At 47.8% G+C, this 139,554-nt stretch overlaps 8 protein-coding genes across 11 annotated transcripts in view; 4 read left to right on the top strand and 4 right to left on the bottom strand.

Annotated features, from left to right (window-relative positions):
* THNSL2 (threonine synthase like 2) overlaps positions 1–299 on the bottom strand; it is a 7,840-nt gene extending 7,541 nt beyond the window's left edge. Inside the window, exon 1 of the mRNA XM_032186769.1 lies at positions 207–299. The gene's annotated coding sequence lies outside the window, so the exon portion shown is untranslated. The remainder of the gene's footprint in view (positions 1–206) is intronic.
* An 8,550-nt stretch (positions 300–8,849) lies between these two features.
* FABP1 (fatty acid binding protein 1) lies at positions 8,850–12,084 on the top strand. The gene is made up of 4 exons (XM_032185958.1): positions 8,850–8,916; positions 9,684–9,856; positions 11,473–11,565; positions 12,022–12,084. The coding sequence occupies exons 1-4, from the start codon at positions 8,850–8,852 to the stop codon at positions 12,070–12,072; spliced, it is 384 nt and encodes a 127-aa protein (XP_032041849.1). The 3' UTR covers positions 12,073–12,084.
* Positions 12,085–13,790: 1,706 nt separating this feature from the next.
* On the bottom strand, positions 13,791–35,767 carry SMYD1 (SET and MYND domain containing 1). Of its 2 annotated transcripts, XM_032187397.1 has the most exons (10): positions 35,631–35,767; positions 26,835–27,011; positions 25,631–25,844; positions 23,992–24,122; positions 22,319–22,357; positions 19,389–19,581; positions 16,761–16,853; positions 16,119–16,282; positions 15,128–15,296; positions 13,791–13,949 (listed from the first exon to the last, which is right to left on the bottom strand). In XM_032187397.1, exons 1-10 carry the CDS (start codon positions 35,765–35,767, stop codon positions 13,791–13,793), a joined length of 1,476 nt encoding a protein of 491 aa, XP_032043288.1. The 2 variants fall into 2 exon arrangements, with proteins under 2 accessions (XP_032043288.1, XP_032043289.1); XM_032187398.1 differs by lacking the exon at positions 22,319–22,357.
* A 3,240-nt stretch (positions 35,768–39,007) lies between these two features.
* Positions 39,008–52,366, top strand: LOC116488934 (zinc finger matrin-type protein 1-like). The gene is given in 6 exon segments (XM_032186937.1): positions 39,008–39,074; positions 46,322–46,428; positions 48,198–48,372; positions 49,065–49,307; positions 50,497–50,607; positions 51,582–52,366. Coding segments are annotated over 6 exon segments (1,488 nt in total).
* Positions 52,367–73,939: 21,573 nt separating this feature from the next.
* Positions 73,940–78,348, top strand: CD8B (CD8b molecule). Its single transcript, XM_032187513.1, has 5 exons — positions 73,940–73,988; positions 75,849–76,196; positions 77,692–77,787; positions 78,105–78,194; positions 78,308–78,348. Exons 1-5 carry the CDS (start codon positions 73,943–73,945, stop codon positions 78,346–78,348), a joined length of 621 nt encoding a protein of 206 aa, XP_032043404.1. The 5' UTR covers positions 73,940–73,942.
* Positions 78,349–88,930: 10,582 nt separating this feature from the next.
* On the top strand, positions 88,931–95,646 carry LOC116488902 (T-cell surface glycoprotein CD8 alpha chain-like). Its single transcript, XM_032186892.1, has 6 exons — positions 88,931–89,070; positions 89,676–90,041; positions 90,725–90,820; positions 91,425–91,541; positions 93,126–93,156; positions 95,592–95,646. Exons 1-6 carry the CDS (start codon positions 89,022–89,024, stop codon positions 95,644–95,646), a joined length of 714 nt encoding a protein of 237 aa, XP_032042783.1. The 5' UTR covers positions 88,931–89,021.
* Positions 95,647–103,455: 7,809 nt separating this feature from the next.
* On the bottom strand, positions 103,456–107,618 carry LOC116488901 (T-cell surface glycoprotein CD8 alpha chain-like). The gene is made up of 5 exons (XM_032186891.1): positions 107,570–107,618; positions 106,598–106,963; positions 105,824–105,919; positions 105,112–105,220; positions 103,456–103,483 (listed from the first exon to the last, which is right to left on the bottom strand). Exons 1-5 carry the CDS (start codon positions 107,616–107,618, stop codon positions 103,456–103,458), a joined length of 648 nt encoding a protein of 215 aa, XP_032042782.1.
* A 7,003-nt stretch (positions 107,619–114,621) lies between these two features.
* RMND5A (required for meiotic nuclear division 5 homolog A) lies at positions 114,622–139,171 on the bottom strand. 3 transcript variants are annotated; one of them, XM_032186711.1, is made up of 9 exons: positions 138,983–139,171; positions 135,309–135,451; positions 128,398–128,532; positions 128,119–128,219; positions 123,636–123,802; positions 122,574–122,739; positions 119,866–119,968; positions 117,755–117,909; positions 114,622–116,359 (listed from the first exon to the last, which is right to left on the bottom strand). In XM_032186711.1, exons 1-9 carry the CDS (start codon positions 139,122–139,124, stop codon positions 116,296–116,298), a joined length of 1,176 nt encoding a protein of 391 aa, XP_032042602.1. In that variant the 5' UTR covers positions 139,125–139,171; the 3' UTR covers positions 114,622–116,295. The 3 variants fall into 3 exon arrangements, with proteins under 3 accessions (XP_032042602.1, XP_032042604.1, XP_032042603.1); XM_032186713.1 differs by having other exon boundaries at positions 139,024–139,042; XM_032186712.1 differs by lacking the exon at positions 138,983–139,171 and adding an exon at positions 136,207–136,252.
* Positions 139,172–139,554: the final 383 nt, after the last annotated feature.

The raw sequence follows: 139,554 nt of genomic DNA, 5'->3' as shown, positions 1-139,554 counted from the left end.
GGATTTAAGTCGATGCATGACAAGCACAGCAAACTTCCAGGATCCCTTTTTTTTTCTTTTTCATAAAGGTATCGGCAAGGTTTGGGGCTCGGAGCCTGCAGGGCTTTGTGCCCCAGCACCTTGTGCAGAACCATTTCGTTCCTTCCACATTTCCCCTCCTTGCCAAAACAAACCGTCCCCCGACACACACACACATACACAATTACCCTTCAGAGCTGCCCCGCAGGAGCGGGTAGAGGGAAAAAATAAAAAATAAAAAAGCTTCAGAGCTGGTAAACAACCAGCCTTTAACCCGGATCAGCTCGGCCACGGCTCCCTGGCCGTGAGGGGGCGGAGGCTGGAGCAGGGCTGGGAAATGGCGGCGCGGCACCGGGGGGGGCGCACCATGTTTGCGGAGAAAAGCTCGGTGTTCAGCAGGACAAACTCTGAGTTGGGTTTAAATTTAAGGTTAAATCTGCTGGAAGAAGGGTCAGAAAGCTCCACGAGTGGCTTCCCACTATGCAGCTCACCCTGGGAAGCTGCGACATGGAGCAGCTCCGTCCCTCCGTGCGGAAACTGAGGCAGGGAAGGGCTGTGCGTCCCTTTTCTTGATTTTTAATTTATTCCTTTGCCCAGTTCTCCTCGGTTAGTGTCTGTGTGGGGCCATGCAGCATGCACAGCTGGAGCAGGTGCCGGGACTCGAGCCCACTAAGGCAAGGTGTAGAGGGTGCCTGGTAACCGTGAGTCAGAAAGCTCCCAGGACAGCAAGGGACACGCTGCCTCCAAAATGACAGAAACTGACCCAAAACGCATCACCTCCCCAACCAGCCTGGCTACTGGCAAGTAAAGCTACCCAGTGGGACGGAGCGATGCTGGCAGCCTCCAAATTCGCCACATCTCGGAAATCAGCCAGCAACAAATCCCTGAATTTATTATATAAATTATCACCCAACCTGCCCACACCTCCTCACCACAAGGGTTTCTTGCTATGGGCTCCCAACCCCTTTTTCAGGGTCTGTCCCCATCCTGGGGCTGGAATAAACCATTGGCAGGGCAGGATCTTGCTCTTCAGGGACAGCTCAGGCTTTAGCCAGTTGTGAAACCTCCCCAGGGCCATCCCTGGTGCTTCCCGGAGTCACCAAAAGCCCTGGGGTCACCCAAGGACCCTGTTTTTGGGACATGGGCCACTTACCTCAAGCTGGCCCTGACATGCAGGGCAAATCCCTCAGTGCCACAACGGTGTCAGTAGATGTTCTCAGTCCCATAAGTTTTTAATGCCCTGTGTATTTTCAGAAGGTAAGCGATCTATTAATACATGCTCCAGTTAGTTATTAATCCCTTGTTTACCAGCTCTGGAAGGGTTTTTTTTTTCCTCCGTTATGTTTCAGCAGCAGCTCACACACACACACGAAATAAATAAATAATGAATAACATCTCTGGACAGGACAGCAAAATAATAGAAATGAAGAAAACACTGAGCTGCAGGATATGTGGTTTGCCTCCTCTGCCCTGACCTCTCCCTTCTGCCACGACAGCATGCTGAATCTGGGGTTCGTGCAGAGGCAGAGCACAGCTTGAGCAGAACAAGGAAAGGATCAAATCCCTAGGAAAACCCACACAAGCTGATATTTTTTATTACTAACATAATTTAATATTATCAACATGTATATGACCACCTTCACAAGTGACATGGCCCTACAGGGTCACCTCACCTCTCCCACTGGTGCCTCCAGGCATTTACCCCATATATATCTAAGATTTCTCACATGTGAATTAGCTGCATGAGATTAGTTCACTGCTTCATCTAAAAGTATTATTTTCAAGTGAAGAGCTTGCAATGTAGCACATACAGGACCCCTGAGAGAAAAAAAAAAAACAAAAACAACAAAAAAACACATATAAATAATAATAATAATAAAAGAAACAGGATAGCTGCTGCTCTGTGCTTGCAAACAAATAGCCTCAAGGCTGCTGATGCAGCTGTATCTATGCCCTGTGCCTGTCAGTGGTGATAGCTCTCGCTAACGAGGTCATGGGTTAATGCCGTGGTGGATGTCAGCATTTGCTACTGCTGCAGCTGGGGACGAGTTACCTGCTGCTTATGTGGCGGCCAGAGGTGAGCACGAGGAGCACCTGGGCAGTGACATTTCTTGGGAGAGCTTTTCCCATGCTCTGCCCTGCAATCTCTGTACTTTCATTTTTGAAATTATCATTTCCTTGTCAGCTGCAGTAGCAGACCCAAGATCTGAAGATGTAACAGCCTTTGATTAACCTTTGATTAAAGGCCCAGTGCCTCCGTGTTTCTGCTTGGATGTGCACTTCCACTTTGGACCTTGTGTATTCCTGAGGGGTTCATGGGTGCTCAGTTGCTCTTTGGACTTGTCTATCAGAAATCAGCTGTGTTTGCAAACATGAGCTAGAGCTACTGTGTCACTTTTCCAGCTTTTTTTAACGTTGCATCAGTTTCCATCCCTCTAGATCGGACTTCCTCAGCGTCTCTGCCCACGAAAGGCATCCTGAAGTGTAGCAAGGAGCAAGAAAACAGAAAGGCACAGTGAGCAGTGAGAAGCTGGGTTTGGGCGCTCTTTCTATACCTCCATCAAAGCATCCCCAGGCCCGGGAGAGCTGCAGACCCCAGGTTCGGAGAGAGCCACCGATGAATCCTGTATCACTAGATGGCGGCAGCGCCTTGCATCCAGGGAGGAGATGCACAAACGGAGCCTTGCCCTGGTTGCACCCTCTCTCACACAACCTCACACAGGCTATTTCGCCTTCACTGCACTCAGGCTATGTGTGCTCAGCCCCAATTTCAGACAGCAGCAAGAAACACGACTCCAAAAAGCCCTATTTTGTAGAGCTGAGGAAGAGGAGGCACTGGGTGGCCTGAGCGAATGCAACTCATTGCAGTTTTCAGTTGGATTTGATGATCTTAGAGGTCTTTTCTGTCCTAAATGATTCTATGGTGGGAAAGATGTTCTTCATCTTCACCCCATCTTCTCGCTGGGGGTCCTGGGGGGTTATCACTTTGTCAAATACGATTCTATGCTCACCCTTCTTCCAGCACAGTCTCTCCTCCAGGGGTCTCTGCAGACTACAGCCTGGCAGAAACTCAGAAAGGGGCACATAGAAAGACCCCAACTCACAACCAGGATTAGAAGGTGCCACATTTAATCATAAAACACAAAGACAGCCTCAACGGCACAAAAATCCCTTTCTCTCCTAGTCCTGTCTCTGCCTGTGAGCTGGCTGATGTCTGCAAACTGTACACACACACACAAAAAAAAAAAAAAAAAAAAGCTTTCAGATCTATAAACAGCCCAAGCAATGCAGAGCAGATCCAGCAAATGGCTGATAAGGATGTTTGAGGTTTTGCAATGCCATTTCCTACCGGAGTACATCCCTGTAAGGAAAAAATGTATAAGCCTGTCACTGGAGGTAGGTGAAGAAGCCGTGCATCCCCTCCCCTCTCAGGCACAGAAGTTTGAATTTTCGCAGAGGAAACAGGGAGTTTTGGGGTAGAACCTGTAAGGTTTGGGCCAGAAATCAAAATATTTAATTTTTGCTTTTCTCAGAGGTGGCGGGCCTGAACCTCACATATTGGTGAGCTTTGGGATCCATCTTCCCTCTTTCCAAATCCAATATAAATTGTAGGCATCTCATCTGACATGGGGTAGGACTTCCACGTGGGCCACCCGTCCCTGCACACAACCTTGCACACACACACGCAGTTTTCCACCCCTACCCATGGAGATTTTGCAGTGCAAAGAGCAGCCAGCATGTTGGCCCTTTCTCCACGGCGAGGTGTGACTCTTTCCTGCTGCGAGGTGTTTCACAACGGGCCCAAGGGCATCTGTGTTGTGGTTTGGGTCTTAAGAGACCAAAGTGCAGGACCCACTGGTAACAACGGAGCAGAAAGGGAGCGTGAGGATGGGATTGTGCAATGCTCACTCCTGGTGAGACACGGAAGACACTCTTGCCTTTCTCCAGGAGGTTGTGCAATCCGGTCCTGCTCTGCCAAAGGTTGCATTAAACAATAGGGCCAAATTTTATCTCCAGATCTGGAGTCACACAGGATGTGGGTTCTGTCACTGCCAACCAGGCAGGAAGATGAACAAGGAAGAGTATGAAGAAGATGCTGCAGTAGCCGCACAGTTACAGCAGGTTTTATTTATCAGCTTTCCTTTGGGAAAGTCACTCAGCCTGTGGGCACTTCATCATGCATAAAGCAGGGAAACCTGTGCTTATGGAGGGGCTTTGAGTATTGTAAATGGGGCTGAAGCACCAAGAAGGACGTGCATGGTGGTGATTCTGGACTTTGTCCACAGCCCTGGGCTCGCTGGCACCGTGGTCATTTCCCATGGAGTGCCTCCCTGGCTGTGAACCTGCTGCACACTTGGATGCTCTCAGACCACGCTCAGCCTCTCGCTCTGCCCTCCTCACAGCAGCGTGGTGCCTGCATGGGCCTGAGAAGCTCTCCTTGATTAATTGCTGCCATCCACTGTGTCATCCGCTTATCCCCGCTGTGTCTCAGGGGCTCTTCGTGCACCCAGACCATGCGGACATACCTGCACTGCAGATGTGTGATGGGCTGAGATGAAATGCGTTTGTATGGGTTGAATATTCACTGCTCTGAGGGGCTCTTCCAGACCATCCTCACTCAAACCCATAATGGTGAATGGTTCCATCTCTCTCCCAACATTTTCTTTCCCTGCCCTCGCACAAACTATCTCCATGAGCAATGACACCATTATCACACCCCGTTCTTCGTCTCTCTAAACTGGGTGGTGGGATGAAGGACAGCCTCGTCCCACTGTGGGTACCAACACCAGCAACAGCCAGCTCTTCTGGGAGCCCTAATACCCAGGGGATCATTGGCAGTGACAGGTTTCGTGTTATCATGAAGATCTCTGCCTTGTCCCTGGAGAAGCAATGCTGGGACTTTGCTCCCTTTGGGACCTTTGTCCTAAAGTGACACTGCTGATGACAAGGGCTGCCCTTCACTGAATTTCGGCATTAAGGGGAAGTGTTATCAAGCGACAGCGCTCTGTACAAGCTGCTGCTTTCAGCAGTCTTATCGAGGCTCTGATACTGCCATATCTAATCTAAAGCAATTCGAACTGGCGCTTGCATGTCTACGCTTTGGAAGCTTGGAGCCGGCCAGCCTGATGTTGATTCCAGGAGCCCATCAAGACCATTAAAAAGGAAAAAAAGTAAAATAAAGAAAAAGCTGGGAAAGGTGCCATATTTCATCTTAGTGCCGTCTTGGGAATGCAGCCCAATGAAAACCTGGCGAAGACCAAGAAGGACGGGGAGTTTATTGTAGCAGAAGCATCTTTCCCCATCCTGTCCAGCCTTTTGAAGCAACGCAGCCATGTGGCCAGCTTGAAGAAACCTTTGTTCCTCAAGGTTAGAGATAACCAAACCTGAGATGTGAAAAGCAGGCAGCAGGCCAAGTTGCCAGGTACAAGCACAGCAGAAATAGAGATGACCGAAGGAATAATATGGCTTAAGACAGAAGGAAACCCGCATAGGGGTGGGTGATTGTGACAAGCTTGTAACCAAACTCTTCAAAAAATGGTTTTGGGGTACCCTACTGGGCTTGCATTAAAGGAATCCATGACTGAATAGGCAACAGCCGGCTTGCAGCCTGACACATTTTGGCTAAGAAAATCCTAGCGTAGTGCCTAGCCCCAGCTTCCCAAAGCACTGAGGAGAAAGAAAAGGCTTCAGAAAGTCTGGGAGTCACTGGTGGGGCAGACAAGAAGAGGAGCTGGAGGTGCATGAATACTGTCCAAGGGTCCTGCAAGGCTGCCAGGTGCCCCATCCTGGGCTGGAGCAAGGTGCCCGTGTTCACACAGCAATCTGTGGAGTCCTTTTTGGAGTTCAAAGCTTCAATTAGAGCTATGGCTCAAACCAGGGGAGGCAGAGAGGGATTTTTCCTTACCACAATGTCCAAGTCACCAAGAAGCAGTGCATGGAAGAGGGTGGTTTCCCACTGCCCTGGCAGACAAGAAGTGTTTAAATCATGGGAGCCGAGACCAAAAATCCCAGGAAAGGTTTGAGGGAAGGTGATAGCAGCCCACAACTGCTCCAAGGGCAGTTACAGAGACAATGGGACCAAACTTGTCTTGGTTATGGCAGATGAAATGAGAGGCACTGGCCACAAATTGCTCTTTGGGAGGCTGGGGCTGAGCACCTCTTCCTTGAGAGGCAGCTGGTGCAGGTCCAGGGTGGGAAACCAGAGAGGCAGAGAACATTTTTGAGACGTGGCCAAAACCATGGCTGACCTTCATTGGTGTTGGTGATGTTACTGCTCCGAGCAAGAGGTCAAACCAGAGACCTTCATTGTTCCCTCCCAACCAGCATTTCTGTGATTCATCACCTCGGGACACAGAGAATTCGGGTACCTCCGTGGCTAGGAAGGAGCTGAGACGTTTTGCATACCCATATCTTTGGTTCAGGTGCAAAAAGGAGAAATGAGACACTTGTCTCCTTTTTTTCAGACAAGCTCCTAAGCATTATTTTCAAGGCAACTTAAACAGCTAAGTACCTGCTGGCCTTCCACAAGACAGCCTCCTCAATAATTCTTTGAAAATAATCCTCGTCTTTTCTCTTTTACAAACCACGTCCAAGTTTTAGGCTGCGGATTTAGATTTAATTACATGGCCAATTGACTTGGCCTTCTGCTAGCGCAAACCAGGTGCATTTTCATGGCCCTGGAAAGTTAAAGCGACTCTCACGTTTTAAAAGATCCTGTATTCTGGTGGAGGGGTTTACAGGCATTCTGAACTTTGCTATTGAGATTAAGTTTATCTCACCTACCGTTTGCTCAGCCAGCTTGGCTAGATAATAATTACCCTGGCCAAATTTCATTCAGTAAGGGTTTCTTCCCTTTTTTTCTTCTTCTTCTTTTTAATAGGAACTTTACCATTTCTTTAGTAGAGGAAACAAAAGTAGACAAGCCCAACGGAACACTTGCAGACAAAACAAGCTTTAGTTTTGGTCATTTATATTCCTGCCCCCTACCAGGAGTGTCCTGAACACTTATGTTCTCCTTTTGCCATCTGGTGGGGGACATCCAGGCTGTATGACAGTTCCCAGAGGTTGACTAATTAATTCAGCTACCCTAATTAGGCACAACGGCCATTTATAGGTCTGTGGGACAAAACCTGGTGGGCTTTTCTGGATCCTATCTCAGGCTCAGACCCCATTAGCTGTTTTAGGCGTGGTGGTTGAGCTTCATTTCCAGCTGGAAAGAGGCTCCTAGGGTGAGCATGGCCCTGGGGTGTCCGAACTGGAAATGGGTGAGGACTGGGAATCTGCCCTGGTGGAGGGATGTGGCCAGACATGGGTAGTCCAAGAGCAATCCCACTGAAAAATGAATGAACAACTCCAGGATGCTCCAGTCAGTGAGACTGGGTGGAAAAATGAGCCGTGCAGGGCTGGAGCCCAAATTCTCTGTGTGTTGGGGGTGCTGGGCTCCAAAATGAGTTGGATAGGAGAATATTGCAGTGTTTTTTCAAGTCTGAACACCTCTCCCCGTTATGTAAGTGTGGGGATGTGGACCATTTGGAGGAGCAGCTGGAGGTTTAGGGCATGGATGCCCTAAATCAACCCCCCATGAGTGCTCTCCGGTCCTAGAGGGGATGGGTGCTCTCCCTGCTCTTTGCAAAGCTTTCTTGGGCTTATTTTGAGAGGGAGAAGAAGGAGAAAGTTGGGGGTTGTGTTTTTGTTTTATGGTAGCATCTCTGAATTAGAGGGAAACTTTTTTTTTTTTTCCATTCTTATCCGTGATTCCACTAAAATGAGGCCAAAGATGCTGAGAGAAGGCAGAATGAAATCACGAAGAGGAGAAAGCACGGGAGTGGAAAGGGGGAAAACCTGACAACTTTGGGACAGAGGAGGAACCCATCAGGGACAGAGGAAGAGATGGGAGGAAGAAGCCCAGACCCAGAGGATGGGTGCTGGGGACGATGCCAGGAGAGGAGCCCAAGCCCCCAGTCCTGCCCTGGAGGGAGGAATTGGGCTCAGCATTGAGGCTACCACCATCCCTGCTTCTGATGCAGGATTTGGGAGAAATGCAGCTCGAAAGTCCAGGATGCTTCTTCAGGACACATGGGACTGTGGCTCCTCTGGGGAAAGTAGAGGAAAGGTTTTTTTTCTGCAGTGGCTCCTGGCAATAGCCTTGATTGATCACTACTGGCACCCGCGTGAGGACGAGGTCGCAGTGGTGCAGGCTGAGTTTCAGGCTGGGCTGCACGAAACCCAGGATTTCAATTTGAGGCATGTTCTGGTTCCTTCAGGGACAATGATTTTGTGCCTAGTGCTGCACCTGGATGACACCAAAACCCCACGAGGCATCTGCAGGAGGGAGCTGGCTGCTCCCTGCCAGCACACAGCCTCTGCTCCTCCTGCCCATGCCGAAGACCTGGGGCACACACCAGAAACCCCATTGCTGTCAGCCCCAGGGGACACCATCATCCATCATCTCTCCTCGCCTTCTCCTCTTCCAGACGTGCACTTCCAGTCTGTGAGCTAATTAGGTGATTTGGCTCGTTACCCTGATAATTAATCTTTTTGCACAATATTTTTTTTTTATTTCGTTTGTTTATGGATGCCACGTTGCCACCTCCATAAAACCCATTTATGGGACTTTCTCTGCCCCCACGCTGTAAATCGAGGTCCGTAGGATGTTGAGAAGTTTATCACTGACCATTGCCCGCTTTTATGTTAATGTTTGAACATGGCAATAAAAGAATTACATCATCTTACCTCTGACCAACTTTAGGGCAAAAGGTCCTTATAAAACCAAGCTCTGCTCACCAGCAAGGCATCTTCTCTTGCTTTGGGAGCACAGAGAGCCTTTCACCATGAGCTTCACTGGAAAGTACGAGCTCCAGTCCCAGGAAAACTTTGAGCCTTTCATGAAAGCCCTTGGTAAGTGCCTGCAAGCATCGGGTGCTGCTTTGCTTCCTCACTTTGAGCTGATATTTGGGATACCCCATCCGTGCTGATGCGCTGGTGATGTGCATTGAAAATTTTCCTTTATCTCTCATCTTGCAATTGTTGGTTTTTAAATGTGTGCATGGAGATGTGACCCCAAAATAGAAGGGGAAGCATCTCTCTTGCTGATGAGATGAAGAGACACAGGGTGAAATTACACAGCTGGCATGAAAATGGTGCTGGCAGCTCAGGGCAGCTATAGGCAGCCCACTGTGATGCTGCAAAGCTCAGGGTCCACTGTTCATCAGAAAAAATAGTCAGGTTGTTTAAATATTTCATGATGAATGTGGCTGGGGATGTTTCCATCGGGGATGTGCTCCTGCAGGGACTCAGGAGAGGTTGCACTACTTCTGCATCACCACGTGCAGGAGGGGCTCTACCTCCCAGGTCAGCTCCAGGGCTTGGGAGAAGACTTTGATGAGGAAGGTTTTTGGAAAAAAAAAAAAAAAAAACCAACAAAAAAACACTTGGTTCCCTCCTTCTGCCTTGATTTATTCTGTTTTCTCTGGTTGCTTCTCTGCAAGGGAAGGAGAATTGGCCCTGAGCAGACTCAGGGCCACATTTCCCTTGGGGAACTGTCATCCTTGTGGGACTTTCCCACATGGGATCCTCCCTGTGGAGGTCCCAAATCCCACAGCATTCATTAGGCAGCAGCAACCTGCCCACCCGTGGCTCCTCCTAACGTCCCTGTTCCCGTGCAGGGCTTCCCGATGACCAGATCCAGAAGGGCAAGGACATGAAGAGCATTTCGGAAATCGTGCAGGACGGGAATAAGTTCAAGGTTACCGTCACCACTGGCTCCAAAGTGCTGAGCAATGAGTTCACCATCGGGGAGGAGTGCGAGATGGAGCTGCTGACAGGAGAGAAAGCCAAGGTGAGTGACCAGCTTGACCAGCTCCTCCTCTCCAGGGCTACAGGGTATCAGGGCATTGCATTTCCATGTAAACCATCCCTCCTGTGCCTGGGATAAAGGGAACGACCACATCGTGGGTATTAAATTTGACACTGGGCAAAGATCTGGGTAAATTCGCCAGCCTGGTCCCGTCTCAGGCAGTTTGCTTGTGGGATTTAAGGTAATGGGAAGGGGCTGATTGCTGAAACCACACCTTGCGGGTCCTCAGCAAGTCCCCTAGGGACACATTTCAGAAAATGACAGTGTGTTTCTGTCCGATCTTCCTGAGAATCCCAGAGCCTGAGACTCTGAGGTTTCGCCTCCCCTCTGCTTTTGCAAGACACCGTACAAGCTCCCCTCTCAGCACCTCTGCGGATGAAGCTTTGCATTTCTAAAGCAATCTTATTGGAAAACACTGGAAGTCAGTGTTTTAATAGCCGGGTTGTAAAAGGGGAATAGAGAGGCTTCGGTAAATCCTTCTGACAACAAAAGATCTGAAAGACTTAAGGTGGAAAAGGGCTGACTTTTTGTCACGCTCCAATGCGAGACATACCCCCCCCTCTCCATTTTGTTGACTCAAAGGTAGCACAGGAAAGCCAGCCAATGAATCATAAACCAATAAAACTGTCCTTTTAAGTCCCAGAGGCTCTTAGCTTGTCTGCTAGCCTTTTCCACTGCTTCTGTTTACGCTGGGTGAGATGATTTGGCAAGGTGAGGATTTATCGCTTTTAAAATTGGGTCAGCTCCAGTTCCTGGGCGATAGTTTGCAATGGTTCATAAAATGTCAGGGTGGCACTGCTGGCAAACGTTGCCTCTCACCTCTACCTTGGGAGAAGATGATATTGCAGGGACTTTGGGGCCCAGGAGGAATGATCACCAAGGAAATGCCCCACTCTGAGACCGGTACTTGCCCTAGCATCACCGAGGTGCCTTGCTCAGAAACGAGGGGCTATTTGATGAGTTCTGCCTTGCCTAAATCAGCAGCTTGAGGGCAGAGGGAGATGACTTGGATCTGGACAGACAGATGAACAGAAACGGGTTTTGCTGTCTGAGTAATTTCAATGATCAATGACAGCTGCCCTGGGGTGCCCGTGCTGTCTGAAGCCCTTTTAGACGTGCAGCTCCAGGGGGCAGAGACTCAACAGACATGCCCGGCCCCCTGAGACCCTCCCAGTCATGATTGTGTTTCCAGAAGCTCTTGAAGTTGTTTCCCAGCTTGACTGAGACCCACCCCAGCCCCATACCTGAGCTCCCCAGCCCTCCACCCCAAAAGGAGGGTCCTGCAGCGCTGTGGACCCAGTTTGGATGGGGGGTGAGGTAGGTGCGGCAGCAAAATGGCACCTCTGTCAAGGAGGCCTGCAGAGCCCCAAGTAAACAGCCATCCCCTTGTGGTGTTGTAGCCATCACCAGCACAACCTTCCCTCCTCCTCCTCCTGGGAAAGCCAAAATCGCTGGGGGAGCAGCTTGGTCAAAGCTTACACAAGGGATGGTGGCAACTTGGTACAAAAGGGGGAGGACAAAACGCGGGGGGTGATGCGGTGGGTGTGCAGTGCCAACGTGAGCTCTCATCCCTTCTCTGTCTCACCCCTTCTTGACAGACTGTTGTTCACATGGAGGGCAACAACAAGCTGGTTGCGACCCTGAAGGGGCTGAAATCCGTCACCGAGCTCAACGGAGACACCATCACCCACGTGAGTGCAGTGGCAGCGCGCACCGCTGCCGGCAGGGCTCCCGCTGGGCCCAGGCCCTACAAAGCCTCCAGTGGTACTGGGGGCCAAAGCTGATCAGTCAGCCAGGCAATTAAGGCATTTTTGGGGTGCAGTGTGATGCACAAAGTACCCTTTGAGACCCCGGTAGGCATTGCTGATCAAATTTATGTGTAATGAGGGCGTGTTGTAAGCCAGAGGCATGGGTTTATGGCAGGGCCTGGTGTTTTTAAAGAAGAGGGGTGTAACAGAGTGATCCCAGCCAACATCAGATTATCCCTATCTGCTTTGGAGTAGTCATGCCCTATATCCAAAGCTTTAGTAATTTGATTTATGGGTGATGGACTGGGGACCAGTCCTTTTTGGCAAGACCAGAGCCTTTCTAAATAGAGTTTGGAGCCAAGTGCCATGCGAAGTTAACCGTTTCCATTATTTTTTCAGACAATGACCATGGGAGACCTCACCATGAAGAGAATCAGCAAGAGAATCTAGAGACCCTCTGCACGCCTATCATTTTACTGTGTAAAATGTGACCATTAAAGTAAAATTTATATTAAAACCTCTTCATTATTATCATCAACCTCTGAACTGTTGTTTTAAAGAGGTGCAAGCCTCCAAAACTCACACAAACCCTGGTAGAAACTGGGCAACGGGCTGAGCTGAGGCCGTGATGATGGTGGTGAATTGAGCAGGGCCAGACTCAGAGCCAGCATGAGACCCTCTGCGTTGTTCCCTTGTTGTCACAGATGTCCTCCACCCCAACAAGTGCTCTGCCAGCCCCTTTCTGGCACCAGCATCCTTCCTGGGGCATCCTGGTTGGTTGTACCCACATGGCTGGGTGGATGGAGTAGCACCGGGGCCATCAAAAGGGTTATCTCCCCTTTTTCTTAAAGATTTGGCCAAAGTGACCACAAGGTGATTGGTAGGGCCAAAAGATGGGGTGGTGGAGGTTGGCAGATGCCTGGGGACAAGGAAATGTGGGTGATCCTGCATGGAATACTGCCCTGGGGTAGGGACCAGCACTGGGGGACTTCAGGCATCCCAACTATCCTCTTCCCCCAAGAACTCCCAGCCCTACAGGCTCTGGCCACCCCATTACCACCCACCCCATCCCTTCCCACCAGCAGGAGGGCCTCAGCTGGTAAATTGGATTACTGGCACTGAACTCCTTCTTCTGGGCTGAAATTTGGGGTTTTCTCTGCTGGCGGGAGAGGCCAGCACTGGTTGTGCACGGCAGAGACTTTCTCACTTGCCACTGGAGGCTTTGTGAAGACCTGGATTTCTGACAGGCAGGGGAGAGGGAATTCTTCCTTCTTAGCTGCCCTTTCCAAGCCCTGTGCTTGGAGGCTGACTGGGAACTTGCCTGGGAAATGGGTGTTTTCTGGTGTGATGGACCTGTCTGGGATGGTGTTCTCACAGCCACTCAAAGCTGATGTTAGGAAAACACCACCAGTGCCTCCACACCTCTTTCTGCAACCCATGGACAGATGGAAGGACTTAGCTCAACAGCACCCAGAGAGCGTATGTTGGTCTCCAGCAAGCTTGTCTTAGAGCTGGAGAGCATCAGCAAAAGCTCTGAGAAGAGGAAAAGCCTTGTTGTGGTTTGTTTTTTTGTGTGTGGTTTTTGTTTTTTTTTTTCCTTGCTATTCTGCTGAGGAGCAGGTAGGGAATTTTAGTACCTGTGTCAGCTGAAGAAGAATTCTTCATCTTTTTTTTTTTTAATCAGAAAAACATCACTTTCCACAAAATACAATCTCAGCCACTCTGCACTCAATGCCCAAGACTCTTCTTGGAACCAGCTTCCTACTTCTACCATCCCTTGGTCAACCACCCATAGGCATCAGTGGGAAGAAGTGATGTCATCACAGGGAAGTGATGGAAAAAATATTTCAAAATAAACAATTTTAAAAATAACCAAGGACTTCAGGTTCAGAGCGAAACAGGCTTTCAATAAGAATGTAAATAATTTTAAAACAGGTTTCTTGCTTGGATTTGTAATGCTAGTGGTAGAAAAAGGATGTTGCTTCTGCCAAGAGCTCCTCTGCTTTGAGCCCTCAGAAGATTTTTCAGGCCTCTCCCCCAGCAGGTCCATGCTCTCAGACTGGTGCCACTGGAAACAATCCTTATGGATGTGTCTCGTTCATATATCACGTTCCCCAGGTGCCACAGGCGACGATGCCCCACAGGCATGATTGTTTCAAGCTCAGGGTCTATTCCTTCTTGTGGAAGAGGCTGGGGGCGGTCTCGTTGCTGGGTTCAGGCATGACTTGAATCTTTTGGTTTTTGAGGGCAGCTTCCCTCATCTTGTAGTACATGAACTCGTTCTGCTTGAACATGCGCAGCTCCATCTCCGTCTGGACACGCATGACCTGAGGGACACAACATGGGGGATCTCAAAGCAAGTGAAAAAACCCTTTCAAGTGAAAAACGCTTTCCTAAGGGTTTTGGGACACCTTTTCCAGGTGCCCCAAAAGCAGGACCAAGGCTGGCTGGGCACAGACAGAATTTACTTTCTCAGTCCTGGTTGCCTGTGAGCCATGAAGGTGAAGAAGGCATCAGCCCTTCCTGCACCCAGCTCTTCTGCTGGGAAACCTCACGCTCCCAAACATCCCTGGATTCGCCATGAGCAGTCATTCATGGTGCTGCATTGTGGCATAGGTTCAGAAGGGATTTTAGGAAACGTTTTTACACCTGTCTGTGAGTTTCTTCAACCTTCTTTAGGAGCACAGAAGTAAGCATGTGTCATATATTCAGTATTTTCATCCTGAAGAAACTGGAAAGGGAAATGGAGGTGCTGGAGCCTCAAGCCCTGATATATATACATATAGGCAAACAGCCAACAGATAGTTTGGCTTCAGGCCTAAGATAATTATTTTCCTCATGACATAAAATTGCACTAAGATTATAGCTCTGCTGTAATGGGGACTAAGACATCAGTGAAAGATTTCACTTGGTGTTGTGTAATTTTTTTGGCTAATAAAGGAGAATTCTGTAAAGCCAGCAGGTCACACTGGGTGAGTTAAAGGTTAAAGAAACGATCAATCCCCAGATGCAATTGTAAGGAGTTCATCACAGCTGAGCAGATACAATTCCCCTGGGATCTGCACATCTTGGCCCTAAGCTAAGGTATAGATCTATTGGTCATTTGAGAATAAAAATGCATTGCAGCCCAGAAGGACTGGGGAGGGGTAAATAAAGAAGAATGGTCACCAATATAAGATGGAGAATATTGGTTGGTAAGCTGGGAACAGGCCCCCATACATAATTTGATATAGTCAAACTGTAACGCCATCCATCTGGGAGCAATGCAATCAGGCTGTTTGAAGAATGGGAGCCTCTGTCCTTGGGCACAGCAGTTTTAAAAAAAGATTCAGGGGTTCACTGGCTATTTTTAATGCATGTCCTGGTGCTGGATAGAAGCTATTTTTCAGGGATGAAAATTTCCACTAGGAAGGAACGTGCATTTTCCAGCAGACTGTAACATGATTATGAATGGAACTGTACCGGGGCAGATAGCAGAGACAAGAAGGGAGATCCTGACACCTACCTCCAGGTCTTTGGTAATGGGGTGGGAAGGTCCGTGGGTTATCAGGAGGATGGCATAGGCTTTACAGATCATGCCATGCCCGGCTTCGATGAGGCCAGCGTGCCAGTGGGTCACTCCTGCCCGCATCACAGCCATGCCCAGCTGCGCGTTGTTGGGATGGTATATTTTCCTGGAAAAGCATTGAGTAATTTTAGTTCAGGAGAGGTCTGAGTTCCCAAATGTTTGCCAACGATGTGACACGTTTTCCAAAGAGCAGGCTGTGTATTCAGGTGAAGACCCTATTGAATTTGGTGCCAGTGAAACGTGCGGCCCCGCTTAAAAAGGGTCAGGAGGACATGAGTTACACAGGGACATGAGATGTTGTGAAAGAGGGTGAACAACCTGCAGACAGTGTGAGCTAGACATCTGGATTGGAGAATAGCAAGGTTTATCACTCCACAGGATTTTGGCACAGACAAAACCCAGAGCTGACCCTACAGCCCAGATGGCACAAAACATAAAATCAGAGATTTAATGAAGGCCTAAATTGAGAATGCAATAGTCATCAGATTTTCATTAGTCAAGGCCCAAATCCACATATTCAAGGGGCATCTTGGGTGACACTCATTTGACACAGTTTCCCTTTTCTCTACGACTTCTCCTTCCTGCAGGTTGCAGGGGAACAGACCATGCCCTGAAGCAATGGTTTCTTTGTCCTGCAGCCAGGCTCTGTGCTTTGCTACCAGGGCAGCCCTGAGATGCTTCTGAACAAATCAAAGAGGCTAATAAAAGATGACCCAAACCACCTGGCAGATACAATTCAGTAAATTGAGGTATTTGGGAGCTCTTGTGCATTTAGGAAGGGGCTTTCTGTCTGCTGATATAATCAGGACCAAATCCAAATGTCACTACTGCTGTCCTGGTGGGAGCAGACTAAGAAAATAATTTCTGTAACACGCTGCCTAACATTGCACAACCACAGAGAGCTGCTGAAAGCAGGGCAATGCCATACATGTAGCCGTCCACCATCCTCTTGGCGTAGTCAGCTGCTTCCTCAAACATCTGGAGGTAGGAGAGCACCTCGGAGGCAATGCTGAGGATCCTCAGGAGGTAGAGGTTTGTGTCCCCCAGCACAGGCTCCTGTTTCTTCAGGCAGTCACGGCACAATTTCACAACCTACATCCAGGGGAAGCAGGGAAATAAAGCCAGAGCACCACCAGCCTGAATCTGACCCCCAGAGCCCTGTGTGTTGTGTGGTCCACACCAGCCCTAGAGGACAAGTCAGGCTCTGTGAAGGCTGGGGAAGATAGGATATGCTTTTATCTGTCCAGAAACATCAGTCTAACAAAATGATTGGGGCTCAGATCATGCCCTCGTGAGGAAGATGTGATTATACCTCTCATGCCATCCACCCAACCTCCTACCACACTTGATGCAAGGAATGCTCCCGATCGCCCCGTGGGGCTGCAGACACGCACTGCCCCATGTCCATCTCTCCTCTGTGTTGTGATTCCAACTACCAAGAGGGCAAGAGGCAGCTGGGGGTGTTCAGATTACAGAAATGGGGCTTTGTTTCCCCCCATAAATAATTGACTCAAAGAGGGACGAGACCTGCTGTCCCTAGCACCACACGTACAAAAGCATGGGGACTCACCTCGTGGTAAACTCCCTCCAGGCGGGCCTTGTTGATCTTCTCCAGCGTGTCCTTGGAGAACTGGATAACCTCCTTCACCGTCTCTGCAGAGGGCTGGGGACAAAATTAGGAAAGCCAGTGAGGAAAACCCACCATTCCTGCTGCTGGCTGGATTTGCTGGGTGCCTCCTCAGGCCTGGCCTGGCCTGAAACCACCCCATAACCAAACTCAGGGGTGAAGATCCTACTGACTTCAGCAAGAGCACGGCCGGGCCACCATCAGGGCAGCAGCCATAGATATCTGGCATGGATCCTCAATTCTTTCCTCTGCTTTTCTCCTCTGGAGAAAGGACAGAAGCAGCCCTGCTACCAGGAGGCCTCACGAGACACCAGAGAGGCTGTGAAAATGAGAGAAGGTGAACAGCCACCGGTCAGCGTGTACCAGGCACTCCTAATGCCTGGAATAAATGAGATGGAACGAGGTGGAATAAGGATAGGAAAGCTTATATTACTAATTTTTTACCTATTCTGCTCTCTTTAGATCTAAATGCCCCAAGACAGTTTACCTCGGATTTCAGTCACATCCAGGGGGTGAAATGTGTTTCCCCATATACCTCAGAGACGTTTGGATTTCACCGTGGATTGGAAGACATCCAGGCATGATGCACATCCAGGCATGTCTGTCCAAACACTAACCAGCCCCTAATTAGCTGCCCTCCATTTCATGCTGAAATATAAAATACCTTTATCCAGCACCATCAGGTATCCTCTGCTTTTCTGAGCTGTTCAAAGCTGCATTTTCAAACTTCTGAAAATTTAGTGCAGAAGAAAACCAGTAGCTTTTCAGAGCTATAGGCCCCATATGTTCATGGACGTGTATGTATGTGCTATGATTTATTATTCTATATTATTAGACAGGAACTATCACGGCTAATCAGATCATAGCAGCTGTTTGAGCAGTGCACGGGGTATCTTAGTGGCAAGAGCACTTTCAAAGTCAATGTTAATGTCAGTGCAGATCTGCTCTGCTGTCTGAGCACAGACTCCCAGAATAGGCACTTTAACAGCACTTCCACAGCAGCTTCATCTATTAAAACCTCTCTCCTGCATTTCCTAGCCCCCTAATCCTGTTGCCATCATAAACAATGCTGCTCTTTGGAAGGGGTGATGGACCGGAGGCTGGAGCAGCTGCTGAGGATGCGAGGTGTCAATCCTGCAGACATTCAGGGAGCTTTTTCCACACAGCTGTGAGCGCTGCCGCTGTCAGGAGAGCGAGCCTGGGTTCGGGGAATGTGATACAGCCGGCATGCTCTGCGGGTGAGCTCAGTCCAGATACTTATTGTTCAGGAGGGTATTTTTAATAGCTGAAATCACGCACCTGGCATAGTTACAAGTTGTTGTTGTTTTTTTTTTTAATGCCAGCTTTAGATGGTGGAGCACACGTATCAGAAAGTGCGTGTGTTCCTGCTGCACTGCAGGGCACCTGGAAGGATCACGAAAAGGGGACGCTGCCTCTCAGTGCTCCACAGGAGATGTTGAGATCTTCCTGAGAGCGGGGCTGGGATTCTTTTATGCAGCCCATCGCAGGAGCTGTTTGAAAATACTTCTAGGGGAAGTCAGATGAAAGGGCTTCTACCTCTGCGACAGCTTTACATTAGATGTGGGGAGTTTCAGTAGCCAGAATTAGCTCTGAAATGAAGCTTGATAATTTGGAAAAGGGATTATATATCGATGTCTTTCGCAATAGCTTGCTTTTTGTAAAGCTTCCAGGAGTAGAAATCCCCTAAACTAAAACTGTCACAGATTAAAAATAATAATAATAATGATAATAATAATGCACTTATATCCTTGGGCAGAGGAGCCAAAAAGGAGATCTGACAGCTACCAGCATGCTCAGAAACTGGAGCTGCTGGCCAAGCAACATATCCTAATGCTGACAGCAAGACACAGCCCTCCCACTCAGTGATTTGCCAGGCCTCCAGAGAAAACACAGGTGACTGGAAAATGAATGGGCCAACACACTAATTCTTCCCAGTAAGTCTGCCCAAAGCAGCCATGCACAGAGGAATGCCAGGGGAAAGATCAAATTCGCTGTGACCGGCTGGTGCGATGAGGGCTGGAGGGTCAGATTCCCACCTTCCCAGAGCCAGCATGATGGTACATCTTTTACAAATACCACAGCTTCAGCAGGGCCAGTTAGTCCTGTCATCATGAATTATAGATATACATATAATACATATATATATCAGAATAATATGTTATCCCCTGTTCTGCTGTTCAAAACTTCAATTCCATTCAGCTCCTCACAAAAAGCCCAATCTAAATGTCAGCATTTTTCTCCACTCTAGACCTCATTTTCCAAGAGTTTAGCATGCTGCCTGTTGCTGGACTGTTAGGTTAGAGTTAAAGGCAACTTTTGTGGGCTTTTTAAAACTGAAAAGCTGCAGGCATGTTGCACAGTAGGGACTAAACCAACCTTGCACGGTGTGTTTGAGTTGGCATTGCGCTCAATAATGTTTCAGTTCTGACCTCATTTTTCACATTAGCACTCTTCGGGCTTCTGCCAAAACCTGCCTCTGCTGCTCCTGGGTGTCCCCAGGCTGTGGAGGAGACGGAACCACCTCTGGGTTTGGGCACCACAGGGCCATACCTTGTTGTCCCCCTCCTTCACCGCCAGCATCAGGTCGTCCTTGATCTGTTTCTTGCAGTGCTCGCAGGTGCAGTCAAAGTAATACTGCTTCTTCAGCTGCCTCCGCCGCTCCTCACTCACGTTGAGGAAATCCACGTAGGACACGGTCAGCTCGTCCCCCGGGGAGATCTTGCTCAGTGCCCGCAGCTCGATCCTGGGTGTGAAGAAGGCAAGAAAAGGACTTGGAGAAGTGAAAGCAGCCATTGAGGCACCAGGGACAAATCCTACTAACAGCCCTTGCCCTCAGGTACTGCTTTAGCAATGCAGGGATGTGCAGCAGTCTGTTAACTGAATAGGGAGTGAAAACACAGCCACACCAGTTTCTCCTGCCCTTCTGCCAGTCCCTGTCTGGGATACACTGGAAAGCAGAAAGTGCTCCACTCGGGGTGAATGGAGGGGTAAATTTAGGCATAAAATCTTATTATGATTCAAGGGATCTTGCCAGAAGAGATCCCTGAGATCAGAAGTACACGACGAGCCTTGCAAAATGCTGAGTTTGGACTTTGGGGCTTTTTTGAGCGCCGCTTGTGTTCTGCTCGCACATCCCTGGCCAGACTCCCAGATCCCGAGCCGGGCTGCTTTCGGTATCATTTTCACTCGGAAAAGCTCAGAGATGTTCTTGCTGGGCACTGGAAAAGCCCTAACCCTTTTCGTGCATCTCTACATAGACCCTTAGGAACGGTTCACTGGGAATGGTTTATTTTCTATTATAGCCCATTTGATCTGATGCCTAGTGCCAATATCAAACACAAGGAAATCACCAGTCTGTTACCAAACCAAATCCACAGCAAACCCTTGCATATTGACAGGACTTTGGAAGGTCAGATCTTTGCATCTGCCTTTATTTCAACTCTTTTCCTGTAAAACATCTCAAATGCCCTTGCTGTTCATCTCCAGAAAGAGAAATATCTCAGCTACTCTGGGCCACCTCTCCACCTCGGGGTCTGGATAAGCACGGAGGGCTGAAGAATTAACCCAGAAGCACCCCCTGTGAGTGCTGTTTCCGTATCCATCTGCTTCCCCATCTTCTAGTGCCTCGCTCTAAGGCTCATCCAGAAGCCAGGACGTTTGTATCAGCTCAGCTCCCTGTTTTAGGAGAAGGCTCTAGGGGATGCCCAGCTGCCAAACCAGGACGAGGAGCTGCTTGGACTGAGCACCACAGCAAGGCTGGTGGCTAAAAGCAGGGCAGTGGCACATCAGTTTGAGGACAGTGAGGCCACCAGGATGGGAGTCACCCAGGGGTCTTCCTCCATCGGTGGCCTGATCTTGCTGCACCCTGTGGTATGTTTTATGCAACCAAGGGGGTTTGCTGGCTCCCACCTGAACACGAGGTCCTTTAGGACCAGTGTAGGTCCAAAGTGAAGGTCCAAAGACATACCCAGGTGCATCTTCTGGGATGGATGGGGGGAACTTCTCCTGCATGATCATGTTTCTGTAAAGGCACTGTCATTCCCATTAGGAAACCCTCAAGGGGCATACCTCTAAGTCTGTCTGCTGTGCTAAACTGCTGTGAAAACTACTCTTTGAGGATGGTCTTGACCTTTTCTGGGCATTAGGTCACATCAACAGCATATTCCGTACTAAATTTATCACCGAACATGCCATCATCACAACGGGCAGCTATCAGTTCTGCCCTAACCACGGGCAAATGCCCCCGGGAGAAAGGTGCGACCCACTTCTCCTGGAGAAAGTGCACAAATCAGAGCAATTTCCATCCGAAAGTTACATGCAGAAACGTTCCCCTTCACACTTAACGGGATCCTCGTTAACGTGAGTCATGCAACCAGAGAAGCAGAAGCAAGCCTTGACTTTTATGATGCCCCTGGTAGCCTAAGCACCGTAGGTGTATTTTAAGCCGTGATCCCTTGGGTCGAGGGGATTGATAGCGTTTCGGACAAGCCTGGACACAGATGGTATATTTTAAATGCTACAGTTAAAGAGACACTGTCAGCCGAGATAGCCCCTTGGACCTTGAAAGGTGTGGGCACGGGCACCACGAGCTCAGGGAACTCAAAGCTCAGGAATAGGAACCTTAATCAGAAGTAAAACTCATCTGCCCATTTTTATGGTCCTCTTTGTAATGCTCTGAGGCAATGGTGAGGAAAGGCACTGCAAAAGTGTTTTGCCTCTGATTTGAGGAAATTGCCTGCTTGTTTGAAATTGAAGTTTAAAGACAACAGTGTCCCTTTAACTAGACTGACTATAACATACCAGGTGAAGTGAGATAAGCAGAAAATTTGTGTGGTTTTTTTTGTTTGTTTGTTTGTTTGCACATGTTTTAGTGAATTCTTCATGAAAAGAGAAATGCTCGGATCAGGTAACAGTGGCATCATTAAAGGTAAAACATTAATCAGGCATTATGATAAAAAAAGAGGGATGAAGCCTACACCTCATGGTATTGCTATTGTAGTCAGTGCATTCAAAGGGCACTGTCTGTTGCACAAGAAATGTGGGCTGTTTAGTATGTCAGTAATGCAGCCGTTTCCCATCTCGTAGTACGCAAGGTTTTATTTTGGGCCGTGTAAGATTAGCGAGACCTTGCTCTGACTTTCATGCTCTCGCTGCGGTCGCTGGGGGGTGAAATGAGAAGTGGAGGGGAAATACTGAAAGGGAGGGAGCCACGGAAAAGGTTGGACGGGAAGGGAGGGAATTTGCAGTCGGGGAGGCATTACTGCTGTTGTTTTAATTTACCACAAAATGCAGAGTTAAGTGAGGTTTGGGTTTAGTGGGGCTTTACACAGGGGAGGAATAGAAGTTTGGAAAAAGGAGAAGGTGAAATTGTCCACAAACAGAGGGCTTTTGGAGCCGCTCGGTGCTGTTTGCAGCTTCATTAACACAGGGCATGAGGGTACGGGGCGAGGGGAAGGACGATGCTCTCAGGAGTGACCCACCTCATCTGTGTGTGGAACATTGATCTTACAGCCTCATGACTGAAAGACAAAACAGACATCTGCAGTTTACACAGGTGCAAGTACAACAAAAGGAACTGGGCGAACTGGGATCGTCTGGGCTGGGGGTGATGGGGCTCCCGGCGCTTGGCTCGTGTCTTGCTGCATGAGGGCACAAAGAGCTCTGCTCTTTCTGTACAGCTGTTGTAACCCTATCACAGCAGATTCGGGGGACAGCTGTCCTGCACTGTGATTTTAGGAGTGCTGTCAGCCAGAGGATGAGCAAAACCCGCTCCTGACATTTGCTATTTGGGGCTAGTTCTCCTGCACAGACCAGAAACATCACCACCACCATCAGTACTCATGCTCTACAAAGCATAGCGTGAAATGGAAATTAGACTGGGATATCAGCAACGAGGGCTGTGCAGTATGATGAGTTTAGTGGCTCCCCAAACCCGGGATTGTGCCCTGAGCGCTGATCGAGAGCTCAGTTCCTGCAGCAGTAGCTGCTCTTATCACCAGGTTTCAACAGAAGGGCAAGAAACCTGGCCAGTTGCACAACCCAACCAGAGCGCTGAGGTTTATTCAAGTCAGCAACAGGCCACATGTGGGAGCTTAGAGGGTTTTTTGGCCGTGAGAACTGGAGTGCACAAGCAATACGCTAATTAAAGAAGAGGAGGCTGCGGAGTCACCTTTTAGGCTCAGCATTGAAGCTTGCTGAACACGGAAATTTATAAAATCTTAAGACCGAGCAGAAAATGTTGATGAAATGCTGTGGCTGTGGAGTTTTTGGCAATCAGCTAATGTCTCGCACACGATGCACTTGCTGCATCAGCAATGGTTTATGCCCATTCTGGCCTGGGAGGAGGCTGCAGAGGGCAGAGCATCCCTCCCATCCCTGCCCTGAGCCCTGAGAGCAGCAGCCTCTGCTCCCAGCTCTGCCAGGGCTTCCCTGCATTCCCCGCTGTGCTCTCACCCTCTTCCCATCTCACACGTCTTGCAAATGTTTCCTTACAGGGTTTGGGTGGCAATGGGGAACGCACAGCGCCTTGGGGTATCCTGCACTCGCACGTGACTCAGTTTGCAGATAACAGTCACATTTTCCATTAAGAACCCGTTGCTAAATAGTTAATCAGTAATTAATAGAGATTGTACGCTCTCACAAGGATGAGGACTTGTGTTAGAAATGGCTATAAGCACATCAGTAACAGTGATATAGCTGACTGCAAGCTTTGGTTATGAAAAACTCTTGGACTGTGGACTCAATATAATCTTTAATAATTCATTAACCAAAACTGTTCCTGAACTGTTTATAAATAAAACTTCCATTAAAGTGATCTAGTCAGCTACTTACCACTTTATCTGTCTATTTTGAGTCTGATTTCAAGACACACGGGGAAAATTATTTGCTGGTTTGCTGGATTTGAGGTCAAGCCCTGCTGATAAGTTGTGTGCATTTGCTTGGTGCATCAATTTTTTAAATAACAAGGAGAGAAGAAAACAGCTCCTCTTTAGAAAGAAAATCCTGTGGGTTTTTTGGTTCTGGACTACAAAAGGAAATGAGAATGAATAGATTTTCTGGGGCAGGGATCTGGTGCTCTGGGGTTAGCAGTCTGTTATGTGAGTTGCCTGTTAGGATGCATCCCTGCTGCGCCCAAGGGAAGAAACCCACTCACTTGCCGTTGTTGAAGATGACGGTACAGTTGGGCCAGCAGTCGTGGTTGGCTTGGCAGAGGTTGGGGAAGATTCCTACACCAACAGCTTGCAGTCCTCTTTGGTCGCTGAGGGTGAAGGCATTGCAGTTGATCTAGTCCCAAAACACAGGCAGGAAGAAGCATTAAAGGAGAAAAAGTTGAGCTCAGCTACACTCAGGATGTCTCAGCTCCTGCTGATGGTTAGGAGAGGTGCATCTCCAGCATCCCCAAACTTTAGGGAGAAAGAAGTATTGCCTACAAGATTGTTGTAGGAGGTAACTGCAGAAATGACATCTTTACTTGGGATAAAGCATCAGAAGAAGAGATGCGAGGCAGGACTCCAGCAGATGGACCAGCTCAGAGCAGGGCTGAGTAATGCTGCAGAATATTGCCTGTTAATATTCATTCAGGATGCTTAAGATATATTTTGTCTGACCATGCTTTGCTTTCCTTATATTGGCTTTCTGCAGATAATTCAGGAAAAGGCCACAGGAGAATGAATTTGAGGCAGAGCATTCGCAGAAAGCAAAGTTCATGCTTAAAAACCAGGAGTCAGTGTCGGAAATTAACTTTGCATTCAGCCTGGGCACACATCTGCTGGGTGGCCCCCAGAGCTGACAAAAACCAATTGCAGCAGTTTGGTATGAGTCCCAGGCAATGAATTTTCAAAATGATTACTTTGGGGTGACATATATACCAAGAATGAGTGATTCTGACTTTCTGTACCATACATTATCACATACCAACTGTTTAGGGAAGAGTTTTGAGCCACAAACATAAACAAGCAAAGAATTTGCAAAAAGCAAGTACGATAGGATATACCAAAGGAAATCATTAACTCTGCTGCTAATTGCTTTAATTCCTTAATAGTTTTATTTCCTTTCTTATCTAAAGCTGTGCTTCATCCAAACTGCCTTACTGCTACGTGGGCAAGCCGTGCCTGTCACTAGCACATGGCTCTCCCTGTGCCCAGTGGGCTGGATTTGCTCTTTGGGGTGGGTACCAAAGGATGCTCTGTGTCCCCCCCCAGGGGAAAACGATGTCCCATCGGGTTAGCACAGCCCGGGATGTGCCAGGCTGTGCCAAGGCTGTGGGCAGAGCTGCTCAGCCTGAACTGGCCTCGGGGAATTTCCCTCTCTGCTACACTTAAGACGAAAATGTGTAGTTAACATGTTAGGAAAGGCCATTATGAAGTATATTTTGTATATTTTATCTACTTATATATATAGATATGCAAAAATGTAATGTATACGATATATAATAGACTAATGCATATACTAAAATGGATCTGCTATATACTAATTAAGTATACATATTCAAAATATATATTTAAATAGATTTTCTTAGTTCTTAGGTGCAGAGAGGTGCTTAGTGGGACTTGTGATGCTGGTGCAGCACCTGCAGCTGAGATAGCCACTTGCCTGCATGTTTAGACAGATGAAAAATCCAGACCTTGAACTTGCTGTGCTTCAGTTTTCCCACGTGAGTGCAGATGGGGAGTGTGGCAGTATTCATTAAGTCAGATATCATCAAGGGTGGGTATGAGACTTCTTCTGGGCACCTGGCACAGCCCATGGCACTAAAAGCAGCCCCCCTTTGCCCTCCCAGCCCTCGGACGTACCACTCCGAATATGTGGGAGATGTACTGCATGCCGAACTGCTGGCTCTGGGGCGGCCAGAACTCCAGGAAGCTCTCCACGTCAACACGGAGGTCCTTTTTCTCCTCCTCGCCGAAGTTTTCCACGTGGTTCTGCAGGTCATCAATGGAGACCAGGCAGCCCTCCGACAGCCCGCTGCCTTCCCTCTCCATCTTCCACATGATGCGAGCTGCCAACCTGGCCAGGAGAGAGCCCCGAGCACCGTGCACCAGCAGAGCCAGCGACGTGCTCCTCCAGAACAAGGACAGGGATGGAGGGACACCAAAATTTATTTTAGGGGTGGGAACAGGACAGGTCCTGCATCGACTGGCTGGTGGCTGGCCTCATCTGGGAGTTTTAAAGGAAAGGAAGTTGTGGGGTTTTTCAGAGGTGTCTCTGTTCTCATCTGGAGAAGTGTTACAGGCCCCATTTCCCTGGGGATTCCTGTTATTTTCCTACCAGGACGTGAATCTAAATCAGTGTATCCTGGAGGCAAGCTGGGGACCAGCCCAGCTCCTCTCAGCCTCTCCTGGATTTTCCCCACTTCCTAAACTGCCCAAGGTGGCTTCGCCTCATCACATTCAGCTGCAGTAGAGTTTTTGGGGCCCAGCACCAAAAAAAAAAAAGTCACAACCCTGTCACACCACAGATCATCCTCCAGATCCCCAGCCTGTGAGCTCAGGGACACTTCTGGCCTTCCCCAAAGCAGCTCCTGCCTCCAGCCTACCCAAGGCAGGACACCCGGCTCTTCCTTGCCACCTTTCTTATCAATATTTAAAAACACCTGAAGTGTGGGAGACAGAGGGATTTGGCCAACCTCTTTTTGGTGGTTTGTGGGGACAGGACAAGGGGCATTTCCGCAAAAATGGAGCCCAGGCAGTTCCGCACCAACACGCGAAAGAACTTCTCCACGGTGAGGGTGATGGAGCGCTGGGACAGGCTGCCCAGGGAGGTTGTGGAGTCTCCTTCTCTGGAGATATTCAAGGACCGTCTGGATGCCTACCTGGGCAGCCTGCTCTAGGGAACCTGCTTTGGCAGAGGGGTTGGACCCGATGGTCTCTTGGGGTCCCTTCCAACCCCTACAATTCTGCAACTCTGTGGTTCTGTGATTCTCCCAAAGGATGCCCCATCCTCTCCCACCACCCCCAAGGCCTGTTAGTGAGCCCTGGCACTGGGTCCAGCTCCCACCTGATGTTTTCAGTGGGTGCCTTGCCGTGCCTCTTGATGGCGGAGCACTCGTTCTTGTGGTTCAGCCAGGCGGCCCTCTGGCAGGTGCGGTCGCAGTAGTAGGCGAACTTGCACTGGCCGCAGCGGTGGAGCCTCTCCTGGCGTTTGAAGCAGGTGTGGCAGACGACGTGTGTCAGGCTGGAAGGACAGAAGGACACAGGGGATCATTTCTTGGAGATATGGGCAGCTCCACAAACAAGGGTTCTGCCCATGGGGACCTCCCACCCCCCCAGGATGGACCCCCAGCCATTTTGGGAGGACACAGAAACACCCCGCGTCGTTTAATCCTTGTCCACTTGCACACTGAGGTTGCTTTGCTGCTTGGCTATGCCAAAGAGGCAAACATTTTGTTTAAAAGAGGAAAGCAATAAAGCTCTCAGCCCTTCTGTCTGCAGCTCGTCTGCTCCTCCTCAGCACCGCCGCTGTGAGGAGGGTTCTCGGCCTGCTTTTCTTTTCTGTCTGGCCCGTGCTGAAGCCTCAGCCACCCATGTGCTGGGCAGAAAGCAGATGCCTAATGAATCTCTTGCTCAGGCGAACGTGAAGAACAATGTGAAGGCAGCGAGCCAGCCTGAGAGCTTCATCTGTCTGCAGAGCCTCCGGATTTGGCTGAGCTGGAACCCATCCCAGGCCCTGCATCCCACATCCTGCAGGGGCCAGGGCTCAAAACAGAGCAGCGACCATACAAATACACATCCAAAACAGCAGGACACAGCAGCACACAGCTCCAGGATGGGTGGGTTTGGGGCTCTCCTGGCCCCGGTGACTCCAGAAAGATGCTTAGCATGGGTCTGCAGATCCCAGGCAGGCTCCTGGAGGTTCAGTAGCCCCCAAGCACGACTCCTAAGGGTCGAGTGGATTTTTAGCTGCCCCAGGATGGACAAGCAGCACCAAACAGCTGAATACAGAGGAAAGATGAATTCTCAATAGCTCATGGGAGCACTGGCTGGGGTAGGACCTGGGGCGGACTGAAATACCAAGTTTAAGGAGCCATACTTGCATTTATGGCCACCATAAGATTTTATTAATACATCCAAAGGATCTTTCAGCTTCACAAGGCTAGTGCTGAGCTGAGAACATCAGTGATTTAGTGCTGGTTGGTGGCCCAGCATACGCCACCCATAAACAGCAAGGTGACAAGTACAGAGCCTGGGAGGATGTGCTCTGCTCTCAGGGCATGAAGTACACCTCCCTGATTAGTCTGGCATTAGCTTTAGCACTGTGCTCTTCAGGCCACTTCAAGCTGTCCTGCAGATGGTTTGGTGATGCACATTTCTCCTTCAAATCCCAAAGCTTGACGTGTCTTTCTCTGGCCAGCAGCAAGTGCTGCTCTCTGGCTACTCCAGCTCCTGTGGTTTATTGTGAGTTAGATGGCCATGGGGCAGCTGGAAAACAGCTTTCAAAACTAGCAGGTTTCTTCTTTGGGGGTGTCAAAACAGGATTTCCAAGAAGCATCCTACAATTGTATGTATGTAACTATAACCAAGGGGGAGGAATATATCAGAGGGCACAGATGAAAGCTAACCCAACATCCTCCCTCCAAGACTGCCCAGGGTCCTGGATCAAGGGGAAACTTTCCCTGTGTGCTCCATTTCACATGCCCAGATGCTTTATCTTGGCACTTGCTTTTTTGGGAAGGAGGAGGAGACCCTTTGGGACTTTCCCCCTGCTGCTACAGCAGGCTTTTCCCTTCCTGATCCACTGTCCCCTCAAAATTAGCTTCTCCAGCAACTGCACGCTTCACTTCTGCCTCCAGCCAGGCTCAACAGTAGGGGAGAATTCAAATTCCTATTGCTTAGACACTGCCAGCCCCAGAAGGAAAGCTCTCCTCATTGCAGAAAGACCACTGAACACTGGGACTTCATTGCCAGGGGAACATTATTGCCCACCACAGGGAAACTGAGGCACGAGGAAACAAAAACTGTGTTGGGATTCACACGAGAACACTTTGTCACAGGGGGGAATCAGCCCCAGAGCCCCAGAGTCCCAGTCACAAGACCGTCCTGCCTCTCCACTCTATATACATATATATAAACATATGTATGCATGTTTATATCTATCCCAGCACGCTTAAAATGCATTTTCATTCCTCTGGCACTATTGCACGAGCTGCTGACACAACCCACCCCGTGTGCTGGCTCTTGCAAGACGAAGAGGGCCATTGATTTAAAGCAGGATGACCTGCAGCAGGCAGCACCACGTGTAAAAATGAGGTTTGGGAAATGATAGGAGACGTGCTGGTGCACGGAGAGAACCCGATGCAAGGCAAGCAGTCGGCACGGGGCAGGGGGTTGTGCGTGTCCAGGGAGGGGGATGCAGCCTGCTCCGTTAAGTCAAATGGAAGAGCTGGGAGGTGGTGAAAAATGCAAGGCTGGGCTCTGTCAGCTGTCAAGTCAGGGGGGCAGAGAGGTGCAAGAGAGATTACACTCCTTGTAAGGCAAAGGAGAGGCAGGGAGCTGATAAAACCCGCAGGGTTGAGCTGTGCCGGGAAGCACGGGGAGATATGTCCTGCGGGGAGCGGGGCTCCCTCCTGCCACTCACATGTTTTGGGGACAGTCAGCAAGTGAGCAGGCAGCTAAAGGATTCTCCCTGCAGGAGGAGAATATGGTGCAGCAGAACCCCTGACCACAAACAGGGGCTTATCTCCCCCTGGTCCCCTCTCAAAAAATGAAAAAATGCCAAAATATTGGCTCTGCATTTTGCTATTTATTGTATAGGGTGTCCAGCGTTTCCAAAGCTTTCCTAACTGGGGGAGCTTATTGCCAGCCCTAGAAAGCTCTCGTTTCTGAGGAGATGCAGAAATGCACCCCCCAAAAAAAAAATAAAAAAAAAGGTTATACAAGATTTCCTGAGGAAGCAAAAGAACAGCTCTTACGGCAGTGACACTGCAGATACGATTATTCATAGTAATCTGCGTAGGATGGCAGGTATAAAAAATACCACGTTTCTCACAAAACTCTCATGAGATCCTCAGCTTTCAGGAATGGTTTAAAAAAAGAATGGATGTGTTGGTGATGTGCCAGGCCTCCAGGGGCCTACTCTTAGTGCTGAAATAAATAAATAAATTGGGAGACGCAGGTACTGGAGCCCCCTTACCTAAATCTTCAACAAACTTTGCTCACATTGCTCAGTCACTGCCTGACCCTGTAAGCACCTAAATCACCCAGGTGGAGTCCTGCAAGCCCCTGCTGTGCCAGAGGTGCTCAGAGACAAATGCCCTGAAGGCAGATGGCAAAATGGGACTCTCCTTTGGTCCCAGGGCTTGACCTTATGACAGGTTCTGATGCCATCTGTCCTGGAGGCAGACAACACCAAAGGCTTGCAGTGGTCCACATCTTCCTCTGGCATCCCCTCTGCAATAGTTAAGGTACCCCAAGGGCGTGGGGAACCTTAACTGAGGTTAAATCCAATCTCTCCTTGGTCTATAAAAGCTTTTCTGGCTGGCTTAGGAAGTGTTTAATACAACCAAACATTGGGGTTATAGCAGCCTTTATGTGTCCAAAGAGGGCCATTCCTTCATGGCCAGGATGCTGCACAGCCAGGCAGCTCTGAAGGTTCCTGAAGGGATGTGTGGCACCTGCCCAGGAGCTCTGGAGGTCTGAACCTTTAAAGACCGAGTGTTCTGCTCCTTTGCTTTAACACAGGTACAATCAGACTGCTTTTTGCTGTGCCAGTGTACGTCGTGGCCTGTAGGGTGACCGCTGGCCATTCATTCACTGCCTCACTGCGCTCATGTACTGCAGATGGTGAGAACATCTTTATTTTATCCTGGCCAAAAGCAGGATCTTCCTTAGCACTGTGATTTCTTCAGCCCATCCTGGCCTTGCCAGGTCAGGGATTTAGGATGGACTTGGAGGGCAGATGCCACTGGCTGACTCACCAAATGACTTTCTGGGGAGCCTCAGGTTTCCTTGGCCTCTCATCCCAGTGTCAGCAGAGCTGAGCTCTGCAGGGCTCGTGAGCTCTGGTGTTACACAGATGAGACACACAGCTACTACTGTCACAAAAGCAGCAATTCAATAAGCCAGCCAACTAATTCAAGAGGTGACAGAGCACTGCTAGCTACACCACGGCTCCCCCAGGCACGGTTCTCAGAGCAGAAGCAGCAACCAGCTCCAGCGACTGCCTGGATTGGATTCAGATGCATTCAGATCCCTCGGACCTGCCAGGTCAAAGGGCTGAGCACTGCCGTAGGAAATATATTCACCTCGCCTTTGAAAAATGCCCGAGGCAGCTATCTGCCAGCCGTTTCACACCCAGCCCCCAGGGCACCTCATCTGCTGGTGTGGAAAGGCACAGTGAGATGGCTGCAGTGCAAAGGGACAGAGGAGGAGCTCGCAGAATAGCTGCTGGCCATGCTGAGGAGCTCACAAACTATTCAAAGTGAGTTTGTTCTATTCTGTACACAATAGATGACACACACAGATGACATAAATTACACCTAAGTCCACCTGCTTTGTATTTATTATTGGCTGGCTAAGCATCCCTCTCCTCAACAGCTTGAAGAGGACAGCAGAAAAATTGCCAAAGGTGTAGGCAAAGTCCACTTAGCTTTCAAGGCAAGGTCTTAACACATTAAACCCAGCAGTCTAAGGAAATCCACCTACCCCTTCAGCAGGGAAAGAAGAAGGGAGCTATTCAATAATCAGCTTCTCCTGGAGGTACTTGTAATGGTGAATTATCAGTGCAAGAAGAGTTTTGCTCCTTTAAAAGTGGGGGGTTGGAGCTCAGTACTTTTATCTTCAAAATGCCACGGATGACACATCGTAGTTTATCTGATTTGAGTGAATGATTTGTTTTAGAGCTGTTTTAGACTTTCTTATTTTTAGCCTTTCATTACAAGCTTTCTCAGCCTCATTTTAAAGAGGTGTGGCTGTGGTTTTCTTTCAAAAAGCTGAGTTTTCTCCCCAGTTTTACTTAAGCTTTTGAACTAGGAATAAAAAATCAAAGCCCAGAGGAAAAAAAAAAAAAAAAAAAAAAAAAAAAAAAAAAAAAAAAGATATGATCACATTAGCTCTCAGTTTTTATTGATGTCAGCTCAAAATAATTGCTTCCATAATACCTTCAGAGTCATATTATTATGGAAAATTTTGCATTCCTTATATCCCTAGGTCATCCCAGCTACATTAACAGAGCTCCCCACATTTCCCTTGGAAAATGTCTGCTTCATACATCACTCATCAAGCAGATCTCCGAGTGATCTTGGCTTTCTACCACGTGGCACTGTTTACCTTGACTACTCTCTCATCAATCCCACTGGGTAAAAAGCAAACCCCTCACGAGAAGGTTGACAGAAATATATCGGGCCTCCCCCTGCCTGTGGGAAATGTAAACTCTTACAGGTTTGAGAGCCAACGTGCATGCTAGAGGAGAAGGTCACATACTGTACATTGAGGCCAGGCAATGGGAATGTCACCGTCCTGAGGGGAGCTGTGAGGAAAGGAGACCTTTCAAAGAGAGAGAGAAGAGGGAGGGAAGGATTAAAGCTCAGCAAATAAGCAGAGCACAAGAACAAGCTTCAGTTGCAGGTAATGGCCAACCAGGGAACCATGGTGTTAAGCAAAACGTTAGCCTTGAGATGAGCTGGCCGATGTCTGTAGGAACCTTCTTTACCTTCACTGTGAGCTTGCTGTACTTTTGGACCAGAAGTCTCAGGCACTGATGCTAAGATGACTACAACTGGGTTGAAAAGGACATGTCCCCATAAGCCTCAATGACTGAGGTCCCTGGGACCTTTAGGGGTTTCCATGGTGGGATGCAGTCTGCACGTTTAGACACCACATCTGTGCCCTAGCTAAGCAGAGATCTGGTCAAAACACTCAGTGGGGTCTGGAGAGCCATTTGGCTCAGCAAGGTAGGTGAGCCTGTCTTCGTAGGAGAGCTGCTCCAGCCCTTTGACCACCTTAGTGGAATCATTTTCCATAGTATGGCCACACCAAGAAAACAATGCTGTACCTCTGAAGAGCTGCTCCCACTAATCCAGAAAAGATGCCTTCACTTCGCTTGCTGCGTTGCCACACTGCGTGCAGGCACACAGAAGATTGCAGTGTGGTCATTATAGGATTACGGCCATCAATATAAATAACAGCCAGAACTTGCTTTTCACCAGCATAAACCGGGGCTCACCATCCACCCTGTGACCAGACTTCCCATAGAACTGAGCTCCTAAAATAGCTGCTAAGTACAGACCAAATTTTCAAAGCGCTCGGCACTCTTGTGCTTCCCTTACATGCAAGAGAAAGCTGAGCTCTGTGGAAAATCGAGTCTCCTATTTGGTAGGACCTCAGCCAAAAAACTGAACCTACCAGCCACTCATATTTGAATTCCCTTTCCATAACTCACAAACACGCCGCTTTCAGCAAGAGACTGAGATGCTGATGGTAATTAGGATGACAGACTGACTTTGGGTGTCCCAGTGCAGGTTGAGCACCTTTTTAACAGTGTAGGCTCGATACCAATTTAGGACCTGGAAAAAACACGTGGAAAAACACATGCCTCTTCATTGGACTCTTCACCAATGCAAGGGTGACAGCAGTTCTTTCAGGGCAAAACCACCATGGCTAGCGGGAATTTATTCTTGCTGGTGCCAGAAGGATCCAGGCTGCCCTTCTATTTATTATTTCCAATTCAATTGGAGTTATATGCAACTGAACACCCTGGGGCAGTGGTGTAAGGTACCTTCAAAACCAAAGCCCTGTGTGCGTGTGAAAAAACGTCAGAATACTTTTCATGAGAAAAAACGAACGCTCCCTTTATATCTCAGGCCCAGGATATCCCCTGCTGAGTGCTAACTGAGAAGTATTCAGCTGGCAATGCCCGCTTCAGAGATTTGGGGAATGGATTTCACCACTGACACGTACAAAGTGCCCTGGGATGAAATGTGCCACAGGAGGGTGAGAGCCCGCTGCTATTGCAGGGCAGCATGAAGAAGCAGCAGAGAGAAGAATGACTGAAACCATCCCCATCCTCTGCAGTCTCAGAGAAGAGATGTGTTCACCTCCTTGCTGCTCTGGTAGTTAAAAAAACACAGCCTGGCTAAGGAGGGAAGCACATCTCTCCCCTTCTGATGTTTTCTGTTGGAAATCTAAGCCTGGGCTGCTCTGTGTGCGTCATGCTCACAACATTTCAGGTAGAAGAACAGAAATTGTCAACCAGCAATCAAAAGGCAAAATGTTTTCATTGATTTAATTAGTATTTTTAATAAGGCATATGGGAGAAGTCATCATTCATAGGAGCTTCTGAAACAGAATATCACAGCAAGATCCCAGCTAGTGACACAATGAAAGTATGAGAGTTAGAAGGACACGTCAAGGAGAGATGCTTTTGTCACTAACTACTGTAATTGAACTCGGGGTTAAGAATTTAAGAACTTAATATTAAAAAATAAATAAATAAATAAATAAATAAAAAGCATTTTAATTGTGAGCTCTTGTAAAGACATTAAAATAAAAATTGAAAACAGTGCAATTGTTGCTGTGGTATAGATTCACAAATATGTTCATCCACTGACAGTATAAGGGCAAGGAAAAAGTGAATGAAAGACAGAAAAAAATCAATTATTTCCTCCTATTTGATCCCTAATTCTCTGCTATTGCCAGATCACACAGTAGCACATACCAGCTGTAGCTGCAGCACTTCACTTAAACGCTCCAAGATGACCAGCGTTAAAACAAAAGTATGAGCTCTGCTTGAATTGCAGACTCCATTAGCAGAACTGATTCAGCCAGGGAAAGCCCAGCTGGGCAGGATCATCTACTGCCCTAGTTAGTGTGCAGAACATTTGCTAAACGCACTGGCAATTTGGGAAAAAAAAAAAAAAAAAAAAAAAAAATTAAAAAATGGGACAAATTCTGTTCTCGGTTACTGCATTATAAGGCTGAACAGATTCCATTCATGTCGGAGGCTCTAAACTAAATTTATTTAGGAGATTAACATAGAAATTGTCTCTTCGTGTCGTTTAGCTTTCAGGCTAATTAAGTGAATTTTCCATTGATTTGAACGGCAGAAGTGGGCACCTACCAGCCACTGCCACTCCAGCAGTGCGGGTTGGCTGAAAGCTGCTCATCCTTAAAATGAGCAGCAGAGAAGAAAAATGCACCTGCACCAAAATTTAGCTTCAGGCTATATCAACATGAACAAAAAGGTTAAAAGTACTCTCACGCAAGAGTGAACGTAGAAACCTGCCTCCAGTTAACTTAGCAAGTCAGAAATATAAAATTACTTGAAGAGAAGCAACACCACTTGCAGATCCCCAGGAGCCTCTAGTTTGAAGATAGCTGGCTATGAATTTGTATGTAGGGATGGGGGGGGATAACACACGTGAGCACAGCAGAGTGTAACTCACTCTTATCACACATTTTACATTGGAGGCTTCAGCAAAGCCTGTCTGAGGCTGCTGGAACTGAATTACATGCGCTCCTGGCAGCTCACTGCGGTGTAACGTGGGTCCAGTTTCGTGAGGCACCGAGCACATGCAGCTTGCACTGCCTTTGGTAAAAGCTGACAGCACTGAGCACCTTGCAAGGTCATATCCTGGAAGAAAATTGTGCTTTATTTAAATTTAAAAAAGCAGGTCTGAGCCCCAGGAAGGATATTCACTGCAAGCTATGGATGTGCCTTTACAGAAGTGCTTCTGACTTCCCTTCACGCCCCTCTCTGATGCTATCCAGACACTTTCAAGCTTCCACCCGCCCAGCCAGATGACATTTTGCATCAAGACAACTTTCGATCTCGGTTTTTACGAGTACTTTTCCCTCTTACCTATCAAAAACCACGGCAGCGTAGGCTGGCTCCGCAAAGATGACATCCCCGGGCAGGAATTCCTTCTGTGCTTTCAAGCCCCTGCCTTTGCCTTCAGACGTGAACACTTCGACTGACTCCATTCCCCCTTTAGTCATCCCCGGGACCCCCAGGGTATCTCAGGGCGAGCCAAATCTCCCGTCACTCCTGTCAACTTTGTCTGGCCACAGGACCACGCTTATAAAAGGGCTGGCCTACCCCCACCCCCGGCCGCACCGTTTCCCATAGGAGGGCAAAGGGGTGGGAGCAGGAAAAGCAGGAGGAGAAGATCTCCCGTGCGATATTGGCAGCCTAGGCAGGGAAGAAGGTGCAGGGCTGGGTCTTCTGCTGCATTAGGAAACCCCTCTCCAAAACCCACGTTTGGAATTGTTGCTCCCAGCCACGAGCGGTTGTGTATGTTAGGACTCGGGTTAATTTATCCGCTCCCATTGGGGAGGGAATGTATTCTCTTTGCAGGGTGTATTTTTAGCAACCACATGTTTCTGTCTCTCAGGAAGCAACAGCTGAGACAGTGGGACGGGGAGGGCTGGTATGCATATTTCTGACCCCTTCCACTGTCGTCTGGCTTTTTCCAGAAATTAAACAATGCTGCTTTATTTTTACCCTCCAGGAGATGGACGGCGTATTTAGAGGCAGGGAGAGCAGAGGAACTTGCGCCCTGAAATTCTCTGCCTCCTCCATCACCACTGGAGCCTGGAAAAAAGGACATCGCTTCCCAAATGCCGGCGGTGAGCACGCAAAGCAGCGAGGAAGGAGCTGGAAGGGCAGCAGCGGTTTGGCACAGGCTGCAGAAGCAAGAAGAACATCTTAGATATTTGCACAATTTTGGATACATTAATCTCAGAAATGGCAGCACATTTGAGGGCTCTCCCCACCTCCAGTACTCAACCTTGAGAAGGAGGAATTTAACCCACAATAGGGTAAATGAGGGTGGAGACACAATCAGAGAGATCAAGCCCATGAGAACCCAGTCCCCTTTTTGCCCTCTGTCTCCAGCAGCTAGAGCATGTTCAAGGTGATGCAAAGGAAGGCCTCCATGTATAACAGTGAGCCTTGCTATGGAAACTCAACTCAGCCTAGGTTGTCATTCAGCATTTATTTTATCCTTTAACAGCATTTTGTGTGGCTGGTTCTCTACCATCTCAGCCTCCCACTGCTAGGAAACCTGATTCTGTTTCCTCGTGGATCTCTAAGCACCATACAGACATCACTGTTTGCAAACCTCTTCCCACACCTCCTTGCTGCACAGAAAAACCTATCTGATTAATAGATATGGAAAACAAGGTGCAGAGATGTAAGGAGGATAATTCCTGTGCATCCCTAGACTTGTTTTGTCAGAGGACTTGCTTTACCTAATCAAGGCGGAGGGAAGTATTGTCCTCTTCAAGACAGCCTCAGAACTGCTCAGCATCTTCTGCTGAAAGCTTCTGGCAATTTTCCTTTCCTGCAGATGAAGTATGGTATCGCGCTGCAGCTCAAATACCCTCTGTTATAGTTTGCCCGAGTGTGCCAAGCACAAACGATATCAATCCAGAGCTCCATAAAGTCAGGGTGATCTGGGTGCTCATGTGGTTATTAGCACTGTTCCCCAAACAACCAGCCTGCCCCACTCCTACTGAGGATGGCCAGAGCTGTCGCAGAGCTGTCAGCACAAACCTCTTAGCATTTACGCTGTACAGAAAAGTCACTAGCAGCAATCAGCCACTAAAAGCAATTAGAATTTTAATTGCAATCATTTTCTGCTGTAACACATTGTGTGATGTCAGGATGCACTGGCCTCACCTGTAACGCATGTTGAATTCTCCTGAGCATTCAGTGCCTTTTAGATACATATATTCATCAGTAGTGCTTTCGCACCTCAAAATTAGGTGCAAAATTGATTAGGAATGTGGCTATGCTGAAGCCAGTCATTAAGCATAGTAAACACACACTGTTTCTGAATCTCAGAAAACAATATATATATATATAATTATATCTTTACACAGTAGTAAACTAAAACCAGGAGACCAAATTCTTCCTAGGACAGACTTACAATAGAGCAGGTCTCTGCATGGACAGCCACCATTGCATTCAGTCCAATGTACCCTCACTCCTTCACACTGCCAAAAAACATGTAATTGAGCAAAAATCTCATTTCTCTCCTTGCAGCCTGGTGAATGCCATGGTGGTGTGCCCTCAGCTGGGTCACAGGGGAGATCAGACATCCAACTGCACGGCACATCTGCACCCAGGCATGGGATGGACATCGACATCCTCGGTACCACTAGGCCACAGTTTCATGAACAGCTGTGTGCTAAATACAGTGGTAAAACCGTCCATGCAAAGAAAAATCACTGGGAAAGACAGAGAGGGCCAAGAGAAGCTGTGAAATGGGGTGTCCCATTTAAACACCTCTTTGGAGCGGTGGCTCTACTTTCAGCCCCTGGGAAACACGACATTTCAAAACCAGCTGGAAAGCCAGGCCGATTTTGGAGTACTGAGAAAGACAGATCCTTAAACTGTGAATTTTTCTCTGCTTTGGATATATCCCTGGCTGGTGAGGGTGGAGGGATGAGCGCCCTGTCCTCCTACCAGGAGAACAAACAGCACCATCTACTGCCCTCTGAGCATTTATCCAAATCAAACCGTTATCAAATTTAGTCCCTGCTGAACCCTCTGCCTTGCAGCCTCCGCTCAGTGCAGAGCTGAACACAGCCCTCAGACAAGTTGTGAATTCGAAGGAAAAAGAGAAATAATAATAATAAAAAAGAAGAAATAATAATACTGTCCTAGGCTGGTTGTGCTTGCACTCATCCTGCCAGCTAATTGCTGGGCTGCAATTATAATTCTGCTTTAACATTGATGCCCTGCAGGGTGAGGGTGGCCTCACAGTACCCACACTGTTGTCCCCATGAAACAACCCCTTTTTGGGGCAAAAGCAGGGAATATTTGGAGGGAAATGTGATTGTCATTTCCTCTTGGGACACACACCAACATGGCAGGCTGGCTAAACGGAGGGGATTTAAACCCTGAAGAGGAGGGATCGGTGTTTTGGGGGGTGATTGAAGACAAAGAGAGGGCTGGCTGCGTTTGGGGATGTTTCTGGGGGGATGTTTTGGGGAGTGTTTTGGGTACAGGTGTGGGGTGGAGACCCCGGGACGAAGCCTGCAGTCGCCGTTCAGGCTGATGGCCCTGAGGGGAGGCGGAGGCCGGGGCAGGCTGGGCTGGGCCCCGCGGGGGATGAGGATGAAGCCGGGCTGGGTCAAAGGAGGAGCCCGCTGAGGTGTCCCGGCCCTCGGGGCTCGGTCAAGGCGGCCCTGGTGGTGGAGCCGTGGCCGTGAAGGGGGCTCTGAGGGGACATGGCGGCTGAGGGGGGCCGGGAGCGGCAGCAGGAGGCGGCCCCGCAGCCCCAGCACGACCGCGGAGGTGAGTGGCCCCGGGGAGAGGGAGGAGGGTTTATAATACGTTTGAATTTAAATAATTGGATGGTTTTAGTACATTTACACTGTTATTATGGTGGAGGTGGCTGGAACATGGTTGTGCTGTCCTCTCCTTCCCAGATATAAGCCATCCTGTGGAATAACATCCTGCTAAAAAGCTAGCAAATGGCTAAAAACAGTGGTGAACTTCCAGGAATGCCAAACCATGCATAATGGGTGTACAATATTCACGCGTTGGAAGGCTTTGGTTCATGTTTTTATAGTCATTGACTGGGCTGGTTTATGGATTTTTGTTCAGTTGGTATTTTTTGGTTGGTTTTGTTTATGTATTGTATTTTTTTTTAAGCTAGCCACAAACTTAGCAATGCATAAACATGGTCTTTTGTTAAATATGTAAAACATCTACTAAGAGCGGATTTCCCCATTGTCGGTTAAATTTAGTAGTGCTCTGGTAAACAGAAATAACTCCAGAGGAATTAATCACCCTTGGCTGTTTGGCTGTGAGAGAAACTGGCAGCTATTGCAAGCAGGCACCTTGCTGGGGGAGAAAAAAGCGGCAGAATGAGGTACACTCCTCCAAAGAATATACCTGGGGCAAGTTATGAATACACCCGTGTTTTGTTTAGGCTTGAATTCCATTTTCGAGGAATTTCAAGGGATTTTAAGGGTCCTGAGGGTAGTGTTTCTGAGCTCCTCGCTGGGTAGAGGCAGCTCGCTCCCTGACTTTCAGTGCTCAAAAGGTATGAGGCTGGTGGTTAGCCACACTGCAGGGATTGCTGGATACACAGTTGGTTCATGTCTGGGCTAAGCAGAGCTATATAAGTGGACATCACTGACAAATTTCTGTTTTTAAAGTTTGTTAAGGGAGAGAGGGCAGGTATCCTTGTCTTAAGTACAAACTTAGCAATAAGTTTTGGCCTTGGAAACTTTCTGTGGCAACAGTTCTTGCTGATTTCTTCACAAATCTACACATTTTTAAATATGTAGTATTGGTTTAGTGGTTTGTTTATCTTCAGGGGTTTCTTTGGGTTCAGTAGCAACCAGATAATAACACTTGGTACCTGCAAGAGTGCAGTTAATCTGTAGTTTACAAACACATTTCCTTTTTCAAGACTCAGTATGCAGCACGTGCTTACGTTCTACATTACTAATTTTCCCATCTCCATCCTTTTTTATTTTGCACATCTCCATCCTCCACCTACCAGAGAAGAAATAAAACAAATTGGGTACCAATTCACAGCTCATGTTTCTCAGCCAGCGTTCCACAATTCCTCTTAAATAACACTGAAACTAGGCTGAGAAATAGCACTGCAAGAACTGCTACCTGTTGTACAATCTTATGGGAGCACTTATCTGTCAGGAGAGAACCTGGCTGAAGGGTAGGTAACTTGTCTTAACCCACCTCAGAGCATTTACGAGGCGGGGAGTCAGGGCTGTGGTTTTTTTTTGTGTGTTCTTAAGACCCAAGGAGTGGATAGGGAAACAGTTCTGTTATCCTAAGGAAATAAGTTAATGACTGGCAAGGGAACTAGCAACTTATCCTGCAGTATTTAACAAATCTAATGCATTAGGTCTGTTTTTAAAAGGAACCAGCCTCCCACTATAGACTTTAATAAGCTTTCTGTTGCACCCTATTAATGTTTTGACTGTCTCAAAAAAGTGCACCTGGATTTAAATATGTCCATAGAGACTTAAAAATAGCATATCTTTGATTTATTTTTCCTGAAATCCTGAGCAACTTACCATAGTAAAAGTCAGTTGATACTTAACACTAGAAGGTTACCTTTTTATAAAAATAAAGGCAGAATAGCTGATTTCAATGTGTTTCAAGCTGTGGGATGCTGATCTGCCTCCCCTGGGTATGATAGGAGACAGGGAGCAGAGGTCAGAGACAGGGTGGTGGATGGAAGTGGGCCAAGAGGGAGAAAAATTCATGTACTTCCATCTTAATGCTTTAAAACATTTTCTGTTTCCTTCAGAGAGCTGCCGAAGAGAGCTGACAAAGTGTCTTGTTACCATTTACCCTGGGCAAAAGGGTGAGCGTTGTGTTTCCCATCAATTGTAAGCTCCTTCTGTTGTGTGTCAGGGCAGATCATGGATCCATAAAAGGCTTTTAGCACTGTCTTGATTTAGTTTCAGAAAGTTTGGGCAATGCTAACTTTAACCCCTGGTTTGGTGGTGGTGTTGTATGCTCCAAAGGCCTGTGCTTATGTACAGGCTTAGGGATGTGTCAAGCAAATCTGTGATAGCATGTAGATATAAAATATAGAAATCTGCAATAACATATTTGAAGATGTGTGTAAATGTTTGGAGGTTGTCTTGTTATGGTATTCTGTGGAAATAAGAAGTCAGTCTTGCATTTTGGGTGATGAATCCAGTTTATGAAATGTGCTGGAAGTTCAGTTTTACAGCTCTCATTTTCAAACAACAGAATCCAGTCTGCTATTTGTTAGTTTTACAATCACCTGAGCTTTGAAAGGGGACAAAAATCATACAAAACAATATTCAGGGACTAAACTCACTAGAGAAAATTAACATCTAGTCCTACAGTATTGCTTCCTTGGAGAAATGCCTTTACCTAGCTGTGGAAATAGAAATCAGTTTGGTTCAGCCTCCCCTTCTCATCCAGGAATCCAGTTCTGTAATACCACACCTGAGTGTGTTTGATAAGGGTTTTAAAGTCTGTTATCTTTGCCTGCCCTTTCTGAGTTGGGTGTCTGTGGATGTCTGTTCCAGGTAATTTCTAAGATTGCTTTCTGATCCCCACCGTACAGTGGCCACGTCTGCCTGCTGTATCGTGACCAAAAGCGGCTGGATGTCAGTGATGCTGTCTGCCCGCAGGTTTGGACAGCTGCTGCTTCCAGTAGTCAAGCTTTTGTACATCTTTCATCCTGTTACTTAGGAGGAATACGATCACCTAATAACAAGCAGAGTTTGCACATCACATGAAGATGCTGCCAGCACGGAGCATACCCTGGAGCCAGCCCTGTGAAAGGGTTTGTAAAACAAGAAAACAACGCCCGTCAATATTTCCTCTCTTGAGGGCATGCTACTGTTGGACTTGATTCGTGTATATCTGCTTATTTCTCATAAAGATGCTATGTTTGCTGCTGGCATTTGAGGGCAGAACTCGGCTGTGTTATTTTCCAGGCTGAATACCTTGAAATTGAAACTTGGTGCCTTTGCCTTTAGGGATTTGTCTAGCTCGTACTTTTTCCTTCCTACATTATTCTTCCTGCTGTCTTCTCTACCCTCAAGAACTGAGGAGGAAAAATTAATGTTAGTCTGAGGCTGAGTTGTGTTTCCTTTTTAATCAAGTGGTAGAAAATCTTAGGTTGAACAGTCTATCTTTTAAATTACCTGGCTTCTGATATTTTAATTAGTTTTAGTATTATCAACTTCATATTGCCCAGAGGGATGGCATTATTTCCCCTGCCTTTCCTACATGGCATACCACAAAAACTCTAAAATTTACCTAGCAAGAGCAAGAAAACAGCAAAGGTTTAAAATTGGAAAAAGACAAACATCTTGGAACTTCTTCCAAGTAGTACAAATAGACAAGTACAATCGTGTTAAAACTGTTCCCGAGCCTTCTCACATCGGTGTTTTAATACATTTCTTCAATAGCACGGCAATTCAATAAAAATAAAAACTAAAAAAAAATGCTAAATGTGCTTCTAAGCTGGTAAATGGGAATTGAGAAGCAGTAAGCAAATATTGGGCTTTCAGTTCAGACAGTGGCTCAGTCTGATTCCTTATTATTAGCCACTTCTATTTATTTATTTGAATTGATACTGAGTACCTGCTCTCCCGTTGCCTTCTCAGTACTGATATTTCAGTGTTTTGAATACTGAGACAGTCATGTTGAGCGTGTTTTAGGAACATGTTCCTCATTGCCTACTGATTTAGGCTGGGTTTATTCCCTACATTTAAAAAACAGCATGAAATAGATCTCTGGAGGTTTCTGGATGCCAATTAACAGCTCAGTCCTCCCTTCTGTAGATACCCAGATTTGATGTTTGCTTTCTTGATCTCATCCTCAGGTCTCAAATGAGCTGTTTGTGCTGCAGCCATGCAGCGTGGTTTCAGACAGTCATCCAGAAGTATCAATACCTGTAAGCATTTTTAAATCTGTGCTATTAAGAAAGCGATTTGGGTGGATGGGGAAATAGCAGTGGGATAAGAAGCAGCCTTAGAATTCATTTGGTGCGTGGTGGTGTTTAGGTCAGAGCTGCAGGCATTTGAGAGCCCAGGAAGGGAATGGTTTGGGTATTTTGTGGAGGTTCCACCTACCTAAGGTAACCTTCAGGGTACCTGGAAAAGAGCCTAGACCTGAAACAGGCTGGGATTCCTGCTGTGGTGGTAAAATTATTAACGTTTATGATTTGAGAGGTATGGCTAAGAAGGTTATGCTAACTAAAAGAACATTCCTTCTGACTTACAGCTGGAAATGGCTGTGATTTCTTCCTGCTCCCACTTCTGGGCTAAGATAATGCTGGGTGCACCACTCCTCCAGGCTCCACCAGGAGCCATCTCTCCGTGTCCTCAGCTGTGGCAGCTAACAAGCTGCTGAAGGAGCCCATCCCCAGAGATGGGTACCTGATTTTGTTAACATTAGGATGATTTTTTTTTTTCTTTTCTCACTTTTCTTTGCTCTGAAAAAGGGTGTAAGTCAGGTCCCAGCCATCAGGTGGGAGAAATCCTCATCTGAATGTTTTCTTGCTATGGTAGTAGTTAATAAAGCTTCTGTGTGACCCATGTTAAATTGTACTCATGTTATTGTGTGCTTGGTGTCCCTATTTTCTGTGAAAATACGCACTAAAAAGGGGTCTAATCCGGCCTAGACACCTACAAACCAAGAACTGCACGCTGGTTTCCAGCCCTGTGGAGTGCTCCACGCTTTGCAGGAGCACTGCATTACATCTGTGAGGGTTTGGGGGGATCTTTGTGCTGGCATGACTGGGAGCTGGCAAGCATATGAGGTTATATGGTAGGGTTAAAGTCACTCACAAAGCTCTTCTTGGTGTTTCAGTGGGATCAGATTTATCCCCTGATTGCCAGAAACTCCCGTACATGAATCCTCATGTTGTGCATCCTCTTAGCTACACCAGCTGCTGTTCACGTTTGCTGTTGCTGTAGCTTGTTGTCTCTGAGATGCCAGTGAACTTCACAAAACATGAAGTCTGTGGCAGGAGTGTGTGCCACAGGTCTCATCACAGAGCTGAGAAAACCGGGGCAAGGACAGGCCGTGAGACCCACAGAGAACGACATGAACCAATAATGCCATTAAAATGAAAATAAGAGGGGAAAAAATACCCTAGAAATTACATTATTACTGCTGGTTGTCTCTATCATGTGGCATGACAGTCTATAGCTTGCATTTTTAAAAACGTCATCTATTTCTAAAACCTTTTTCCATATCCCTTTATTAAGGAGCTGTCCCTTTGTGACAAACAGCAGTTGGTCTGCTTGGCAGCAGAGCCATCTTTTTTTAATAGCCAGAAGCTTGTTCAAAGAATTACTCTGAATTCAGGATACCAGTAAACGTTTCGGGGGCACCAAAATGAGGAGGTCAAACAGCAGCCCTGCAAGGCTGCCGCTTTTGATTAAATCTCTGAAAAGTTTCTGATAGTGTGGTTGCAAGCTGTAAGGTAAGCTGTGTTGGTTGTTTTTTTTTTTTTTAAGTTTCTCTTCATTGCCAGGAAAGACGTCTTCTGAATCCGAAGGCTGAAGACCTCAAGTTTGTGAGAAAGATCTCAAACAATTTTCTTCAGACAGGATCTTCTGTGAAGCTGTTTTATTCGTGATTGCAACAGCAGGCGTCCTGCCAATTAGGAGTGCATTGTATTAAACAAATCCCAACCTTTTATTCCCTATTTCCCGACACCTGATCACCTCCCCTGTTTCCTCATGGCTGAGTACTACAGGTTCACAAGCTACTCGTTGCTCCTCTATACCATATATGTGCAATTTTTCTTTTTTTGCAACCCTTTAATTTCTCCCTTTTCCCTTTTTTTTTTTTTTTTTTGCCTTTTCTTATATTTTGAGAACCTGTGATCTTTGTTTTACTGTTCTCACACTGCCCATCCTGTTTTTCTCAAGCTCCTACCTTATTTTTGGAACAGTGAGGCCTCCAACTGTCCCCTTATCTACTTGAGAGGGCTGCTGATGTGTGAGATCCCTGCTGGGAAGGGGACTGCAGCTGCCCAGGTCAGACCGAAGACCGTTTTCATCTCCCAGCCTGGTTGGGGTTTTAGTGGGAGTGATGCTGATTTATTCCTGAATTAATTTGCCTCCGTGCCGTTCGTTACAAGACAGTTAGGACGTGGTGGTACTTTCCACAATATTTCCCCTTTGTATTGGCATGGGTTTGGGGGTTAGGGGTGGCCTCTGTGAGCAGCTGCCCCTGTGTCAGAGCAGAGCCAGCTCCAGCTGCTCCAAAAGTGTTTTAATGCTCTTGATTGATGTGATCCCTGCTTTTAAGTGCTGATGAAGGTGTCCCCCCAGATCAAATGTGCCTTCACATAATATTATTCAGAATTACCTCTAAGTCTGGGCCAATCTCAGTAAGAATTGAAGTGTGTCCATGCCATGAGTTAAGGGGGAACAGGGCAAGAAAATCGAAACAAACCGTTGGAGCAGTTTTTCTCCATTTAACTTTAAAAAAATAAAATAAAATAAAATAAAATAAAATAAAATAAAATAAAATAAAATAAAATGGTTTCTCTGACAACCTTTGGAAGCTTCTGAAGCTACCTCCTGGCCTTTCTCATGTATTGAGCTACTCCCAGACTTTCTTTATATCTTTTTTTTTAAATGGTATCCCTGTATTTAACTAACTGTGTGACCCAGTCCAGCTAAAAACCTTTTCTTAAGCCATTAATCTAGTATTTCCAACATTTCCCTATTTGAAGGGAGCTGAAAACCCTATGAAGATGCTTTATCTTCCTTCTTTTTCAAGTCCAGGTACACTTACAGTAATATTTAAGGCCATGAGAGCAATACCTCTGTAAGGAGGAAGGTTTGGGTGGCTCTGCAGCATTGCCTTGAAGCCACAACAGGGCATGGTGTTATTGAGGGGGTGAAAATTGGTTCCCTCGTCTTCTGCTGCACGTGAATATTCAAGTGTCTTCTGCTGCAAGTGAGTATTCATATTTTGAGTAAGCAAAGACATACAAATATACTTTGTCCTGTCTACTGACCGATGTTTTTTGTTTTTTTCTCTGTGTTTAGAAGACATTTTAGACGAGGCAACGAGGAAGGACCTGTTCACCGACGCTTTCTGTAAGGTTTGCAGGGCAGTACTGCAGTCTGAGTCCCAAAGGATGTCCCACTATGAGGTAGGCTGGAAGGGAGGACTTCTCCTAGCATGCGCTGGGGTTTGGGTTTCTTTGGGGTTTCTGTATGGTGTTATAAAAAGCTACTCAAGGCTTTTCATAGTCTTTCTTAAAGCTTAGCCATTAACCAGGTTTAAATGTTGTGATATTGAAGGGCAATCACCTACGTGTTGCAGGGCAATTATAGAAGGAATTGAGCAGGTTCAGGCAATGCTGTGTATGGGATTGAAGCAGATCTACCCCGCGTGAGCCCAGAACATACGGACAGCATGGAGCAATGCTAACTACAGAGGAGTTCATTTATCTTCACCCAGAGACACACACGTGCTGCTCTGTCTGTGGGTGTCTGCGTGAGGCAGGTTGTATGAATTGTGCTGAAGGAGTTTCCTGGAACAAGTGTGTGCCTTGGGATATTGCTGTCCACACAGGAAATTGAGCTTTATTTTGAAACTTGATATTGATGGTTTGCATGCACAGACATTTCTATCTTCTTGCCAGAGTTACTTCACAATGTCAGTTGCTCTCTGGTGTCTTTCTTGTTATTCACGTTATTAATTAAGATTCAAGTCTTGCAAGCTGTCCTACTTCCTGACTTTGATTTATGTTCAGCAGCACTTGTCCTGTCAAACTGAGAGTCCAGACTCTCAATTTGAGTTTCTCTTTCTTGGATCCAAATCCAGCTGGGGATAAAAGATGCAATTACAAAGTTACCTCACTTCACCATTGCAAGATGAATCGAGATGGAAGTAACTGACTCTTTCTCCTCAATTCTCTTTGTGTTGTCTAGCCAGGTGTGATAGGACCTCTTTGTCTTTGGTAATAGTGATATGATTTCCTCTGTAGCTCCTCAGAATCCTTAACAGCCACTTGGAAAGCATTGGATTAGAAAAAGACAAGCCACTTGTTTGACTTTCTGTGTTACCAGTGTATAGCGTGGCATGTGGGTAAGTATGTTAGAAGTGCAGGAGTGATGCACTGAGAAAGCATCTAAGAATTAATAAATAATCACAGATGAGGGAAGTATACATAATATGGGATTTGAGGTTACTGGACTAATGAATGCGCAGCAGAAATCTCCACAGACTTGCTCAATGCTGGAGATTGTCACCTTCTCCAGGGAGACCAGGCTTCTTTAAGAAGGTAAATCAGGTCGTGCTGCCTGTCAGTCCTCTGTGCCGCTACTCAGGATGGCCTTGATGTCAAACCCACCAGGTTTAGCATTAAAAGAGCTCAGTGGACCTGCTCTGTGGCATGGACACGTTCCCTTCCATACCTGGTTTAGTGTCTGTGTTTGTAGGAGGGTGTGTAAGGATTTTTGGTTCCCCAGGGTGTTGAGAGTAGGTGACTCTTAGGGCTGCCTGAGGCAAAATGTTAGGAGTAGTGCTAAATACTGTATTACTGATTAAAGAATGGTGTTGTCACATGAGCTGGCCTTTGTCTGGTTGTGGCTCTGCCCTATACAAATGCAGTTTGGCATGCGTAGAAGGCAATTTTGGATGAATGAAGTCCCAGTCGCTGGTTATTATACTGCTTGGCCCCGTGTTAATGAAACAGGAATAATTCCAATCTCTTCTCAGAGCAAAAAGCATACTCGGAAAGTTTGCCTTTACACCCAAATGCACGCTGAGAAAGAAGAGAGGCAGGAGCATGGCAAAAAGAAGAAGACAAACTATATTAATTTTCAGGTGACTATTCGTCTTTGTCGCTAACTAAACTGTTTTCTTGTCCTTCACTAAGTGCTTATGACTGAGCTTGCTCTTGCCTGTTTTCAGGTGCATGGGAGTGGTGAAGCAGATAAAAACAAATACTGCAGTCTCTGCAACATGTTTTTTTCCTGCCCAATTACTGCATTGTCTCACTACCTGGGAAAGATCCACGCTAAAAACCTGAAACAAGCATCAAGAGACAAAGTCCTGATGGCAGTACAGAGCACACAGCCTGTTCCTGGTAAGAACTGAATAATCTGCATTGCATGTGCTTTCCTGTTACTCTCTGAAACAAATACAGAGGTGTCTTCCTACACCTGCATGTCTCTCGGCCTTCTGTTCTGCCGAAGTTATGGAGCTGTGGCATGGTAACTCCTTGGGTGGATAAACAAAGATACAAAATACCTGGTGAAACTCTGAAGCTGGGGAACCTTTCTTTCAAATTCTTAATCTTTCTAGCTAAAGGCAAATATTTCTGATTTTTTTATTGATGAAAGATGCTTGCAGTTGCTCAAAATATTCACTGCAGTCCTACAAGATGTTACTCTGATAAATTGTTAAATTAAAAAATAAAAAGTCCTCAAGCAACACTGAACTGGTGTTAGTTCTGTACAAGTTGCTGAACTCGCCCTCTGCAGGGTAAGTCTCTTCTTGGACTGTTCAAGTCCCTTAGAGTGAGCAGCCATCGAACAGAGTTGACTGATACTGGTATTTAATGGTGGGGTTTCTGAATATTCCATGTGTTCCTTATCACATCGTGCTCTTGTATCTTTGTAAGGACTAAGGGACTTGATAGGCTCAGTTCAGCCCCCAGCAGGCTGTTCTCCCTTCCAGCTCCATCGTTCTGCAATTACCTACTTTGCCCATGGAATTGGTTTAGCCCTTCCTTTGCTGTGCCATCAGCAGGTTTATCCTCTGCTTCCATCTCTCCAGCTTTACAGAAGCCGTCAGCTGAGAAGCCCTTGCTGCCTTTGAAAGCTGAGGAGTTTGCAACCTCCAGCACGAGTTTGGAGTTAAACGATACGAAGTACTGCCGGCTCTGCTGTGCTCCCTTCGATAATCTGTTCTCAGCCCAGCAGCATTATGTTGGGAAGAAACACAGAAGAAACATAGCACGGAAAAAAATAATGGAGGAGCTGGGAGACGAAGCTCTGCTTGCAGAAGTCAGAATAAATGGTAAGCAGAACATGAGCAAGTGGGGACAGCTTGAGTAGTTAGTGCTGATTTGTGCAAGGGGCTGCTCTGATTCGTGCAAGGAAATGAGAGACTTCTCCTTTGCTGCAGAACAAGTTCATGTCTTCCTTTCTGTTCAGTCAGTGAAATGCTGGAGCTCTTTGTCTCTGACAGCTTTAATTCTTATAATTCATTAATCTTCTGTTCACCACACTGATTGCTGTAATTCCTTCAGTCTTCCCACGTAAGGAAATTTGTTTCCTAAATGGTCATCATTCTCCAGCCTCCCATCAGGACAGCCTCCAGCTCTAGCACTGTGTCCAAGACCCTGGTGTTGTACCAGTGCAACTTGCATTTATTTTAGTGGGTCTTCTGTAACAGAACTGTTGATCATCTGGGCTTGTGCAACAGAAGAGTTGATCCTTCCTTTAGTAAAGAATTCAAAATCCCACTTGATACTCAGAAGTCGTTGTTTCAAGTCATTGTCATTCAATAAGTTATGCTATAATTTAAAGAAAATGGTGCATTTTGATGCAAAGCAGCAGCCCATTGGAATTAACACTGCGCTTTGCTCTTGGGTTTGCATGGGGAAAACAATGACTTGGTGTTTTTTTTTTTTAATTATTTTATATACTTATGTCTATGAGTAACACAGCTTGTAAGAGAAGAGAGCATGACAACCTCAAAAATACAAGCGCCTTAACTTGTATTTGGCTGTCTCTGCATCCTGTATTCGTAATGTACTGTTTGACAGTTCTCTCAGCATCTTCTTGTCAGAGTTGAGCCAATGTTTTGTGAATGTTTGAGCACTTAATGTTTAAATTCAGACAAGATCAGTGTGAATCCGGACTGACTGGTGTCTATTGGTGCCTGCTTTGGGTCAGGTGCTTACAGTACTATTTAATTTTTCAGTACAGTTCTTTCTTATCAGCATTTGGTAACAGTTCACTAGAATTACCTTAAATCATTGCCGTCATCAGAAGTATTCTTTGTTAGTACTTGAAAATGGTTAAACTGCAGCTGTACAGCTCTCTTCATGAATACTGTTCTAGTGTAAAATTGAGATGTTGCAGCAGGGACGTTGTATATGTCTGTAGGAGCTGATTATGGGAACATCATGTTAGGACTCTTGCATGGAGGGGGAGGATTGTGATGAGTTTTGCATTTCATTTGCAGTCTTTCTAACCTACAGATTCCTTATTCTCTGTGGCTTGGCGTGGTCCTTACACGTGCCGTGTTTGTAATGTCATGTTTTCATCTATAGAAATGTACCAGTCCCACGTGCAAGGGAAAAAACACCAGATGAGGTAAGTCACTGAGTCTTTTGTTACTCTTCCTCTATAGCTTCTACTTTCAAGTTTCTACTAAAGACTTTGCTTTCTTCAGTAGCCCAGCTGTCTGCTGTTAAGGGACTTTGACCAGTTATTGTGGTTTTTTGGTTTTGTTGTTCTTGTGGGATTTTTTTTTTTACTGTTTTTGTTTTAATTTGGTTTTGGTTTGGTTTATTGCCTTTAAGGGTCACTGTCTGTTTTAAGCATCATACTTACGACTGATGTTCACTCTTGGAGTTCCTACAGCTGCAGCTTCGATGGCAGCCCACAAAAAAGGTCCTGAACCTTGTGGTTTTCCCACTTCTTTTACTATCCCCAAATATTTGTTTCTCTGGGGACAGCAGCATTTTGGCACTCAGTGCGTAGTCAGCCTAGAAGGAAATGGTCTGAAATCTAAGATTCCTGTTGACAGAGCAAATAGACCTTAATCCTGAAAAGTGCCAGGTCTCCACTGACTGTTCAGTGAACTTAAAGGTTCATCAGCATGCATCTTACCTTTGGCATAAGATGATTTGTGGGATAGATGATAGTTCTTACTTTCCCTTTAACCCAGAACAGGCACCGTAGCCTGTGGTAATTGCAGAATGGATATTGTGGTGATTTAAGATCTATCTTTTTTGAGATTGCTATGCAAGTAGGCCAAATATCAAAATTGCTTTCATGTTAGACATATTGATAAGACATTTTAAGTGAAGGTGCAATAATAATATAACCACAGTAGTGGGACTGAATCTGTTCCCTGTCATTTCAGCTGATTTGGAAATACGATCATGTATAAGAGGTTTCATGTAGGTACAGAGAGCAACACACTTGGAATATGTTCTTTTTGTAACTCTGGAAATATAAATAATTTTATTATGCATGTCTTTCTGCCCTCCTGACTTTTTTTTTTAACTCAACAAATCCTAAGCAAATTGATCCATATTAATAACTGTGATTTTTCTATCCAATGTATGCAGAGCAACAATGGTTGTCAATCTCACGGAGAATTCAAAGAAGACTTATGAATTAACAGATTGCATTCAAGTTCCGAAAGCTACAGGTCTAGAGCAAAGAACATATTTGAGAACAGCAGAAGAGGAAGAGTTTCAAGATAAAGATGCCAAAGGAGGAATTGACCTCGGTGGGGTTGTGTCTTCAACCTTTAAGCGTGAACAAGGCTGGCACTCCAACATTTTCTCAGAAACCCAGTCACCTCCAAATACTGGGGAAAAGAGATCGCCCAGTTGGCCATCAGCTTGTGAGCATGCACTGGAAAAGACACCTAATTGTAACGTGGGACTCTGTGCAGGAGAGCAAGCATCTGAGGTGGACACCATCACAGATAAAGGCTTTAGCCAGTCAGTTGCAGAATCTAAAGACTACTGCAAACTTGAGGTTGATGAAACTTTTACCAGCTGCTACAGTGAACAGAAACTTCAGATAAAACATAGCAAGGATGAAAAATACATTAGTGAAGAGCTGAAGTGTAAGAAAGAAGCCACAACACCAAAAAGGAAGGAAAGTAGTGAATATGCAGATTTTGGAAAAGAAAACGAGAGGCAAAAGCGAATTAAATTTGACGTAGACTTGGTAAATGAGAAGAAATCAAAGCCTTATAAAGGCGAAAGACTTGAACAAAACCCTGCTGAGAAAGAGAGCACTAAGCACAGAAAGGATGAAGAGAAGCCACAGACAGATGGCAAAACAGAAGAAGAGCTACTTTGGGATTAATCCATCTTTGGATACTGATACAGGTTTTGTTTAGCTTTAAGAAGCTGATTCTGGTTGTAGTTTCTCTAAAGCACTCTGTAAAGTGCAGTGGCTGTTGTGCTGTTGTTGTCTGCTAAAAAAAAAAAAAAAGGCTTTGTTCCAATCTGGAAGCAAGGAGAAGCCAGTCTTATGCCAGGCTTTTGGATAGTAGGTATGAATCAATTGTTCGTTGTTACATGTACACCAGCCATTGCAGTGATGTGACCTTGAAAGTCTGTAATCTCTTCTGGAATATTCCTCAGATAAGGGACTGTAGTTTACAGAATATTCTTGGAAATTCACCCAAATGTATAGCTTTTTTGTCCTAATATTAATAGAAATTTCTTTTAGTTTTGCAGGAAAGTACATGAGGTCGGCACAATAAGTAAGGGCATCACAGTGTTCCTGGCTACATCTGTAACGTTTCACGGACAACTCTTAAAGAAGACCATGAAAGACTTTTGATTCCAGATCTTATTTGCTACTGTTATTTTATTCCACATGTTTCTGAGAGTTAAAAAGGTTTATTAAATATGCAACTGGTTGTCAGATTTACATCTAATAAATTAATTTTTCTGATTGTAATCCTGATTCTTAGTTTAATTTTGAAAACCCAGAAAAGGTGCAATACGCAAAAGTAATAGCTAACATGAGGCTCTTTTCTGCTTCACTCACTCAAAGTAATTTACAGGAGGGACGTTAGAATGAAGCTAGATCTGTGACCCAAATAATACTCTGAAGAATCAGTAACACCTTTTATTTGTTTTAAATAGTGTCATCAGACCTTCATTCATAATACGGACTTGCCTTATTGTGGCACATGAACTGATGTCCTGCGTTTGTCTTATGTATTTAAAAGCAATGTTGTGACACCATTTCATTTCTCTCAGTGCCTTCAGGCTGCAAGAAAGCTTTTTCTTAGCCTTGATGTGGGATCTGAAAGCCCCACGTTGTCAAGTTGCACCACTGGGTAGTCTGTTTGTAGGGGCACCTGTGCTGAGCTGCTGCTTTCGGTGTATCTGCCCAACTGAATCTTCTTGTTGTGGTGGTTGTGGGGTGGGGTGGCATAGAGACCAGAGCCCTCAAGCCTTGAATTCTGGCTGGTTTGTTTTGGTTTTGCAGGAAGAAGTAGGTTGAAAAGCCTTGTGAATAAAGTACTGTGTTTTTCTTAAGTATTTGTTTAGTTGTAGGTTGCAGTCCTGGGTTTAGGGTTGCTGTTTGCTAATGTAATAAATCTGAGCAGTTGGCATCTGAGCTGTCAGGTAACGTGGTCCATCCTCTAGCAGTCAAGCTTGACTAGAGTCATGCACAGCCATACGAAGTTGAGCAGGAACACGAAGGTGCCAGTAACAATTCACTGCTCAGAAGTTTGTCCTAGCAGTCTCAGGAACCTGGTGACAGAGGTCCATGAGGTTTCAGCTTTAAGGTGGATGTAGAGTCCTTGCTCTGGTCCCCGTTTCTAACCTTCTTTGAGGATGATAATGCCTTTTCTTTCCCCGGTAGCTATTTTTCCTCACTCGGTAATTGCGTGCCTTTCTGTGTCTTTCAAAGGATTCCTTCTTGGCTTTCCTTAACCCCTGCTCTTCTGATGAGGGAGCCTCAGGTCACACGATAATAACTGCTTTCCTCATTATTTATTTGGGAAGAGAGCAGGGTCAATCATAAGTTACGTTAACTGTTGGCAATAGCTGTGAGCAGTTGAAAACTGCAAATTGCAGGCTGCTTGCAGTGGCCTGCAGTGCATCTGAGGACATTTTTAAGCACTCTGTCTTTATAGGTTCTGAGAATAACATGGCTCTGGGAGTAACCTGAGCAGTGCTGTAGCTTGCTTCCCATGTAAGACAAATAATGACTTGTTCTCCCAGGACACCCATTTCAGCTTTGGGGCACTGCAAGATCTTTGATATTTCTGCTACTCTGACAGATGGGACTGTACAATTATGGCCTGTGTCTTAGTAGGAAACACTTTTTCTGTATGGTCATGCACTCTTCCTTTCCTTAGGAAGTCAGTCTAAGGAAACAATTGGACCTCCAGCAGGTGGTAAGACCGTGATGGGGTACTCTGCATGTACACAAGGAGCAGATTTGTTGAAGGGACGTAAGTGCCAGAGAGCTAGAGATCAACAGCTCTGAAAATACAGGAAAAGCATGATTTGGGACTTTCTTCTGTTCTTTCAGGGATTGTTCCCAAATCTGTATTTGGGCTCCATACCTTCCTGCCCCACCCACTGGAAAGCAGTTCCACAAGCAAGGTAGAATAGCACTAAACAAAGCTTCTTAGCATCAAACATGAGATGATAAGATCCCGAAAGAAGTGCTCTTGCCATATTTTAATGAAACAAAGATCAATCTATGATGTAAATGCTGCAAATGAGACATAGCAGGTTGTCTCATCTAGCACAAGTGACATACAGCTCTGTATTAGATAACGTATGTCCAGTCTTCTAAAGTCATGAATAATTATTGTTCGTGTGTTTCTTGATTGCCTTGTTCCTAGCCTGTCACACTCGTGCCATTATCTATCTACATGCTAGGCATTTTAAAACACTAGGCAAAGACTGATGGCTTTATTTACCCTTTATTGTAAATATGTCTTTTTTTTTACTTCTTGGTAGCAAATGAATACAATTCTGCATAGTGAAAGCTAATTCTGTTCATCTCTTCTCATTAAAGCTGTCAAAGCATTTCAGTTCAATGATCTTTGTGGGTCCCCTCCGACAACTACCTCAAACAAGCAAACTTCAGCTTGAACCCCAGTAAGGGCAGCGAGCATCAGGGGGAGGCCAGGCAGCCTTCTGCGTGAGCAGGGGTAACAAGAAATGCCTCAAGCCGTTGGAGTCTTGTTCAATGAAACATGTGGAGCCTCAGTGCTCACCTCTGAAAGCAGCTGTCAGCTTTAGTGTCCTGTGCAGAGCAGTATGAACGTGCTCTTCTGCAAGATGCTGTCACTTTTTAATTGTTTGGTTTCCCTTTTATGACTTTTTTTTACAGTTTTTTTCCTCTTTATGACCGGCAGCAGCACGTGAAAACATTCATAGTGAGATCCTAGTGCTAGGTACATTTGAGAAAGACCACAACTGAAACAGGACATCTCCTTCTGCGTCCCGTAAAGTGAGCAAGAAGTTGGTTTTACCGGGGAAGGATCTCGTTTCAGGTCTCAAGATAAAAGGGAGAACCGCTGCAGTCACCCTGCACACCCTGAACTCTGGCTGTGGTTTCAGCCAGGCACGCTGAGAGCGCTGCCACCTCCCGAGCTAACCCTACCCCTGGGGCATCCCCCAGCTGCGAGCTGGTCCGAGGGCATTTTTCTAAAGCCTGAGAGCGTTTCAGCTGAAAACCAGGTGCAGCACTCGAGTGCGGTGCCTGTAGCCACATCTCCAATTCAGCACGTTTCTCTGCAATCAGATTGCAGCGTGCAACCAGCGTTTGAGCTCGCTGGAGGTACTATTAGCAGTTTAACTGAATTAAGGTGTGTTTTTCAGAGCAGAGCTGCTGGCCAGAAGCTGACAGCATGCTTAATGGCTCTGGTCACCGGCCAGAGCACAGAGATTAAAGCACCAGGCTGGGGACTGAGGGATTTGGGTTTTCTCTTCCATGAGCTTCTGGTGGGACTAACGACTCACTGAGCCCCTGGTGCCAGATGAGCTCGTCCAGCTGCAGCTTTTTGAGCCTTAGCATCTTAAATCTTCTCATCCACCAGCGGGAACAGCCCGAGGGAGGAGGGTTCAGCCCTGCCAGCTGTGCTCGTGTCCTTCCAGCTGTACCCATTCCCTATCCCGCTGGTGTTTTGAGGTGAGGAGCAGCTAGGATCAGGGTCCTTTTTAACCTAGATGACTATACAGCTGAACTGGTGCAGAATGCTGGTAGCACAAAAACGAGTCACAAAAAAAATATATATATAAGGAACCAAAAGTAGGTACAGTGCCATAAATCTTCCTGCAGAAAAGCTATTGGGGAAAAAAAAATAAGAGCAATGCTATTCTATATTTTATTTCAGAGAGATCATCAATTTCCAGCTGAAAGCAATGAATTGCTATTCCAGCAGTTATTTCTCATGAAGATTTAGGCATTAACTCCTATTGAATAGTTTTCTCGGAGCTACAGCAAAATGCCTGCCCAGGATTGCTGCTGTGTGTGTGTTGAAATCCCTGCTGTTCGGGTGTAAGTCTCAATTTCCACAAGTGAATGATGTTTTGGGTTCTAAGCCCTAAACACCTGCAGGAGCCTACTTTGCTCTGCTTAAGACATGAAAGCTTGAAATAAAATTAAAATATCGAGGGCAGAAAGGGGGAAGAAGTGGTGCGTTGTGTTTTTTTTTCCTCCAAGATCTGTGGGGAAGACTGAAAGTCCGGGCGTGGGCAGGAGGGGTGATTCAAAGGAGAACTTTAAAAGGAAATAGGATTTCTTAGAATTCAGAATGATTCTGGTTAAAGGTGTGTTCTGGGCACTGCTGGTGCTGCTGCACTTCTGGCACTTAGCAAACAGTTTAAATAAAGTTGTTCTCCCCAAAGCTTAGTGCTAGGCACCTCCAAACCACCCGCACTATAAACTCTAGCTCCACAGGGTGAAGCACGTTTACTGTTAGTAGGGTGCTGTATGAGAAATAGTATCTTAAATGTGGTACTTGTTCAGAACTAAGCTTTTTCCCTTGAAATATTTCTTCTCTCGTTGCATTACACCAGCCTCTTGATGCTCTTGCTGAGCTGCAGTGGCAAAACCTTCCCTTTGTGTACAAGTTGGCAGAAATCACGATTTCTATTTGTGTTCACTCCCTTGTGTTGGTAACGTCGGCAGGAAATAACACACCGAAGGACCACAGCACATATACACACTTTCCTCAGTGCTAATCAATTCTGTGAAGTCTGTATCCTTATATTTGTTCGGTTTCAGGTGCAAACTAAATTATATTTGGTACATTCTCATAAAGTTGGCTTTGGATAAGCAAATAGGTAGTGCAAACAGCGCAGCTTTTCCCTGCATTGGTGAAAAGGAGAGGAGGGAAAGAGGACACGAATGCAGCGTGCTTGCCCTGCTCCCAAGTGATGCTGAACTGTAGCGTTTGTCTGTGGGGCTGTCTGGGGGCCTGGAAGTCCCAGCTTCAAGTCTCTTGCTTTGTGCAGCTTCAAGTCTCTCACTTTGTGCTTTGTGCTGCCCCACCTTCTGCAGGGCAGGAGGCCGGAGCCGCCTGGGAGAGGTGTTGGGTGACCATTGAGATGTCAAACTGCTCAGCTCCCTGAAAGATCTGGCTCTTTTACCTTGTAGAAATCAACAGAGCTGGTGTTGCTGCAGCTGTGTGCAAGCCCAGATCAAGGGACCGTGCAGGATGCCCTCAATGCACGTGGGTTTTGTCTTGGACAACGCCTTGGCTGCAACATCTGCATGCACCCTGAAGTTCCTGGGCCAGATAACTCATGTTGGTGCTTGTGATCCGTGACTCTCAGGATGAGTGTCCCTTCCCTGCCTTTCCGTGTCTCTCTGTGAGTCTCTCTGCCCTCGCAGCCCAGAGCAAGCTTCCTTAGAGTCCCCCTCACAATGACAGGATTGTGCGGAGAGGGCTTTGCTCTAAGAAAAATACCTCTCACACCTGCCACAGGAGGTCATGCCAGATGCTTGGCTGCCTGCCTCCTGCTTTGTTTACAGCTTTTTCTTCTTCTTTTTTTCTAGCTTGGCAAAAGAAGACCTCAGACCACACTCACCTAAGAGAGTGCCACCCGTGCACGATGCCTGCAGCAGAGCTGAGCATCGCCGGCTGCCTGCAGCACATCTGAGAGCAGGGGGCTTGCCGGGCACAGCCTTTCATCTTCCCTCTGTGCTCAACACAACGAGAAGCACCAGTTAGCAGAGAAAAGAAGGCTGAGACCATACCCAAGAGCTGGTGGCCACCCCAGCCTCCACGGTGCAGGCTCACCCACCTCCAGGCTCACCTTGTTTGTTTGTTTTTTTTTTTCCATTTATTTTTCTGCTTTAATAATATCTGTAGGGTGCTCTGGCGCTGTTTGGGTAGGCAAACACAAGCAATCAGGTGTAGCATTACCACAACATTTGCTAGCAGGGTGAGGCTAAAGCACTGGGAGCCCCCCAGCGTGATGGATTTGTTGCATTTATGCTTCAGAAACAACGTGGATAAGACAAGAGCCTTCAGAGGGGATCAGCAAATGTAAGCCTAGGCCAGCACCATCCAAACAGCCTTGAAATTGCTAATAAATAAGCACCTGCATCCCCATTAGGCACCTCTGGCTACAGGCACTAAAAATCACAGGCAGGCGAATGAGTTGTCTAAAAGGAGGTTTGGGTGCCTTGCGTTAGGCATCCAGGTTTGAAACTCCTGGCCTTTAATCGATGTAAGGGTGGCTGTGGAAACAGGGCAGTCATTAAACGACCTGATGGCGTGTTCTGTTTGTTTATGTCCTCAGGAAATCTGCAAAGGTTGAGCTGCTGAAAGTGGCTGTGGGACAAGGACATTTTGATTGCCCCACGCTGTGGAAGGCCTACACCTTAATTACACAGCCCTGTGTTAATTTTGCCATGCTCAAGTTGTGCCCATGACAGCTCTCTCTCAAAACTGGAAATCGTTTCCATCGTGTTTTATTTTTCAAGAGCAAACCCCCATGAATTGCCTGCATTCCCCTCTGCAGGGTATAACCTCAGTCCTTGCACTGCTCCTACGAGTAAACGAAGTCCCCACGGGGTTATTTATGGTCCCTTCTCGGGCAGGCTGATGTATAGCCCATCACTTCCCGAGGCTGCTGTGGGAGATAAATCCAGCATCTTCCTTCACACTGAGTGCCAGCACATCACAGCATTTCTCTGGGACTCTGCAAAGCAGGAAAAAATCAGCACGACCCAGAACCTGCCCCACATTCCAGTGTTTTGGCTCTCCAACAGCTCTCCTCACTGGGTCTCTGAATCCTGATGTCCTTTATTCCACCTCCTAAAATTAATTTATTCCATCAGGCCCCCCCCAAAAAAAAACAATACAGACAGTACCTAATAAATGGTGACCAGCCATTCATTGCAGCACGCTGCAGTACATCACTGCCTGGTTGTGTCTGTCCCTGGGGCTTTCTCCTCCCTTCTTACTGCTCCGTTACGCTGGGTCACCTCTGCAGTAAATGTACAGGTTGGAAATACGAGGGGCCAGTGTCTGGCGGGCATTAGGGAAGGTGGAAAACACACGGTGAAGGGTGAAATTTACAGGTGGAAAAGGTGGGTGAGAGAAAGGGACAGGGTGGGAGGAGAGCCATGGCTAAGCCATGGGTCCGAGAGACAAAGTTGGTGCAGAAGGGCGACGCTGGTCCAAATGCTGCTGGTGGGGAGAGCAGCTCTGGCAGACGGACAGAAATCGGCCAGCTTCTGCCTGGCCCTGCCCGAGGAGGTATAAAATGAGCTTCAGCAGCCCTGACAGTCCTCGGGGCTTCAGCAGGGAGAATAAAATTAATAATAATAATTCCAAGATCTATCAAATGTTTTCGTTTGGTGGGTTGGTTTTGTTTGGTTGGTTTTCACGGGGCAGGCACAAGGGCTGGAAAGTCTCCGATGATCTTCAGAAGCTGTGTGATCTGCATAGATCCCCCTCTGCTCCAGAGGACAGGGGCAAAACCAGCAGGGGATGTACATGACTGTCTCTAGCCCAGTAGTTGCCTGTTGGCTTACAGGGCAGTGTTTTAATCTTGTGCTTTCCGTCTGCATTGCAAAGGGCTTTTTGTCTGCTCAATGCACTGCAGCAGCACCTCCGACGGATGATTTTATTTTTATTTTTTGAACATTTTATTTTTATTTTTTGAATTGCCGGTGTTTTAAAGTAACCTGAGCCCCCTCCCCCCTGTATATTTGAAGGCTTTTTCTAATTCAGAGGCAGGGGTTGCAGGACAGGAGAGGCCGAACGAAGGGGGCACTGTGTTTGTGTGGATGTGAGCTGTAATGCCAGCTCAGGGCCCTTCAAGGCAGAAATCCTTGTGTTTCAGTGAATATGCTGCAGGCAAAAAGCAAAGGAGTCATTTTGGCCTGGTAATGGGAAAAAAAAAAAAAAAAAAAAAGCACATCACATCCTTTGTTTTTAACCAGAATTTCTCTTTACCAGTGTAGCTAAAGTTACAAACCTGGGAAGTGAACACGCAGAGACTGAACAGTTGTTCCTCTACCAGACAATTTTATTGGGTACATGCACTACTAAGCAAAGCAAAACTAAGCAAAGCAAAGCGGTGAAGTCCAGGCTCCAAACCCAAAATCTCACCAATCCGTTGGCCAGACGTCCTGGGAGTCTTGGGAGCCCAGAGAGGGTCGCTGCAAAGGTCCGTGTGGATTCTGCTCCTTTGAGTCCAAAGTGATTACAGGGTTGTTTGTTCTGCTCAGTTCTTATTGTCATCTTTCCAAGTCTCTGAGGCTGGTAACACTTCTGCCATCTTCAGTGGCTGCTTTTCTGCACTCAGGCATTACATTCCCTTCAGTTTCCTTCCAAAGACACTGTCCTTGGCTTTCCCTAACCCCTTCTTCTCTGCTTAAGGAGTCTTAAATCACACACAAGAGCAGCTTCTTCTCATTAGCATTTGGAGCTGGGACATTCAAAGGAAAGTTTCTTAAGCTAACTCTTACTTTTTTTACTGGGAGGGTAATCAAGCACTGGAACAGGTTGCCCAGAGAGGTTGTGGAGGCTCCATCTGCAGAAATAGTCAGAAACCCAACTGGACACAGTCCTAGGCAATCTGCTCTGGGTGGCCCCGCTTGAGCAGGGGGGTTGGACCAGATCATCTCAAGAGGTCCCTTCCAACCTCTACCATTCTGTGATCCAAGCCAACCGCAGGCTGCTTGGCCCGCTCGCCGCTCCCGGGAGGCCCTCTTATAACAGAGGAGGCCACCCCTCACGTCAAGGTCTGGTATGGCGTGTGTCCCCACCGCTCAACGCCTGCTGGGTTGCAGCCAACAGCGGAGCAAAGGGTTCTTCTTGGTGGCAAACACAGAGGCCAACCCAGTCTTGCCCTTGACTATGGTAGGAGGCGCTTGGCCAGCCCCAGTTGGTTCAGCTGGCTGTCGATGCAGAGCCTCACCTGCCTTATCCAGTAACAAGTGGCCACCATGGCAAAGCACACGCAGGCCTGCATGAGCAGGATGATCACAACGGGATGCAGGAGAGCGTTGAAGATGCCAGTGGCGGTGGGGGACCAGCCAAAGAACATTTCCCACCAGTGGTGCTCTCCCACCCTCTTAATCCGCTCTATTACCTGCTTTATAACATTGCCATCGTGGTGTACAGTTATTAGGATTTTTTTAGCTTCTGCCTTAGCGTTTTCTAAAAGCTGCTGTAAATTTGCATGCTCTAACATTTCTTTGACTAGCGACAAATCCATACCGATCGGGGTCGGGGTTATACTACGATACAGGGTATAGTTTCTGATTAGCAATTGACTAGTGAACACGGGCGGCTTATAGACAAAATCACAGCCTCTAATGATAGCTACATTGCAAGCACACATATTTGAATCATTGAACACGGTCTGATTGTAAATGTCATTGATTTGCACGTATTTACACATCGTTCTAAAACACACGCACCCTTTCCCTACATAAACTAACACGGTTTTGTTATTGCTCTGCGGGTTGATCTCAAAATGGCACACCCCCTCGCTGGTATCAAAGCAAACATCGCTCGCCTTAAGGGCGTCATCTTCGCAAATAAAACCCAGCCCCCGCTCCAAAATGCAGGCTTCCAGGTCAACCGACTGCCACTTTTTGTCTGACACCCGCGCCCACATGCGGTGGTCCAGCGGGTAGACCACGGACCCGTTAGTGTTAACCCCCAGGGCCACGATGGGGTAAACCTTTTCGATGCGGGCCTCCGCCACGGTCAGGACGTAGGCGATGACTGCATCGAGGACCTGGTCGTGGGTGAAGTTCACCAGCCTCCACCAGGCTTGGAGCTGCCGCTCCTTGTCTGTGGCCGCGTCCCACACGATCTTGCGGATCTCGGTGGGGAGGACGCCGTTGTCACCGTCCCTCAGGATACCTGCAACGACACTCTGCACCCACATCTGGGCCTGGATGCAGCTGAGAGCAAGGGAGACGTTATTTTGCTCGATTCCCAGCGCCTGCAACAGCACCTGGTGGTCTTTCTCACTTATTTTTTCCCAAGTGGGCAACACCTCCGACACAAGCCACTGCCCCATCCCCAGGCTGGCCAGGGATGAGTTCAGGGGGCTGAGAAGGCCCTGAACGCCCGATGTGACGGCCTCCAGCTTGTTGGCCAGGACCTCAACGTTCATGCTGTTGAGAACTCCCAGCCCGGCGCCTCCTCCTCCCAGCGCCGTGGCCAGAAGGTCTCTCCTGGCCCGGGCCCCCTGGATGGAGCGGCTGTGAAGCCACGCGAGCCAGCCGGTGTAGAGGGTGGACAGGAAGGGGGTGCAGTGCGGTCTGACGGAGGAAATATTAACCGTAGACAGGGACAGCACCACCTTCTTCAATGACCGGACAGGGCTGGTCAACAGCTCTTGGATGTGGTTTTGCTTGACTACATACGGGCCTATTTTTGAAACAAAGGGACGCTGGACGGCAAAGATGGGGAACTCTTTCTGAAATCCTTCAGGGCCTCCTATCAACCACTTTCCTCCAAGCTCAGGGGACATTTCTACGCTCAGGTTTCCTCGACACCACACCTGGAGGTTTACGAGCGGGTGTGGGCAGTATCCATAATCCTGGCTATACCACGAGGCCTCTGACTTTAATTCAGATCTATTGAGAATTTCGTTGTCCTGGGGGCAATTTAATAACACGACCCACTTACGGCCATTAGGGGCAGTGATAGTCACAGTGGTGCCGTTAATTTTCCTCGGGTCAGTTATACTTCCTTGAGAGTATCTAATTTCCAATTTTACTTGGTTCCCCACTTCAGCATATCGGGCTGCACGCCAAGCCAAAAAATGGCACCTTGGGACCTTAAGGGCAGAAAACGAAGGCATCGTAGTGCTAATCTTAAATTTAAATGACAGTCCCACGCTGTTTTGGGCCCAGAGACAGACCACAAATACAGGCTGGACTAGAGTAAAGTTGCACCAGCAATCCAATTTTTCCATGGCACAGTTTTTTTTCTGACTCTTCTTGGTTTTTATTTCAGTTATGGAGATTTGAGTTACCCGCTGATGAGTGGAACCATTAACTACCCTGCACCCTACTTTTATTTCTTGGCCCACCTTCCCCAGCAGCTGTGGAAGTCTGCTTGTGCTGTCCCAGCTCCATTCGTTTTCCAGATACACCTCAGCCCCGTGCATAACTACTGTTGACAAATTTAAGCCTTTGTTAGAACTTAATCCCATGCTTCCCGTATATTTTACGTGAGCTTGAGACCAGGGCCAATCCGTGCCAATTTTTGCATATCGTCTAACCCTGTGCTGGCTAAGTGGGTGTCTGGCTAAGTGGGAAAGACTGACTTGTTCTTGGAGGTGCTGGTGGGTTGGTTGGGCGTGATGCACGCTCAGCGCTATACACATACCAGAAATCAAAGCAAATCCTGCAACCACAAATTTGAAAGCATTTTCCCCGCAGCACAAACAGGGCTGGTGATGCCGCGAAGCTCGCCCTTCCCGCTGGTCACAATCGCCTTCCATTTTCCTTCATCTGCAAAACATAAGCAAAGCGGGCTCTCCAGCCCCGTTAATTTCCCTTCCATGCTTTTAATTGTGAAGAGTGGAACCACTTTTCCTGCCTTTTCGCCCCCTTTCTGATTTCTACCTGGTACATGGAGGGGCTGGCCTTGTTCACAATCCTAACTGGCCCCATCCACTGGGGTCCCAGCACCTGGTTCTTCTCTCTAACCCCCCGATACGTTACCAGGTCCCCCATGTTCCACTCCACAGGGCGCAGCAGCGCTCCCAGCTGCTTATCAATCTTGTGGATGTTGGCCTCCTGCCCTGAGGCGAGCTGGTGGTACATAGCTGACACCGTCCTCAGCGTGTCCTGAACCCACCTGTCTGTCAGCACGCGGGGCTGCAGCTCGTCTGGAGGCTCCCCTCTTTGCCACCAGTGGTCCAGCAGCTTCGGGTCTCTTGCAGGAGGCAGCTTTTGGGGAGAAGGCGCATGTGATGCCATTGCTCCCCGCAACGCCATCAGGACCAAGGGGATTTTCTGATCCCAGTCCTTCCTTTGATGGTTTATGAGCTTCCGCAGTGCAGTCTTCAGTGTTTGGTTGGGCCCCTCCATCGAGTCGGGCTTCTGGAAATGCCCCGTGATGTGAAGCTTTTGCTTAATGCCCAAGGCCTGGCACACCCCTTTGGAGACTTCCCCGACGAAGCGTTGGCCGTGGTCCGAGTTGATCTCCTTTGGGACGCCCCACCGTGAGAAGACGTGCTCTACCAGGATCTTGGCAGTCGCGCTGGCTGTGTTGTTTCGAGCTGGAAACGCTTCCACCCACTTGGTGAAGGTGTCGCTGATCACCAGGCAATACTTGTTCCCTTGGGCTGTTTGGGGCAAAGGGCCGATAAACTCCATCTGCAACTTGCTCCAGGGCCCGGAAATCCTCTGGTGGCCCAGCAGGGCTTTTGTTGTTTTCGCATCGGGATTGTTGGCTGCGCAGGTGAGGCAGTTGCTGACGTACCTCTCCACATCCTCTCTCATCTCAGGCCACCACCCTGTACCCTGCAGCCTCGCCAAGGTCTTGTCTGTCCCCAAATGCCCCTGCTCATGAGCCAGGGCCACCAGCTCTGTCCGGACAAGCTCAGGCACCACCCATACCGGGAAGTCTGCCCCATCTCTCCGCGCCAGGACCAGCCCTGACACATCCTTCCAGACCTTGCAGCCTTTGTACTCCCTGCCCTGTGCTAGCTCCCGGATGCTTGGGTCTTGCGCCTGCAAGCCCTGCAGGTCCACGCTCTCCCTGTTCCTGCCTGCAGCCACCAACAAGGGGCCATTCTCCGAGATCTTGCTGGCCTTCCACATCTGCCCTTCCTTAGCCCCTTGTTTGGCTTTGGCATCCGCCTCCTTGTTCCACTTGGCCTCCTCCGTCCCCTTCTTGTGGGCCTTGACCTTAATTATCTGGGCCGGCTGTGCCCTCTGCTCCGCCAGCTTGGCGAGGTACAGCAGCTTTTTGGCATAGGTGACGGGCTTGCCATCAGCAGACTGCATGCCCCTCTCCCTCCAGAGCGGCAGCCACTCCAGGGCCGCCCTCACCACCCAGCCCGAGTCAGAAAATATGGCCAGCGGCTGGTCTGCCGGCGTGTTTTCGAGGGCGACTGTGACGGCCACCAGCTCAGCAGCCTGGATGGAGTGGGGCAGGCACTTCCCCTTGACCACCTCCCCAGTGCTGCGGTTGACGGCCGCATAGCCGGTGTAGGACACCCCCTCCTCTTGGTAGTTGGAGCCGTCTACGAACCACACCACATAGCCTCTGTCCTTGGCCTCCACCAGGCTGATGCTGCTCTCAAATAGGGGCACCCTCCGCGGCTTCATCTCCTGCACCACCTCCCCGTCCCTGTCACCGCTGATCACCACCCCGTAGGAGCCAGCTGAGGGCTCGTGGGCATCCCCGGGGGTGTCTTTGTGGGGCAGCGCCAGCACCCAGTTGGCCATCCTGGGGCAGCGCGTGGGACCGTTCCCCTCCTTTGCTGACAAGAGGTACCTCACGGGGGCACGGGAGGTCCTCAGCAGCACCGGGGCTGACCCCACCAGATACTCCCAGTGCTGCAGGGCCCAGGTTAAGGCCAAAACCTCCCTCTCGTATGCGGTGAATTGCTGCTCAGCTGGTGTCAAGAGCCGCGAGGCGTGGGCGATGGGCTGGAGGTGGGCACCGTGTTGTTGTGCAAGGGTGGCCCGCAGCCCCATCCCCACACTGGCCAGCTGCAGCACGTAGGGTCTGTCCCCACGGGGCCTCGCCAGCACGGGGGCTCTCGCCACGCTCTCCTTTAGGGTTTTAACTGCCTCATCCTGCTCTGGACCCCACTCCCAGGGGGTGTCCTTCTTGAGGAGTTTGCAGAGCGGAGCAGCTTTCTCTGCATAGCCCTCAACAAACTCTCGGGAGAACCTCACAAGAGCCAAAAAGGACCGTAGGGTGGTGACGTCGGCCGGTGCCGACACTTTCTGTATCAACTCAACCCGCTGCTTCTCCAGCGAGCGCCCTTCCTCTCCCAGAGTCACCCCTAAGTACGACACCTCCTTCCAGCACAGCTGGGCCTTTGTTGGGCTGACCCTGAACCCCGTCTTCTGGATGGCCTCCAGCACCTCTGCCAGGACCTCCAGGTTCTCCTCCTTGGTCCGGGTGTGGATGAGGATGTCGCCGGCACAGGACAGCACGCTCTCCTTGTGGCTGATCTTCTCCCACATCCTTGTCACGTGCGTGTGGCAGATGGCGGGGGTGTTGTGAAACCCCGGGGGGACCCTGGCAAAGGTGAACTGCCGGCCCCGGAGGGTGAAGGCAAACTTGTGCCAGGATTCGGGGTGCAAGGGGATTGCGAAGGACGCGCTGGTCAGGCTGAGCACCGAGAACCACTTGGATCCCCGTGAGATGGCTGCCATGACATCGGGGTATTTGGCCACCACGGCTGTCCTCAGCGGGGTAACCTGGTTGAGGGCACTGTAGTTGACTGTCAGCCTCCAGGTTTTCCCATCAGCTTTCCTCAGGGGCCACACTGGGGCGTTGCTGGTGCTCTGCTGCTCCACCAGCACCCCCTGCTCTAGCAGGGTTTTGACCGTGTCCCACAGGCCCTCCTCAGCCTCAGCCGGGTACTGGGGCTGCTGCTGAGGAGGGGGGTCTGGCCCTTTGACCACCACTACAGTGTCGATCAGCCCACAGTCCAGCTTGTTCTTTGCCCAGACCTGTGGGAACTGCTCCGTCACCCGTTTCACTCGGGGCTCCCATTCAGGGTGGATCAGGAGCTCGGGAGCTTTGACCGACATGACCCTGTGGCTCGCCGGGATGACCGGTGCATCGCTTTGGGGGCAGTGTAATAGTTTTTGGTTTGCCAGGTCCACCACCACCCCCATCTTTGTAAGTGTAGAGATGGCCAAAATTCCTGGCTTTCCATTCGTTTCCATTTTCCCAAATTTTTCAGACCCCTTGGCAGTTCCAATTTCAAAGGGTACAGGCCCTGTGAAGGGCACTGAGGATTTTTGGCCATTTGGCCCAGTTATTTCAATAATTTCACATGTTTGAAAGAGCCCACTTTCACCAGGGGTCATATTCAGAATTGAATAAGAGGCACCAGTATCAATTAACATCACTTGTCCAAGCACCCCTCCTCCAATAGTTATATCAACTATCAGGCGCCCCCACAAATCGGTCTTAATCGGTGCCACAAAAAGGGGCGATGCAGGTGCCTGGCAGCCCTATTGCTGAGCCTTAGACCCCGGGTCGATGGGGTTGGAGCTGCTGTGCTTCTTGGCCTCGTGCAGTGCCAGCTTTCGGAAAAGCTCAGCATCTGGCAAGCCGTCGAAGTCCTCCTGCTTCTCGTATTTGATCAAGCGCTTCCTCAGCTCAGCCCGCCAAGGGTTGGACTTCTGAAACCTCGGCCCTTGCTGGTTTTCCTTCCCCAGGCCATTCTTGCCATCGGGATCTTTCCGGTTGTCCCCTTGCATTTTCCTCACCCCCGCATTTTGGAAGGACATGGCTGAGGTTTTTCCCTTCTTCCCCCCCAGCATGTACCCGGGGAAGGCCTGCTTCTGCAGCTCGAAATTCTGGGTCAGGATCTGCTCTAGCTCCGACAGCGGCTTCCTCGCCGCGTCACCACCCGCAATCACTCGCAGCGGGGGGGTCAGCCCCACCACCAGCGGCTCCTTGAATTCAGGCCTGTCAAAATCGAGGGGGGTCTCCTTGGAGCCGGGCAGCCCGGCCATCTGGTAGAGCATCTTCTTACGGTTGACGTAGGCATCGGGCCGCTCCTCGGGGTTCTGCTTCTCCTGGTGGAACAGCACCAAGGGGTTGACCTCGGGGAAAAACACCTTCAGCACGGCTGACTGGACATCCCCGATGTCCTGGACGTTGCCCATCTGCACGTCCCCTGGCAGGGCTGCGAAATCATCGGGTTTCATGCATTTTCTCACCACATCTATCAGGTCACTGACGGCGCTGCCGCTCTGGCACCTGGGCAGCCTCTGGGCCCGTGACAGCCAGTTGACAGCCGTCTCCTTGGTCAGCGGCCCCAGCATCTTCCCCACCGTCTTGAGCTGCTCGGGGGTGAACCAGAGCATGGCCCTGTTGGTGTCGATGGCCTGCAGTGGGCTGTGGCTGGCCGGCTCCTCAGGGGGGCTCTTTTTAATTTTAGCAGCCTCAGCCTCAGAGCTCTGCATCTGGCACATCTCCTCCCGCAGGGGAGCGTATGGGGATGGCCTGGTGGGGCCGTTAGCCCCCCACACATCATCCTCATAGTCATAGTGGGGCGGGTGCGGGTCCAGGCAGTCGTCCCCCTCCCCGTTCCCGAACCGGCTCCTCTTGCCCTGGATGGCGGCCACGATGCCCCGCGACACCCCCAGCTCGGCCTGCAGCTCCTGGATCTTGGCGTGGCACACCTTGTGATCAGGGCCGGTGCCCCGGTCCCTCTGGACGTCCTGCAGGACGGCCCGCACTGCGCTTTGGGCATCATGGGTCTCCCCGATCCACTTGCCCACCTCCTTCTCCAGCTCCTCCGTCTTCAGCTTCTCGTAGCCCAGCTTGTTCTCCAGCCGGGTTATCTCCACCGCGCTCCTTAGCGAGTCCCCGCACAAGCCCTGCACCTCCGCCCGCAGGTTGTCCACCTGCATCTTGAGTTCGCCCTTGGCCTGCTCCAGCGTCTGCACGCTCTCAAGAGCCTCCTTCAGCAGCTTCGACAGCTCCCTGCCCACCATCAGCAAACCCTGCAAGGCCGCTCTTTTCTTGCACTTGTTGGTGGGTTTGGGTTTTTTGGTCTCCTCGGACCAGCTCTCCCACTGCTGACACAACTGCTGGTACGCCTCCGGGCCCTGGAAGGCCCCCGGGGACCACACTGGAGGGAGACACTTCTGGAGCACAAACTGCTCCAGCTTCCAGTTGCTAACGATATCGGTCATCATAGCGAGAGGAGAAAAGGGGGGCGACCTAAGAGACGGCTCCGTCTCACAGCCAAGCTACCATAACACCAGCACCCCCGTCACACCCGGCCGCACCAGTCACCCCTCCCAAAAACCCCTCGCTGCTCGGCCGGCCGCACTCACCCGGGGACGCCGAGGGAAAGGGACAGCGGGGACAGGTAGCCGCGGCCCTAGCGGGCGGCCGCCGCGACCCACCCGCTCCCGGGGGACGGGAGAAGCGGAGCAGAGGCGGAGGACCCCGATAATAAGATCTCACCAATCCTCGGCTGGACGCGCTGCGAGTCCCGGCGATCTGGAGACGACGGCTGCCGCAGAGCTCCGTTGAATTCAGCACCTTTAAGGTCAAGGTGTTTGCGGGGTCCCGGATCCGGTGGCTTTTTATAGGGATGTCAGGTCGTTGTTTGGGGCTGAAAACGCCTCTGTTTACTTCCTCGGTGGCTTTCCCTCCCTTCAGGTGCCGCATCTCTGCGCTATCTTCCCAAGGACGCTTTCCTTGCCTTCCCCTATCCTCCCCGGCACTGATAAGGATGGCTGAAATCACGCGGCAGCAGGTGCTGGTTGTTTTTCTGGGGGGGAGCAGGAGCAGTCACCACATTTTTATGGTAATTTCTGCTCTCACCGAGTGTCCTCAAGAGGGAGATCTGGAGGCGCTCACTGCTGCCTGTCCCCTAAGCACCAGCACCCTCAAATTCCCCTCGCGGCCTTCTTGCTTTCTGCATGCTCCTGCCAGCACCTGCTGGGGGATCACACCTGAACCTGCAAAATGAGGGACCCCACATCCCTCCTCAAGCCCAAATCTGCTTGCAGAGGGAGGCAAGACGTCCATTTGGGCTTCTGGACTCGAAAAGCAGCATTGCCACACCACCACCCGGCCTGCTGCACACCGGCACACACCTGGGGGGTGCAAACCTGTGCCCCAAAACTGTGACAGGAGAGCAAACCCTGCCCCTGCCTCAGCTGCACGGCAGCTGCAGGGCTGCACCTGCAGAGGCGAGCAAACCTCCAACCCCGGCCTCACAAACCACACCGCAGCTCGGAGCCGGGTAGCAAACCCGACCCGCTTCGTTGTGTTTTTTTTTTTTTTTTTTTTCCTGCCATTGCACAGAAAAAGGCATTGCTCACCCCCCGAAGCGAAGGTGCCGTCGTTCTCACCGCTGCTTATCCCCTCCTGACATACTCCAGGAGCCAAACTTTTCACCAGAATGAGCTAATTAAAGAAAAAATGCTCAGCTGCTGCTACTTGAGCCCTGGGGAGTTTCCATGGGGCCCCACCAGCCTGCTATCCTGGATTTCCAGTAACTCCATTCTCATTTTTGGAGCCGTGTTTGACTGAGAAACCCTCCCCGATCCCAAAAGCCACCCTTTGTAGGCTGAAATAAAGGGAGAGTATGTCTTTCTCTTTATTTTATGGCAAATGTTTGCATTTGTGGCTACTGAAGAGCTCCGACCATCCCCACAGACTGAGCCCAGCAGGCAGCGTGTGCTGGATCCTCTCATCCCTTACAGCCCAGCCTGGCCCATGCCTCTGCTGCTAAATGGGATTTTAACAGAGCTGGAAATCCCGTGGGGTCCTGCTTCTTGTCTGCAGACCCCTTTCTTCTTTCCCAAGGGGAAAGTTTGAGTAGGTTTTGCTCCTACCCCTCAAAAGCAAACACTTGGCTGGGAAAAAAAAGAATAAAAAATCATAGGGGGAAATAGAGAGTAAAAATTGTAACAAAGCTGACAAAGGAGCAGGGAATTTGTGCTGGCAGGGTGAGATGCAGAGGCTGCAGTCTGAGAAGAAGCAGAGAGGATGGGCAAGGAGCAGATCTGAAGGGAGAGCACTGAGACAGGGCAGGGAGACGGCTGGGCAGGGGACTGGGATTAATGTATTTAATTTCAGAAATTTAAGAATTAAATCCTGCTAGGAACTGTGCAGCCACATTGCACAAATGCACAAAAATACAAAAATCCCCCCCATCTTACCCCAGCCATGAGCCTACTGCTCGTGACTACGGTCCCACGGGAGCCGCTGTACCCCGGCAAGGTCACCCACACATCTTGTTGTGTTACCGGACCAGTTTAGATCACCAACTCTCTCCCTCCTCTATTTTCTTCCCAGGACAGCAGCCTCAAACAACGTGGGGCTGGGATAAACAGCAGCTGGCCACCGGCACGCTCCCACAGTGCTCGTGATGTTGTTAGCCATGGGCTGCGAGACACGGGCATCCCCCCGCCAGCACCTGCGTGTAGGAGCAGCACCCAGGCCTGAGAACTGCTTGGTAAATAGCTAAACAGCATTTTTGGGGGAAAAAAAAAATATTATTCCAACACTTTCTTTAAGCTTTTGCATTGCAAGTATTCCTTTTTCGTTCCATTGGGGACATTTAGGTTGAATTTCTGCAGGGAAGGGTCTGTAAAGGTGCTATAACGTCCTGGGGAACCCTCCCAAATCGAGTAGCTGCTTGGGGAAGCCAGGGTCACCAGCCTCGTGGCTGCTCGGTGAGACATGCCACATGCCCAAGGCTGTACAGGTGACAAAAGCCACCTCTGAGAGCACTTTGGTCCGGGTTTCAGCAGTGAGATTGGTGGGATGGGGTGACATAGCTATTGCAGCAGCCCCAAACATCAGCTCGCCAGCTTTAGCGTGGGGTTAAAAGGAAAATGTTCCCTGCGGTGGCATTTCTTAAAAGAAGCCCCTTGGTAAAAAGAAGTCCCCACGGGCAGTTTTGGGAGTGGTGTGAAAGAAGGGGAAAGCAGAGCAGGCAGTGATGAGGGGAATCGGCCCCATCTGAAGCTGCCCCTTTGGTTTCACTGCAGCTTTAATCAGAATACTGCACATGGAATAAATGCAATAAAAAGCTCTCTGCCTCCTCTAAATTACTGCACTGCAGTTCCCTCTCCTCTCCCCACCAGCCCCATGCTGTCCCTTCCTTTCATTTGCAGCTTTGGACTGGGGTCATTTCAGCTTGGGGCCACCACAAACCTGCTAATGCCACCCCAAAACCTCCCCCAAAACCTCTGGGTGCCCTCCTTGCCATCCCACCACCTCCACCCAGGCGAAGGCACTGGTCAGAAACCATGGCTGGAGCAGGGGCTGCAGCAAGCACAGCTCTGCCCTGCTGGCAGCACCCTGTGCCCAGGGCTCAGCACCAAAAACGATGGCTTGAAAGCACAGAAGCGAGCCCAAAAGCACCGAAATGACCTCCGGATTGCTCCTGCCAGGAAGGAGTTAGGGGATGATTCAGCTAACCCTAAATGTTACTAGCTAAGCCCTTTGCCACAAGCCCTGGGGTGGTTAGAGCAGCCCGCTCCGAGCAGGAAATCGTATCGAACAGGGTGGAGGGGGTGGGGGCAGCGTGTCAGAGCCACCAAGAAAAATCTGGTGAAAAACTGAAAGGCAAAACTGCACTAAGAATCATTTTTTCCTGTTCGTCGGCCAGCTCAAAGCACTGGGGAGTCCCCATGCCCCTATGTGAGACCCCCAGGAGCAGGGGAACCCCCGGAGCCATCCCAGGGGCTCTGCAAACACCACGATTCGGGGTGCGAGGGGGCAGAAACCGAAAGGGAACCCCAGCAAAGAGAGTGAAGAAAATTACACCAAATGCCACGTGTTGTTTTTTTTTTTTTTTCCCAAACATGGAAATATCGAAGGGTTTTGCCACCCACCCGCCCCTTCTCCCCTGCAATTTCACACCATGTGTTTCACCGTCCAGACCCCAAACCCTGCATGCTTCAAACCTCGCAGCACCCAGGGCCTTTCGAAGCAGCTCTGATATTTCGCTTATGACTTAAATATTTCTGCGTATGAGACGCTCGGTGTCGAAGCTCGGGGCCAGGTGGGGAGCCCGAGCAGAATTTCCTTACTTTTGTGGTTTGTCAGCCGCTAACAAACAGCCTTTGTTTGAGGTTTCGTGCTGTCGGCTTCAAAGCTTTCTGCGATGCCTCTCACGTGTGCTTCATGGAGAGCCAGGGGTGCTCTCAGCGTTTTCCAGGGCCGGGACAAAACACCTCCTGCAGAAGGATGGCTCCTCACCCGCTGCTTGCCAGCACCAGCGGCTGCTGCCAATTTTGCTGCCTTCTGCTGAAGAAAAGGGCCGCACGCCTCCTTTTGAAAGCGATTTGGTTTTAAGAGAGGAGAAACCAGCCCGAGTTCATCGCTTCCTTCTTGTCTTTTAATGCCAAGCCCTCCGAATTAGCTGGCTGCGCTTTAATTGCTAGGGGCTAGGTTTGGAAAGAGAAGGAAAAGCCACGTGGGGAAATACGGAGAAATAACGAAAAAGCCAGCCCTGAATGACTTTGGGGTCTTCTCTTCCCGAGGGCGCTGCGAGGCAGCCCCGTGCGGTGCAGGGGGCCTGACGCACACCTGATTTTGGGGCTGGGCACGGAAGAAGCCTCTGCTCCTCGCCAGACGTCACCGGTGGCATCTGCAAGCAGCCGGGGGGACAGCCAGACACACCGCCACCGTCACATCCATCCCACCAGGAGAACGGGATCCCGAGGGTCACCCCCGGAGCGTGGGGTCCCTCAGGGTCCCCTAGGGTCTCCCAGCTTCTGGGGACGTTGGGCATCGCCACCATGGCACGGCTGTGGCTCTGCCTCTGGCTCTGCCTGCAGCTCCCAGGTAAGAGAGAGGCCTCTGGGTGAGGGGAACTGAAATATCCAGGCTCAGGATGGAGCTATGGGACATTATTACCTCCCCACTCGATAATTTAGAACGTAATATTTAATGGTGTAGACACCGCAGGGCTTGGTTTGACTGCACCCTCTTTGCTCAGGCATTCAGTGGGAAGGTGCTGACCCCCGGGTGCCTCATTTTGCTGATGGATATTCAGTAATTGGGCAAAGCAGCCCCCAGAGTAGCGTCAGGAGGACGACCATCCAGGCAGATTTCCTCCCAAGTGTTTCCAAAGGGCCTCTGCGAGAAGTCGTGTGGCATAAAAATGTGCTTGCTGGTGGATCGCAGGGGGCTGGAGAGAAAATGTAGCTGCTGTGTATGTGCTGTAGGTGATGTATATGTGCTATAGGTGATGTATATGTGCTGTAGTTGGTGTGTATGTATAGCATATATACATGTCCTGTACAAAAAGTAAATATAGAGTTGACCCCATACGGCGGTGGGGTCCCCCTGTGACACTATGAGCCTGCTGGTCACGGCAAGGAGCTGGGTTGTGAAGATTAAATAACTTCTAAGAAAATGAGATAGTGCCTTTGGGGAGAAAAGCATCATATTATGGACCAAATTGGCTGTCTCCCCTCCAGAGAAAACCCCAATAAAGCAGAATGTGCCCCTTATGGGCAACCTGCAAGGGAAACGGGGCCGTTCCTGAGCTGTGCCCGCATGGGGAACAAACCCAGCCCCAGCCCCTGCTCCCAGCCAGAACCGGCACCGGGATGGGGCTGTAAGTGCAAAGTGATTTCTGTGCAGCTGTCCCCATGGGGTTTTGAAGGAATGGAGACATTTTAAGGCAAAAAATGGGAAAAAGGGGGCTCATTCTGCATGGCTTTAAAGCACGCCTGGGAAACTAGTGGGGGAAAAGAGCGCAGCCTTATCTCCTGAGGGTGTTTTTCGCTCGGTCTCTGCAGCTGTGCGGGCTGTTTGCTGAACACGAAGGACTGCACAAAGCTCCTTTTTCGCTCCCCAAGGCCGCACCGCCTCGCTCCTCGCTCGCACACAAACACCGCTCGTGTCTGCCCGGGCGAAGCCCGGCCAAGATAATTGTTCCCCAAAACTTGCTCAGCCCAAACAAGGCGCTGCGGTGCCAGATGAAAGCTTTTGAACCCCTCCGCTACCCTTGAGCCGTTCTCCTTCCCAGATCACAAAACCCCTGTGAACAAGAGGAATAAATAGAAAATGAAATGGGCTCACTTTGAAATGCCTTTAACTTTATATTAATTTTCTCATCCCTTTACATTAATTTTCCCATTCCTTCCAGAGTTTTTCCTGCCACTCCTGGAGATGCGTTTTTTTAGGAGGAGGCCGACACATATCCCACACCTCCACCACCTTCTTAACATGCTTTAAGAAGCTCAAAAGGATCTGTAGATTCCAAAAAATGAGGGAATGCCAACCAATGCAGGCCCTAGCACACCCTTAAAAGCATCCCTCCATCCCTCCCTTTGCCACTGAGCTCCGTCTCTACAGGAGCAGTTATGGGGCAAAATGCAGTCGTATATAGTTTTGTCAAAATATCTTGGTTTTGCCAAAAAATAGCTGGGGACCCACACAGGCCTCTGAAGGAGCATGGGCTGGTGTTTCTGCCAGAGGTGCTCTGGTTCGGTGTTACTGAGCCCCCAAAGGAGTTCTTAGCATGGAAGGGAAGCGAGGGAGGTATTTATGAGATATTTGAGTGTGGACGTGGCACCGAGGGACATGGTTTGGTGCTGGGACTCGGTGATGCTGGAGGTTTTTTCCAACCGAGGCGATTCTACAGCTCTAACGAAACTAAAATACGCAGCTACGTATTCCTCGCTCTTTCTGTAGGTTTCTGCACCAATCTACATTTGACCCAGACTCCAGACCATATTTTAGCCCAAACTAACAGCAGCACGGACATCCTCTGCCAGACGAGGAGGGAGCACACCGGGGTGTACTGGTACCGCTGGAGCCCGGAGCGGCAGCAGTTCGAGTTCCTGCTCTTCTCCAACTCGCTGGGCAAAAGCACCTACGGCAGCAACGTCAGCAAGGAGAAGTTCAGCGTCCGTGGGTCGAGCTCCCAGTCCTACAGCCTGCACATCGGCCAGCTGCATGCCTCAGACACCGGCATGTATTACTGCTCCATCTCCCAGTCCTCCGAGCTCATCCTGGGCAGTGGCACCAGGCTCGGCGTGGGTGAGCATCGCCCCCGGGGCGCCCAAAGGTGCCGGCGGTGGGCTGCGACGAGGGGATGTGTGGTGGTAGATGGTTTGTCCAGGTTTGGGATACAAGGTTCAGGCTCTGGGGGGGTTCACAAATTGATCTGTGAAGGGGATAAGCAGAAAATGCAGCAGATAGCTGCACTGCAGGGCAGCAGTATGGGCAGGCCTTCTGCCACCACTGCTGTGGTCCTACGGTGAGCTCTGCCTTGGTTTTAGGATTTCCCTGGGGAGCCATTCAGCCCCGGTATTGGCATGCCCTGCATCTTGCTACCCCCCACAGCACTTTAGGTGAGAGTTTGGGTTTGTGCCCTGCTTATCTCCCAGGTCCATCCACGCTCTGGCTCTCCGTACCCTTCTCCAGGTGACAAGGACATCTCAAAGCCAGGGGACGTCGCCCCTGGGGTTGGGTCTGGCAGCAGGTTTTGAGCCTGCCCTTCATAGAGGGATTTATTTGGGATTTATTCCACCCTGCAGGTCGCCTGGGGAGCACCGCTGGGCAGAGCCCCGGTCCCACAGCAGCTCCCCTGAGCCCAGTTCTCCCCGAGCACGGAGCAGGGGTGGCACAGGAATATTTGTGTGCCCAAAGCAGGCTCCAGCCCTTTCCCTGGGGGCTTTTAGGGACACAAATACCTTATTTCACCAAGCTGCAGCTGTGGTTGCTGGCTCTAAAACTTGCCTTTCCTTCTTTTTACACATACGCCCTGCACCTCTCATTCACTGAGCTGCCTCAGAAATCCCTTTTGGATCCTTGCTGGCTAGAGGGAAAGCTGCTTTAAGATAACAGAGAGCTGTTTTTTAACCAGCTATGCGCTTATCTATGTCCCAAAAGCAAGGCATGAAAAATATGACTGAAATTTGGCACGCTCAGAGCCGCTCCAACGTAAAACTAAACCCCAGCAGGTGGCTGGGGAGGGCTCGGACCCCCCGGGACTTGTTCTTTTTTCCCTTCAGTACCCAAAATAAAATAAATCCCCCTTAAGCCCCTTCAGGTCTAAATTTTATGAGGAGAAATACACAGTTTTGAGCAACAACGATGTGAATACGGGAAGGATTCGAGGACCCCTTAAAACCTCCCGTGCTGCTGAGATCCCGTTTCCCGTGCTCATGGATAAAGAGCACGGGGTTAGCGCCCGACGGGCAGCAACACAGAACTTTAAAATAAATAACGGGTGCTTATTTCTGGCTTTGGGGCCGTGCTGGTGGGGCTGTGCCTGGCAGCAAGTGAAGCTTGGGGAAATTTCCCTCTTGGAGGTGCCCAGGGCCAGGCTGGATGGGGCTTTGGGCAGCCTGGGCTGCTAGGAGGGGGCCCTGCCCATGGCAGGGGGCTGGAGCCAGATGGGTTTTAGGGTCCCTTCCAATCTGAACCCTTCTGTGACTGCACAAAGGATTTAGGGTTAAAAGCCCCGGTTTCCAGCCCCAGCTGCTGCTGTGCTCGGTGTGATGCTCACGATCTTCTCCCTCTTTCCCAGTTGATGTTTTGCCCCTGCCTTCCACGTCCAGGCCGGCCCCGCTCACCAGGAGACCCTCCCGGTGCAAACCCAAAAGCAAAGCCGCAGGCAGCAAAGGTAACAGAAACACCTCGGCTCCAGCCGCCTCGGGGAGGGTTGTGAGCCGAGCTGTCCCCTGGGTTAGAGGGGGGTTTAGGGCCAGGACGGATTCCCAGTTAGCTCTGGTGCCCTCTGGGTGTGCAGCCTTTTCCCAGGTGGGGGAAAACCAGCAAGGATGCCACAAAAAAGGTTTCCATGGCTCAGTTCCCCCCGATGCCTTTGGCTTAACGCATCCCCTCCCGAGGTCCTGAGCTGCTTTGCTCCCTGCCCACCCCATACTCCATCACCTGGGCAGACGGTGCCCAGCTCCACACCGTGTCCCCCCCTATTTCCAGGTGCCTGCAGCCCCCTCGTCTGGGTCCCGCTGGCCGCCGGCGCCCTGATCCTGCTGCTGAGCGTGGTGCCCACCGCCCTCCGCTTCCACCGTAAGCACCGCGCACCCCGGGGTCATCCTGGGAGAGGGAATTGGGGAGAAAAAACAATTTCAGGGTTGGGGGCACCCCACGCTGACCCTGACCGGCCCCCTCTCTCTCCCCAGGGCTGCGGAGGAGGCTGTGGCGTCGCATCCACCGGCAGTAAATCCTGCTGGGAAAAGGAGCAGCCCCCACCCGGTGCTGAGCCCTGCCTGGATGTGACCCGGCACGGATGTTTGAGAGAGGACTTGGGGACTCGCACGCTTCCATCCGATGACGATTTTCAGCTTTTTTCCTTGACACAGCAGCTGATAATTAGGCTGGGCCGGATCCTGCAAGGCGCTGAGCCTGTCTCAAGGAGCTTTACAGGAACAGGGCGAGCCCCTGCACCAGGGCTGGGGCACCAAAAGGACGCAGCCGGGTTGGAAAGATGCTTTGAGAGCGCCTGGGCTCCCTGTGCTCAGCACCTCGGGGCTTTGGGCTTCCTCCTGCTAGCGCTGGTTGATGACTTTGGAGCAGGGAGCAGGGCCAGGGAGGCTCAGCTCCCACGGGAGCCTGCAAACAGGCAGGAGTGGGAGAGGAAGGCAGACACAGCCACGTCCCAAGGCCGAGCACCTGGCAAAACAGACACTGATAACAGGCGGAGGAGCCCAACGGCATGGCCAGGGATGATCCTGCCCTGGCTGCGGGGATGCTGAGCCCCTTGGTTCCCCCGGAGGTGCCAAGCACATGGCTCTGCCACGCTCACTGCTGAGGAAAAGCCCTTTTTGCTTGATTTCCAGGAGGAAAATCAGCCTGCTGTGGCAGTGCCACATCCGTGGGGCACAGTGGCTGGGGCACAGCAGCATCCCTGCTGCCGATGAGCCAGGCACATACATGGCCCTGGCTGTGTGCTGGGTGTGCTGAGCAGGTGATTTTTACAACATCTCATTCTTATGCAGTAGCTAAAAGGAAACCCCTTTGAAGCTGTCCCTGTGCAAAGGTTGATTCTGGCAAAAATAAATGTTTTGCATCGGTGTTTCTCTCTCGGCTCCCTGCCCACGGGTGAATAATGGGAACAGGCAGTGAGGAATTTGCTTAATTTCTGAGTGCCCCAGTTTGGTTTTGCTGCTCCATTACAGCTGGTAAAAAAAAAACAACACCCTAACCTGCACCCCAGCTGCGTGCAATGAGGACAGAGAGGACAGCAGCAGCTGAGGTTGCACCTCCTTTTGAAAGGCAGCTTCATGCACTTCATCAATGGAAACTCTGAATAAAAAGTAATCTGGTGATGCCTCTGATCACCAATAGAGTATTTCCAGGCAGCAAACCTCTGTTGCGCTCAGAGACCTGAGCAGCAGGTTTCACAAACGTGAGAGCCGGTGGAAAGATCGCCCCCCTTTCACAAATTTTTTTTTCCAGAGCACACGCACGAAAGAAATGGAAACACTAATGAGAAGAGGCTTTCACATCTGAGAAAACGAGCCCCTGATGTTTGCAGCTTTTTTTTTTTTTTTTTTTCCTTTCCTACCCTCCTCGCTGTGGAAAGCACAAAGACAAGAGCAGCCAAAGCTCAGGGTGCTGCAAGGCCAGCAGGGACGGGGGTATTTTGGTGGTGAAACCCCACGGAAAAACACCACGGGGCCACTGCTGATGGCAGTGAGCCCGAGCCAGCCGCAAAGCCAGGTCCGTGGGGAGGAGGAAGAGGGAAGAGACACAGAGATGGTATCAGAGTGTGTATGGTACCCCAGGGTGATGTCCTCCCTCATTTCTTCCTCCTTCTGTATTTCCTCCCAAGGAGCTGCCAGCCTTCTGCCCCCTCCTCCTGCCAGGAGAAGGGAAAAATAACGGGATTTTATACAGAGAGCCCCAAGCCCTCGATCAGCAGCTAAACAATGTCACACAAACGATACCAGGAGACACAGCACGAGGTCTTACAAAGACAAAGTGCCTTCAGGCAGGACAAGGAGACTGGTAGATCTGTGGGTTTTGATACAGGGTTCCCTACCTTGAGCCCACACCCATCAATCAGTGGGCAAGGCATAGTGAAAGAGATCAGAAATGACACACTGCAAGGATCCGTCACAGACTGAATATGTTTTATTCCTTGTTATACTAGAAAAAAAAAAAAAAAACTAGAGTTATTATTTCACTAAATATGCAGCCATTTAATCTTGCAGCCATTAAATAGAGCAGAAACGCAGGTTAGGCATTGCAGGGAATACTGTTACTGCTTCTGTAAAACTTTTGTCAATTAATTAAGAATATATTGTCGATCTTTCCAGAATATCTCAGCTGCTCATCGAATATTGGCAGCGCTGGGTTTGTCGTTATGTTTTTAAGGTGCGGGGGTCGCTGGTGATTGCACATCGCACTGCAGGGACAACAGGTTCACAGCAGGACTTCTGAGCATCCAGAGCCATTCAGTGTCCACTGTACATGTAGTGATACACGTATGGTTTTATACATGTTGACAGTTAAATATGTTTTGACAGACGCCTCTAGAAAAAACAGGAGAAAAAATTGGCTGTGACAGTGAACTCAGGAATGAGAGGGGCCAGGAGCAGTGCTGCAAAATGGCACAGGACGCCTGAGAAATGCTTTTTGGGGAAAACGCTGGTGTCTGGCGAGGCTGCCAAGGCTGCAGCTCTCTGTCTCCTTATCTCAGCTGCCTCCTAAATGCAAACACGGAGCCCAGGGGAGAGCTGATCTCAGGAGATGGGGGTGCTGGGTCACGTTCCCTCCTCCTCTGCAGTTCTCTTTCCCATTCTTCTGTAGCTGGTCTGCACTGTCGGCACTCCAGCACTCCCAAAACGAGCAAATCCCAAGCACCGCCGCAGACACAAATGTTATAGCTGCAGGAACATAAAAACCTGCTCCAAGCAGCCTGAGTACTCGTGGCCTGTATTTACCTGGACCTTACAACGCTTCCTTCAGTACACCAGAATGCTGAGGTCGCACAGAAGCTGCAGATATTACTGAGTACATTGATACATGCAGACTCGGTGTCTCAGCAGTCATTTAAGCAGAGTACAGATCAGATTTAGTTAAAAATGAGTGTATAAAATACGCATTTTGCATATTTTGCTTATTTACATATTTTGCATTTTGCATATACTCTGCCAACAGGAGAGATTACTTACCTCTGCGTGACACACATCCGTCCCAGGGGTTCTTCACATGCAACAAAACTCTCCCCATGCTGTAAATATTTGCAACAGGACAGGAAAACCACCCTCCAGCCAAGGGCCGGTGCTCACCTCCACGATATGTCCGACACAAAGTGCTGGGGACCCTTGGACCATCCTTGGAGAAGCCAGGGGCTCTTCCGCATCATCTTCTACATCCTCATCTTGCTGCCCATGGCAGGTCTCACCATATCTGATGTCTCTCCAGGTACCACTGCTGGAGCAGATGCTGGGGTGGGGGTGTCCTGTCCCCTCACTCAGCCCTGTGGGTCCCAGGGGGAACCAGCACCCATCCTCAGCAGAGCTCAGGGTGCAATCTCCGCCTGCCGCAAGCACGAGGTGACCTCGCTGGCTGAGGTTTCGGGGAAAGATGCTGGGCTGGGCTTACACCCAGCTAGAGGGCTTTAAAATATCGTGCCTTAACACCAGCACCGAATGCAGAATTCAAGTTGGGATATTTCCTAGAGGTCTCTCCAAAAATAAAAAATAAAAAAAAAGGGCAACATATTCCTGGGGTCTGGGATTGCATATTCCTGCCCTGAGCAATCAGCAGATGACCGTGCTGTTATTAAAATATGTCTCGAGTCATCTTGGTGCAAGAGGAAATGAGTCTGAGCAGCAGTGGAAAAGCCATTTCTGCAACACACCCCCTCCCTCAGGTCGGTCTGCTGGCGTCTGACTCACCCATCGCTGCCATGCCCAGGGCAGCTCGGGTGTAATTCAGACGTGCCTCTCTTTGGGAACGCACTCACTCCATTTCCCCAGCCTGCAGGGCTGAAGGCTGATGCCCTACAGGGCAGGATTCGTGGGCCACATGAAGCTTTAGCCATCCCCAACATGCTCTCTGCCACCTTACCCAGCTGGAGACACGGGTTGGGAAGGCACAGGCAGTGCAGGTTCATGCCCTATACACCGAACACAAACACACCCAGAAGATGGTTTCTTCCTCTGTGCAACCGTAACCACATGAAGGAGTTGGACCCTGCCCTGCTCCTTCACTGCCAGGGGTTCAGAGATGCTGGGAGAGGGATGCAGTGCTGGTTCCTCCCCGGGGATACACGTCCTTGTGCCAGGCCAGCAGCTCAGGAAGGTTTAACTGTGCTGCCCTGAAGGATAAGATAATTAATTGGAGAAATAACAGTGGTTCAGAGGAGAAAAAAAAAAAAAAAAAAGTGGAGCTTGGTAGCAAATGGCTTCCCTAAAATTACACACTTTCGTGAGGTCTCGTGTTTCAGAGCATAAAAATGACGGGTTTGGGGTAGAGCAAAGGTACAAAGGTAGCAAAGACTACTGTGCCTCCACGCAGACAGCTAATAAAGAGGCAGGGAGCAATCAGCCCCTCCCTGCTCCCTCCTGCCGGTCACAATTCTGGAGACCTCTACTGAATGTTCACTTAAATCAGCTATTTTCGGGCCAAGGAGGCCCAGCCTGCCCACACAACATCCCCCTCAGGTGCCTGACCCTCCTTTTTGCCCTTTTCTGGCCCTATTACTACTTCGAGTCCCCTCTTTGAGACAGACTGAGGCCAGCCCACAGCGTTCAAGGATTTATTCAGTGCATTGGGCCACAGATTGGACCACACAAGGACACAGCTTTGTTATTTTACACCCAATTCCTTTTCTACCTGCTAACATCTGATTTGGTTTTGCTGCCGAGCATTGAATTGATGTTTATCAGTCTTAACCCAAATTTCCACTCCCGAATGGAAATGGTTCTGCATTTACAAGGCATAAATACAAGTAAATTAACATGCAGAGAAGTAATATTTGCAGTTTGTGTCTTAAATGTGAATTGTTACAGGGCTATCATAGCCCTACATCACAAACACAGCGAGAGCAGCACTTTTAGGAGAGCAGGTGTGCAAAACCAGCAATAAAACACTTCTCTTCACAGCCGTGGTGGGCTTCAGGCTGTCAAAAGTGAAACTTAGCACCGAATTCAGCTTGTTTTGATGATGGCAAGGGGCACATTAACCCAGCTGCTGCTTCTTGATACACCGACCTCTTCGCACCCCCCTGTTTCTTTTGAGTAAGATATCCTGTCTGAGGGTTGTGTCTTCACAGCTTTAATTCTACAGTGAGGGGTTTTGTGTGTGTGTGTGTGTGTGCTGCTGTTTTTTTTTTTTTTTTTCCAAGTAAATGCAAAAATCTAGAAGAAATACCAAGAGGTACAAGCCAGCCAACACTAGTAATAGGATCACAGAATAGATGAAGCAAGTCGACCCAGCCATGGGTTTCCATACAGCCAGCACTGCCAGCAGGAGGGATGGACAATCAGAAATGGGACCAACTCCATTCCCCTAGCTGTAACCAGCCCCCGAAATTAAAGTTCCCTCTCTAAGATGTTGACAGGGAAGATGCACAGCAACACCAGATACGTGTACCAGCAGTATTTTCCCAGAGCAGTCTGTGAAAGTCCTCCCACAGTGGACAAACAGCCCCAGAAGCTCCTTGGGGTATCTCCACCAGGCATTCCTGCCCAAGGTCTTCAGGAAAAATAATCAGCATGCACCGAGGAAGCAGACAAGACTCTGAACTGATGGAGACGGGAGAAGGCAGGCTGTGGGGATAACACCAAGGCTATGAGAGCTGGGGGGGTAAGAGGGGGCTGAACTAGAAGCCCAAAGCCACACAGTGCCTCAAAAACAACAGAAATGTGGTTGTGGGGATGGGGACTGCAACAGAAAATGTGAATTGGAAGTGGGATCATGAGCCCAGTTCACCAGTTAAAGGCTGGGACTGCTCTTCAGACAAAATCTATTGAAGCAATATTGATCATTATCTTTTCTTCTAAGGAGAGGTGATAGGAGATGTGAAGCCTTTCTGCAGTTCTGGACTGAACCTCAGGTTGCTGTGCTATGCAAGGAATCAGAGCTGCAGAAAACCAACCTTTCTCCCCAAAATCCAGCTGCAGCAAAATCGCTCTGCTTTCTGTAGCAGTGAATTGTCACCGGTCCCCAAAAGATGGCGTCGTTGGTTGCTGATTTACCAAGTGTCTGCACGCCCCAGCTCTGCAGCAGGTGCAGGATGCCTGTGCAAAGCAAGGCAGGTGCCCAGAGCAAAGCCTGAACACATTCTGGTCTTGTATCAAGCTCTCAGCTCAGGCACCAACAAGCACTGGGGTTATGGAGATTTCTGACCGAGTGATCGGGTTAAAGGGCTGCACCTGGAGAGATGAGCATGTAGGAGCGGCTGTGGTTTGCAAACTGTATTTTGAGGAAAATCTATTTTAAGGCGTGTGATGTTTACACGAGGAGTATCCAGAATAGAGTGCAGTATTGGCCACTGCACTGGAAACATGCAGCTACAGTGGAAAGATGGTGTGTGAGCATCTGGCACGACTGTTGCACTTGACATTCTCCAGAGCCCTTCAGTGCTGCAGCTTTGCAAAGAAAAGGGTGCAGCAAGCTGCTTGTAAACCACAGCTTCATTTCTCACCGGAAAAGTTGTATGTTTAAGTCTCAACTTTTTTTTTTTTTTTTTTCCCTGCATCTGAAACAAAAGTTTGTGATTTGAGACTAAATTCTGAAATCTTAATTAAAACTTTCCATTCCTCCTTACCAAAGAGCTCAAGAGTTCTAATTTTAACAACAGGAAGAATCAGCAATGGCTAAACACGACCAGCCATCACACTCTGAGTTACCACAAGCTGATCACTTGCAGGGACCAAGCAGCACCTACTTGTCAAAAGCCAGCCACGTTGCATCCTTGCTTTGCAGGCTGCACAGAGGTGTCCTCCTGAAGCACTGTGGTGAGATATCATGAGCAGCAGAAACAGCAGACCTGGTGGAGCACGGTCATTCTGATGCTCCTTGTGTGTCTACCTTCCTCACAGCACAGCTGCCACGTCCCAAGATGTGCTCCAGCTACACAGTGCTGTCAGAGATCAGTACCATGTGGAATATTACTGATCCAAAGCAGCTGAAGAGTTTCTTATCACTATGAAAAAGTCACTGATGTGCTCTAGAGCTGATCCTTCCACAAGATGACTAAGAAATCAGTCATATCCAAAACTCAATACCTGCTCCAGCTCTGATGCCCCGAGCTCCCTCTCACTCAAAATCCCTTCTCTGTAATTTTAAACTGTTTCAGAGTGCCATTTCATTTAATTCATAATTTCCATAAGGGTTGGAAGACTTTACATGCAACAACCGACCCTACTGATGTTTTCAAAAAGAACAAAAAATTCCCCATTTAAAAGCCCACTCCAAAATACACTGAGATAGATTGGTGTCTGACCAGAGGCTGCGGTAGGAAATCTCTCCTAGCTTTTCCTAGTGAAGTCTCCTCTGAGAAAATGAATCCTAAACTAGCCTCCTGCTGAGACCCATTCCAAAAATACAGGTCCTCATCAGTCTGTCTCTTCCCTGAATGACTGTCTCCTCTCTCTTTGTTCATGTCTTCTATTTAATTGTTTGACATAAATAAAATACAGACCAATTTTCTTCCCAGTCCCTACACACATTTACTCTTGCCATTTCTGAAGGGAAGAAGGACCTGCATACCTGGAAATTCATCTCTGTTTTCCAACTCTACTAGTTGCTCTAACCAAAATTGCACCTCTTCCAGTGAATCCAGTCTGTCACTGAAAACAAGGGCAAGGCAAACAGCTTCTGCTTCACAAACTGAATCCTGAGGGAACAACCCTATCAGATATGAAGATCCCCTACACTGATAAAGCTGGTTTCCTCTTTCACTATCCCCATGCTTTCTCTGCATGGAGGTGTCTGTGTCTGGATTCAGGCTGTGTTATGCCATGGGGTGCCAGACCCCTTGCACCTGGTTTGGCAGGTAAGGACCCAGCAGGGCTTAGTGGATCTGAAACATCAACATTTAATCTAGGCTGATCTTAGTATTTAAACATAAGCAGCTTAGGCTGGAGCTCACCAGCAATCAGAGCCCTGCAACTTTAGCTATAAGTAAACTGAAACTTACTGGGAGGTATGGGAGAAAAAAAAAAAAAAAAATCTGCTTTCTACTGCCTAACCAACCTGGTCTGGTCTCCTCACATCTCTTATACAACGTTTTGCAGAAGTAACTGGCTGTCTGATATTTCTTCTTCCTCAGGCATATCATAAGCGTGGCACTACAACAGAAATTATTAATAAAGCACATTAGTAATGCTGGTACTTCACTGATTGGACTGCTGTCCTCAATCCAACAAGCCCATTGCAAAATATCCTCCAGAGGACAAACTGTCAAACCTGAGCATGCTAACGCCCCAGGGATTCCCTAATTAATGTCATTAACCACCTCACCCCCACTTTCAGAATAGGTCAGAGTGTAAAACACAGGTATACTTTCTGCTTAGTTCAAGCTGCTTGATTAAATTTGCTGCCTTTTGCCCGACTGCACCCATGGGCGTTCAGTGCTGATCTCAGGAGGTCTGCAAGCCTCGGCATCCCAGCAGACACTTCAACACGGCTGAGATCTGAGCATGCCACCACGCTGCAGACCTAAATTCTTTATACACATGCTTGTTTTTAAATAACAGCTTTTCCTGGAGGTCCTGTTTGTGTGCCTGGAGTGTTTCATACTGAAGTAATTGCCACTGCAACTGTTTTAGTTGTTCTTATTCGTTATTGTAGAAAGGAGAAATTGCTTTGTGCCAGGGTATATGTAAACACAGGACCCAGAAAAAGATGATCCCTGCCCCCGGGTAATTTGTTATTGAGGAGATGTGAGATGGAGGCACAAAAGAGGGGTGGCTTCATCTGATCACACACAGATGTCTCCTTCAGAGCTACGCTTCCCTGTGTACCCCTGTGGCTGATGAAGGGTGTCCCAGCTGGGAAAGGACTCGTGACAGCCTGCTGACATCTCTCTCCCCACTGACAATAAGCTTTTGTCTTGCATTAAAGGAATATACTCGCTAGCAGCTTAATGAAGGCAGCAGAAAGGACTAGCTCCCCTGAAACCATCTCCTGTTACTCAGCACTGCGGCCTTCATCCCGTGCTGCACAATGGGCAACATCAGAAGAGGCACGGCTGGTGGTACCTTTTGTGTAGGGGTGAGTCACAAAGAGCCTCAGCAAATAAAAATACGAGGAGGAAAAGGAGTCCTCTGGGTGGTGACACAGGGCCCAGGGCCTGAACACGATGCAGGAAGAGGTGGCCTCGTGTGGAAACCACCTCAGTCTGTCAGCCACGAGGACCAAGCTGAAGGTCCTAAGCTGTCTTTATGAGAGGAAACCAGGCTCCTGTTTGGTATCTGGGACTGACTCGTAATAAAATAACACTTTTAAGTGGAGAAGTGGAGTTCCTAGCCCCTGAAGTGGAGAAGTGGAGTTCCTGGCCTAGGCTCCTCCATTAGGCGGTGAAGCCAGGCACCTCCCAAATGCAGCTTATCCCATTATAAAGGCAGCACGGATTCCCCTTAGGTTAAGGAGAATAACTTAAGGAGAAAGGAGAATAACTTAATGAGGTTAAGGAGAAAAGTGTCCCCCAAAACAGAAAGGGCCTACACAGCATAACTTGGAAGTCACATCCAGAGATGCCCAGAGTCCTAAGAGATTTCTTTACCTCAGGCTTGATGTTCACATTTGCTTGATGGGATTTCGAGATTCAGATCCTTGTAATGTTATTTAATTGACGAAACCTGTTTTATTTTTGTTTTGAAAAAAGAACCTGGCTGCTCTTTTTGAGAAGAAATGTCTCCTCATTTCCAACCTGAACTTCCCCTGGCCCAACTTGAGGCCCTCTAGTCCCATCACATGTGAGATATAATAACTTAAAAAAAAAAAAAAAAAAAAAAAAGTAGGAAGGCCAGGAAATACCCGTAAATAACACCAGCAGCCTGGTGAAGCTGTTGCTAGTCTATGTGCAAATACCAGGAAGCCCAACCCCTCCCAATATGCAAGTGGTCACCTGGAGGCAAAAACAAGGGCCCTGAATGCTGAAGCGTGTAAAGTTTTTTTTTGGTAGTACGGAAGTCCCTGTGGTTGGAGTTGAAAACCACAAGATGCTCAAAAAAAAAAAAAAAAAAAAAAAAAAAAGAATGCATGCCACTGGGGCACAGGGCTTTCTTGATGGGTTTTGCATCCGCGACCACCTGCCTTGCACAAAGCAGCTTTTTCAGAGCAAAGAACAGTTGCAGAGAACAATGGGGCTGAAGGACTCAGCTACATGTCAGCAATGCATGGGCTTGGACATAGATATAGACATATATATATATATACACAGGCCTGTAAATGAATATATGATGAAAAACATTCCAGCATCTTGTTCGCCCTGTAATAAAAAAGCTCTTCCACCTACACCAGGCTGCTTGAGCACACACAGGTGAAGGCCTGTGTCTATGGCATGGCACTCACCCACGTTTTCTGCAGAGCTGGACCTGATGTGAGTGCCCCAAACAACTCGGAGACAGCAGTCTGCGGTGGCTGATCCTATTTCAAGCCCACAAGTTGTGAGTCTGAATCTCTAGTGAAGTTGCCACAGCAAAATCCTCAAGGCACCAGTAAAATAAATGCCATAATGAAAGATGAGCCCAAGTTCTGGAACAGGAATGTATTTCTTCAGAAATCATTGCTTGTTTCATTTCACCTCAGATGCTGAACACCGGCTCTTCGCTTAAGAGGGTCCTGGTGACATCACATCCTCTCCAAAAAGCTGCACAGCCTCCGAAGGCAAGCGAGAAAGATCATCTGTGCTCCGCTGCCTCGTCCCCGAGGATGACGGACGCATCTCCTGCGCTGCTCCTCCTGCTCAGCCTGGGGCTCTGTGAGTATGGGACTGGGATTCTTGGCGACCTTTTCCATGGGGAGCGAGTAAAAGGGGTTAAGGCGTTCCCCTTTCACCAAATCCAAGGAATTGGGGAAAATGATCAATGGGGAAAATGAAGAGCAAGCCCAAAAGACAAACGATCAGGGCTACTCAGTGAATGAGGAGGGAAGGAAAGCAGGAGCGGCGTGACTACAGCGTGACGCAGTGGGAACACAGCCCGCTCAGACAGGCATTGCTGGAGGGGACAGGGAATGGCAAAATAAAAGGGGGAAGGGGAAAAATAAATAGCAGTTGTTATTAGGGAATCCCTTCAGAATAGCAGGGAAATGTTACCACCCCTGAGAATGCAGCTGAAAGCTATTCTGAAGGGCAGCATCTGTCTTAAAGCCCAGGTGGCTGAATGCTGAGTCCCCCAGGGACTCAACCAAGCCACCCAAGCGTGCCCGATGGTGTGCTCCTCCCTTTGTGTCCTCCTTCAGGACAGGGGTGCCAGCCCTGGGGCTGCCCACAGACCCCCAGGAGTAGCCCCCAAGCTTGCCTGGAGCAAAGCCGCTCTTCCCGAGCAGGCTGTGAAGGGCGATGATGGACTTGTCCCCCCGCAGGCTGCCCTGGAGCCCAGGGCCAGAGGATCACGGTGACGGCCAAGTTCTACAACAGCAAGACCACGCACCCCCAGAGCGGAAAGTCCCTGGAACTGGAGTGTGTGAGTTCTGTAGACAGCGGCGTCTCCTGGATCCGCCAGGACAAAGCTGGGACCCTTCACTTCATCGTCTATATTTCCACCTTGCCCAAGACAACCTTTAAGGGGAACCAGATGACATCTTCACGTTTTGAGGTGTCAAAGATTGGCAAATCCTATCGGCTGAAGGTGAAGTCCTTCGAGGCTCAGGATGAGGGGACCTATTTCTGCACCGTCAACTACAACCAAGCGCTGTACTTCAGCTCTGGCCTACACGCCTTCTTCCCAGGTCAGCAACATCCTCACCTGCCTCACTTACACCCAGCACCCCTGCCCATGCCTCTTTTCTTGCTGTATTGCCCCCAGTCCCCATCTCCCTCCTGGTTTGCCCAAGGCATCTTGTGCCCAAAGCCCTGGTCCTCCCGCTGGAGGCTCCCGGCTCACCGTCTCTGCTTGCTCGTCCCTGCCCAAAGATGAAGGTGCTCGAGCAGACCCAGCAGCACCTCCCCATCCCACTGGTGGCTGAGGGGATGAGAGTAAAAAAAGTCCACAACCACCCCCTCCTTCCTCACTTCGCCTCGGCCCTAAAAGTCCTTCCAACCTCTGAGCACTTACAGCACCTCAAATGGAAACTCACGGGCGAGGCTGGAGGTTGGACTGAGGAAAGAAAAAAAAAAAAAAAAAAGGTCAGTCAGGACATGTGTCCTAAGAGCTACAGATGAGGCAAGATAAGAGCTCAGAAATTGAGAAGTGGTGGCAGAAAGCAAGAAATGAGGAGCCCACAGCTATCAGCCTGCAGCTCAGCAACACAAGCTCACCCCAGGGCAATGCGTCAGGGCAGCACAGTCCCAAAACGGGCCCTACAAAGACCTCCCAAGCTTGCAACAGGAGCAGCCGTTCCCCAGCAGGGCTGGGGGTGAGCTATTTCGTTCTGTCTCGCTGTGTGCTCCATTCATCCCCTGTCACTTACAGTCACGACGACAGCGGCGCCCGTCACAACCGTGTCCCCCACCACCCAGGGCAGCCAGGTCACCAAGAGGGACGTCTGCCTGCAGAGCCACGAGGCAGGTAACCCAGGGGAGGCAGAGGGAAGGAGGGGGGCTCTGCCACAGGGGTTGCTGTGGGTCCGAAGAGCTCGGCTGGATATCTGTAGTGACAGCTGGCGTTTTGGGATGGGCGGGGATCCTTTGAGCTCTGTCAGAATCGGGGAGCTGCATCCCTGGGGGGGGGGGGGGTGAAAGAGATTTGTGGATGTGGCACCAAGGGACGTGGTTTGGTGCTGGGACTTGGTGTGTCAGGCTGATGGTTGGACTTGGTGATCCTGAGGGTCTTTTCCAACCTAGAGGACTGCATGGTTCAGGGACTCCAAGCACTGATTTCTCCCCACCTGGGATGACTTACAAAGCATGAGCCTGCCTGATGGCTGGGCACTCCAAACAGAGGGCAAGTCCTATGGGCTAGCACTGGTTTTAGCCTCAGCAGGAGACACGAGAAGCCTTTTGGCTCCCTAAGCTCCCTCTCCTCACCTACAGCTCCTGCCAGCCTCGCTCAGAGCCAGACGGGTCCCTTTGCTTGCTGGGCCCCCAGGTGGCTCCACCAGGACTGTCAGTAACCCCAGCTGTGAGCGCCTGCAGGACCTTTCCTCTCTCTTGTCTCTCTTTTATTCCTGCAGAGACAAGCAAGGAGAAAGAGCTGAATTTCTTCTGTGAGATTTTCATCTGGGTTCCTCTGGCTGCCGCCTGCTTGCTGCTTCTCATTGCCCTGGTCATCACCATCGTGCTGTGCCAAAGTAAGTCGCACCCCGAGCCCCTGCAGATGTTTCAAAGAGCAGAGCCCGGTCCTCCAGCAGAATGGGCTTTCTGGCTCTTCCCCTCACATAGCTATCGAGTAACCAGGACACAGTGAGTGCAAAAGGGCCACTCTTAAAAGTCATTTCCACATTTTCCTCATCCTTAGGTTTAGCTTGAGAAATACCCATCAAATCCTACACTGTAAGATGACAGAATACGAAGAGGAAACTTACCCTACAGAACTGTATCAGTCCTACCACCCTTAAATCAGTGTATGAGGGGCAAAAGTTCCAGAACACTTTGACAAAACAGGATAAAGGTGCTTCAGCATGAGCCTTGCAAATCCAAATGACTCTGATCAGCAGCTGGAGCTACAGCCAGCTGAGCTACTGCATGCCCAGCTCCAGAGGCTGGTGCAGGTCAGGCAGTAATGCAAGGTCTCTGGGAAGGCAGAAGTCCTGTAGCTGGATTTCATGTCTGAAATGTCTTTAACTTACCCTCAGCAAGCAGTGGGAGCAAATGGATTGAAATCAGTTTAATGCCAGCTGAAATCAATTTAGCTTTCCTTTGGGGAAGGGCCCAGACACCCCCAGCACCTGCACCCATTTCATTACATGGCTCAGCTCGTTAGTGTGGGTCACTGCCAGGCTCTGCTGCTGAATTAACCTCACCACATCCTCACTGACCCTACAGCCCAGAGCTGATGTGAGATTCATTTACCAGTTTAACAGGTACAATTTTTCAGCACCTGTTAACCCCGAAAAACACTAATAAAAACACTAATCTCCACTACCCACAGCAATAGGAAGGAATACACAAAGAAACACTGATAAACCCCAGCCAATTAGCTGCATTAATTTCTGCAGCAGGCAGCACAAACCCCTCAAGGAGGATTTTTACATCCAGACACCTCCCTTTTGTGCTAAAATGAATGGTTTACCATTGTATTTTCCTGAAATAATGACATAGATGCTATCACGGGGAAGAGCATCGTTCAGGGGGATGGATCCTGAGCTGATCTAAGTCAGGTTAGAGCCACAAAGCAGCAGTGTATTTAACAAACGCTGGCTAAAGGCAGAGCCCCGTGTCTCTCTGCATCCCTCTGCACATTTGTAACAGCAGTGAAGAAGCCCAGAGGGTGAAAGCAAGCCCAGAGAAACCCTCCTGGTGTGTGCAGGCAGATCACAGCCACCTGGAGAGAAACTTGGGATCTGTGCCACTCGCCTGCTGCTGAAATAACTGCTGCCAATGGAGTTTCAGCAGCGTGCCAAAAAGTCACTGCAGAGAGCAAAAACTAATTCCCCGGCAGCGCTGGCAGGATGACCCTGCTGCTGCTGCTGCTCCCAAGAAAACACCCTATAGTTTGGGATGATCCTGGAGCTGAGAGCCAGGGGGACGTGCAGCACTGCTCACTTGTGTGGCTTTCCCCCCAAACAAGCTTTATCTGCTGACAGCCTTCAAGGAAGCAGAAGGGTGGCAGGGTGCTAGGGAACGCCAGCTCGGTGCCACTGCTGCATTTCTTCACGAAGCTGTGCCTTGCTGTCTCTGAACTAAAACATTTTTTATTTATTTTTTCATTTTAGAAACCAGGCGACGCAGATGCAGGTGTAAGAGGTTAGTACTTGACAGCTGGTGACACTTTGCAATTTGTTGGCACCTCAGCCTGAAGTGACACAGCAAGCAGGTGTCAAAAAGCACCTAAAAAGCCTTCATTCAGGGCAGGGTGGCTGGGAGGGGGCTGTGTAACTGGGGGGGGGGGGGGGGGGGGATAAGGGCTGAGGTACAAACAGAGAAGATTCCCTTCTGCTGCTTGCTTTTTAAGTGATTCAAACCCCTGAGAGCTGATGCTGCAGTAGATATTAAACAGAGAGACAGGAGGCATTTGCAGCAGTCTAAAACCTTTGCACATCTCCCAGAAATTAGCACTACCTTTGTGTATTTCTAAGGCACTGCTGCAACCTGAGCCCAGGGGTGACTATTTCATTCCTTCCCATCCCCGAACAGTGAGGTTGAATTCCTCACTGGGTCTTACAGCTGTGGTGCTAGCAGAATGCCCTCTGCACCGTTTTGGAGCAGCAGCACCACAGCCGTACGCTTCTATGTCCCCAACAGGCACCAGGTAACAGCAAGGAAAAGGCTCACGCAGCCTGAGATGACTTTCCTAAGAAACAGCAAGTTAGATGTGTGTAGATTGAGACTTAAGTTGTATTCTAAGGCGGACAGGAATCCTTTTCTCTGCCTTCTCCTACCTCTACCCGTTCCACTCATCGCCCTGAGCCCCCAGGACCAGACTGTAACAATACTGCACTGAGCAATTTCCCAGTTAGAAGCAAGAAATCCTCCTGCCCGCACGCACCGCACGGTTTGCTTCTGCAAACTGCCCTCCCTGCAGCTGGTTTCTTCACCCAGCCCACGCTGCAGAAAACCACCCGTGTGCTTCTGCAAGCCCCGTGCTGAGGGTGCGCCCTAGGGCTCGCACAAAGAGCAGAGCTCGAGCACGGGATCCCTGCTGCTGCCCCAGCCACGCCAGCACCGGGCTAGCGGTAGAAAAACTGGGTTGCAAGAAAGGCTGGGGCAGTAATTTCACACTACCACAGCCTCGTTCTTTGCAAATCAAGCATCTTGCAACCAAGGTAAATGCAGGCTCCTTATTACACAGCCGTAGGTTTCACAGTAAGAGAACAACTACGTTTTTATTACACAATTAAATTAAAACAATCACTCAAAAAGCAACTACTAAGAGGGAAAAATAAACCTCCCTCCCCTTGCATTTACAGAAAATGGAATCCTTCAGTTTTATTTAATTTTTAAATGCATGCACCTCAGAGAAAGCATCAGAAATCAGTGCCTGAATAACAAGAACATGTTATACCAATAACATCACAACAACATGTTATGGAGCTGGCACGGAGTGGCAGTGCCTCCTGATCTCTGGGTGCAGTTTTCTGCGTGTACCCCGTGACCACACAGGACATCACACCTCCAGAGCTGCTTTCTCTCTGGCCAGGCTGAAACACCAAGGGAAGGGCCCCTGGCTTTTACAAAGCCTATTTTCCACACCCAGCCCGGCACAGTTCTCATCTTTGCCTGGCTTTCCAAGGGCTAAATCGTAACGAAGACTCTTCTCCTAACGTTTAGGACAGTGCCTGCATTCCTCGCTTCTCTCTATTCCTGCTGCCAGCCCTGTGCAGAGATGTTTTCTCCCTCGGGAAAATCATTCTGCACCACTGTAGAGCTCTTCATGTTCCCACTGATGGAGTGCTTGGGTTCCAAGTGCCTCAGGAAATCACCTCACCGAGGACAGCTTTCCTTTGGCACTGCTAACATGACAGGGTTATGTTTTAAGCAACTGCAGCGTATTCCAGCTTTTATTTAGAGAGGAAATCCCTGCTGCTGTTAGCAGTTGCCACTTATTGAAATGAAGCTCCCTGGAAGGTCACCGCACAATTCATTCAATTAAAGAGCACCTCAGGATCTGGCCTGGGATTCCTTCTGGCACCTGAAGCGTTTGTTTTCCACCACAAATCAGTCTTCAGTGAAAACAGATGCCAAATCTTCAACTCATTAAATCACAAAACCATCAGTTGCTGGGGACCAGTAACATCTGTCACGTTGGGAGCACGCGTGGAGCCTGTAAAGCCTCCTAACAAGCAACCAGAGCAGTCCTCATGAACTGGCAACAGCTCCCCTGCCTCCCCAAAGCCCTCAGCCTTGCTTTCAGGGCAGCGTTGTGTTAGCAGAGGGAGGGGGACAAGGCTCCTCGCCTTTCTGACTGTGCAAAGGCTTGGTGAGAGCATGGAAATGTGCAAAGGTTAAAGGTAAATTTTAAAACAACCCAAAACAGTTTGTTTAAAAAACAATAATTAAAAACAATTGCTGAGCAGTTTATCTCAAGCCCTGCTACTGAAGGGGCTGTTGGAACGCTTCCCAGCCTGCTCTTTGAGGTTCCCAGCTGCAGACCAAGGCCAAGGGAGCTGATCAGCAGCGTTACAGCAATTCCCTTCTTGTTTGTTTCATGTCAAATAAATCACAAACTTTTCTCTCTCTAGACCTGCAAACGGGAATCCCAAAATGAAACCCAAGGTGCCAAGCCAACAGATATGAGCACCTGCACCTCTTGGCTTCTGGATCCCCTTCTGGGAGCAAATGCCCATCACCTACACGATCCGTATGGCTACTACTCCTCATGCACTCTATCCTGAGAAATTTGAAGAGACAAGCGTCCAGATGGAGCAGGGACACGTGGAAGGCAAGCAGGCACTTCCTCTGCGAACTGCGTGCCAAAGCACAGCTCCTTCCACACCCTGAGGTTTGCAAAGTGCTTCCCAAGGCCAAACGTCGCCTTTAATCCCAGTGACAGAGCTCGGGTTCAGGCAGAAGAAACAGGTCAGTCCTGATGCCAACATACAGGATTGTTGGCAGTCCTGATGCCAACAACAGCCAAAACACAATAAAATTTGAATTCGCTCCAGAGTAATTTCCAAAGAAAACAATCTCACTTCCTATTCCCTCTATTTTGGGGTGCCGTGCATCTCCAGTCTCCATCTAATACAACACAAGGTCACACTGAGAAAGTAAATATGAATTAAAGGGCCTTGCTCTTCAGGGTATTACAGTCCCGTAAGCTAAAGCTTACTGTTTCCCTCTTGCTGTCCTTGTTCTGCTGCTAGCCCCACTTCCACGGATTTCAGCAGTTTTGCCTGAGCACGGAATGGGAGCTTTTCTTTCTTTCTGGAATAAATGGTTCAGTAGTTAAAAAGTAAAAGTCTTTGCTACTTGATTTGGTTAAGCAGGGTTTTTAGTATAACAACCTGGGACATATCGACCAATCTAAATGAGAGTTCTGGGTTTTTCTAGCTGTACACTTGGTTTAAATATTTCCTTATGACACTGGCAAATCAACAACTGGGGTAAAAAATAAAACAATATTTCTAGTCAGACTTATTAGTGCTTCTTTCTTTCTTCACTTCCTAGCTTCAGAAAAGCTAAAAATCGATGTGCAAATATAAATGAGAAGGTAAGGGAAAAGGCAGTGACTTACACACCAGCCTGGGCTTTAGGATGCCAGACTTTAGCTTGCAGTTTGCCACAGCCTTGAAACAAGCTCTCTCAAATTATTTTCCCTGGGACTCACAGGATGGGCCCAGTAACACTCCCCCGTGCTAGGAAGCTGGATGAGATAAAGGCTCTGAAGGTGCTCTGGTATTCCTTGCCAGGGGACTGATAAAAGCCTGGAGAGAAAAAAAAAATAAAAAAAGGAGAATGAAAAAACTCTTTGCTAATCTGCAAACAAGCTGGGAACAAGAGAATTGAGAGAAAAACTGCTCTTAGTTCCTTGTAATAATTAGCGGGGAAAAAAGAGAGACTGAGTAAGTGTATCTAAACAACAGAAGAGAAATACTGAGTGACAGAACTACAGGAACACACACTGTAAAGAAAAAAAAAGGAGTCTCAAGGTGAGCTGCTGCTTCCAGGCACATCGGGTCCAGCCTTTACCCCCACTTCACCAGGCTGTGCTTAGCCAAAGCAGTCTGAGCTCGCACTACGGTCAGCTCTAACCACGCAGATGAAAGGCTCAGGCCTCTCGTCTCCCCTGGGAGCACCCCTTGCATTATCAGCTTGGAGTTGCTGCCTGAATTTGAGATGAACGTTTGCTCTATAGAGCCTCAACTCCGTTCCTGCAAAGCTGTTTTACAAAACCCACAAAACTGCTGCCTCCCCAGGAGCATCCCTCACTGTGTCCTCACTGCTCTGACATTTTATCCTCGCACACATCGCATTGCACAGCTTTGGCCAACGAGATGTGTCCCGTGCTGCCACAATCCTGTAGCCCGGGCTGTCAGGCAGTGCTCCGCCTGTCTGGGGCTACCCCCAAAACCTAAAGCCTCTCCCACGGAGCCTCTCTTGGCATAGCTGCAGTCCCACAGGGATTGAGATCTGAGGGTTTGAGCACTGCTGGAGCTGAGACAAAGTTGGCACGGGGGTGGGAGGCTGCTGGAGATCCCCGTTTGAAGGCAGAGAGCTCACTGGGGCTGCAGGAGAACCGATCAGGAAAGCAACGCAACAACTGCAGTTAATTAACCAGGGACAGGAATTGGGGCTTAAAGATGTCAGTGCCACATCTGGTTGCTCTAGGAACCAAGAGATCCAAGGGTTACACGGTACAAAATGTGCTCAGGACAAACCGAGAGGGCAACCCAAAGAAGGGAAAGAGAGGCTGGGATGCCCGGTACGGACAGTGTGAATGGTTTAAAGAAGTTTCTGATTCCCTGCTTCTGAGCTAAGTGAGCTGTCCTCTCCTTTAAGCATCTGCAGATTTGAAGGACCCTGAGCAGAGCTTGTAGGACAAGCTGCTAACTAAAGACCCTCAAAAAGCTCTTCCTCCCCTGCGCCTCCTCAAACAAAGGAGCAGGTGTTATTTGAGTGAGCTGTAAAGCCTTCAGAAAAGAAAGTGCAAGCAGCTCACGCAGTCACTGAGGAAAAGATTAAGCTCTACAGCTGACACATCTCGTGAGCCAGCCCCTGCCACGGGATTCGTACGATGCTGTGATCTGCAGCTCTGCATCCACCTGCACCCCCTGTGCCTTCCTGGCTCTCATCACGGCCTCTGATGTTACAGAGTCACTGCTGCTGAACTCGGCTCCGTCCTGAAGCACAAGGCTTAAAATGAGAAGGGATATGATCCATCTGCCTCGACTCCTCCTCGATTGCTGATACCTGGCTGCTCACACTCACTCTGTCAATCCAGAGAGGCTCCTCTTAGGGAGGGGAGATGACTGGAGACATCCCTCCCTCACGAAAAACAACTGAAGGAGCCCAAACGTGCCTCTTTTGCACTGGTGATGGCGACAAAAGCCCACCCTCGCTGCCTGCAGGAGGGTCTTGCACATGGCCACTTCAAGGACTCATCGTTTTTCCCCCTCAGCCTTCATCGTTGCTTGTTCTTCCCCGTCACCTCCCCCTGCTGCTTGGGCTTTCCGATGGCTTTGGAGAAAGGAGGTGCAGGAGGTTTAGTGGAAGACTGTTAGTGTTAGGAAATTCTGTGATTCTGTGACTCTCCTGACCTTCTGCAGGAGGGATTTTGCTGTTTGGCATTGTACAAATCCCGTGGTAAGGGCTGGCTCACGAGATGTGTCAGCTGTAGAGCTTAATCTTTTCCTCAGTGACTGCGTGAGCTGCTTGCACTTTCTTTTCTGAAGGCTTTACAGCTCACTCAAATAACACCTGCTCCTTTGTTTGAGGAGGCACAGGGGAGGAAGAGCTTTTTGAGGGTCTTTAGTTAGCGGCTTGTCCTACAAGCTCTGCTCAGGGTCCTTCAAATCTGCAGATGTTTAAAGGAGAGGACAGCTCACTTAGCTCAGAAGCAGGGAATCAGAAACTTCTTTAAACCGTTCACAGTGTCCCTACTGGGCATCCCAGCCTCTTTCCCTTCTTTGGGTTGCCCTCTCGGTTTATCCTGAGTACATTTTGTACCGTGTAACCCTTGGATCTCTTGGTTCCTAGAGCAGCCAGACGTGGCACTGACATCTTTAAGCCCCAATTCCTGTCCCTGGTTAATTAACTGCAGTTGTTGCGTTGCTTTCCTGATCGGTTCTCCTGCAGCCCCAGTGAGCTCTCTGCCTTCAAACGGGGATCTCCAGCAGCCTCCCACCCCCGTGCCAACTTTGTCTCAGCTCCAGCAGTGCTCAAACCCTCTCATCTCAATCCCTGTGGGACTGCAGCTATGCCAAGAGAGGCTCCATGGGGGAGACTTTAGGTTTTGGGGCTAGCCCCAGACAGGCGGACACATCTCGTTGGCCAAAGCTGTGCAATGCGATGTGTGCGAGGATAAAATGTCAGAGCAGTGAGGACACAGTGAGGGATGCTCCTGGGGAGGCAGCAGTTTTGTGGGTTTTGTAAAACAGCTTTGCAGGAACGGAGTTGAGGCTCTATAGAGCAAACGTTCATCTCAAATTCAGGCAGCAACTCCAAGCTGATAATGCAAGGGGTGCTTGCAGGGGAGACGAGAGGCCTGAGCCTTTCATCTGCGTGGTTAGAGCTGACCGTAGTGCGAGCTCAGACTGCTTTGGCTAAGCACAGCCTGGTGAAGTGGGGGTAAAGGCTGGACCCGATGTGCCTGGAAGCAGCAGCTCACCTTGAGACTCCTTTTTTTTTCTTTACAGTGTGTGTTCCTGTAGTTCTGTCACTCAGTATTTCTCTTCTGTTGTTTAGATACACTTACTCAGTCTCTCTTTTTTCCCCGTTAATTATTACAAGGAACTAAGAGAAGTTTTTCTCTCAATTCTCTCATTCCCAGCTTGTTTGCAGCTTAGCAAAGAGTTTTTCATTCTCCATTTTATTTTATTTTTTTCTCTCCAGGCTTTTATCAGTCCCTTGGCAAGGATACCAGAGCACCTTCAGAGCCTTTATCTCATCCAGCTTCCTAGCACGGGGGAGTGTTACTGGGCCCATCCTGTGAGTCCCAGGGAAAATAATTTGAGAGAGCTTGTTTCAAGGCTGTGGCAAACTGCAAGCTAAAGTCTGGCATCCTAAAGCCCAGGCTGGTGTGTAAGTCACTGCCTTTTCCCTTACCCTCTCGTTTATATTTTCACATCGATTTTTAGCTTTTCTGAAGCTAGGAAGTGATGAAAGTAAGAAGCATTAGTAAGTCCAACTAGAAATATTGTTTTATTCTTTACCCCAGTTGTTGATTTCCCAGTGTCATAAGGAAATGTTTACATCAAGTATACAGCTAGAAAAACCCAGAACTCTCATTTAGATCGGTCGATATGTCCCAGGTTGTTATGCTAAAAACCCTGCTTAACCAAATCAAGTAGCAAAGACTTTTACTTTTTAACTACTGAACCATTTATTCCAGAAAGAAAGAAAAGCTCCCATTCCGTGCTCAGGCAAAACTGCTGAAATCTGTGGAAGTGGGGCTAGCAGCAGAACAAGGACAGCAAGAGGGAAACAGTAAGCTTTAGCTTACGGGACTGTAAAACCCTGAAGAGCAAGGCCCTTTAATTCGTATTTACTTTCTCAGTGTGACCTTGTGTTGTATTAGATGGAGACTGGAGATGCACGGCACCCCATAAAGAGGGAATAGGAAGTGAGATTGCTCCAGAGTGATTTCCAAATAAAACAAATTCAAATTTTGCTGTGTTTTGGCTGTTGTTGGCATCAGGACTGACCTGTTTCTTCTGCCTGAACCCGAGCTCTGTCACTGGGATTAAAGGCGACGTTTGGCCTTGGGAAGCACTTTGCGAACCTCAGGTTGTGGAAGGAGCTGTGCTTTGGCACGCAGTTCGCAGAGGAAGTGCCTGCTTGCCTTCCACGTGTCCCTGCTCCATCTGGACGCTTGTCTCTTCAAATTTCTCAGGATAGAGTGCATGAGGAGTAGTAGCCATACGGATCGTGTAGGTGATGGGCATTTGCTCCCAGAAGGGGATCCAGAAGCCAAGAGGTGCAGGTGCTCATATCTGTTGGCTTGGCACCTTGGGCTTCATTTTGGGCTTCCTGTTTACAAGTCTAGAGAGAGAAAAGTTTGTGATTTATTTGACATGAAACAAATAAGAAGGGAATTGCTGTAACGCTGCTGATCAGCTCCCTTGGCCTTGGTCTGCAGCTGGGATCTCAAAGAGCAGGCTGGGAAGCGTTCCAGCAGCCTCTTCAGTAGCAGGGCTTGAGATAAACTGCTAAGCAATTGTGGTTTTTTGTTTGTTTGTCTGTCTAATTATTATTTTTTTAAAAAACCTTTTTTGAGTTGTTTTAAAATTTACCTTTAACCTTTGCACATTTCCATGCTCTCACCAAGCCTTTGCACAGTCAGAAAGGCGAGGAGCCTCGTCCCCCTCCCTCTGCTAACACAACACTGCCCTGAAAGCAAGGCTGAGGGCTTTGGGGAGGCAGGGGAGCTGTTGCCAGTTCATGAGGACTGCTCTGGTTGCTTGTTAGGAGGCTTTACAGGCTCCACGCGTGCTCCCAACGTGACAGATGTTACTGGTCCCCAGCAACTGATAGCTTTATGATTTAATGAGTTGAAGATTTGGCATCTGTTTTCACTGAAGACTGATTTGTGGTGGAAAACAAACGCTTCAGGTGCCAGAAGGAATCCCAGGCCAGATCCTGAGGTGCTCTTTAATTGAATGAATTGTGCTGTGACCTTCCAGGGAGCTTCATTTCAATAAGTGGCAACTGCTAACAGCAGCAGGGATTTCCTCTCTAAATAAAAGCTGGAATACGCTGCGGTTGCTTAAAACATAACCCTGTCATGTTAGCAGTGCCAAAGGAAAGCTGTCCTCGATGAGGTGATTTCCTGAGGCACTTGGAACCCAAGCACTCCATCAGTGGGAACCTGAAGAGCTCTACAGTCGTGCAGGATTATTTTCCCGAGGGAGAAAACATCTCTGCACAGGGCTGGCAGCAGGAATAGAGAGAAGCGAGGAATGCAGGCACTGGCCTAAACGTTAGAAGAGTCTTCGTTACGATTTAGCCCTTGGAAAGCAGGCAAAGATGAGAACTGTGCCGGGCTGGGTGTGGAAAATAGGCTTTGTAAAAGCCAGGGGCCCTTCCCTTGGTGTTTCAGCCTGGCCAGAGAGAAAGCAGCTCTGGAGGTGTGATGTCCTGTGTGGTCACGGGGTACACGCAGAAAACTGCACCCAGAGATCAGGAGGCACTGCCACTCCGTGCCAGCTCCATAACATGTTGTTGTGATGTTATTGGTATAACATGTTCTTGTTATTCAGGCACTGATTTCTGATGCTTTCTCTGAGGTGCATGCATTTAAAAATTAAATAAAACTGAAGGGTTCCATTTTCTGTAAATGCAAGGGGAGGGAGTTTTATTTTTCCCTCTTAGTAGTAGCTTTTTGAGTGATTGTTTTAATTTAATTGTGTAATAAAAACGTAGTTGTTCTCTTACTGTGAAACCTACGGCTGTGTAATAAGGAACCTGCATTTACCTTGGTTGCAAGATGCTTGATTTGCAAAGAACGAGGCTGTGGTAGTGTGAAATTACTGCCCCAGCCTTTCTTGCAACCCAGTTTTTCTACCGCTAGCCCGGTGCTGGCGTGGCTGGGGCAGCAGCAGGGATCCCGTGCTCGAGCTCTGCTCTTTGTGCGAGCCCTAGGGCGCACCCTCAGCACGGGGCTTGCAGAAGCACACGGGTGGTTTTCTGCAGCGTGGGCTGGGTGAAGAAACCAGCTGCAGGGAGGGCAGTTTGCAGAAGCAAACCGTGCGGTGTGTGCGGGCAGGAGGATTTCTTGCTTCTAACTGGGAAATTGCTCAGTGCAGTATTGTTACAGTCTGGTCCTGGGGGCTCAGGGTGATGAGTGGAACGGGTAGAGGCAGAAAAAAGGATTCCTGTCTGCCTTAGAAAACAAATTAAGTCTAAATCTACACACATCTAAGTTGCTGTTTCTTAGGAAAATCATCTCAGGCTGCATGAGCCTGTTCCTTGCTGTTACGTGGTGCCTGTTGGGGACATAGAAGCGTACGGCTGTGGTGCTGCTGCTCCAAAACGGTGCAGAGGGCATTCTGCTAGCACCAGCATAACCTGTTCATGGTCCATAGATGCAGCTTTTTTGGAGCAGCATGTTAGAAATACTCAAGGGTAATGCTAATTTCTGGGAGATGTGCAAAGGATTTAGACTGCTGCAAATGCCTCCTGTCTCTCTGTTTAATATCTACTGCAGCATCAGCTCTCAGGGGTTTGAATTCCTTAAAAAGGAAGCAGCAGAAGGGAATCTTCTCTGTTTTTACCTCCACCCTTCCGCCCCCCCCCCCCCCCCCATTTACACAGCCCCCTCCCAGCCACCCTGCCCTGAATGAAGGCTTTTTAGGTGCTTTTTGACACCTGCTTGCTGTGTCACTTCAGGCTGAGGTGCCAACAAATTGCAAAGTGTCACCAGCTGTCAAGTACTAACCTCTTACACCTTCACCTTCGTCTCTTCGTTGCCTGGTTTCTAAAATGAAAAAAAAAAAAAAAAAAAAAAAAAAAAAGTGAAATGTTTTAGTTCAGAGACAGCAAGGCACAGCTTTGTGAAGAAATGCAGCAGTGGCACCGAGCTGGCGTTCTCTAGCACCCTGCCACCCTTCTGTTTCCTTGAAGGCTGTCAGCAGATAAAGCTTGTTTTGGGGGGAAAGCCACACAAGTGAGCAGTGCTGCACGTCCCCCCGGCTCTCAGCTCCAGGATCATCCCAAACTAAAGGGAGTTTTCCTGGGAGCAGCAGCAGCAGCAGCAGGGTCATCCTGCCAGCGCTGCTGGGGAATTAGTTTTTGCTCTCTGCAGTGACTTTTTGGCACGCTGCTGAAACTCCATTGGCAGCAGTTATTTCAGCAGCAGGCGAGTGGCACAGATCCCAAGTTTCTCTCCAGGTGGCTGCGATCTGCCTGCACACACCAGGAGGGTTTCTCTGGGCTTGCTTTCACCCTCTGGGCTTCTTCACTGCTGTTACAAATGTGCAGAGGGATGCAGAGAGACACGGGGCTCTGCCTTTAGCCAGCGTTTGTTAAATACACTGCTGCTTTGTGGCTCTAACCTGACTTAGATCAGCTCAGGATCCATCCCCCTGAACGATGCTCTTCCCTGTGTTAGCATCTATGTCATTATTTCAGGAAAATACAATGGTAAACCATTCATTTTAGCACAAAAGGGAGATGTCTGGATGTAAAAGTCCTCCTTGAGGGGTTTGTGCTGCCTGCTGCAGAAATTAATGCAGCTAATTGGCTGGGGTTTATCAGTGTTTCTTTGTGTATTCCTTCCTATTGCTGTGGGTAGTGGAGATTAGTGTTTTTATTAGTGTTTTTCGGGGTTAACAGGTGCTGAAAAATTGTACCTGTTAAACTGGTAAATGAATCTCACATCAGCTCTGGGCTGTAGGGTCAGTGAGGATGTGGTGAGGTTAATTCAGCAGCAGAGCCTGGCAGTGACCCACACTAACGAGCTGAGCCATGTAATGAAAGGGGTGCAGGTGCTGGGGGTGTCTGGGCCCTTCCCCACAGGAAAGCTAAATTGATTTCAGCTGGCATTAAACTGATTTCAATCCATTTGCTCCCACTGCTTGCTGAGGGTAAGTTAAAGACATTTCAGACATGAAATTCAGCTATGGGACTTCTGCCTTCCCAGAGACCTTGCATTACTGCCTGACCTGCACCAGCCTCTGGAGCTGGGCATTCAGTAGCTCAGCTGGCTGTAGCTCCAGCTGCCAATCAGAGTCATTTGGATTTGCAAGGCTCATGCTGAAGCACCTTTATCCTGTTTTGTCAAAGTGTTCTGGTACTTTTACCCCTCATACACTGATTTAAGGGTGGTAGGACCAATACAGTTTGGTAGGGTAAGTTTCCTCTTTGTATTCTGTCATCTTATAGTGTAGGATTTGATGCTTGTTTCTCAAGCTAAACCTACAGGTGAGGAAAATACAGAAATGAATTTTAAGAGTGGCCCTTTTGCACTCGCTGTGTCCTGGTTACTCGATAGCTATGTGAGGGGAAGAGCCAGAAAGCCCATTCTGCTGGAGGACCGGGCTCTGCTCCTTGGCCTGAGGCTGCAGGAACATCTGCAGGGGCTCGGGGTGCGACTTACTTTGGCACAGCACGATGGTGATGACCAGGGCAATGAGAAGCAGCAAGCAGGCGGCAGCCAGAGGAACCCAGATGAAAATCTCACAGAAGAAATTCAGCTCTTTCTCCTTGCTTGTCTCTGCAGGAATAAAAGAGAGACAAGAGAGAGGAAAGGTCCTGCAGGCACTCACAGCTGGGGTTACTGCCGGCCCTGGTGGAGCCACCTGGGGGCCCAGCAAGCAAAGGGACCCGTCTGGCTCTGAGCGAGGCTGACAGGAGCTGTAGGTGAGGAGAGGGAGCTTAGGGAGCCAAAAGGCTTCTCGTGTCTCCTGCTGAGGCTAAAACCAGTGCTAGCCCATAGGACTTGCCCTCTGTTTGGAGTGCCCAGCCATCAGGCAGGCTCATGCTTTGTAAGTCATCCCAGGTGGGGTGAAATCAGTGCTTGGAGTCCCTGAACCATGCAGTCCTCTAGGTTGGAAAAGACCCTCAGGATCACCAAGTCCAACCATCAGCCTGACACACCAAGTCCCAGCACCAAACCACGTCCCTTGGTGCCACATCCACAAATCTCTTTCACCCCCCCCCCCCCAGGGATGCAGCTCCCCGATTCTGACAGAGCTCAAAGGATCCCCGCCCATCCCAAAATGCCTGCAGTCACTACAGGCATCCAGCCGAGCTCTTCGGACCCACAGCAACCCCTGTGGCAGAGCCCCCCTCCTTCCCTCTGCCTCCCCTGGGTTACCTGCCTCGTGGCTCTGCAGGCAGACGTCCCTCTTGGTGACCTGGCTGCCCTGGGTGGTGGGGGACACGGTTGTGACGGGCGCCGCTGTCGTCGTGACTGTAAGTGACAGGGGATGAATGGAGCACACAGTGAGACAGAACGAAATAGCTCACCCCCAGCCCTGCTGGGGAACGGCTGCTCCTGTTGCCAGCTTGGGAGGTCTTTGTAGGGCCCGTTTTGGGACTGTGCTGCCCTGACGCATTGCCCTGGGGTGAGCTTGTGTTGCTGAGCTGCAGGCTGATAGCTGTGGGCTCCTCATTTCTTGCTTTCTGCCACCACTTCTCAATTTCTGAGCTCTTATCTTGCCTCATCTGTAGCTCTTAGGACACATGTCCTGACTGACCTGTTGTTTTTTTTTTTTTCTTTCCTCAGTCCAACCTCCAGCCTCGCCTGTGAGTTTCCATTTGAGGTGCTGTAAGTGCTCAGAGGTTGGAAGGACTTTTAGGGCTGAGGCGAACTGAGGAAGGAGGGGGTGGTTGTGGACTATTTTTACTCTCATCCCCTCAGTCACCAGTGGGATGGTGCAGTTGGGTCTGCTCGAGCACCTTCATCTTTGGGCAGGGACGAGCAAGCAGAGATGGTGAGCCGGGAGCCTCCAGCGGGAGGACCAGGGCTTTGGGCACAAGATGCCTTGGGCAAACCAGGAGGGAGATGGGGACTGAGGGCAATACAGCAAGAAAAGAGGCATGGGCAGGGGTGCTGGGTGTAAGTGAGGCAGGTGAGGATGTTGCTGACCTGGGAAGAAGGCGTGTAGGCCAGAGCTGAAGTACAGCACTTGGTTGTAGTTGACGGTGCAGAAATAGGTCCCCTCATCCTGAGCCTCGAAGGACATCACCTTCAGCCGATAGGATTTGCCAATCTTTGACGCCTCAAAACGTGAAGATGTCATCTGGTTCCCCTTAAAGGTTGTCTTGGGCAAGGTGGAAATATAGACGATGAAGTGAAGGGTCCCAGCTTTGTCCTGGCGGATCCAGGAGACGCCGCTGTCTACAGAACTCACACACTCCAGTTCCAGGGACTTTCCGCTCTGGGGGTGCGTGGTCTTGCTGTTGTAGAACTTGGCCGTCACCGTGATCCTCTGGCCCTGGGCTCCAGGGCAGCCTGCGGGGGGACAAGTCCATCATCGCCCTTCACAGCCTGCTCGGGAAGAGCGGCTTTGCTCCAGGCAAGCTTGGGGGCTACTCCTGGGGGTCTGTGGGCAGCCCCAGGGCTGGCACCCCTGTCCTGAAGGAGGACACAAAGGGAGGAGCACACCATCGGGCACGCTTGGGTGGCTTGGTTGAGTCCCTGGGGGACTCAGCATTCAGCCACCTGGGCTTTAAGACAGATGCTGCCCTTCAGAATAGCTTTCAGCTGCATTCTCAGGGGTGGTAACATTTCCCTGTTATTCTGAAGAGATTCCCTAATAACAACTGCTATTTATTTTTCCCCTTCCCCCTTTTATTTTTGCCATTCCCTGTCCCCTCCAGCAATGCCTGTCTGAGCGGGCTGTGTTCCCACTGCGTCACGCTGTAGTCACGCCGCTCCTGCTTTCCTTCCCTCCTCATTCACTGAGTAGCCCTGATCGTTTGTCTTTTGGGCTTGCTCTTCATTTTCCCCATTGATCATTTTCCCCAATTCCTTGGATTCGGTGAAAGGGGAACGCCTTAACCCCTTTTACTCGCTCCCCATGGAAAAGGTCGCCAAGAATCCCAGTCCCATACTCACAGAGCCCCAGGCTGAGCAGGAGGAGCAGCGCAGGAGATGCGTCCGTCATCCTCGGGGACGAGGCAGCGGAGCACAGATGATCTTTCTCGCTTGCCTTCGGAGGCTGTGCAGCTTTTTGAAGAGGATGTGATGTCACCAGGACCCTCTTAAGCGAAGAGCCGGTGTTCAGCATCTGAGGTGAAATGAAACAAGCAATGATTTCTGAAGAAATTCATTTCTGTTCCAGAACTTGGGCTCATTTGTCTTTATGGCATTTATTTCAATGGTGCCTTGAGGAGTTTGCTGTGGCAACTTCACTAGAGATTCAGACTCATAACTTGTGGGCTTGAAATAGGATCAGCCACCGCAGACTGCTGTCTCCGAGTTGTTTGGGGCACTCACATCAGGTCCAGCTCTGCAGAAAACGTGGGTGAGTGCCATGCCATAGACACAGGCCTTCACCTGTGTGTGCTCAAGCAGCCTGGTGTAGGTGGAAGAGCTTTTTTATTACAGATCGAACAAGACGCGGGATTGTTTTACAGCATATACCCATCTATCTATCATTATATAGATATACATACGTCGAAACCCATGCAGTGCTGACGTGTAGCTGAGTCCTTCAGCCCAATTATTCTCTGCAATTGTTCTTTGAAAAAGCTGCTTTGTGCAAGACAGGTGGTCGCTGATGTGAAACCCATCAAGAAAGCCCCGTGCCCAGTGGCATGCATTCTTTTTTTTTTTTTTTTTTTTTTTTTTTTTGAGCATTTTGTGGTTTTCAACTCCAACCGCAGGGACTTCCGTACTACCAAAAAAAAATTTACACATTTCAGCATTCAGGGCCCTTGGTTTTGCCTCCAGGTGACCACTTGGGCTTCCTGGTATTTGCACATAGACTAGCAACAGTTTCACCAGGCTGGTGGTGTTATTTGCTGTTATTTCCTGGACTTTGTACTTGTTTTATTTTTAATTATTATATCTCACAGGTAACCAGTGATAGGACTGGAGGGAATGGCCTGAAGTTGTGCCAGGGGAGGTTCAGGTTGAAAATGAGGAGACACTTCTGTCAGAAACAGCAGTCAGGCGTTGGGACAGGTTGCCCAGGGAGGTGGTGGCGTCACCATCCCTGGGGGTGTTCAAGGAAAAGTTGGGCCTGGTGCTTGGGGACATGGTTTGGTGGTGACATTGGTGGTCGGGGGGTGGTTGGACCAGATATCTTGAAGGTCTTTTCCAACCTTAATGATTCTATGATGATGGTGATGATTTTCCTTTATGTGGGAGGTGTATTTCTACTACTCCTTTGCAAAGAAAGCCCCCTGTTCCTGGGCATGCCAGGAATCAGGTGCTGTTGACTGATAAAATTGTTGTTCTGGCTGCTACTTAGACATGATGGTTATGAGAAAGTGAGCTAAATGGGTTAGGAACTGGGCTCATTTCACTGGGCCTCAAAGCTTTTTGATGAGTGAGGACAGCATGTATTAGGCCCACTAAGATCCATGAAACGTGCTTTGATGAGCTTTGTGTACATGTATATGAGCTTTGTATGTAAAATGTGCTTTGTATGACTTGTGATGTCAACATGAGATAGATTCTTTTTTCAAAAGAACAAAGGTTTTGTCAATTAAATAACATTACAAGGGTCTGAATCTTGAAATCCCATCAAGCAAACGTGAACATCAGGCCTGAGATAAAGAAATCTCTTAGGACTCTGGCCATCTCTGGATGTGACTTCTAAGTTATGCTGTTTGTGTAGGCCCTTCTGTTTTGGGGGACACTTTTCTCCTTAACCTCATTAAGTTATTCTCCTTTCTCCTTAAAGTTATTCTCCTTAACCTAAGGGGAATCCGTGCTGCCTTTATAATGGGATAAGATGCATTTGGGAGGTGCCTGGCTTCACTGCCTAATGGAGGAACCTAGGCCAGGAACTCCACTTCTCTACTTAAAAGTGTTATTTTATTACAGGTCAGTCCCAGATACCAAACAGGAGCCTGGTTTCCTCTCATAAAGACAGCTTAGGACCTTCAGCTTGGTCCTCGTGGCTGACGGACTGAGGTGGTTTCCGCATGAGGCCACCTCTTCCTGCATCGTGTTCAGGCCCTGGGCCCTGTGTCACCACCCAGAGGACTCCTTTTCCTCCTCGTATTTTTATTTGCTGAGGCTCTTTGTGACTCACCCCTACACAAAAGGTACCACCAGCCCTGCCTCTTCTGATGTTGCCAATTGTGCAGCACGGGATGAAGGCCGCAGTGCTGAGTAACAGGAAATCAGAGAATCACAGAACCATCTAGGTTGGAAGAGACCTCCAAGATCGCCTAGTCCACTCTCTGACCTAACACTAACAGTCCTCCACTAAACCATATCCCTAAGCTCTACATCTAAATGTCTTTTGAAGACCTCCAGGGATGGTGACTCCACCACTTCCCTGGGCAGCCCCTTCCAATGTCTAACAACCCTTTCAGTAAAGAAGTTCTTCCTAACATCCAACCTAAACCTCCCCTGGTGCAACTTAAGCCCATTCCCCCTCGTCCTGTCACCAGGCACGTGGGAGAACAGACCAACCCCCACCTCACTACAGCCTCCTTTAAGGTATCTGTAAAGAGCAATAAGGTCGCCCCTGAGCCTCCTTTTCTCCAGGCTGAACAAGCCCAGCTCCCTCAGCCGCTCCTCGTAGGACTTGTTCTCCAGGCCCCTCACCAGCTTCGTCGCCCTTCTCTGGACACACTCAAGTGCCTCCATGTCCTTCTTGTAGTGAGGGGCCCAAAACTGAACACAGTACTCGAGGTGCGGCCTCACCAGAGCTGAGTACAGGGGGACGATCACTTCCCGAGTCAGAGGCAGCCTGGAGTAAGGCAGAGGACACAGGCCAGCAGCTATGGATGGACACCCTAGAAACGAGGAGCGCTTCCCCAGCAGACATCCACGAGAAGCTGGGTGAGTTTCCATCACCGAAGAGCCCTCCAGCAGATAACAAGCTCTCCGAGGCACGGCTGAGCCCCCTGAACCAGCCCCTCCTGTGCAGTCCCATGACCAGGTCACTTTGCAGTTCAGGTCTCCGATCAAATCTATTTGGAAGGCAAAAAAAAATCAAACCACAGTTTTTGCACTAAAGCCATAATAACCAGACACAAAACACCACTGCAGGGGTGAGAGACGAAAGAGCCAAGAGCCAGCCCAGCCCCAGTGCAGCATCACGTTGTGAGGCACGTAGGTGCCTCCAGCAAAGCTGGTTAGGAGCAACCTGGCTGGATTTGGGGCTGAGAGCAGTACCTTTTTAAAGACAAGTAGAAGCAGTAAATTTGTTCAGCTCTTAAGCGTTACCTGGCAGGGAGTAGCTCAAAGCTTCATCAGAAGCCGATGGGCTAAAGGCAAACAACACGGGTTAGCAGTCAAAAGACTAAGAGGTGATTTATGATTTAAACAGAACCTCAACTAACGAAGGAAAAAAGATACAAGGTGGTCACTGCAAACCCTAAGAAGCTGAGGGATGCATCAGATGCCCCCACAACACAAAGCCTCCTGAATTTGTTGCTGTTGTTAGACACCTGCTGCTTCCTCAGCCAGCGCTTCATTTACTCCAAAATATTTTCTGAGTGATTTTTCTGAGCCAGTTCCAGGCCCTTCACCCATCCAAGCCTTATTCACTGCTACAGCGAAGGCAGCTCAGCCCAGCCCAGCCTCCCTGCACTAAAACTGTGGTGTGCAAGTGCCTGGCAGCTGCCCCGTGGGAACCAAACACCTTCAGCATTCAGAACAGAAAAGCACGATAAGGTAAAAGAAACAGTGACCAATAGCTCCAGGGAGAACTGTAAAGAGACAGTGAAATATGAGCCTCCTGTAACCGGGTGTCTTCCTTCTAATTAATTTGAAATAAAACCCATTTGATGTGCAGGGTCAGCACGACCTATGCACCACTGGATGGACATCCTAGGCTCTGTTAAATAAATGCAATGTTATTTTTGTTCTAGGAAAGCATTTACATTTTTGCTTGTGCTCCACGTTCTTGGAAATCTCTTTAAATAATTCAGAAACCCTGGAAAACACTGGAATTTAGGGAAAAAAAATGAATAACTGTATGTGTTTAGTTTTTCCCCCCTCTGCAGCAAACGTCTCGTGGATGATGCTGAAGCAAATCTGAGAAGCTATTTGCAGCTTCCCCCACCTCCTCGATACTTTGATCAAAGAAAACCTGCTCACTTGACCCTATCAAGAAGAAACCAACAGCAGTAGCACCAAGTGTGAAAATAAACATGAGGGAGAGAAAAGGGAGGAGAAGAGTGGCTGTTTCCAAGCCTGAGTTCACCTAAGCTGTGCTCACGCCAGTCCCGGTCACAGCACCCCGCAGCTTCAGGGCCGGGTCTTCGTTCCAGTTTTCCATGAAACTGTGCTGTTCAGCTACATTCAGAATAACCCCCAAATTGTAAAAAAATCCTATTTGTAAAGTAGAATATGCACTGGGCCAGCCTAGCAGGGCTTCTGTATTTGGAGGATACAGACAGAGCTGTCCTTCCCCACAGCCTGCATTGATATTCTGCTATCCCAACAGCGTGCAATGAAGAAAGAAAACATACAAAGGTATGGATGAAGCAGGGTGTTACCCCGTAACTTAACCTACAAGCTGAAAATTGTGGAGAGAGCAAAAGTTTAGCTTTGAAAGGCTGCTGGCAAGGAATGACAGAAAGGGATCTGAATTCCTCCTTTCCCTACCCCATTACTTTTACCGCAGGTATTTTAGCCTTCGTGACTTCCCCTCTTCCTTCACTGATTGTGCACCTGTCCTTGAAGGTGCACCCACCACACAGATTTCATGCTCCGAGTTGATTTTAGTTTCCTGCCGTTTCCTTGCTTCTGAGGATTTCCCTGCTTAATGAGGATTCTGCTAGTTCTTGTGTTAAAAACCGCTGCAATTAATTTTGACACGTAAACATCAGTTCCTGCATAGGAGCCCAGCAAGATTTGTTAGTTTACAGCAGGCTAAGAGTCCAGTTTCCATATTTCTCTATAGGACTGCTAATTTAATGCAAACATGAAGTCATACCGAGTGTCACCTCACACATATTTTTTAGCTTTTCTCTTGCACATATATATTAAGGCTTGAATTAAATTTAGAGTAGTAATCCAACACTATGGTACAGTTCTCCTTATTATAGATCATCTCTACCGCTCTCTCCTCTTTTCTTCTATCCTCAAAGCATTTTTCCCTACACTGCATTCTGCTGTTACAAAAGGAAGATCACAAGAGTGGCGATGGGTTATAGGACATAACATTTTCAGAGAGACAAATCAACCTCTGCAGTGGCAAGCGCAGAAAAGCAAACAGTATTTTTGCAGCAGGCAAACAAACCTTGCAAGCAAAATCTAACCCAAACGTACTCTGTTAAATCTGGTGCGTTGGCTCCGAGTAGTCATAACTAACTTCAACCTTAAACGTTAGCAGCACCCTGTAAAATGCTAGAAGGAAAGGATGAAAGCTCCAGGAAGGAGACAGATCTAAGCAAACAGGGATCAGAAGCTCTCAATCATTAGTTTTAACGCATGGCTTTTGCTGCAGCTTCTAGACCGGTTAATCAATCTGACTTACAGACAGAAGGCTGAGATCAATGCAGTATTGCAGAAGCAAAACACGCTGATTCTTGGCAGGCATGGCCGGTTGTTCAGCCATGTCCACTTGCAATTTATAGTGCCAAAGTCCCCGCAGGAAAAGACTTTCCTAATTGAAAAATACTTCACAGAGCAGATCATCGACAGCGCTGAACGGGAGGTAAAGGCACGAGCTTTGTCACAGTGACACGGTCACGTTACCCTGAAAGTGTTCAATAGGTTTTAAGAACCATTTAAGGTCAAACAGTCCATACTACTTTCACTCCCCAGTATCTGTTTTTAAGGTTTGATCGTGTGTGCTGACACAAATCAGACTTCAAACCCACCAAGAAATGGGAAATCTGCAGTGATACGTCAAGACAGGTACCGAAGTTGGAAGAGTCTATTAAAAGACATAAAACTAACACTACGACCAACCCACCACTATGGAAGTTGTTTATAAACGCCCACGACAGAGCACCTAGAAGCTAAGCCTTTTAGAGAACTGCAGTCAGAAAAATCTTGACTTAAAGCCCATCTGCATCACTGGTGAGCTTGGTACCACAGAGCTGTGCTCCAACAATCTGCAAAGGAGGGTGGAAAGCAGCACTGCAGCAGCTGCACGGTGACCTGGACGCAGACCTCGCTGTGACAGATGAATACTGTCCCTCTGGCTATGTGTTTTTCATGAGACTGCTGCAATTAAGTTAAGGATTAAGTTAACAGCTTGAGAATATGGTATGAGAGTGTAATAGGGACAGAGCCCAGATACCACTGCAGCACTTCAAACTTTAAAGGTTTTTAAAATTAAATACTCTGCTATGGATGTTTCCAAGCTGCAGCAGAGAAAGTGTACACACATCAGCTAACTGTATTTTAAGTAAGAAAACCTCCTGTTATTATTTCCTTTTCCCTGTGCAAGCACTTTCTCTGGTTACCAGAAGCAAATACTGGATAGCTGTACCAACCAAAATGCAGGCAGAGTTTCAAAAACACCCAGCACAGCATCCCATTACTGTACGCACACGAGCATTCTGTGTTAAGCTGCTAGCATCATCTGTTGGTGGAGTTTCAGAACTGCAGGCAATTATTAAGTAAGCGTGGAGACGGCGAGAATTGCAACGATCTGGTGATAACAGCCAAGTTGGTGGTGAATTAGCTACCTATCTCTAATTGGTGCTTTTTTAAAGGGAGAACAGAATCACTGTATTAAAAATGTTCTAATATGTAAGTTGAATTTTTACCAACGTGCCCTGTCATGAGTCTACTGGTTTTGTACACTAAGAATTGCACTAGAGGCATTATCAACACAAACCTCAGCTCACACTAATGCCAAAAAACTACCAGTGTGACAGAAGAGAAAGGGAGATGAAGCACTTACGCTTGTTTTTCTTTCGTTTAAGTAGTCCAGGTGTCATTTCATTTAAATTCAAAGCATGAGGCAAATCCACTCCAAAGAAAAGACTAGAAGCACATTCAGCAAGACTAGGAAACCTACATGGAAAATAACATCCTCACCCTTTTATTGTTGATTTACCATTTGGTAACCCAGTTGTTTTAAACTCAGTGTGAATACACAGTTTAAGTTTTGCAGAAAGTCACACGCCTGCATTTTCCACACGTATCAAGCACATTTAAAAAGTTTAAAATGTGTGTGCCTCGACTTGCTCCTCTTAATGTCTCTTTAGGGAGGTCCATTGTCACCGATCCGATCGAGTCCAACTCAAGTCTCTCAAGCCAGGCGACAAACAAATTCAAAAGGTGGAGGTTTCCCAAAGACGGTCTTCTCTGTAGTGCATTGTGCTAGTGCATTCAACCAGTGTGTCAGTATTCAACCAGATAAGCTTGGGTTGGTTTTTGTTTGTTTTTACTACACATACAGAAATATAATTTTACATGTAGCTTCGCATGCCTTATGGCTGCTTGCCCTACTATAGGACAGTGCAATAAATACAAATATATGCACACTAGAAAAAGATTTAACTGCCATGATCTACATCTGGTTTATGAGTACAAATTTACCTAGTCACCAATATGACAAATTTAGCAGAAAAAGTAGCAATGGCAGTAATAATCTACTACAAAAACAAGGCTAGAAGCAAAGTGTTTAAGCTACAGAAAAATTGCTATCTCCTAATATATGATGTAGGGCCCAATTCTGCCGAGTGCAGAGTTGTGATCAGTAGATTGCATCGGAACATGCTTTTCCCCCATTTAACAATGAATACTTGTACAATTTATTTGGTTTTGATAACTGTTTATAAATAGCACACTATAATGACTATTAAAACTATACAGCAACATGACATTTATAGCCTAATCCTGAATACAAAGTTCAAAGAACATGACTACAAAGGCCAGAGAGCAAATGTCATCAACTAAAAGCATTTCCACTTCAGAATTTCGTTTTATTGAATATTCTCTTACACAAACATTTCTTGATCATGAAACCAAAGGAACAGGATTTCCTATTCCCTCTCTGTTCCAGTAGCAATTTATCCACACACCACCCTTATAAATTAGTGATGGATTTTAACGGGTAGCCCCTTGGGGCTATATATTTAATATATTTTATATATATGCACATTTACTTTGAATTCTATGTAAAAGTTGAAAAAATGCTCGAAAGAAAAAACTCAGAATATATCACAGCTTTTTCAGCGAAAAAAATACAAATTAGTTTTTATAACCACTATTCAGTTTATCAAACTTTTTTTTTTTTTTTTCTGAAGTATTTACCTTTAATTATATACACATTACAGGAAATAAAACTTTTTTTCCACAAACGTTCTCTAAGGTGACAGTTACCGATAGAATGATAGCAGGAAGAATATTAAAGAAATGGGGGAGGTGATCAATTTCTGCCTTTAAAAAGTAAAAAGTCACCATATAATTAAGTACAAAAACCTGCATCGAATGACAACTGCTGGTGTAGTAACTTGATCAGGTATGGAGACCAAGAGTATAGGTAAAGCCCTATGGTAATAATATTTCTGTAGCATTTCCACTTGGTATGTATATACTAAATGTTGGCAAAGTTTCTGTAGCATTAGCTTATACAAACATAGGAGTCCTCAGTCTGCTGCATAAAATGGAACAGGTGTGTTTTAATTCTCCTGAAATGCACCTGAAATTCAGAGTGTCACTTACAAACTGCATAAGGAAACTTTTCTTCAGAAAAATATCTGTTTGGCGTCTCCGGGACTCTGTTCCATCGGACAATAGGGGCATTTTAATCTGGGGACAAAGAGAACGTGTTAGAATCATGGTAATGCAGAAAGCAGCCCCATAGCCGTGTACTTTCACTGCTGAAACAACTGATTTCGCACTGAAACAAGTGACTTTGCACTGCTGAAACAACTAAGAGCTAAACTTTTCCCTCCATCACAATGGTATCGAGTTTGCGGTGACAGTCCTTCCTCTTTTCTCCCCACAGCACAAAGTGAACATACTCTAAGGCTCTGCTAGAAGTTACCTTATCACTCTTTTTCTTCTAATTATGGGCTTTCCTCACCTTTTACCCACCCACCTCTGAATCATTAAATACCAAGAAATTACACTCTGTGGTTAATCTTTTATCTAAACTTTGAGGTTAGTCTGTTGTATTTTAGTCATTTTAAACAGGCCGGTAGCTTTCGGTTTGACTTGATTAACATCCAGTCCGTTTGACTTCCTAGTTCCCAACATGCTGTGATTTTACAACCCGCTTAGATCCACTCCTGCAGGCTATGGCTAAATAGGTCAGGCTGGCCTTCCTGCTGAGGTCTCCACTGATACAATTCCATCTGCTCACTACATTTTTTTCTAGGATTGATGTCTTTTTCTCCATCTCTAAGTTTGGGCTTTTCATCCCCGAGAGTTAATTTTATCAGAGCTGTTCTGTCACTGAAGCTGATGAATGAAAGCATCAGGAATAAATGATCAGGGACCAGAATAACGTTGCAATGAATTTACTGGCTTGAAATGACTGAAGTCACCTATGAAAGCGTACCTTTATGCTTCTATTTTTTTCCACTCAACGTTTTTAGTTGTAGCATCACTTATTTTCACAATGGATTTCACAAAACAACTTACAACTCTAAATTAAGCTGTCAGCCCTCACAGAAGCTGCATACGTTCAATCCAAATTACCACTGGTTCTTTCTGAAGGAAATCCATATAGTTCTCCCTCTCACATTTCCTCCCTTCCAAAAGCCCGTAGGCATCCCCCTGATATCTACGAAGGAGTGATAGTTAATTATCCACTCAATTATTAAGCTGTATTTTCCCCCAGAGGTTTACTTTCCCCACTCCCTTAATTTTTTAAAGGGATGTTTCAACCATTACCAGCCCTGCTCCTGGTGAAAAACTGCGTCCAGAAGTCTCTGTTTGAATGTGGGACAACACAATGGTATTTGCAGCTTGGAAAATTACTGTTTGCTACTTTTCTTCAAGTCATCTCACTTTCTACAACATCAGAGGGCTGATTATGCTGTTCTCCAGCACATTAACCCAGCTATCTGGCTTCAAAGTCATAGTCCAAGATTTACAAGCTTCCAATTATGTAATTGTGGACTCAGCTTTCCCCAAATGCCATACTCTAGTCTTAAGATTTGTCCTTGTCTGTACTCGGAATATAAAAACGGTACTTACTTGCTGCCATTAAACATTTTATTCAAAGCATCTCTTGATATAATATGACCACAGACTAATTTCATAGGTGGGTTGTTATCTGTTGTTTGCTGACGAAGAATGGGACAGGCAAATATTGAATGATACCAGCACTTTTTACCGAGGTCCACTTCAATCTGTGAAAGAAATAAAGACAACAGTTTATCTGGGGAAACTACATCTCCAGGCAATTATCCCTTTAGGTCATGGCCCTTCCTTAACAGATTTCATAATTGAGCTGTGAAGGCAGCAAAATCCATTGTGTTGATGCCTGACAATTTCCCAGCCAAAAATACTTAACTGTGATCTTAAAATGGTAATTTATGTTGCTTCTCCCCACCCCCAAGAAAGCAGAGTACTCTGCCAAGAGACAAATGCATTTTTTAGTGCAGATCTGCACTCTGGCAGGAAAATTGGGCTGATGACCCAAGACATTCTGTACTTTCTAGCCAGTGATTTCCAAAGTGGTTCAGATGACAGATCTCATTTAAGGGGGGAAGGGAAAACAAACAAACAAAACAAAAACACAACACACCCTTAGATTGATGATGGCAATATTCTGCAGCTTCCTGAAAGACTCCTCCAGCACCTACAAGTCCCATCAATACTAAAGCATACCAGAATCATTTATTTTCAGTACCAACATAGAAAATACTTGTACAGAAAAACTCTTGCCATCAGAACCAAATGATTTTGGAAAAGGCCATCTCAAATAGAAAAGAATGTGTGCATGATTTCAGGAAAGGATTGAAAAGTGCCAAAATCTCAGCTTCTATAGCTAAAGCTCCAGGCTCTGACCAGTATTCTGTTCTGACAAGACAGTCTCTGATTAAATCTGATGATATAACCTCTTCATTTTACTTAATCTCTATCTTTGCATGATGAAAATAAGTTTTCCCATCCCCGTGCTACATTAGCAGTACACAGTGGACACCTCTAAGTTTAGAATATGCAGGGAGGTATATTAAAACCTATTAACTGATCTGCATCTGATAGCAGTCTTTTCCCAAATATTTCCTAGTTAAACATTCCTGTCTGGGCAGCATGGCATGGAACTGACTTGGAGGTTCCACTCTCAGTGTTTCAGAAAAACAGCTGGGAAGAAAAATAAAAAAATACCACATGAACTGAAGTTTTTATATTTTTATATAAAATATAAAATTTTTATATAAAATATAAAAATATAATTTTTATATAAAAACTTCATATATCTCTTTATCTAAAAACTTTATATATCTCTATATATCTCTATCTTTTATCTTTCTCTATCTAAAAACTTTATATATCTCTTCTATCTACAATCCATGAGGCTAATTCAGTTCATGCCCAATTTGCACTAAATAGGTTTTCTTTCCAAAACAGGACTAGGTCACTGGAGAGCTGCACACACCTTGTAACAGCTACAAAACAGGGTTTCTTAACAACCAAACTTAATTTTAACTCATACAAAAGAGCTGTGCTGGAAGCATAATGCTTTGGATCCCAATTCAATTCCCACATCCCCAGACATAGCCTTACATTTTTCACCTCATATCTGCACGATAAAGTGTCAGTGCGAAGCAGCCCATGGAGAGCTCAAGCCTAGCCAGAGGAAATTAATGTTTCTTTGTGAGATGAATTTCCTTCCCAGAGTGGCAGGTATAAAACTCAAGGGTCCACAAATGTGCTTGTGAAATCAGAGTGTGGCGTGTGTGCACGTATGCATTTTCACCAGTGAATTTCAATCTTTACCAGACGCAGAGGAGGAAGGGGACTCAGCTGTGTGCTTATGTTTTATGCAAGTCCTGTACGTGGGTGTTGAAGACAGTGCCTTGTCTGTGGCAGCCTGCATAGCTGGTCATACCAGTGGCCTTTGTGTGTGCGCGTGGGTGTGTGATTCATGCTCAGCTTTGCCACGGGTTGAACCTACAAACAGGAAACAGCCACGTCCACCAGCCTAGGAGAAAGATCCCCAAGTCTCTGTACAGGAGGAAACCTCAGGCCCTGGAGCTGCTGGAGGTGGCAGTCAAACGTAACATCCTGTAACATTCAGCACAAAAAACAGCATTTTCCCCATCAGAAATGGACCCTGGAATAGCTCAGCATTAACTCACCGGTAGTTCGTCCTTCTGGTTCCAAACCCCTGTGCACTGCCTTTGCTCGATAACTGCTTTGATATTAATTAGAGCTGGTAATGCTACACACCCTGCTGAAAAACTGCAGAAAAAGGAAATATTAAGATAACATACCTTTTAGGAAAAACAAAAAAAAAAAAGCATTTTTGTATTTCTATGTTAAAGAGCTTTAAGATACAAGAGTGTTGTATGTGTCTTTCAGTTCATGTCCATACTTACAAGTACCCTTCAAGAGCAAGAGTTTTGGGGCAGACTATAAGTTAACCTGCCTCTTAGGTTAGGACCCCAAAGGCATTACACTTTGTACTGAAAACAACAGTTAATACCTGCTCTGAATCTCATAATTTAAGTGATTTTCCATGCTACCTATTTTGATTTGAGGTGTACAGGAGGAAAACATCACACTAACTTATATAGTTACTTGCTCTCTATCACAGCTATGGAGGACTGCATGAAGTCTGAGAGGTTCTATGTATCCCACAGGTGCACACACCACTGATAATCCTTTAATAATGTGTAATTACTACGTAAGGAAACATGTATTTCCACCTTCATCTTGAATCAAGAAAACAAATGTAGAAAATCATAGGAAGGTGAGTGAAGGAAGGCAAGCACAACCTGCCCTGACTAACAAGAAGGGCAGTAAACAACTGAAGCAAGACAGTGCCCTAACAACACTTCTGCCTGCCCTGAGAGCTACCCGTTTCCAGAAATTACCACACGATTTTGAAGTATTTCCCTCTGTGACAACACAAAGCATGACCACGATTTTCCACATCTCAGCCGACATTTTGACGGACAATAATTTAAGTGCAGTGACGGGCCTACAGGCCTGGAAAGCAGCAGCAACAGAAACAGGATTTGACCTTGGGATCAGCCTGCTCTGTTTTTGGCAAATTATTTCACTATTTGTGCAAGTTTTATTGTCTACAGAAGTCATGACCTTCCTCTCAACTCTGCCCCTCCAGATACTTGTTTTTATGTTTCTCCAGCAACACTCTGGCTAGTTTACTTGTGAGGGACGTGCCTGAAGCCTGCCAGTCAACTGGTTGCTCTAAAAATCTGCAGAAATAAAAGCACTACTGCTTTAATGGTTCTGTATGAAAACATCTCTGGAAGAGCCTTATCAGGGTAGACCAACTTAATGAAATAGTGAACTCAAGTGACAATTTGATGTCCTGCTGTCCTTCAAGACCCTGAACCACGGCCTCCTCAGTACAAGAGTTTCCCCACTGACTCCACACAGTAATTCAGACCATGAGGCCTTTAGAAAAAGGCCTACTGAAGAAACCTATCAGCTTTTTTTAAAAAAAATATTATTTAAAAATAAAAAGTGACCACTACTGTTTCTCTAGAAAGCAGTGCATTTTATAACAGGGATTTCACTTTAAGCTAGTTTAATTTTTAGAGGATTTGCAGCACACAAAGGTCACCACAGCTCAGAAGGGTCTTGTTTATGACAAGAGTATCGATACCACCTATACAGTAAATAAGTTTCAGCACAATCGATTTCATGGTAGGCCCAAAGCAAGCATCCAATAAATCCAAACATCAATAAGAGGGATTTTTCCACTCCACTGAAAATCTCTTGGACATTTGCACTGAAAGTCGTGGCGTTAGCGTCAATGCATACACAATGAAAATGAAAAGGTGGCTATTCATTTCACTGGAACAAAAAAGATGAAAACTAAAAAAAAAAAAACCAAGTTTTAGATATATAGTAATATTTGTATCTATAAAACCCTGAAATAGGCATAATTTATTCAAGAAAGACAGTTTTATCTGAAGTCCTCTGTTGGTTTGGTTGTATTTTATGACAGTGGTGCAGAACAGGCGAAGCAGAAGGTTTGACAATTTTAAGAGAGCTCTAAACTAAGCACAGAAGTCTAATAATATTAACATGCAAGCAGTAAATTTACATAAAGAAGTTGTAATGAAGCTTCTGATAAGTACTAAATCTATCCCCGAAAGATACATATAATTTATTTTGCATTTTATGTTTGAAACAGAAATTAAGACATCAGGCAATTGGCATCTAATAGAAAAATAGCAGCTAATCTGCTTTATCTTCAGAAAAGCTAGGAGATTGGATTGTGTTTTTTCTTAACATTTCTAACAGCCTCCAACAGATTTGCATTTTGTCAGATTAGCTACTGGGCTTCAAAGTGCTTCTTCCTACTTTGCAAATAAGGTCCAGTAAATAATTTGGAAATTTTAGCAGCTACTATCACAACATAACACTTGAACACAATTGTAGGGAGAAGACAGGTAAAGTAACGTGTGGATTAAAAAGAGAGATGATCAAGTGCTGACAGAATCATGGCTGAAATTTTAGTTCTTTGCAGTTACGCAGCAGGAACAGTTTTCATATGCTTGTGGAAATAAATGGCTGATTGCCATCCTCATCCTTCACACTGATGTCTAAACTACAGAAGCCAAATTCCACCTATGAATGTTTCCTCTTGAGCTGAAAAGGTGCTTCCTCACGAGCTGGGAAAGCACAGCAAGCTGAAATATCTGAATTTTAATCTTCACAAATCTTTTCAGAGATAATAGAAATCATACTTTTTACTTAACGCAAGTTAGATCAGGCTACTTGTCAAAAAGCTGTTCATTTTGTCCTCAACAAGGAACAGAAGCCAAAACGCTGTACACCTGGTCTTAAAAGCAAGCAAAAAGCAGCATACCTAACACTGAGAGGTGATTCAACTGAGAGACCCAGAAGAGCACAGGCATCTCTTGTGAAGATGTCACAGATGTCCGCCCACTGATTTGCATCTAATAGATGAACGTACGGAGAGTTCTCTATACCTTGCCTCAGATACACCAGGCTGCCCATCAAAACCTGAATATCTGCGAGGGACCAGGAATAGTTAGTTATTTCATGCTATAAATAAAAGCTAGTGTCTACAGTTTTAGCTTTTACAAGGAAAACAGGCAGAATTGGCACATACATCAAATCAGTAACGCATATCCTCACCTCTACAAAATACAATTACAACCATCACAGAACAGATGTCTGCAAGAACTCCAGTCTACTATAAAAAGATGGGGGGGCTCTTCTCCTCTACAAGCACCTGCATTCTGCCTACTAATTTGTTTTAAAAGGGTTTACTTTAATGCTCTACAGGCTTTCAGCAGCTTTTAGATACAGCCTTTTTAAACGAACAATGCTCATCACAAAAGAACGAACAAACTGTGTCTCTGCATCCAGTAAGAGGCTGAAGTGGGTATTATTGACTAATTCCAAACCAGCATTTTTGAAGTTTTCTGACACATACAGCATACTAAAAATAAGGATTTATGCTGGATTCAATTTGCACTGTTCTGTTTCAAAAGTTTGGTATCTCTTTATATTACCCCACGCAGCAGAAAATAGCAGACGACTGCTCCAAGAATGTTGCTGTGCATTTTTAACACTTTGCCCTGACACCAGGACTATTCCAGATCTCTAATCTAAGCAGCTACTATACTAAAAACTCATCTACGTAGCTACTTAAGAAGTCAAAAACCTTGAATTCAAGAAAGTTTGCAGGCATTAAAATACAACTTTGCACCCTCTTTAGAAAAAGGGGATTTAAATCAGGTCATGAGGATTTGAGTAATGCATATTTAAATATATAAATAAGAAGCCTCAAATAAAAGGAAAACAATAGACTAAAACACATTTGGAAAATGACTTGTATTTTCCTACCACATGCCACATCCAAGGGCTTTATTCCCCTCAGTGTGATCAAAACCCTACTCACCTTTCTGATGATTTAGGGCAAACGGCTGGAAGTTTTTTGCATACTGCAGTGCTTCTCTTTGATTTGCTGTTCCACCCATCAATAAACTAATGAAATATAACCTGTGTAGCTTAAACTCCAGCGAACTATTCTGTGCCATGAGCATTTCTCTGTTGGATACCGCCCACCTGGAAGAAACGAGGAGGTACAAAGGGACATGACACGGGAGTAATTAAACGTCAGCCTACACGATATGAAATTATTACAATTGTCAAACATCTATTTCAAGAAGAATATGACTGTTCCCTGAGCTTGTTAGCCTACGTAGAGCCCAGAAAACAGTCAGACCCTTTACAAGTAAGGAGCTTTTACAAGTAAGGAGCTCTGGAGCATGCACAGCACGTGGAGGGTGGCAGTACTTTTGGACTGCTGTATAGCTCGCCTCTGTCTACAAACACAGCAGCAGAATTCAGCACTCAGTGGCTGGAAGGCAACGCTGATGTGGTCACAACGTAAGGGAGAAACATTTGAAATTAATTCCTATATTTGGATGGATACCACTCTGTCACCAAATCTTAACAATTACACACAGCCTGCTGCTGCTGCACGTTAAACAGGTTTGACCAAGCCTTTCAACAACGTATTTTCCAACTTCCTCATTCCCCAAACGTTTTCTAGTCGGCCACTGTGTTTACGTGCATGTGTAGGTTGCCCTGGAGAGGGGAAGTACGTCCATGGAAGCATCAAAGAAAAAAAATTATGAAGACCTTACACTGAGGGGGCAGTGGGAAGTGAAATTCATTTAAATACCATACATTGCTCTGCTTAACTTTGTTTTCTGTGTTATTTTCAACTTGGACAATAAAAATACTTCTCACTTTCTGGGTCTCCTTCACCACGACAGCTCCAATGTTTGGCTTCTTAATAGCATGGATGAATTTTTAAACAGGCACCATGTAAAACAAACTGGATTTTTTAATGCATTTTTAAAAAGTGATATTATTTAGGTTTTAACCTTTTTTTTTTTTTTAATTCAATTTAGTCAGGCCTAAATCAATCCAATCTTTTCCTCTGAAGAACTTCAAGTTTGTGTTCTTCAGTCACATCTGTTTCACATTAGTGCTAATTAGTTATACTATTTGCACTGTGGGGGCCCCATCAAGCAAAGAGGAGCTTTTCACTTTTTAGTGAGGAGTGCAATAGGTCTGTCCCTTAAGCAGGAGAAGTATATGAGGCTCCTGCTCTTTTTAATCATTGCTAAAATAAAAAAATTAAGCATTCTTACTGTACTGGTAAAGCTTTCAAGGAAAGCTAGCCTGCAGATGCACCATTGAGAAGCCAAGTCTACCTTCAGGTTGAATATACTCACTAACCAGGGGGGTTTTGTCTGGTTTTGTTATTGTTGTTGTTTGTTGGGGGGGCAGAAGGGTAGGTTTTTGTTTTGGTTTTGCTTTTTGCTTATTTGTTTTAAATGGTTGGCGTCCATGGTTTAAACTTGGTTTACTGGCAATAAAGCTCACTCCCAACTAAGAAAACTAGAGCCTGAAGTTGACAACCGTAGGCCAATAAGCAGCTGAAAGATAAGAAGATATTATCAGTAAACAATAAAACTAATATATCGATATGAGGTTGCAGTTCCACCGTCCCGTTAATGAGATATTAATCTGCATTGCATCAAAAGGGAGGCAAAGAGCCTCCATCCTCTCCCTGCCAACATTCACAACCACGTGCCCACGTGGCGCGGTGCTTCATCTTGCAGAGATAGAGTCTGTCTTTCCAAATTAGCTTTTAGGCAGGCTTCCCTTTTTGTTGTTGTTGTTCTGAGTGGCAGCACAGATTTTTATCAGAGGAGAGCAACCACAGAAGCAAGGCCTGAGGTGTTTGGGCTAGGATGTTCTGTTCCTATTCAAAGGCTTTGTAACAAACAAGAAGCAATAAGCGCTGTTTAAAACATTCAATGCACGTATTCTCTACAGCAGCCCCAAATCAGCAGTAATCACAACATCTGCCTTCCTAACTCCTCTCAGAATGATGCTTTCACAGTGCCTTCACCTCCGTGACTCAAATCCATCTGAATTTTTTAAAGTATCCACACGGTACAGTACACAAACCACGGATACACAGACCTCTCCTCTAACTCCCATATGGGATTTAATTAAAACAGGTTCTACAAAGCCTAATAAAGATTAAATTAAGTTTAAACCAAGTCCCAAAGGTCCCAACAAATAGCAGGACCTTACTGCTTTACAGACATATGAGAAGATGATGCCTCTTCCCTGGGAGATCACAGCCAAATGCTCTGAACTTGCAAGCCATTCCCACCACAACTTCACACAGAGACCCACCTGGGCTCAAAAAACCCGAATCCATCCACAAAGAACCTACGGATTTCCCTCCCCCATCACCAAACTCCAGTGAGAAAGGGCACTGGAAATAAATGGGATCCTATGGAGGCACAGAAATTACACAGCTGCGTGTGCAGGCCCAGACTGAGCATCTACAAAATTAAGCTGAAAACCACAAGAAAAAGACAAATGTTATGGCCAGCTGTACTACATTTAATTCTAAAGGTATAGTATGAGTAAGTGTTGGAATTTCTGCTAGTAAGAAAATCTGAAAGAAAAATACAAATAGGGGAGGTTGTTTGTTTAAAATTTTTAAATTTAATTTTTTTTAAACTTCTTTCCATCACCAAAGCATTGGAAGTCTTTTTAAAGAGTTACTCATCTGCCAGCTCCCTTTAGATAGCAGTGACCAGGAGCAATGAGTTTTTGCTCCATTTCCCATGCTGAGTTTAGCCTAGCACCAACTGAGCCAGAGAGCCTGGTTACTGCTTTCATAGCCTTCCACAGTTTTACATAGGGACCTTGATACCCTCCCCCTTCTTTGTTCATGATATGGTAAATTAATTATCCTTGTGTACCTGGTAACTGCATTCACCCCACCTTGGTTTTCCTCCCTAACCAGCACATTTTTTACATGAGCATCCATGCCCAGTGCTGGGCAAACCCAGGAGCAGACAGTTTTTGCTCCGAAAAGTGGCATTTTAAACAGAAATGAGGCTGGGTGGGGGAGGGAAACCCGCATGCAAACTGTGCTAACAATACCCCCTATTCTCTGTCCACTCGACTGTCTGGGGAATAAGGCTTCCTTTGAAGAAGGACCGTGCCTTCTCCTTTGTTGGAGAAATATTTAACACGCTGCAGGAGCTACAAGATATGATGAAGGTGCCATGAGTTAGACCATCCTAGCTAACCTGAGATAAAATGAGTTCAGTGACTTGCAGTGGGTGGCTATAGCAGCATTTTGGTGTTGCTTCCTTTCAGTTAACCCATTCAACGGCAACAAACCACCGGAGCTTTTCATCTGTGTAACTATATTCAAAGGCTACTTGAGCCAAACTTTGCACGACCCAGAGGCATAACTCAGAATTTAGTTTAGGAACACCAAGGTTGGAATATCAGAGCGCCCCTGCATTTAGCTGAGATGCCAGTGATCTCTGAACTGGCATACACCTGCATTGGTTCACATTAAAAGGAGAAAAAAAGGTTTGTTACTGTGAAAACGTATCGAATAAAATATCTTTTTTGCATTATTTGAAGTGTACAAATTATGTTCTGGAATGAAACAAACTCTGAATCTGCTTTATTTCACTGTTTCTATTTTTAGAGTAATACCTTGTCAGTAACCTTCTATTTTGTCTTACTTTTGGGACCTAAGCTTACCAAAGGTCTTGCAACCAGAAAATAAAATCAGGTTGAGGGTTGGTTTGGCATTTTCTTGCTCTTAAATTAAAAGCTGAAATGGTACAGCACAGTTATGCATCCACTACTGGAAATTATAAAGCAGTAGCCCATGAGATACTTCATCACCTTTCCCTCTTCATTGTTGTTTTTAGCATCAGCTTAGGTGTCTAATAGTTGTAAAGTCTATTAAGGTCACGAAAATATCCTAGTCTAAGGTTGATTAATGGTATCTCAGATGCTCTCCCCCATACTTTGGTTCTGTCCCAGGATCCCTTATCTGCTCTAAAAAGGGAACTAGCTTGAAGAAAAATGAGCTTGCTGATCCTGAGTCACACACATGCTGCTCACCCCCATGGCTCAGTGAAGCCAAAAGGCTTGGGGATGCTCAACACCTTCAGTAAGTCCTGGTGTCCTTCATAAGGGGACTTTTGCAGATAAGATTCACCCATGTTTCACTGTAACTAAGGTGAAGTACCATTGTGGCAGACAGTGTTTTCTCTAAGTGATGTTTCTTCCCCAAATCCTAACTTAACATCACAAATGATTCAAGTTAATCCTTAACCTAAGGAAGAGACCCTTAGTTAAGCGCTGTGTCCCATGGGAAGGGACATGGAGGGGACAATAGAAGAAATGTTCACTCCCTAATTAGATCTCTCAGAGACCAAATGGGGATGATCAAAACAAAGATCATATTTCAAGTGAAAAACTAACAGTTTATTAAAGAATTTAAAAATGGAGAAAAAGCCGAGCAGACTCACTCTAACGCAGGTCTCAGAACTCTGACTTTTAATGCTTCCAATATTCGGTTTAACTCCACAAATGGTTCTTTCTGGCTTTGATCTATTGATAGACCGGATTCCTGAAAAACAAAGGTAAAGAATAAAAAAAAAAAAACACAATTCAACTGCTGTTTTTCTGACAATTTCAATATTTACCTGGAATACTACCATCCAGGTAAGGATGCTGTCACAAGGAGTAACGTTTTATGTTTGATATGTTTATGTTTGATACCATTCAACACCCGTACTTATCGTTACCTGACAAAGCTCCTCGGCTACATCCAACATCCCCTGTCGGAAGAAGTGCTCCACCATCACCTCGTTGAGGATTCGCTGGCTGTCAGCCTGCCAGCACCCATCTATCCCCACGCTGCTGATGTCGGAGTCGAAATTCTGAAACGCAGAAGTTAACATTTAATAGGTTGGAACAAATAACCCCAGGTGATTTTTCTTTAATTATGCACGACACCTATGTCTCTGCTTGGGTGTTTTCTGCCTGTTGCTCAGTTTGCCCTTAATTACCTCCTGGTCAACCTGAAGCCCATCCATCAGCTGCTTCATTATCTCCTGTGTACAGAAATCCTTTCCCTCGCTCATTTTGAGTCTGAATATTACCCAGCATAAGGAATTACACCGGCAAACTACAAGTTAGCTGGCAAATTAGAAATCTTGTTAACTAATAAAGGGGCTACCAGACCACGATGCGTTTCTGGAGGAAGTATCTGCAGAAAAGGCTTCTGCCATACGTGAAAACTGAAAAGCACAGGGAACAGAAAACAAAATCGCCTACGCTAAAAATCAAAATAGCATTATCAATGCATCACTGTCACCACAGCGCACCAAATTGGAAGTAAAAGCTTTAACTCAAGGATTTTTGACATAGCTGGGGGGGGGCAGGCAACGCTGAAAAAGGAAAATGCCACTTCTCCACACCCTGCGAATGACAATGAAATCCAATTCTCTGAAGACCTCAAGACACCGGCAACAGGATGAGCTCTGAAGATCTGAGATCTCTTACGGGTCCAGCCCTGACGATCCCACTGCTGGGTATTTTTAGGCCAGTGGCCTGCGGACATATTCCAAGAATAAGCAAAAAAATATTGTCACAGCGATGCCTTAGCAACACTTGGCACTGCTTGGCACCGTGCCTCCTGGCAGCACGGGAGCAGTGCTTACTCTAACCCAGGATATAAAACAGGGTTTTAACCGCTAACTTGTTTAATGCTCAGGGCAAATAAGTTAATTTGAATAAAAACCCTCACTCATGGCCCAAAACAAACCTTCTGCAGGAGGAGCGGAGTCTAGCAGTCGGCTCGTTGATCCCATTGTCTGCTAACTGCAGCTCCCTTCCAGGAAGGGACCTCAGAAACCAGAAAACGGTTGAACTTGGTGAAATTAACAGTGATTTAGCTGTGGCTCTGTGACAGGAAGGGTTCGGCACAGCGTGGGGACATCCATCCTGCACCAACACTCGCCTCAAATCAACACAGAGGTTGCACGAGCTACCTGCCAACCAGATGCTATGGGTTTGCTCTCAGCCAGCGTAATGCTGGTTAACCAAAATCCTACTGGGTGTAAGGTCTGCCAGCACACAGCTCCTGAAAGGATGGGAGCAGGCAATGTGGGTTGATGTCAGACCAGGTACTTGCAGGGCGACGCTGCCAGAAGCATTCAGGAGCCTCCTGTTAACCCACTTCAGGAGTCTGATCGAGTTTGAAGAAGTCTTTGATTAAAAAGAGTAGGGAACAGCATCCTTGCAGCTCTCATGAACACCAGGTTCACCTCACCTGAAGCAATGAAGAGTTCCTCTAAGGTACGTGCACAGAAATGCATCAAGGGAAGCACAGAGGGGTCAGCAGCACCCTGATACCAATATTTAGGGCGAACGCACCCATTACAGCACCCAAAGGGCTCGAGGGTCTGTGCTGGAGCTCACCCCAACCTAACCCAGCCTCTCTGCTCTTTCTTTAGCAGGCAGCACCTAGCTAAGCACACTTCAGGGGCTGAAACCACTTTGATGCTGTTCTGCATCATCAGAGAAAGGGGCAGCCTCCTCAAACCCACACCCACTGCTTCAAAGCCACTTCTCCCTTCAAGTCCCTTCTCAAACCTCCAAGAAAACCCTAACCCCGGGCAAGCAAATTCTCTTCCATCTTTTGGAAATGGTGGGGGCAAGGAAAGCCTTCAGATCGTTGCCACTGATCCAAGTCTCAGATGTGAGGTTTCCAACCGGGTGCCTCAACCTGTAAGCTCCCTGTCCCGCTGCTCGTCTTTAGGCTGCGTGCTGGAAAACATCAGTGTCTTGAAGATTAAATGCATGTTCTTCTCTGCACCCATCCTGTGAAGCCTCTGAGGTTCAGCACCACTGCTGACTCTGGTATCGCTCTCCAAACACCTCTAGCAGGTAGCATAAATCCATAGAGAAGGCATTACAGAAACACCAGAGGCAGCATCAAGAACATATAACCCCTTTCTCTTACCTAGGTTTCTGGGATGGGAAAAAAAGTCATCAGTAATCTAAAATTACCAATGAAGTCATTCTTCATCCAGTTTCAACTCCTAGCACACACATAACCCCATAAGCAGCTCTGTTCTGGGCAGTTACCAGCTGTTTGAGCTGAACCAATGCCTTAAACATCTTCTTATCCTCCTGGTTACCTGGGGACAGAGGTGCCAGAACCACCTACAGATCACTCAAACACAAGTTTTTAACTTCAACCAAGCTGTTTCTAAAGCAAGCAGGCACCCCATACAGCGCTCACTTCTGCTTGCAGTCCTGAAGCTACTGCAGAGCTGTGTATCCCTGAGGTTTTCATGTTCTCGACTGTTTCAAAGCAATTTTGCAGACAACACTTTGTCCTGAAGCAACAAACCTAGAAGCTTTGCGAAACTTCTCAAAACCCCATCGAAAATTGTGTGGTTTTGTTTTTTAATACCATAAAAGATGTTAATAATGACTCATCCCAACCTACCTGCTATGGCGTCAGGTCACATCATACAACCTGGGGACCTCATGAATTATTTTTTTCCCTCCCCCTCATCCGATCTCTGATAACTCACGCTTGGCCAGGTCCTCACTTCAGTAATTTATATTTAAAGTCATGATTTCAGGGGTCTTTGTTGTACGTGAGACCCTAAGCTCTGCCTCCAGTGGGTCCCGAGCAGTTTCAAGAAGTGCCTGCGCGTGTTACAGTGAGCGACAGTCACCCGGCACAACAAACAGCTGCTGGCCTCTGGCTTACTTATTTCATAATCATGCAAGCAGTACGTGCTCGTGACTCCGCGTCTCCGAGATTTGTTTTTTTAAAGGCTCACAGTGAGCTCGCTGCTAGCACGGGGAATTTAACAGGACTGTAAAAGTTGAAATGAATTCCTTTAAGTTAGGAACTCCGGAAAGTTTATTTCACACTGTTCAGATTTTAAGCTTAGAAGTGTGCCAGCGCTCATTCCGGGGAAACAGCTTCTTTTTTTTTTTTAAAGAGCCTAGTGCCGAAGTGGAGGGCATTATGTGCTAAATATAGCAATTACGTAAAGCACATTACTGATACCTGCTGGAATACGGGGACTCGAGACACACACGATGGATCATTTCAGCCACCACACAACCCTCCAGATGAATGCCACGATACGAAGGGTTAAGGACAGTCGTATTCCTCAGTTTTCCAGCTGAGATCATTTCGTGCATTGCTCCCTCCTGAATTCTGACTCACATTACAAACACCACGCACTTGTTTACGTTCCCTGTTCAGTTTGCTGGTTCACAAGACAGTGCTCAACTTGCAAAAACCCTGAATTTATCCAGCTCTATTCAGTAAAGGTTTTTTCTTTGTATACCTATTCTTTTTTTTTTTACCTTGCTTTCCCAAAACACCTGGATTAAAATGTAGGTCTTTTAAAAACAAGCTTAAAATTCAGAGGGGGAAAAATGTAAGGAGTTAACCAGTTACCCCACCTGCTGTCCTGAATGAAGGCATCTAACCACCGCTCAGATCGCTGCTAGAGGGGAAAATGTTTACTTGCTCCACCGAACGTGCTTGGGGATGAGCTCAAATCACCCCAGCCGTGTGATTTACAGGGAGACTGATGGCTGAGCTATCTGATAACAACCTGCTGAACACCAACGGCATGAGGAACTCGGGAAGTGGGGCAGATGCTGGTACAACACAGAGCAAACGGGATGGAAACATTTATTTTCAAAGAGGAGAAAGCTCTTTGGAAGAAAAGGGAGCCTTCAAAGATCAGGAGCACGTAATCCATGTAGAACTGCCATGAAAAACAGCCCAGCTTATTAGCTAAACTTTTCAGGAGCTGCTAATTTAAAAGCAATCCAGAAAGCCTTGGCATTTCAGGCTTCAACTTCGCCAGCAATATTTCATGCCAACCTCAAAGTTCATTTTTTAAATGACCGAGGAGCTTCTGTTCTCAGGGCAGATCTAGGTCTGCTCCAAGTTCCTACCTAACAACTACACTGATCAAATACTGCCCAAAATAAAATTTATAGACAGGTGTACCTCTTCCTCAACACTGGGAAAAAAAAGGAATTTAACCCCAAAATCGCCCCAAGCAGGAAATACAGCAAGTTCTTGCAGAATCCAAGCTCATTAAGGAGGAAGCTTGGTGATGCTACGTGTACCAGCTGTCACGCGGATGTGTCACACGAAACTGGCACCAGGATTAGCACGTTGCCCAATCTCAAAGCAGGCAATAAAACCCTGAGTTATGTTTACCTGTGCCTGAGCACACACAGCTAAAACGGCCGTAATTGTTCTAGAGACGGTAATCCGGCCGTAAAATCAGCCAGAAAAATGCTGGATGAGGATTTAAACACCACAAGCAGAACTCACGTCTCGTGAATCAAAGCCAGGGCTGCTGCTTTAAATTCCAACAAGCATTTTTATTTAGGGGGCAGTCATATTTCATCCAGAACGTGTCAAGAATCAATTCACTACATAAATTACACTTAATTAGTTCTATGGGTTTAAATATATTATTGGGAAGCAATGGGGGGAGAACAATTTCCATAGGTTATGGCACTCAGGTGCCAGCAAAGAGCTCGCTGCTAGGTTTCAAGCAGCAGGTAGAAAACACATTAAGTGCATGTGGAAGATTTCCTTCAAACATCACTGGACAGGGAAATGTTAAACCCCACCTGGATTTAAACCTTATACATATTTGACAAACAGACTGAGATTCCCAGGTACATTTTCAAGTATTTAAGATATAAAAGTTGGTGAAGAGTAATAAAAATCAAATTACTGGCATGTTGAACAGTTCATATTTCAGGAGATAATCTCAACTGAGGCTCTAACTTCATAAAAAAGTGTCCTTCCTTAGCAGTAGGACTGACGGAGTTCCTGCTTGTAGCTTTTTATTGTAAACATTACAGACAGCAGGCCAGATTGAGAACCCAGAGGAACAAGCACGCTGGATGCAGCGAGTTGAGCTCAGGTTGGAGCACCTGACTGAAGCAGCCCTTGTGACCCCGTACAGGCACAGAGCCGACCACTGCTGTCCCTTTCTGTTATTTTACGTAGCTGAGCATGTGAAATGTAACAAATGCTTTCATTTACAGCTATCCTTTTAAAAATAAAAACGGCAGATACAACGCAGAAGGCTAGGAGAGCAACAACACCACAAGAACTGTGCACCTGACAACTGAAACAGCAATTCGCAGATTAGACTGAAGTTTAAACTTTATTAAGCTTATCTTCTTTGGCATCTAAGAAACATTGCCACCGCTTGCCATAGAATAAGAACCCGTTCTATAAGGCCTAGGGATGCTCTACCCCATCAGATTATTTAAATGAAAAAGGCACGGCCAAACCTGAGAGCTCCTTCACACCAAGTCCACTTGCTAAGGCAGAATCGGGAAGTTTCAACCTCAGGACAAGATTATGCAGATTTATCTCAGGCCTCAAGCCAGTAATAGGGATGGGCTTTTGCTCTAGTTAATTGGTTTAGGTACAGCAGCAAGGATTAGAGACAGATGCGTCCTTAAGCTTTGGATAACCGTGATGCTTGGATTAAAGCTACCAGAACAAAGTTTCAGCTCTCCATCATGATGGTCAATCCCAGAGAGAAACAAAATCAAAGTTTCACAGACATTCTGCCCTATAACGCAGCGTTATGCACTACCTTGTCAGCTGGTTGTGCTATTAAATCATGCTGTAAGAGATTGCCATTTAAACTTTGAGAGTAATGAGACACCAAAAGGACGAATCTCTTTTCTGCCGTGCTACAAGTGCCTTTGTTCAGCTGAAAAGACCACTGCCCAGTGTCTTCCTCAGTAAGATTATAAACCAGATCCCACGCCAAATGTTAAGACCCTCTCAATATAAGCATGTTCTGATATGAGGTATTATACTGAAAGTCCAAAAAAGTGACTAACAGAACCTTTGCCTGCAGAACTACTCTGTAAGAGTGAACAGACAGGAGAAAAGCATGACCTGAAAGTACATACATAGCACCAGTTAGTACTACAATTCTTTTCTTGAGCTATTTAAAAGAATTATTAATATCCACCTACAAAAATAATCCAGATCCCAGTTATTCTTGAACCTAGAATTCACACAAAAATGTCTCATACAGGAAGCTTCAAAGATCAGCTGCACAACATGAACTGCTTGGTACAGCGTAGCTGTGGATACTATGAAAGGTCGAACGCACTCTGCTCCCATCAAAACCAATCTAAACCTTGTGAAATTAAGCCCTAAGAACCGACAACACGCCTGAATTATGTGCAAAATGTCTGTCTTTAAAAATTCCACCAGTTTTTAGGCTGCCTTCTAGGACAGAACGTCGCCGAGTCATTTGCTACTGCCGATTAATTAGAAACGCAGCGCGTATTTATAAATAAGATCTCCTGAAGCATTTTGCTACACAAATATAACACGTGATTACTATGTCTAGTGGCACCTATATGGTGTGTTCTCTCAGAAATGACAGATTTGAGTTGTGTTCCAAAAAGGAGGACTCTGTATATGAGTTCTGAAGCAAGACCTCACCTGGTCTGACCTCTGCTCCCAGCCCTATAGTTTGGCATTTAACAGGAAGGCTTAATTAGGATTAATTGCAGCACGAATATAAATTTTGAAGAGGAGTACCCATCATAGAATACATGCAATAATACACCGAAACCACAACATACACTGAAACCACAACACACACACCTTGTCAATGGCTTTTCCAACTCGGGACACGCTGCTGTGGATGTCTTTGTGGTCGGAGGCCAGTTTCTGAACCGTGTCCTTTATCCGTTTGCAGCACTGCGTCATGACCAGCGAGATCGTCCCCGACAAGTCTCCATCCTGATCTAAACGAGAGGAGAGGAAAATCACCAGCTTCGTTGTGAACAATGATAACTTCCATCGCTCAGTATGCAGCACTATAAAGGGACAAGGAAGGGTATTAGAAGAAAGAAATGCAATCTAGAAAGATGTACAGGACATGGCTCACCCCATTAGGAACAATGAACAAATGCAAGGCTTTAAAAAATTAATGTAAATACCTCAGGCACCCTGCTCGAGTTCAGCAGATTAATAAACAGAACCCAAAGAAAAGCAAAAATCTCACGGAATATGATGGGATGCAGTCCCTGACCTACTGCAGGGTGGGTTTTCTTCTAGACAGCTCCCTGGAGACAGGAGGTGTCTAGAAGAATGAAACTTCTGCTTCCTGGCTGGAGGGAAGAGCTCCTAGGAGTTCAGCCACTCGGTCTCTAATTCTCCTTGGCAGATGAGAAGTGGCCTGTTGAGGCTCTGGCCACGAACATCAAAGAGTTACAAGAGGAGTGGATGATCAGGTAAGGGTTATCCCCTAGAAAATACGACGTTTTTAAGCTATTGTCCAACCACCCAGCAAGCACAAGGCTGCAGGACCCCACTGTGAGCTAAGTAAGAGATGTGAAGTGCTCCCAAGCCCCTCGCTCTCTCCCCTCACCTAACATCTCCCACCTTCCTGTCAGGAGCTTCAGTCAGAAAAACACACATACGTTCTTCTGTGCCTTATTTCAGACCTCTCTCTGTTTTTAATTTCACAACAGAATGAGAATCTGTTTCCCAGTCTTACCTCCCAAGGTCTCTCCTGCCTCAGAGTCCATCCTACACGAAGGATTTTTCCTGTAGGGCCACAGACTGAGCAGCCTTCAGCTGTACTGAAAGGCTCATTTAAGTAGGAGACCAGCCCAGAAATAATTTCCTAACATTCCAGATCCAAACCCTTCACGTGAAAAATAAAAACCCAAAGCATCTCTTTGAAAGAAAGCTTCGAAAAGCAACCGACCACTTTTTGGTTGGGCTCGGTCCCTTCCCGTTCTGTGTTTTCGCAGGCTTTAGGGTCGGGTTCACTGCTGGGATTTCACGTTGAGGCAAAATTCGCCGTGTCCAGCTACTGCTGAGGGCCCGGCAAGGTCAGAACAATAGAAAGAAAACTGCAACTGCTCCTCGCAGCCTGCCTTGGAGAGGGCAAAGGAAACCCAGCCTCACAAAGAAAAAGGGCTGCAGTCGGAGGGGGAGGGAATGATTTACCAGGCGCCCGCTGCTCTGCCTCCTCTTCTGCTTCCCAACCTCCAGCTCGGCTGTCGGTGACAGCAGCCAAACCAGCTGAAGTTGTCACCCTCCAGAACTGGTTCATCTCGGGAGAGCAAACGGCTCCGCTACACCTCCACAGCCCCTGGCTGAGAAGCTGGAAGTGTTTTTGCACCAGACACAGCCTTTAAGGAAGGGGGGGGAATCAAAAAAAGCCCTGACTTTTCCCCCCTGCAGTCCCATGAAGCTAGGGGTCATTTCCCAGTGCTCCACGTTTCTCCCAGCGAATGGATAAGGAGCAATAAGACTGAGAAAATCCCTTCAGCCACCGGTTTGGCTTCATACATCCTAAATTAGAAGTGAAATTTTGCTGAGCTGTTATTTGAAGCTGGCCTCCTACGACCACTTCAGGAATAAGCATCCTTTCCGTTCCTGTTTGCGTACATTTCGAATCACAGCAAGGATTTTAAGTTTCTTTCTCACGACTTTTGCCCCCGAGACAAAACCGAGCGGCCAGGTGACACAACTAAGGCCAGGGAAATGCTCGCTCCCCTGATCTGCATCACCCAACAGGCAGAAAATAAAACATTCTCCTAACAGTCACTTCTTCCTGGAAAAAAAAAAAAACATAGATTTGGGTCCAAACATGCTGATATTTTTACCCCAGGCGAGTGGATCGCTGTCCTCTGCCACACATTGGGGGAAAAACCAGCAAGAGCGGAACAATGAAGGAGGAAGCAGCCAGGAACGAAGGAGCCAGCCCCGAGCACAGAGCTCAGAACGAGGGGAAGAAAAACAAACACCAACTTTGCCTCTCTGTCCAAACGGGGCTGTTTGTACTCGGGCTGCCACGTGAAAACAGCTCAAGAAGTTTCACGGGACTGAGTGACCGGGAGAAAAACCACCACCAGCAGCACCACAACCCAGGGCAGCCTCGAGACTGAAGCAGCTTCAGAGCATTTCTCTCTCTCCACCCACTTCCTCTCCACATCCACTGCCTATTTAAGGTGTTTTCCTCCATCTCTGCTCTCCATCCTCGTCCTACAGCGGGGATTTCTCCTGCGGCAGCGAGGGGTGGTTGGTTTGGGGTTTGTTATTTGTTCTCCTCCTTCTTCTCTCCCCTCTGAAATGATGCACATGGGGATGTTTCTGAAGTTCTGACACCTGAACTCCACATTAAGATGCGTGGCTGCTTCCATGCCCACCAATTTTCAGAAATATTCAGGTTAGGGGACATAAAAGCCGCAAATGCCTGCTCCTATCAGAAATTTATACAGAAGATATTCGAGACAAATTAAAATTTGGTTCCCCATGAAAGCCATTTACACACAGGAACCAAAATTTCAGAGTTCCCAAATACCAGAGCAGCACAAGTAACCCATTAGCTTCACCCTAGAGTCCCAAATAAAAGAGAGCCGGGTCTGGGATGCTCTCTGTGGGGACAGGATCACCCCAACCCTTCTCTGTAAGTGTTTTTTGTCTGTTCCTACAGAGCAGGTAGGGGCTGGGGATGCAGAGCAGGCATCCTGCAGGCAGGGCTCTGCCAAACCAGCCCCACACAGCCCTACAGGGATCGATCCCAGTCGTGCCGCGGAGCTTCCCAGGCCATCGAGCCACCCTGCAGCATGCAACCTGAAATAAGCGGGCGTTATTTCACCCCAAAGTGATGCCTCAGAGCCGGAGCTCCCTGTTTGCTCTCCATGCAAATCGGGGCTCGGCAGCGAGCCTGGCACCTGTGTTTGCACAACCCTCAGCCTGCAAACAGCTCTGCCCCGAACCAAACAGCACCAGGCTCCAGAGAGCGGTGACAGAGCACGGCTCGCCCTCAAATTTGGGCTCGGAGCCTACCTGTTTTTGCTTTTAACCCAACTTTTTTTACCCCTGCTTTTTAATACTGGCTGCAAAACAAACCCAAAGCTCGCAGGGGGCTGCCTCTACCTCCAGCTTTCACCCTCCACACCCCCAAATCCAGCCAGCAAGCGAGTTAGCGAGGAAAACAGAGAAAAGAGAGAAAAGAAGAGAAAAAAGGAGGGCACGGGGCAGCCAGGCTGGGGGTTGAGCCCCTCACACCCTGGGGGCTGCTCTGAGCGGGGAGGGGAGGCTGAGGGGAGGGGGGCATACCCCAAATTGGCCCCGAGCCGCTTTTAAGGCCGTTTGGGGGCAGTTTTAACCCGTCTGGGGGCAGTTTTAACCCCTTTTGGGGCAGTTTTTCACCCCCCACACCCTGAGGGAAGGGGGCAGGGAGCCGGGGCCGGGTCTGACGGTGAGGCTGAGGGGGTTGATGAGGCTGAGGAGGCCCCGGGGGTCCCGCCACGTACTCTCGCTCTGCAGGATCTCCCTGCGCAGCCCCCCCGCGTACTGGATCAGCTCCTCCAGGCTCCGCTCGCACAGCTGCCCGTAGCCCGAGAACTTCTGCAGCACCTTCTCCAGCTCCCGCTCCACCGTCACGCACTGCTCCATGGCGGCCGCCGCCTTTCCCTCAGCGCCGCCTCAGGATCTTCCCCTCCCCCCCCCCCCCGTTTCAGTCCCCTCAGGGCCTGGTCCCGGCCCCGCCGCCGCCGCCGCCGCTACCGGGCCCCGGGCTCCGCGCAGGCACCGCCGCGGCCACCCCCGTGGGGGCCTCACAGAGCAGCGCAGCGGAGCAGGCAGCGCCGCGGTCACCCCACCTCTGGAGGGAGGGAGGGGTGGGAGGGGCGGTGATTATTGCTCAGGCAGCGCGGCGGGCAGCCCCGGCTCCGTAAAGGTATAGGGAGGAGGGAGGGGGCCTTTAAGGGGGGGGTGGCTCAGGCAGCGCCGCGGGCAGCTAAAGGGAGGGGGCCTGAGGAGGCGCTGTTGTTGCTATGGGGATGGGGAAGGGGCAAGATGGCGGCGGGGGGCAGCGCTGCGCTGT

The sequence above is a fragment of the Aythya fuligula genome, chromosome 4, assembly GCF_009819795.1.
Source record: "Aythya fuligula isolate bAytFul2 chromosome 4, bAytFul2.pri, whole genome shotgun sequence".
Classification (NCBI taxonomy): domain Eukaryota; kingdom Metazoa; phylum Chordata; class Aves; order Anseriformes; family Anatidae; genus Aythya; species Aythya fuligula.
Note: the sequence above shows the minus strand (reverse complement) of the source record. Positions and strands in the feature narration are given on the sequence as shown.

Bases quoted from the DNA above. Each gene is read 5' to 3' on its own strand.
- FABP1 (XM_032185958.1), top strand. From the start codon at position 8,850: ATGAGCTTCACTGGAAAGTACGAGCTCCAGTCCCAGGAAAACTTTGAG. The intron at 9,857-11,472 runs GTGAGTGACCAG...CCTTCTTGACAG, and splicing joins TGACAGGAGAGAAAGCCAAG to ACTGTTGTTCACATGGAGGG. The intron at 11,566-12,021 runs GTGAGTGCAGTG...TTATTTTTTCAG, and splicing joins ACGGAGACACCATCACCCAC to ACAATGACCATGGGAGACCT.
- SMYD1 (XM_032187397.1), bottom strand. From the start codon at position 35,767: ATGACTAAAGGGGGAATGGAGTCAGTCGAAGTGTTCACGTCTGAAGGC. The intron at 27,012-35,630 runs GTAAGAGGGAAA...CTGTCCTTCCAG, and splicing joins GCTGCCGTGGTTTTTGATAG to CCTGACACACGTCGTCTGCC. The intron at 24,123-25,630 runs GTACGTCCGAGG...TTTTGGGACTAG, and splicing joins TCTCCCACATATTCGGAGTG to ATCAACTGCAATGCCTTCAC.
- CD8B (XM_032187513.1), top strand. From the start codon at position 73,943: ATGGCACGGCTGTGGCTCTGCCTCTGGCTCTGCCTGCAGCTCCCAG. The intron at 73,989-75,848 runs GTAAGAGAGAGG...CTCTTTCTGTAG, and splicing joins GCTCTGCCTGCAGCTCCCAG to GTTTCTGCACCAATCTACAT. The intron at 77,788-78,104 runs GTAACAGAAACA...CCCTATTTCCAG, and splicing joins CAAAGCCGCAGGCAGCAAAG to GTGCCTGCAGCCCCCTCGTC.
- LOC116488902 (XM_032186892.1), top strand. From the start codon at position 89,022: ATGACGGACGCATCTCCTGCGCTGCTCCTCCTGCTCAGCCTGGGGCTC. The intron at 90,042-90,724 runs GTCAGCAACATC...TGTCACTTACAG, and splicing joins CCTACACGCCTTCTTCCCAG to TCACGACGACAGCGGCGCCC. The intron at 93,157-95,591 runs GTTAGTACTTGA...TTCTCTCTCTAG, and splicing joins CGCAGATGCAGGTGTAAGAG to ACCTGCAAACGGGAATCCCA.
- LOC116488901 (XM_032186891.1), bottom strand. From the start codon at position 107,618: ATGACGGACGCATCTCCTGCGCTGCTCCTCCTGCTCAGCCTGGGGCTC. The intron at 106,964-107,569 runs GTGAGTATGGGA...GTCCCCCCGCAG, and splicing joins CCTGCTCAGCCTGGGGCTCT to GCTGCCCTGGAGCCCAGGGC. The intron at 105,920-106,597 runs GTCAGCAACATC...TGTCACTTACAG, and splicing joins CCTACACGCCTTCTTCCCAG to TCACGACGACAGCGGCGCCC.
- RMND5A (XM_032186711.1), bottom strand. From the start codon at position 139,124: ATGGAGCAGTGCGTGACGGTGGAGCGGGAGCTGGAGAAGGTGCTGCAG. The intron at 135,452-138,982 runs GTACGTGGCGGG...CCTCTCGTTTAG, and splicing joins GGAGATCCTGCAGAGCGAGA to ATCAGGATGGAGACTTGTCG. The intron at 122,740-123,635 runs GTGAGTAGGGTT...GGTCCCTCGCAG, and splicing joins TGCCCTAAATCATCAGAAAG to ATATTCAGGTTTTGATGGGC.